At 44.5% G+C, this 130,034-nt stretch overlaps 1 protein-coding gene across 1 annotated transcript; it reads left to right on the forward strand.

The window, feature by feature from the left end:
- Positions 1-1,584: 1,584 nt before the first annotated feature.
- Positions 1,585-82,826, forward strand: LZTS1 (leucine zipper tumor suppressor 1). The gene is made up of 4 exons (XM_060786939.2): positions 1,585-1,701; positions 55,994-56,476; positions 64,411-65,241; positions 69,211-82,826. Exons 2-4 carry the CDS (start codon positions 56,132-56,134, stop codon positions 69,877-69,879), a joined length of 1,845 nt encoding a protein of 614 aa, XP_060642922.2. The 5' UTR covers positions 1,585-1,701; positions 55,994-56,131; the 3' UTR covers positions 69,880-82,826.
- Positions 82,827-130,034: the final 47,208 nt, after the last annotated feature.

Raw genomic sequence — 130,034 nt, forward strand, 5'->3', positions numbered from 1 at the left:
TGCTCCTGTTTAAGTTTAGTATGAGAGGAAGCTCAGTGAGAGCGAAGCTGTTTATCTTAATGAGAAAGAAGCCCAGCATGGAAGCAAAGAAGGAAGTGTAAAGAACTTTATTTGTGTTATGGAAATTGTGTTCTTGTAAATAGTGCAACCATACTTTTTTGCTATAAAAAAGCCTTCTAAGGAAGAGACAACATTGGTCTATGTGTTTGTTTGTTTTTGATCACTTTGGGCTCACACTGCTAATAAGTTACTCTGCCATACATTGATAAGGAGGGTCTTTGGTTAATAAGCCCACTTGCCCAACATGAACCACTACAGAACCCCTTCTCACAATGAGGGCTCTCTCAGACTAACACCTCTCATACACTGAAGTGAACTAACACTGAGGCCTTCTCATACTAAAGCATGTTGACAAAAGAAGACAGAGTTTGAATGGAGAGAAAATCTTCTCCCAGCCTTGGATATTTGCTGTATCTCTGAATAGGGGTACCAGGTGTCCCTTCTTATAAAGCAGGCATGGGCAAACTTGGGCCCTCCGGGTGTTTTGGACTTCAACTCCCATAATTCCTAACAACCTACCGGTTTGCTTTTTAGCCTAATGCAGTCATGGGCAAACTTGGGCCCTCTGGATGTTTTGGACTTCCACAATTCCTAACAGCCTACCGATTTGCTTTTTATCCTAATGCAGTCATGGGCCAACTTAGGCCCTCCGGGTGTTTTGGATTTCAACTCCCACAATTCCTAACAGCCTATTGGTTTGCTTTTTAGCCTAATGCAGTCATGGGCAAACTTGGGCCCTCGGGTGTTTTGGACTTCAACCCCCACAATTCCTAACAGCCTACTGGCTGTTAGGAATTGTGGGAGTTGAAATCCAAAACACCCGGAGGCTGCCAATGGGGCTATTCTGCCGACCTGGCAACCCCCAGGCTGAGCAAACCAGCGCTTCCGGCGGGCGCTCAGCTGGCTTCTCCAATCAACAATCAAACTTGGGCCCTCGGGTGTTTTGGACTTCAACCCCCACAATTCCTAACAGCCTACTGGCTGTTAGGAATTGTGGGAGTTGAAATCCAAAACACCCGGAGGGCCCAAGTTGCCCCATACCTGATATAAAAGCACATTTCCACCTAGAGATGTGCATGGCTTTTGACTCATCTCTGCCTGCACCAGGGCAGAGAGAGTTAGGGCTGGGGTTCTCCCTCCTTGAACCCCCAGGTCCCCCTTCTTTCCTGGCTGCCAATGGGGCTATTCTGCCGACCTGGCAACCCCCAGGCTGAGCAAACCAGCGCTTCCGGCGGGCGCTCGGCTGGCTTCTCCAATCAACACCTTGCTCCCCTCTTTCCTTCCCTCCGTTTTTCCCCAGTAACAGCCACCGACAAATGTGGAAGGACGGGGGCGGGAGAGTTTGGCAGCGAGAAGCCTCAGAGCCCCCTCCTCAATCCCTCCCTCCCTCCTCCCTCCCGACACGTGCCGGCTCTTGGGACACCCATTGATGCCTCCCTTGCACCCTTGCCTCCCCGGCGCACAAAGCCCGCCCCCTCCTCCTTTGCCCAAACTTTGTCCAATTAGCGCCCGGTATGCAAATACACGCCCCGCCCCCTTTGCCTCCCAGTTCCTTCTCTCCCCCTCTTGACTCCAGTCAGTCTCCCCAATTGAGGGGAAAAGAGGCAGAGGAGGCGATCTCAGCTAAAGCATCATCTCCAGGTAAGAGGGAGGGAGGGAGGGAGGGAGGGAGGGAGGGAGGGAAGGAAGGAAGGAAGGAAGGAAGGAAGGAAGGAAGGAAGGAAGGAAGGAAGGAAGGAAGGAAGGAAGGAAGGAAGGAAGGAAGGAAGGAAGGAAGGAAGGAAGGAAGGAAGGAAGGAAGGAAGGAAGGAAGGAAGGAAGGGGTCTTTGGGACCTGGGGAGGCATCTCTAGGGGCTCTTCCCGCTCTTTTCCCCCTTCCGTCCCCTTCAGACGCAAGACCCGCGCGTGCCATGTCAACACAGAGGCGAGCCGGACAAGCGCAGCCCCTCTCTTCCTCCCCCCCCCCCCTCAGACAGTAATGTCGTCAGCGTCCCAGCGCGCGCCACAGAGAGAGAGAGAGAGAGACCCCCGGGCTGTGCGCGCGCCCTCTTGGGTTTCCAGCCGCCAAGTTGATTGCATTCTTGGCCCGGCTTGCAGGAATGTAGCTCTAGGCAGGCAAAGAAGAAAGATTCCAGGGTCCAGAGTGGAAGGGTTTCGGGATGGGATGTCTCTCAAGGCATACCTGGACCCCTGGTAATCAGGTCCAAACACATATCCAATTTTCTGCGGTGACGTAATGGGGAAAAAATATGATAGCGGGGACTCAATGCCCGCGGTAGTATGATAGCTGGGTCCGGAAGCTCCGAGCGTTATGGAGATGCCGCAAAGGTGGCTGTGAATAAGGAAAGAGAAGGGGCAGAGGCAGGCCTGTAGCGAGGGGGTTCACCCCCCCGAAATGTTTCAGATTTTTTTAAAAAAACCTGGTTTACTCATGAATTTTAACTGGTTAACCAAATCCCCATGCTAAGTCTATCAGATGCAAAAAATTAAGAGTCCCTCCAGAACTGCAAGCACTATCTCAGGCAAATATTGACAATTTATTCACACTGTCATTACTTGCAGCAATAGCCGATGTAGTGAAGCAACCAAATTGGGGGGAGGGGGTGTTGAATGCTCTCATTAAGGAGGCCAGACTTGGTGGAGGTGGATGACAGGGACGGGTACTCTGCCCCCTGCTGTGCTCTTTGCTTCAGCGTGAGCTAGGAGGCAGATTTCAACCCCTCCCCTGTGAAATTTTCAAACCCCCCCCCCCCCAAATTTCAACCCCTCACGAAATCTTTTTCTGGCTACGGCCCTGGGCAGAGGGAGAGCAAGGAGAGCGAAGGAAGGATAGAAAGGAGGGGACGCTTAGGGTCAGGGTTACGGCTAGGCTTAGGGTTTGGGTTTGAGTTAGGCTTACAGTTAGGGTAAGGGCAGAGGCGGCCCTAGGTAATTTTCAACGGTAAGCAAACTATTTTGCCCCCCCCCCCCCAACCAATCACTGATATATATTTTCTGTTTGTCGTGGGGGTTCTGTGTGCCATATTTGGTTCAGTTCCATCATTGGTGGAGTTCAGAATGCTCTTTGATTGTAGGTGAACTATACATCCCAGTAACTACAACTCACATATGTCAGGGTCTATTTTCCCCCAAGAGTGCCTCAAGAGCACCCCTGGGCAAAATCAACTATACTGCGAATGCTTACTTTGCATAATTGGTTGAGCCACCCCTGACTGTACCTTAACTGTAACCCTAATCCAAAACCTAAAACCTTGCCCTAACCCTTACCCTAAGCATCCCCTCCTTTCTATCCTCCCTTCACTCTCCCCACACTCACTCCGCCCCCTCTCTTCCCTTATTCACAGCCACCTTTGCGGCATCTCCATAATGCCTGGAGATTCCGGACCCAGCTATTATACTATCACTGAAGAAAGGCTCCTGGGTCCAGAGTGAAAGGGTTGGGGATGGGATGTCTCAAGGCATACCTGGTCTCCTGGTAATCAGGTCCAAACACATCTCCAAGGAGCTGCGGTGACGTAATGGGGCAAAAGTATGATAGCTGGGACCCAATGCCGGTGATAGTATGATAGCCCGGTCCGGAAGCTCCAAGCATTAAGGAGATGCCACTGGAGTGGTGCCTATTGATCTATACACATTTGCATGTTTTTGAACTGCTAGGTTGGCAGGAGCTGGGCTAACAGTGGGAGCTCACGCCAGTCTGTGAATTCAAACCTCCAACCTTTCAGAGTTCAGCAGCTCAGCGGCTTAACCCACTGTACCACCAGGGAGCCCAGCTCTTGCTATAACAACAACAACAACAACTTTATTCTTCTACCCCACCACCATCTCCCCCAAAGGAACTTGGGATGGCTTACATATGGGACAGAAAGTCCACCATACATACATACATACATAAAAGCAATAATCCACTAAAACAAAAGCACCAATAAAATAAAATAAAAACATCATAAATAAACAATCCGTATAAAACACAATTGCACATTAGAGAAAAACAGCAGCATTGAGGACTGAAGTCCATCCTAATGTTTAAGTGGAACCTCTTTTCCTATCCTTTGAACCCAGTCTCCAGAACAGCTGAGAACAAGCTCACCCCCTCCACCATCCTTTCAGAAATGTAAACATGGCCCTGGTGTTTCCTTCTCTCAGCCTTCTTTTCTCCAAGCTAAACTGACCCAGTGGGTTGTTGTAGGTTTTTTCGGGCTATATGGCCATGTTCTAGAGGCATTTCTCCTGACGTTTCGCCTGCATCTATAGCAAGCATTCTCAGAGGTAGTGAGGTCTGTTGGAACTAGGAAAAGGGGTTTATATGTCTAAGGAATGACCAGGGTGAGACAAAGGACTCTTGTCTGCTGGAGCTAGGTGTGAATGTTTCAACAGACCCAGCTCCCTCACTTTTGGTTGCACTCCTCAGAACGTGTTGTAGCTTGTCCACGTCCTTGAATTGCTATGCACAGAAATGGGCACAGTGTTATTCCAGATGAGGTCTGATCAAAGCAGAAGAGAACAGGGCGATGACTTCTCCTGAACTCCGCACTAGGTGCACATTGATGCAACCTAGAATTGCATTGGCTTTCTTAGCTGCCGCATCACACTTTACCTTTCGGTATAGTACCATACATTTCTCCTGTTGGAATTCAGTTTCTTAGTTTTGGCCAATCAGCTTTCTAATCTGTTAAGGTCACTTTGGAGCCCCAGGTGGCGCAATGGGTTAAACCCTTGTGCTGGCAAGACTGCTGACCAAAAGCTTGGTGTTTCGAATCCAAGGAGCAGGGTGAGCTCCTGTCTGTCAGCTCCAGCTTTTCATGCAGGGACATGAGAGAAGCCTCTGATAGGATGGTAAAACATCTGGGCGTTCCCTGGGCCAATTCTCTCACATCAGAGGCAACTTGCAGTTTCTCAAGTCGCTCCTGGCACAGAAAAAAGATCGCTTTGGACTCTGATCCTGTCCTCTGGGGCACTGTCTCTCTCATTTTAGTATCATCTGCAAATCATATGAGTGTGCATTGTTTTCCATCATCCAAGTCATTGATAAAGATCTGGAACAGCACTGGACCCAAGTTATGTGCAGCTCGTATTCCCTGAATTTAGAAGTAACGGGGAATGGGAAGATTTCTGCTTCTGTCCCCAGAGAACAAGTACCAGAGTAGGAAAGATGGGGAAGGATGATGTTGACTAGGCTGGCCTGAGATAAGGCATCTCCTTCCCTTGCTAGCATCTAAATGCACCCCTCTCTCCTTCATCTGCATCAACATAATTATGTGCTTCAGAGGCTTCAGCAACCATCATTGAGCATCATTGGATGCATGAAGCACTTGCGCCACAATAAAGGCATTCGGAGTCCAAAAGGCCAGCTAACATGACTCCCACGCTAGAATTTGTCACCAGCATTAAGGTCATTGACTAGAAAGTAAGAAGGAACTCCTGCATGGTGGGAATGTCATTGCAGTCATTGGTTTTCCTCTTAGTCTTGCCCTATCCCTGGATCCCCTTGCTTTATGCATTAACCTCATGCATGAAAGGAATGAAATGGGGCTTCATGACTCATCTGTGTTTTTCTCTGGCATGGTATCTCCATGTTGCCTTGTGAGGGAATTGACCCCACACATGCTATGGCATGACTGACAAATAGTCACTTTGAAGGTCCCATGAATGTCTGGAATCATTTAAAGTGCTACTGTGTTGTGTTTTTTTCCCCAAGAGAGTTGATTTCCAGTTTTTCGCAATTGCAGGAGAAACTGATACAAGTTGACCGGTGGTGTGCAGTGCCACAATTGCTGCAATGTACAAGGTGCTTATTGTATCCTAATAAAGCTTGTTGTGGCATATCAGATGAACAGATAAGGATTATTCTAATAATAATAATAATAATAATAATAATAATAATAATAGGAAAGATAAAGGTTTTCCCCTGACATGAAGTCCAGTCGTGTCCGACTCTGGGGTGGTGCTCATCTCCACTTCTAAGCTGAAGAGCCGGCATTGTCCATAGACATCTCCAAAGTCATGTGGCCAGCGTGACTGCATGGAGTGCCATTACCTTCCCTCCGGAGCAGTACCTATTGATCTACTCACATTTGCATGTTTTCGAACTACTAGGTTGGCAGAAGCTGGGGCTGTCAGCGGAAGCTCACTCTGCTCCCCGGAATCAAACCTGCGACCTTTCAATCAACAAGCTCAGCAGCTCAGCACACCTCCGGGGCTCCTAATATATGATAATATTGTAATATAATATTATAATATATTATAATATAATAATAATAATAATAATAAGAAGAAGAAGAAGAAGAAGAAGACAACTTTATTTATATTCTTCCCTATCTCTCTGAAGGAACTGAAATTGCTGACCAAAAGGTTGGCAGTTTGAATCTGAGGAGCGGGATGAGCTCCTGCTGTTAGCCCCAGCTTCTGCCAACCTAGCAGTTTATAAACATGCAAATGTGAGTAGATCAATAGGTACCGCTTCAGCAGGAAGGTAACAATGTTCCATGCAGTCATGCTGGCCACATGACTTTGGAGGCGTCTACTGACAACACCAGCTCTTTGGCTTAGAAATTAAAATGAGCCCTACCCCCCAGAGTAGGACACAACTAGTCTTAATGTCAGGGGAAACTTTTACCTTTTACCTCCCCGAGGGGACTGAGTCACCCCATATTGGAAAATGGGAGTGTTCATGGAAAGAGGACCTTGTTGGTGACTGCTCCCTGGCTCTGGAACTAATTTCCCAATCCTTAAGAAAATAAGGGAAAACCTTATTATTCCAGCAGGCCTGAAAATTCATTCTGAGAATTTTTTTAGAGCAGTGGTTCCCAACCTGTAGTCCATGGACCACCAGTGGTCCACAAGAACTAAAATATGATCCGTGGCCTCACTGTTACTATACCATTGCAATGAGAGCAGCTGGTCTTGCAAAACCCTCTTATAGTGCCAGGGCTTATTAAATATAGTTTTCTGTGGGTGAGTAGATGGTAACTACTGCATGGCATATGTTCGGTATTAGACACTAGAGCTGATGTGGTCTATCCAATGCAATTTTCTGAATCAGAACCCCTAATAACCAAACCAAATCTAAAGTTGACCAAAAACCGATTTGTAACCCTTTTGGTATTAATGTTGGAGAGTGGTCCCTGGTCAAAGTGGTCCCTGGCCAAACAAAGGTTGGGAACCACTGTTTTAGAGGAGTAGGTGTGCATAATGTACTAGCTCTTCCTGTTTTTCTTAAATAGTGTCACATATTTCAATGATTTTAATATTTTGATCCTTTAATTCCTTTTTAATTTTGCATGGTGAATTTTTAACTGCTGACATACACTCTGAGTCTACATCCTGGGAAAAGATAGGTTGTTGTTGTTATTGTTGTTGTTGTTAGATTGTTGTTGCTGTTATCATCGTGTAGAGCAGGGGTCCTCAAACTATGGCTCGCGGGCTGGCCCCGGCCCTCCAAGGGCATTTATCCGGCCCGTGGGGTGTGGAGAAGCGGCAGGCGACGCGGCCCCAAAGCCACTTCGCCTACCGCCTCCCCCGCCTTCTCCTGGCTTCAGGACGAGGCAAGGCCCCATCCTGAAGCCAGGAGAAGGCAAGCTCGGCCCAGGGAAGCGGCAGGTGGCGTGGTCCCAAAGCCGCTTCGCCTGCCCCTTCCCCCGCCTTCTCCTGCCTTCAGGAAGAGGCGAGGCCCCATCCTGAAGCCAGGAGAAGGCAGGCTTGGCCCGGGGAGGTGACAGGCAGCACGGCCCCAAAGCCGCTTCTCCTCTCGCCTCCCCCGCCTTCTTCTGGCTTCAGGATGAGGCAAAGCCCCATCATGAAGCCAGGAGAAGGCAGGCTTGATCCAGGGAGGCAGCAGGCAACGCGGCCCCAAAGCCGCTTCGCCAGCCCCTTCCCCCACTTTCTCCTGGCTTCAGGACTAGGCGAGGCCCCGTCCTGAAGCCAGGAGAAGGCAGGCTCGGCCCAGGGAAGCGGCAGGTGGCGCGGCCCCAAAAGGTGACTCCCCCTTCCCTGGGCCCAGCCTGGCCTCCTCCTGATGTTTCACCTGCATCGGGACCCATGAGGGGATCGCAAGGGGGTGTCAGAGGGGTCACTGAAGACCATCGGGAAACATAGTATTTTCTGTTGGTCACGGGGGGTTCTGTGTGGTAAGTTTGACCCAATTCTATCTTTGGTGGGGTTCAGGATGCTCTTTGATTGTAGGTGAACTAGAAATCTGAGCAACTACAACTCCCAAATTTCAAGGTCTATTTTCCCCAAACTCCACCAGTGTCCACATTTGTTGAGTATCAGTGTGAAGTTTGGTCCAGATCCATCATTGTTTGAGTCCACAGTGCTCTCTGGATATAGGTGAACTATAACTTCAAAACTCAAGGCCAATGCCCACCAAAACCCTTCCAGTGTTTTCTTTTGGTTATAGAAGTTCTGTGTGCCAAGTTTGGTTCGATTCCATCGTTGGTGGAGTTCAGAATGCTCTTTGATTGTAGGTGAACTATGAATCCCAGCAACTACAACTCCCAAATGACAAAATCAACCCTCCCCCCCCCCCCAACCCCACCAGTATTCAAATTTGGGCATATTTGGTATTTGCCTCAGATTTGTTCCAGTGAATTAAAATACATCCTGCGTATCAGGTATTTACATCACAATTCATAACAGTAGCAAAATTACAGTTATGAAGTGGCAATGAAAATAATTTTATGGTTGGGGGTCACCACAACATGTGGAACTGTATTAAAGAGTCACAGCATTAGGAAGGTTGAGAACCACTCGTGTAGAGTAATAGTTTTGATTATGCCTTCATTTAGTTGTGTCAGATATTATCTCATTAAGAACCACATGCTGTGTCTCATATCTGCCCATGAGAGTTGTAAGCTGGCTTGGCTAAAAATTGCCTAGTGTGCCTTCCCCATTCCCTGTTACCTTTCCATTTTGGACTTTGGGTGAACACCACTATGGAAATCACTTCTCTTCTTCAGCTTTTTCCCCTTTGCTCTCATTTCATAGACTGTGGGGTCATCCAGTGTAGCAGAATGATGAGATCATTAGGACAAATAAAAGGAAATAAATGTGCAGGTGGTTCTGGTATGCTTTGAGATACATGGTGACTGCCAATTTGGATGGCTATAAAAACGAATTGGCTTGATTCCTGGAGGTTTAGGGGCATTTGGTGACTATTAATTGGGTCTGAAATATATCCTGTCCTCTATCAAAGACAGAATAATTGCTACTCTAAAATATGAGAAAGGGATGCAGTTGTGTTAATATCTGTTTAGTGGGCTTCCCATAGATGGGCTTCCCATATGAACTGCAAAAGCATTTGGTCTAGTCCAGCACAATGCTATTATGTTCATTTGTAGGAATGGGATTTTGTATGCCTGCGTGAGGTTGTATGTGATGCCTTCTAGACTAACAACAAGATGTAAGCAGGATTAACCAATGTATTGTCAAAGGCTTTCATGGCCGGAATCAATGCGGTTTTTTTGGGCTATATGGCCATGTTCTAGAGGCATTCTCTCCTGACGTTTCGCTTTCATCTATGGCAGTATTTCTCAACCTTCCTAATGCCATGACCACTTAATACAGTTTCTCACATTGTGGTGACCCCCCCAACCATAACATTATTTTCATTGCTACTTCATAACAGTAATGTTGCTCCTGTTATGAATTGTAATGTAGATATCTGATATGCAGAATATATTTTCATTCACTGGACTAAATTTGGTACAAATACCCGATTCCCCCAAATTTGAATATTGGCGCGGTTGGGGGGGGGGGGTGTTGATTTTGTCATTTGGAAATTGTAGTTGCTGGGATTTATAGTTAACCAAGAGCATTCTGAACTCCATTACCAATGGAATTGAACCCAACTTAGCACATGGAACTCCCATGACCAGAGAATATACTAGAAGAGTTCAGAGGGACTGCCTCACCCCCTACCAACCCCAGAGATCCCTCCGTTCTGAGGACCAAGATCTATTGGAAATTCCCAGTGTCAAGACCTTGCGTTTAACAGCAACCAGACGCAGAGCCTTCACAGCAGTGGCACCATCACTCTGAAATACTCTGCCACCTGAAGTCTGTGCCTTGCGGGACTTACCAGCTTTCCGCAGGGCATGTAAGGGCATGTTTTGACAGGCTTTTAATGTTTGATACTGCTGTTTTTAAATTGTTTTAAGTTGCTTTTAAATTTTGTTAGATTTTAGCCATTCTTGTAAACCGCTCTGAGCCACAGGGGAGTGGCGCCATGTAAGTTCAAATAATAAATAAATAAATAAATAAATTGACTTTGTGTTGAGTTGTAGTTCACCTCAAACTATGATGGATCTGGACTAAGCTTGGCACAAATGTTCAATATGCCCAAATGTGAATACTGGTGGAGCTTGGGGAAAATAGACCTTGACATTTGGGAGTTGTAGTTGTTGGAATTTATAGTTCACCTACAATCAAAGAACATTCTGAAACCCACCAATGATAGAATTGGACCAAACTTCCCACCCAGAACCTCTGTGCCTTGAAGGGACTCGCTGGCACTAGCCTCCCTCCAGCATCACAGGCTCTCCCTCACCTGCACATGCGCACCACGCTGCTATGCGCATAGCATGCCTGCTTTCCCCTCTGCGCCTGGAGTCTCAGAAACAAACCTCCTCTTGGCTGAGGGGCTGGCCAATTACAGTGGAGGAGGGCTTTTGGTGGGAGGATTTGCCTTCTGTTTCCAAAAAGGAAGAGAAGACAGGCAGAGAGATTTTCAGCCTTTTCTGCAAAAGAGGTTCCTAAGACCATTAGAAATATATGTTTTCTGAATGTCTTTGGCGACCCTCTGAAACGCCCTCGTGACCCCCCCCAGGGGTCACGACCCCCAGGTTGAGAAACTCTGATATATGGTAAGCATCCTCAGAGGTACCATCCTCACTACCTCTGAGGATGCTTGCCATAGATGCAGGCGAAACGTCAGGAGAGAATGCCTCTAGAACATGGCCATATAGCCCAAAGAAACCTTCAACAACCCAGGATTAACCAATTTTTAAAGCCCCAGTGGACTTCTTAAAATGGGATTTCTGAGAAGTGGGACAGTGTGTTACTAGATTTTCTGAAGAAATATAAATAAATAGAAAAGGAGAATATAGCTGGAGCAAGTAAGTAAAAGTTACGTTAATAAATCCCTTTTGCGCCTTGAACATTTTTTTTCTGCAGATTTTATTTTGCGGAGTGCTAGATGGTAGGACTGGGAGAAAAAAAAGGAAACCAGTAAAGTCTGAGCTCGCAACAAGGCTTTATGTTTGAAAGTGTTTCTGAAGGGGTAAGGGTTGAAATCAGAGCCTAGGTTGAGGATTGTGTTGAAATGCAAGCGAAATAGGTAGAAGTAAGAGCAGCTGTGGTTTCTGTGGAGTGCACCACGTGGAATCAAGTCCTAATGAGGCCGCGCTATCTAGAATTTCTGACAGTCGTGCCAGATGCTGGCTGGGTACCTCACTTCAAAATGATTGCGGTGGAGCAGTTTGCCAAGTTCAGTGTGAGAATGCTAATTTGACTCACCTAGTGTTTGTTGCACTCAGATTTTGGTTGTTGGTCAATGTGATGTGTAGTATATGCAAGGGCGGCTCAACCCATTACGCAAAGTAAACACTTGCAGTATAGTTGATTTTGCCCAGGGCGCTCTTGAGGCGCTCTTGGGGGAAAATAGACCTTAACATATGCAAGTTGTAGTTACTGAGATGTATAGTTCACCTACAATCAAAGAGCATTCTGAATTCCACCAATGATGGAATTGAACCAAATATGGCACACAGAACTCCCACAATGAACAGAAAATATATATCAGTGTTTGGTTGGGGGGCGCCAAAATACTGTTTGCTTACCATTGAAAATTACCTAGGACCGCTTCTGAGTATATGCCCCTGTGATGGTAAACTCCACTTTCATCCTTGGAAAAATGTGTATCTATATAGACATTAAAGGTGTATGAAATGACAAAAATTCATTTTGTTTCTAATTACAGACTTTGGTGACTCCCATTTTATTTCTAAAGTGTTTCTAAACAAGTGTTTTGCAACCTGGGGGTCGGGACCCCTGGGTGGGTCGCGAGGGGTTGACAAAGGGGTCGCCAAAGACCATCAGAAAACACAATATTTTCTGTTTGTAATGGGGGTTCTGTGTGGGATATTTGACCCAATACTATAATTGGTGGGGTTCAGAATGCTCTTTGATTGTAGGTTAACTATAAATCCTAGCAACTACAACTCCCAAATGTCAAGTCCATTTCCCCCAAACTCCACCAGTGTTCAAATTTGGACATATTGAGTATGCATGCCAAGTTTAGTCTAGATCCATCATTGTTTGAGTCTACAGTGCTCTTTTGGATACAGGTGAACTACAACTCCAAAACTCAAGATCAAGGCCCACCAAACCCTTCCAGTATTTTGGTGGTCATGGGAGTTCTGTGTGCCAAGTTTGGTTCAATTCCATCATTAGTGGAGTTAAGAATGCTCTTTGATTGTAGGTGAACTATAAATCCCAGCAACTACAATTCCCAAATGACAAAATCAATCCCCCCCTCCAACCCCACCTGGATTCGAATTTGGGCGTATTGGATATTTGTGCCAAATTTGGTCCAGTGAATGAGAATACATCCTGCATATCAGATATTTTCATTATGATTCATAACAGTAACAAAATTACAGTTATGAAGAAGCGACAAAAATGATGGTTGGGAGTCACAACAACATGAGGAACTTTATTAAGGGGTCACGGCATTAGGAAGGTTGAGAACCACTGTTCTAAACAATCATAAGAGGTCTGTTTAGTTTCTAATCCGAAGTTCTAAAATTTTCATTATTTTTTCGTTTTGTTATTCCGCCCATTTGTGCCAATGGAGAAAATTCTGGGGCTCCTTTCCCCTTCATTTTTTGAGCTATTGGAATGAAACTTGCTACAATTGTAGCATACATTTAGCACTGTAACCTTCTTCCCCAACTTTCAAAATATTTCACTCATCCATTGATTTTTGGGAATTTTTTGAAGTTTTTGCAAACAACATTTTTTTTAAAAAAATACAAGAATTTGTCTACAATGACACAACATAACCAGGGCATCATTCCCCCCAAATCTCAGAAAGATTCACACATCTACTGATTTTTAGGGAATTTTAAAAGTTTTGCCCCCCCAAAATATTTTAAAAATACTACAAGACCTATTCTTTTGGATTTCTCTACAATGACACAACATAACCAGGGCATAATTCCTCCCAAGTTTCAGGAAAACATTTTCCTCCCAGAAAACAGAAAATAAAGCAAGTACTGCACTTTGTAGAACTGAATTATAGTTTTGAATCAATGTGGGAAAGGAAAGCAAAAAAACAGGTTGCTAGACTTCACAACCTCTGAGAATGTCTGCCATAGATGTAGACGAAATGTTAGGAGAGAATGCTTCTGGAACATGGCCATACAGCCCAGGAAACTCACAGCAACCCAAAGACATTGGTACTTGTAGTTGGTACTTGGTAGTACTACAATTGCCCAAAAGATGGCAAAGAAAAGTAACAGATTGGTTAGAAGACTAGAATTAAAATCAAATTAAAATAGACTAGAAAATAATGAAAGTAGTTTGTAAAACTAATTAATTTTAAATTAAAGAAATCCAAAGGGGGGGGGGATAGAAAAACCACAATAAATGAATCCTGAATGGACTCCACCCCTCACCAAGAAAAATGATTCAAAAACTTTGCAAATTGGTGTTTTTGCTTTGTTTGTGTTTGGTAGGGGTGCACCTCTGGCTTCGTAAATTCAGTTGTCAGTACGGATTTAACTAAACCCTTACGACTTACAACCCGTGTCCGATTTTTTGCACAGCCCTAATAGACATAGTATTACTGCACTTTAAATGTGAACAATTTGAAATATTAGATTTTTCCCTTGCTTCTTCCTCTTCAGCAATGCTCAATCCACAAAGAGAAGTCTGATGTCATGCTCGCTTATAGAGTATTGGACTAGATTCAAATTTCTGCTGAGCTCTGTATATTGCATTAACCACCTTGGGAAAAGGGAATATAAATGCACCAGATTCAAGGAATTCATTCATAGATAGTTACCTTACAACATCAAGACAGTCACTGCATGGCCAAACCTACCGCTAGATCAGCGTTTCTCAGCCTGGGGAGTTGGGACCTCTGGGGGCGTCACGAGAGGGTTCAGAGGGGTCACCAAGTACAATCAGAAAACACATTATTTTCTATTGGTCATCTGGGTTCTGTGTGGAAAGTTAGATCCAATTCTATTGTTGGTGAGGTTCAGAATTCTCTTTGATTGTAGATGAACTATAAATCCCAGCAACTACAACTCCCAAATATCAAAGTCTATTTTCCCCTAACTCCACCAGTGTTGCTGCACCCTAGAGCAGGAACAGGACCCTCTAATCATTAATTACACCACATCTTGAATGAAAGAAGAGTCCTTTTTATTTGAAGACTAACTAGAGCCAATAAAAGAGATGAATATAAAGTAGATAAAAGTCCAAAAGCAAAAAGCCAAAAAACCAGCAACATAAAGTGTCCAAACATAAGAATGATAACAAAGTTCCAAAAGCTTGCAGTAATAATCCAAATGCAGAGAAATACCAAAAGCCTTCAATATAAAACCATGAACATAGCCACTGCTAATCCACTTGAAAAGCCAGGAATCCTTAGAGACGAGGCCACATGAAACAGGAATATCCAGGAGATTGATTCCAAACGATTCCATATGATACCTGATCTAAAGAAAATTCTCTAAGAGCTCAATTTAAATCCCAAAAACTGGTTCCTACTCCCAGGGGCGGCTCAACCCATTACGCAAAGTAAGCATTTGCAGTATAGTTGATTTTGCCCAGAGGCGCTCTTGAGGCACTCTTGGGGGAAAATAGACCTTGACATATGCGAGTTGTATTTACTGGGATGTATAGTTCACCTGCAATCAAAGAGCATTCTGAACTCCACCAATGATGGAATTGAACCAAATATGGCACACAGAACTCCCACAACGAACAGAAAATATATATCAGTGATTGGTTGGGGGGAGGCGCCAAAATACTGTTTGCTTACCGTTGAAAATTACCTAGGGCCGCCTCTGCCTACTCCCCTCAGTTTTTGGCCTTAATTGCTGAATTCTTTCTGACCTATGTAAACATTGGGTCTCTCGACAATTCTGGCTGATTTCCAGACAGCAACTGGTCTTATCAATCTCCTCATTAACTGAAGCAGGTGTGAAACTATCTTGCAAACTTGAGCCTGGAGAAGGGAGTAAACTTTCCTGCCTTGCTGTGACAGTAACTTTCTCATGAGAACTTAGCCTTTCCCCTGACCCTTCTCGATCAGAGTCTGCAGTAACCTTATTGTCCAAAGTGCCTCCATTTTGCATCTCATTCTCATTGATCACAGCAAGTTCACTATCCAAGTTAGACCCAGAAACATTAGAAGGAGGAAACACAATCACAGAATCTGGCTCCAACACAGAATCAGGCTCAAACACAGGCTGAGTCCCAACAAGTGTTCACATTTGGGCATATTGAGTATTCGTTCCAAGTTTGGTCCAGATCCATCATTGTTTGAGTCCACAGTGCTCTCTGGATCTAGGTGAACTACAACTCCAAAACTCAAGGTTAATGCCCACCAAATCCTTCCAATATTTTCTGTTGGTCATGGGAATTGTGTGTGCCAAGAATCTCACCATTGGTTGAATTCAGAATGCTCTTTGATTGTAGGTTAACTATAAATCCCAGCAATTACAACTCCCAAATGACAATATCAATCGCTCATAACCACACAAGTATTCATATTTGGGCATATTGGGTATTTGTGCCAAATTTGGTTCAGTGAATGAAAATGCATCCTGCATATCATATATTTACATTACAATTCATAACAGTAGCAAAATTACAGTTATGAAGTAACAATGAAAATAATGTCATGGTTGGGGGTCACCACAACATGAGGAATTGTATTAAGGGGCACGGCATTAGGAAGGTTGAGAACCACTGCGCTAGATGTTTTGACATGGTTGCCTCAGGCTGGACCGACTGTGGATTTTTTTTTTCAAGCAAATGTTTCAGACATTATAGCTTTAGAACATTCCTCCATCAAAGCATCACATTAGCTGTGATGATGAATTCAGTCCCATCCTTCCAAATTTCTGAATCTTGTTATCTACTAGGCAACTGTTGATTTTTTTTAAAAAAAAATCTACCTCTTTTATCTGCTTGTTCAAGATCAAAATTGAGTGAGGCTTTGTTCCTATGGTTTTCCCCCTTCCTTCTACTTTGTGCAATTATGTATATTTAACAGTAGAGAACTGAAGTCTTTGCACTGGAGAAAAGAACAGGAGAATATTTTTAAAAAACAGACCAAAATGGATAGATCAGGGTCTAAGTATGCATTTTAAAATTTCATAGGAATGAAGAAGCTTAAAACATGCTTACCTCTACCTCAGTGGTTCTCAACCTTCATAATACCATGACCCCTTAATACAGTTCCTCATGTTGTGGTGACCCCCAATCATAACATTATTACTGTTACTACTTCATAACTGTAATTTTGCCACTGTTATGAATCATAATGTAAATATCTGATATGCAGGATATATTTTCATTCACTGGACCAAATTTGGCACAAATACCCAAAACACCCAAATTTGAATACTGGTGGGGTTGAGAGGGATTGATTTTGTCATTTGGGAGTTGTAGTTGCTGGGATTTATAGTTCACCTACAATCAGAGAGCATTCTGAACTCCACCAACGATAGAATTGGGCCAAATTTTCCACACAGAAGCTCCAACAGAAAATACTTTGTTTTCTGATGGTCTTTGGCGACCCCTCTAACATCCCCCTCGCAAGCCTCCCAAGGGTCCTGAGCCCCATGTTGAGAAACGCTGCTCTACCCTAAGAAAGAGTGGCGTAAGTTGACCCAGATGCCTTGGATGAGTTGGCCCTGTATCCAAAAATTGCAGAATGACGGGTTTTGTTCCGGATTGAAAACTAGGATTGAGTCCACCATGAAGCAGAATAAAGTGGATGCCTCAAGTGGCAAATGTTGGCAATGTGTTGAATTGCAGCATTGAAAGGTAAAAGCTGTGAATGGTGTGTGGTCTAAGTTTGCAACCCATGTCAGTTTGCTTCTCTCAGGCACAGTAAAGGTCAACATCAATTCAGTGTTGAAGTAAGAATGAGCCTTGGTGGAAGTAGGGTACTATCTTGTTCTTAACCTCCCGTAGCAAGTCAGCTTGAAATGACCTTTTCCTGTCCTGGTTTTCCTTTCCTTTTGTTTTTTCATGTCAAAATATACTCAGCATTCCATGCCCATTGAGTATTTCCAATCTTTACTGGCCTTTATGAAGATTACTTTCCTCTTAAATATGGTTTCTGCAAACCCTAAGATTTCCCTAAGCTTCCTTCATCGCTCCTTTTTGTATGTAGGTGGCATAATTTTTTGTCCACGTATGTAATGACACGAACAGCTTGAAGATCCGAAATAGAGGGATTCATCCAGGAGTTTTGGGTGGAGGAAGTGTCCATTGATAAATCTACCAAAATGTATATGAGTTGACACAAATTCTGTAGTGCAAATGCCATCTTATTCTAAAATTGCTTTTCTGTTACGACGCTCATAAATCCCAAACTAGCATGACCATAGTAACTTTTCCAAATTGTGGTCTCATCTGTCCATAGGATTGCAGGCAGACCCACTTTTTTCTGAGGCATAATGTCACTTGCAGAAGTAGGAGTCCCCAATGGCTCAATGGGTTAAACCCTTGTGCCAGCAGAAGACCGACATGTCGGAGGTTCGAATCCGTGGAGAGCGTGGATGAGCTCCCTCTGTCAGCTCCAGCTCCCCATGCGGGGACATGACAGAAACCTCCCACAAGGATGATAAAACATCAGAAACATCCAGACATTCCCTAGGCAATGTTCTTGCAGATGGCCAATTCCCTCACACCAGAAGTGACTTGCAGTTTCTCAAGTCGCTCCTGACATGAAACAAAAAACTTTCAGAAGCTGTGCCGTCACACTCAGACACTATAAAGTTAAAAGTAAGATGTGCTTCTCTCTGTATCCTGGTGAACTGCTAGTGCCTTACTTAGAAGCTTAGGATTCCCAGCAACTGAGACCACTCCAGATTTGAACATCAAACAGAATATTTATTTTTCAAAGTCCTTGGCCGACTTGGCACATGTTGAAGTTACAAACACAAAAGTCAACTTGAGAAATCATGTAGATGTTCTTTCCTTCCTTTTTCCTTCAGCTGCTGAGTTAACTTTCCCCCAACAGTAGAAAAATCCTGGTATCCTTTACCCTAGCCCTGAGCTGCTATTTTTAGAAAGAGCAGGTCTTTCCCTATTTAAGCTCAAGGTTAGTTTGGGGATGAAGTAATAGAGCCTCTCCCAATGGCAGAGAAATCCTGAGATATTCTCTGCCCCAGTGCTGAGCTGCTATCTTTAGAAAGAGCAGTCTTCCCCTATCTGAGCTCAGCACCAGTTTCAAAGACAAGAGGGTAAGTATTCACGATGGCCTGTCCAAGCTGCCTAGCTTGGCCATAAGCACATCTGAGGCTTTTTCTAAACTGAAGAAGGCAGGAGAGCTTTTCCAAAATGGAGATCTCATCCCCAGGGAAAAGGACGGTCTCTAGACCAAAAGATACTTTTTTAAACCAATAACAGCAAAAGGCTTTTGCAAGCTGGCTTTAAGCCCCTGTTAATGGTTAACTTTCAGGCTGCTGCCGAGAGGAAACCAGAGGGTGCTCACCAAGATGAAGAGGAAGCATTTGTGAGCACCCTGTGGGTTCGTCCATTTAACCAATTACAGATCCACGGTGAGGTGGATCTGTAATTGGTTAAATGCACGAACCCAGAGGGTGCTCACTAATGCTTCCTCTTCATCCTGGAAAGAAGTGACGAGCGGAGTGCTACAAGCAGGGTTCTGTCCTGGGCCCGGTCCTGTTTAACATCTTTATTACTTAGATGAAGGGCTAGAAGGTATGATCATCAAGTTTGCAGACAACACCAAATTATGAGGGATAGCCAATACTCCAGAGGACAAGAGCAGAATTCAAAACGATATTGACACATTAGAGAGATGGGTCAAAACTAACAAAATGAAGTTCAACAGTAACAAATGCAAGATACTCCACTTTGGCAGAAAAAACGAAATGCAAAGATACAGAATGGGGGACAATGCCTGGCTCGAGAGCAGCACGTGTGAAAAAGATCTTGGAGTCCTCGTAGACAACAAGTTAAACATGAGCCAACAATGTGATGTGGCGGCAAAAAAAGCCAATGGGATTTTGGCCTGCATCAATATGAGCATAGTGTCTAGATCTAGGGAAGCAATGCTACCCCTCTTTGGTTAGACCACACCTGGAATATTGTGTCCAATTCTGGGCACCACAATTGAAGAGAGATATTGACAAGCTGGAATGTGTCCAGAGGAGGGTGATTAAAATGATCAAGGGTCTAAAGAACAAGCCCTATGAGGGGCGGCTTAAGGAGCTGGGCATGTTTAGCCTGAAGAAGAGAAGGCTGAGAGGAGACATGATAGCCATGTATAAATATGTGAGAGGAAGCCACAGGGAGGAGGGAGCAAGCTTGTTTTCTGCTTCCCTGGAGACTAGGACGCGGAACAATGGCTTCAAACTACAAGAGAGGAGATTCCATCTGAACATGAGGAAGAACTTCCTGACTGTGAGAGCCGTTCAGCAGTGAAACTGTCTGCCCCGGAGTGTGGTGGAGGCTCCTTCTTTGGAAGCTTTTAAATAGAGGCTGGATGGCCATCTGTCAGGGGTGATTTGAATGCAATATTCCTGCTTCTTGGCAGGGGGTTGGACTGGATGACTCATGAGGTCTCTTCCAACTATTTGATTCTATGATTCTATGATTCTATGAGACTGTAACAATCTTGGGGGAAATGCAAAGGGATGCTATTTCATGCAACTAAGCAGCATTGCAAACCAAGCTCCTGGAAGACAGAACAGAAGCATTCAACAGAACATGCTTTGTTGAAAGGGAACATTGCTAAAAGTAGTGGCGATTGACATCAGAGGTGTCATGGTGATAGTTTAAATCAGCGAGGACCAACTTGTGGTCCTCTAGATACAGCTAGACTGCCATTTCCATCATTCCTTACCAGATGAGAGTTGTCTGGAGGGCAACATATGGCCCACCCTGTTTTGAATGATGCTGTAAAATAAGTAGCACAATGTTTTGAACATCTGATGTCCAATATGCTAAAAACCCACACATTTGAATGTAGCTATGTATTATATGCTCACGTGTATATGTGTGTGTGAGCATAGCCAGGATGGCACATGCTTGCACTCTGTGTTCCCCCATAGTCTTGCACATCCTAGCCATACTGTACTGTACTCTTTATCCTGGCAATTCATTAGCTGTTAAAACCTCCCAGCTCTCTGTTTGAGGGAGCCCGATTCCTGACAATACAGCCTCCGTTTGGCCCCACAAGCTGCTAAATTGGGCTTTTAAATGCACTTCCACCCACCACCTTAGTCACTCCATTCTGGCAGGCAGGGTTGAAGCGTGGTGGGAGGCTGATGAATGCTAGTGTTCTGCCTGAAAACTGGCAGTTTAAAAGCTACCCATTGGAGAAGTGGGGAGGGAGGGAAGGGTGGGGGAAAAGTGAATACTGGAAGGTGTGTATGGGATCTGTGCAGGATGGAGCAAAGAGCTTGTTCCTTCTTCCAGCACCTGGGCTTAGCTTGTTTCCACACGAGCCATTTTCTCTGCAGATGCCACCCTTTATTCTTAGCTCACACAAATCTTATACCTTCTAGATGTGTTGAACTCTGGCTCCTACCCTTTCCAGCCAGTGTGCCTAGCATTTGGAGAACATCAAATTGGGTGTAAGCACCATAAAGACTGTTGCATTCTATTCCTGTTCCTCATCGTCACCTGCTTGGTTGTCCTTTGGTGTTTGTTTCTATTTTTGCAATAATAATAATAATAATAATAATAATAATAATAATAATCCAGACTGACAAAGTTTTGGAACACAATACACCAGACATCACGATTGTGGAAAAGAAAAAAGTCTGGATTACTGATGTCGCCATTCCAGGTGACAGTCGCATTGAGGAAAAACAACAGGAAAAACCTAGCCTCTATCAAGACCTCAGAGTCGAACTGCAGAGGCTCTGGCATAAACCAGTACACGTGGTCTCAGTGGTCATTGGCGCACTGGGTGCTGTGCCAAAAGATCTCAGCCAGTATTTGGAAACAATAGACATCGACAAAATTACAATCTGTCAATTGCAAAAGGCCACCTTACTTGGATCTGCGCGCATCATTGGAAAATACATCACACAGTCCTAGACGCTTGGGAAGTGTTCGACTTGTGGTTTTGTGATACGAAATCCAGCATATAGATCTTGTTTGCTGTGACATACTGTGCTTTTGTGTCAATAATAATAATAATAATAATCCATTCGAACCAATGCCATCAAAGCCAGAATTGAAAAGTCGATGACTGATCCCAAGTGTAGACTGCAAGGAAGCAGATGAAACAATAGATCACATCCTCAGCTGCTGCAAGAAGATCACGCAGATAGATTACAAGCAGAGGCATAACACTGTTGCTAATAATAATAATAATAATAATAATAATAATAATAATCCTTTAGAATAAATGCCATCAAAGCCAGAATTGAAAAGTTGATGACAGATCCCAAGTGTAGACTCTGCAAGGAAGCAGATGAAACAATAGATCACATTCTCAGCTGCTGCAAGAAGATCACGCAGACAGACTACAAGCAGAGGCATAACACTGTTGCTAATAATAATAATAATAATAATAATAATAATAATAATTCATTAGAACCAATGCCATCAAAGCCAGAACTGAAAAGTCGACTACTGATCCCAACTGTAGACTCTGCAAGGAAGAAGATGAAACAATAGATCACATCCCCAGCTGCTGCAAGATCTCGCAGACAGACTACAAGCAGAGGTACAACACCATTGCTAATAATAATAATAATAATCCATTAGAATAAATGCCATCAAAACTAGAACTGAAAAGTTGATGACAGATCCCAAGTGTAGACTCTGCAAGAAAGCAGATGAAACAATAGATCACATCCTCAGCTGCTGCAAGAAGATCGTGCAGACAGACTACAAGCAAAGGCATAACACTGTTGCTAATAATAACAATCCATTAGAACCAATGACATCAAAGCCAGAACTGAAAAGTCGACGACAGATCCCAAGTGTAGACTCTGCAAGGAAGCAGATGAAACAATAGATCACATTCTCAGCTGCTGCAAGAAGATCACGCAGACAGACTACAAGCAGAGGCATAACACTGTTGCTAATAATAATAATAATAATTCATTAGAACCAATGCCATCAAAGCCAGAACTGAAAAGTCGACGACTGATCCCAACTGTAGACTCTGCAAGGAAGAAGATGAAACAATAGATCACATCCCCAGCTGCTGCAAGAAGATCTCGCAGACAGACTACAAGCAGAGGCACAACACCATTGCTAATAATAATAATAATAATCCATTAGAATAAATGCCATCAAAACTAGAACTGAAAAGTTGATGACAGATCCCAAGTGCAGACTCTGCAAGAAAGCAGATGAAACAATAGATCACATCCTCAGCTGCTGCAAGAAGATCGCGCAGACAGACTACAAGCAAAGGCATAACACTGTTGCTAATAATAACAATCCATTAGAACCAATGCCATCAAAGCCAGAACTGAAAAGTCGACGACAGATCCCAAGTGTAGACTCTGCAAGGAAGCAGATGAAACAATAGATCATAGATCACATTCTCAGCTACTGCAAGAAGATTGCGCAGACAGACTACAAGCAGAGGCATAACACTGTTGCTCAGATGATTCATTGGAACTTGTGCCACAAAGACCATTTGCCTGAGACAAAGAACTGGTGGGATCACAAGCCGGAAAGGAGCCCCGGTGGCGCAATGGGTAAAACCCTTGTGCCGGCAGGACTGAAGACCGACAGGTTGCAGGTTCAAATCCGGGGAGAGGCAGATGAGCTCCCTCTATCAGCTCCAGCTCTTCATGCCGGGACATGAGAGAAGCCTCTCACAAGGATGATAAAAACATCAAATCATCTGGGCGTCCCCTGGGCAGCGTCCTTGCATACGGCCAATTCTCTCACACCAGAAGCAACTTGCAGTTTCTCAAGACGCTCCTGACATGACAAAAAAAAAAAGACAGAAAATGTTACAGAGAATGAACACGCCAAACTCCTTTGGGACTTCCGAATTCAGACAGACAGAGTTTTGGAGCACAAGTCTCCTGACCTCACAATTGTGTTAAAAAAGAAAGTATGGATTGTTGATGTTGCAATCCCAGGTGACAGCAGGATTGAAGAGAAACAACTGGAAAAGCTGAGACGATATGAGGATTTAAAGATCGAACTGCAAAGACTCTGTCACAAGCCAGTCAAAATCATCCCAGTGATGATTGGCACACTGGGTGCAGTACCTAAAGACCTTGGCCTGCACTTAAACACAATCGGCACTGACAAGATTACTATCTGCCAGCTGCAAAAGGCCACTTGTCTTTTGCAGCTGAGATCTGCATACATTATTTGCCGATAAATCACTGGGATCTGCATGCATTATTTGCCGATAAATCACAGTCTTAGAAACTTGGGAAGTGTCCGACATGTGATCCAATACAACAGCCAGCAGTGTGCTGTGGACTCATCTTGTTGTGCTTCAAATAATAATAACAACAACAACCACAACAGCCACAACAGCAACACTTTATTTATATTCCACCTTTCTCACCCCAAAGGGGACTCAGGGCAGATCACAGTACACATACACGGCAAACATTCAGTGCTGCTTTGTATAGATAATACACAGACAGACAGAACAGAAGGAGGTGCCATGGAAGGTTGGGCTCGAGTACAGGAGGTGCTGCTGCTCTATCCTCTATGACGAAGAGCCATCAGGACTTCCTCCTTCCTTTTGGTCGCCCAACATTTTCTGATCTTCTTTCTTTATGGCATCGTAAAACACCTTCCCCGCTATTTAGTGGTACCTAATTTCTCTAATCACAGCTAAAGCTGTTTTCAGATTGCTTGGTTAAACAATGAGATAGGCTGATGGTTGGCAGCTCATGCCAACCCGGGGCTTCAAACTTGCAACCTTTTTGTTGATAGATCTTATAACTGCTGATGATTTACCAGCTGTGCTAAACCTCCGGCCCAATAGATTTCATTTTCCCCAAATGGATCCATAATATTAGAATTCTGAGTCCTCCACTGATGATAAGCTATAGAAGCTAAATCCATGTCAATTTGACTAAACTTTTGGAAGAATCTTCTGACGGTTAGATTTGTTTGACAGTGAAATGGACTATCTTGGAAAGTTATGGATTTGAAACCCCATAGTTACAGATTCCTGAACTTCCAGGGCATTGGACTCTTCCTGATCCTTTCCAACTTTGTGATCGTGTTAAATACAAATACTTAGCTGGTTTATTTATTTATTTCGTATCAAAAGCATTACATAAATTAGTATAAAACTGATAAAAATAGAAGGAGCGCAGGTGGCTAAATATCCTTTGATGAAAAACGGGCAACAGCAATGGCATTGTCTGTAGCCTCTAACAACTCTTCCTCTGTACATGAGGCAGGGCATAGTGGACAAGCATAGAGATGCAGAGTTGTCTGTTCTGCTTCACAGTCACACAAGGTGTGGGATTCTTTTAGGTAGTGCCAATTTGCCAGGGTGTCTTTTGATCTGCCCACTCCACTTCTGAGTCTGTTCAGGAACTTCCAAAATGCCCATTCGTGGTTTGCCACTTAGCTGGTGGCACAACTGTAGATTCCAGGATGAAGTAATGGTCGCCAATATGGATGATTTCTTTTAAGGGATTGGACAAATTCATGGAAGATAAGGTTATCTGCTAATCACAATGGCTACACAATATCTCCAGTACGGGAAAAATAATGTCTCAATCTACGCATCTTTCTTGGGGACCTCCTGTAGGTAGTTTAGCTACTAGAGTGGCCTTGTATCTGATCCACAGGGACTCTTCCTATATTCTTGGTCAAGGAGAGTTGCAGCTTCTCTAATGTATGGACTGGCAGAGCGCCTTGCTCTATGTCCCAGCAGAGGTTCACTTGGCTTGGTGGGTTTTTTTTAGTTCTGACATTGTAACAGTAAAGTAAAGGTAAAGGTTTCCCTTGACATTAAGTCTAGTCGTGTCAGACTCTGGGGGGGGGGGGGTGTCATCTCCATTTCTAAGCCGAAGAGCCAGCGTTGTCCATAGATGTCTCCTAGGTCATGTGGCCAGCATGTAATTCTTTTGGTACTAGTGTTGGAGAGTAGTTCCAGGACAAAGTGGTCCCCTGGTCAAAAAAGGTTGGGAACCACTGCTGTAGGTAAAAGGTAAATGTTTTCCCTTGACATTAAGTCTAGTCGTGTCAGACTCTGGGGGTTGGTGCTCATCTCCATTTCTAAGCCGAAGAGCCAGTATTGTCCATAGACTCCCCCAAAGTTATGTGGCTGGCATGACTGCATGGAGCACCATTACCTTCCTGCCTACTCACATTTGCATGTTTTCGAACTGCTAGGTTGGCAGAAGCTGGGGCTAACATTGGGAGCTCACCCTGCTCCCCGGATTAGAACTGCCAACCTTTTGGTCAGCAAGTTCAGCAGCTCAGCGGTTTAACCCACTGTGCCACCAGGGGGGCACCATAACAGTGGAACTCCCTTATTTTGGAGGCTGGGTTGGCACCCTATTTATTGGCAATTTAATACTATACTCTGTTTTGTTTCACTACACATCCTTTCTGGTTTAATCGTCTTCCCTTTGTTGAGTTGTTGTAGGTTTTTCAGGCTGTATGACCATGTTATGGCATCCTCAGAGGTCGTGAGGTCACTTCACAACTTCTAAGGATGCCAGCCATAGATACAGATGAAACGTCAGGAGAGAATGTTTCCAGAACATGGCCATACAGCCCCAAAAACCTACAACAACCCAGTGATTCCAGCCATGAAAGCCTTCGGGAGAGGTCAATCCTCCTGTTTAAGGAGCTCCATTGGCTGCCGTTCATTTTCCGGTCCCAATTCAAGGTGCAGGTGCTTACCTACAAAGCCCTAAACAGTTTGGGACCCGCCTACCTGCATGACCGTATCTCTGTGTACAAACCCACACGATCTCTTCGTTCATCTGGAGAGGCCCTACTCACGATCCCACCTCCATTGCAAGCGCGATTGGTGGGGACGTGGGATAGGGCCTTCTCAGTGGTGGCCCCTCAACTCTGGAACTCGCTCCCCAAGGACATTAGGCATGCCCCAACTCTGGCAGTCTTTAAGAGGAGCCTGAAAACGTGGTTGTTCCAGTGTGCCTTCCCAGAATAGGGAAACCCTAAGCAACATGTCTCTAATCACGCTTTACTAATGATCTAGGATTGTCTGCTCACTCCATCTCTCTCCAAATACCTATCCTAGTTATATGTCACCTTGTCATGCCCAGCATTTTTAAATTTTTAATTATTATAATTGGCCCTGCCATAGGTTTTTAATGTGTCGTAGTGTTATTATTACTGTTTATTGCTTTGTTTATGAGTTTATTTATTGTCTGTATTGTTGTTGTTGCTTTTTTACTGATGTATTTGGGCTCGGCCTCTTGTAAGCCGTACCGAGTCCTTCGGGAGATGGCAGCGGGGTACAAATAAAGGTTTATTATTATTATTATTATTCGATAATTTGTTGTTTGGGCTTGGCCTCATGTAAGCCGCCCGAGTCCCCATTGGGGAGATGGTGGCAGGATATAAATAATAATAATAATAATAATAATAATAATAATAATTATTATTATTATTATTATTATTATACATCTTCCCTTCCTTTTCTTCTTTTAAAATCTGCTCTGCCTTTCATAGAATCATAGAATCATAGAATCATAGAGTTGGAAGAGACCTCATGGGCCATCCAGTCCAACCCCCTGCCAAGAAGCAGGAATATTGCATTCAAATCACCCCTGACAAATGGCCATCCAGCCTCTGCTTAAAAGCTTCCAAAGAAGGAGCCTCCACCACACTCCGGGGCAGAGAGTTCCACTGCTGAACGGCTCTCACAGTCAGGAAGTTCTTCCTAATGTTCAGATGGAATCTCCTCTCTTGTAGTTTGAAGCCATTGTTCCGTGTCCTAGTCTCCAAGGAAGCAGAAAACAAGCTTGCTCCCTCCTCCCTGTGGCTTCCTCTCACATATTTATACATGGCTATCATATCTCCTCTCAGCCTTCTCTTCTTCAGGCTAAACATGCCCAATTCCCTAAGCCGCTCCTCATAGGGCTTGTTCTCCAGACCCTTGATCATTTTAGTCGCCCTCCTCTGGACACTTTCCAGCTTGTCAACATCTCTCTTGAATTGTGTTGCCCAGAATTGGACACAATATTCCAGATGTGGTCTAACCAAAGCAGAATAGAGGGGTAGCATTACTTCCTTAGATCTAGACACTATGCTCCTATTGATGCAGGCCAAAATCCCATTGGCTTTTTTTGCCGCCACATCACATTGTTGGCTCATGTTTAACTTGTTGTCCACGAGGACTCCAAGATCTTTTTCACACGTACTGCTCTCGAGCCAGGCGTCCCCCATTCTGTATCTTTGCATTTCATTTTTTCTGCCAAAGTGGAGTATCTTGCATTTGTCACTGTTGAACTTCATTTTGTTAGTTTTGGCCCATCTCTCTAATCTGTCAAGATCGTTTTGAATTCTGCTCCTGTCCTCTGGACTATTGGCTATCCCTCCCAATTTGGTGTCGTCTGCAAACTTGATGATCATGCCTTCTAGCCCTTCATCTAAGTCATTAATAAAGATGTTGAACAGGACCGGGCCCAGGACGGAGCCCTGCGGCACTCCGCTCGTCACTTCTTTCCAAGATGAAGAGGAAGCATTAGTGAGCACTCTCTGTGTTCGTCCACTTAACCAATTACAGATCCACCTCACCGTAGTTTTGCCTAGCCCACATTGGACTAGTTTCCTTGCCAGAAGGTCATGGGGGACCTTGTCGAAGGCCTTACTGAAATCCAGGTACGCTACATCCACGGCATTCCCCGCATCTACCCAGCTTGTAGCTCTATCGAAGAAAGAGATCAGATTAGTCTGGCATGACTTGTTTTTGATAAATCCATGTTGACTATTAGCGATGACTGCATTTGTTTCTAAGTGTTTGCAGACCACTTCCTTAACAATCTTTTCCAGAATCTTGCCCGGTATCGACGTGAGGCTGACCGGACGGTAGTTGTTTGGGTCGTCCTTTTTTCCCTTCTTGAAGATTGGGACCACATTGGCCCTCCTCCAATCTGCTGGAACTTCTCCCGTTCTCCAAGAACTCTCAAAGATGGTTGCCAATGGTTCCGAAATGACTTCCGCTAGTTCCTTCAATACTCTGGGGTGTAGTTGATCTGGCCCTGGGGACTTGAACTCATTAAGAGCGGCCAGGTATTCCTGGACGACTTCTTTCCCAATTTGGGGTTGGATGTCCTCCAATCCCTCATCCACTCCATCTTGCTGAGGTTGAAGACTCTCTTTTTGTGAGAAGACCGAGGCAAAGAAGGCATTAAGTAGTTCTGCCTTTTCCCTATCCCCTGTCAGCAGTGCCCCATCTTCTCCTCGAAGAGGTCCTATCGCCTCCTTGTTTTTCCTTTTTCTACTGACATAAGAATAGAAGCCCTTTTTATTGTTTTTAATGTCCCTGGCAAGTCTGAGCTCGTTTTTTGCTTTAGCCTTGCGGACCTTTTCCCTACAGGTGTTGGCTATTTGTTTGAATTCTTCTTTGGTGATTTCTCCCTTTTTCCACTTCTTGTGCATGTCTCTTTTGTGTCTTAGCACAGTTAGAAGTTCTTTGGACATCCATTCTGGCTTCTTTGCACTTGTCCTATTTTTTCTCTTTGTTGGCACGGTTTGCAATTGCGCCTTGAGTATTTCACTCTTGAGAAATTCCCATCCATCCGTAGCTCCCTTGTCTTTTAGTATCTGTGTCCACGGAATGCTGCTCAGCGTTTCCTTCATTTTTTGGAAATCAGCTCTCCTAAAGTCCAAAATGCGGGTTTGACTTGTCTTAGTTTCGGCCTTCCTTTGTACCTCAAATTGCAGGAGCACATGGTCACTTGCCCCTAAGGATCCTACCACTTCGACCGCATCGATCAGGTCCTCCGCATTTGTTAGGATGAGATCAAGAGTAGCCAATCCCCTTGTTGCCTCTTCTACCTTCTGGACCATGAAATTGTCTGCAAGGCAAGCGAGGAATTTGTTGGACCTTGTACTCTTGGCCGAGTTTGTTTTCCAGCAAATATCGGGATAGTTGAAATCGCCCATGACTACTACATCTCTTTTCTGTGCCTGTTTGGTCAACTGTTGGCAGAAGACTTCATCAAGATCTTCCTCCTGGCTTGGGGGTCTGTAGTAGACGCCTACAACGACATCTTTTTGAGTCCCAGTTCCCTTGATTCTTATCCAGATGATTTCAAGCTGGTTTCCCAGATTGCTGTCTTGAATTTCTTGTGCAGCATAAGAGTTTTTGACATATAAGGCTACTCCGCCTCCTCTCCCCTTTGTTCGGTTTCTGTGAAAGAGGTTATACCCCTCGATATCTACATTCCAGCGATAGGAGTCATCCCACCAGGTTTCAGTGATGGCTATGATATCATATTTGTGGTGTTGTGCTAGAAGTTGGAGTTCGTCTTGTTTATTTCCCATGCTCTGTGCATTAGTGTAAAGACATGTGAGCCCCTGGGATCTTCCCTTGAGCTGTTTAATTGGTATTATTGTGCTTTTGGTACGTGGTCCTTGTTGTGTTTGTGCAGCCCTCCGTTTAGCCTTCTGGCGATTCCCAGACATTATGGGTAAAGTAGTGTTCGCAAGGCTGTTGTCCCCCTCCCCCGGTGGACCTAGTTTAAAGTGCGTCTAATGAGGTTTGCGAGTCTGTGAGCAAAAAAGTGTTTTCCTACTTGTGTGAGATGCACCCCATCCCTTGCCAGTAGGCCATCCTCCTGGAATAGCAGGCCATGGTCGAGGAAGTCAAAGCGTTCCTCCTGACACCATTTTCTAAGCCAGTCATTGACCTTTACTATTTTTCTGGCTCTTGTGGGTCCGTGTCTTACAACAGGGAGGAGGGATGAAAAGACCACCTGTACATTACATTCTTTTAGCATTGCTCCTAGAGCTCGAAAATCATTTGTGATCTTTTGAAACGTATGCCTTGCAGTATCATTGGTTCCTACATGAATCAACATGAGGGGAGGACGGTGATAGGGCTTGAGGAGCCTGGTGAGCCTCTGAGTGATATGGTGTATTTTTGCCCCCGGTAGGCAGCATATTTCTCGAGCCATCCCATCTGGTCTGGAAATGACAGCTTCCGTTCCTCTAAGGAGGGAGTCGCCTACTACCAAGACCTGTTTACTTTCAGGAATGACAGCGCCCCTTTTGTGCAATGTAGTGTGTAGGTCTCCAGAAAAGTGATCCTGTTGGTGTGAATTGTGTAGGTGAAAAGTGTTGTCCTCCTCCTCGACATCCCCGGTGCATTCGTCAAGGACAATCCATTGAGATTCGTCCGAGAGCCTATGGTTCTCCTGTATGTGTTCCTGTTGCTCCTGGTCTATGGTTGGGGATGGTACACCTGCAGGATTGTGCAAGTGTGAATGTTGTAAAGTGTTGTCCCAGTCAGGGCTGTCCCCCGCACACTGATCAAGGATGAGCCACTGATCAGTATCTAAGCCATTCTGGTCTTCCCCAATATGTTGTGTTTCTTGGTCAGGTGCTAGTTGTGTGAGAATTTGGAATCTATTGTGTAACTGCAGCTGAGCAGAGGTATTCTGAGGAGGCTTCTGGGTCCTATGTGTCCTTCTAAGGGTGACATTTCTCCAAGCCTGAGGGTTGTCCACATCTGAGGTGCTGTTCTGTTGAGCCTCCCCGTAATGTTGGTGTGATATGGGCTGCGTGTCTAGGCCAGTGTGGTGTGTGGTATCTAAGAAGAGCTCAAGTTCCTGAATGTCCTTAAGGGTCTTAATACGGTCCTCGAGTTGTCGTATCCTGTGTTCCATGCGAGTGATCTGTGTACACTTGGGGCAGATGTAATTGAGTAATTGTAGTGTGAAAAAGCTGAACATGCCACAGCTAGTGCATGAGATGGGAAGTTTTCGTGTTTGTTCCATCTGGAGGTTGCTAATGCTCTTGGTGTGTGTTTGATGTTGTTGTCTGTATGCAGGGGTGAAAGTATAGGTTACTGAGTGTACGAGTTTATATAGGATAACCAGGAAGCCCCGCCTCTCAGCAGTTATTTTTTAAACTCAGGAAGCCCCGCCTCTCAAAGAAAGCAGCCCTGAAAGCTGTTAAATTCAAACAAAGCTTACCCTGCAGCAGAAGGAAACAAAATGGGTTCCTGCTTCCTCAACTTCTGTGGAAAGCCCAGCTGCCCCTTGGGTTCAGACACTGGTTTATATAGGATAACCAGGAAGCCCCGCCTCTCAGCAGTTATTTTTTAAACTCAGGAAGCCCCGCCTCTCAAAGAAAGCAGCCCTGAAAGCTGTTAAATTCAAACAAAGCTTACCCTGCAGCAGAAGGAAACAAAATGGGTTCCTGCTTCCTCAACTTCTGTGGAAAGCCCAGCTTTCTGTGTAACTCTTTGGTTTGCATTTCCCTGCCTTGGACACTGGAACTGCAAATCATAAAGTGGAATTTGCAATCAATATAAAATCATAATTAAATATTGATTGCAAAGTTCTACTTCTCAGCACCCAGTGAAAAGCCAGCAGCTCCGTTTTGCAGCAGTTGTAGATGCAGAGTTGACTTTAAGGTCAGGCACCAACAGAGCACATTACACTATTCACTTCTAAACCAGCCCAAACATAATCACAGCACCATTGTTGTCTTGACATAAAAGCATTGAAGTTAGAATATTATTTAACAGTTCTTAATGATGATGATTTTGCAAAGTTGTCTAGCCATTTTCTCTTTTGCACTTATCCTGTACAGCCGTTATTTCATTCCCTAGCTACTTATTTCAAGGATAATTTATGTGCTGGATGAAGTTCTCCCTCCCTATTAGTTCAATTTTCAGAAGGGGGGGAGTGTTTTAGAAGGAATAGTCTAGGATGTAGATTGAATGTTTCATTTAGAAACGAAGATATTGTTTCAGTGACAAAGACCATACTGTGTTCTGGAACAAAGATAGCTGTCTTGCTGTGGGCATCTCCTGATGCAGTGGGGTGGAAATGAAAGAGGGAGAGGTTATAAGAAGAACCACGCAGAGCTCTCCGGAGACCCAGCAATTCCAGCATCCTGCTTCCCAAGAGGCCAACTAGATAGATGCGTTCAAATAAACCACAGAGCAAGATGTGAATGCATCAACCCTTCACTGTGGCTTCTGCATTTGTTTAACTGTTCCATCGTACTGACTGACAAATATGTAGAAAACGGTTCCATTTCCCACTTAAAGCAGTTAAAAATCCCTCTAAATATTTGAAGAGCAATCACTTGGAAGAGAGCAAAAATTTGCTCTCTTCCAAGTGTTTCTAGAGACCCACTAAGACAGTATTTCTCAACCTTCCTAATGCCATGACCCCTTAATACAGTTCCTCATGTTGTGGTGACCCCCCAACGATAACATTATTTTCATTGCTGCTTCATACTTGCAGCAGGTAGTCAGTGGTTTGCTCTCCTCCACACTCGCATGTCATGGATTCCACTTTGTAGCCCCATTTCTTGAGGTTGGCTCTGCATCTCGTGGTGCCAGAGTGCAGTCTGTTCAGCGCCTTCCAAGTCGCCCAGTCTTCTGTGTGCCCAGGGGGGAGTCTCTCATTTGGTATCAGCCATTGATTGAGGTTCTGGGTTTCAGCCTGCCACCTTTGGGCTCTCACTTGCTGAGGTGTTCCAGCGAGTGTCTCTGTAGATCCTAGAAAACTATTTCTTGATTTAAGTCATTGATGTGCTGGCTGATACCCAAACATGAGATGAGCTGGAGACGTCTCTGCCTTGGTCCTTTCACTATTGGCTGCTACTTCCTGGCGAATGTCAGGTGGTGCAATACCGGCTAGACAGTGTAATTTCTCCAGTGTAGGGCGCAGACATCCCGTGATAATGCGACATGTCTCATTAAGAGCCACATCCACTGTTTTAGTATGGTGAGATGTGTTCCACACTGGGCATGCATACTCAGCAGCAGAATAGCACAGCACAAGGGCAGATGTCTTCACTGTATCTGGTTGTGATCCCCAGGTTGTGCCAGTCAGCTTTCGTATGATATTGTTTCTAGCACCCACTTTTTGCTTGATGTTCAGGCAGTGCTTCTTGTAGGTAAGAGCACGGTCCAGAGTGACTCCCAGGTATGTTGGAGTGCTGCAATGCTCCAGTGGGATTCCTTCCCAGGTGATCCTCAGAGCTCGGGATGCTTGTCTGTTCTTGAGATGAAAAGCACACGTCTGTGTTTTAGATTATATCTGATATGCAGGATGTATTTTTATTCACTGGACCAAATTTGGCACAAATACCCAATATACCAAAATGTGAATACTGGTGCAATTGGGGCAGGGGGATTGATTTTGTCATTTGGGAGTTGTAGTTGCTGGGATTTATAGTTAACCAAGAGCATTCTGTACTCCATCAATGATGGAATTGAACCCAACTTAGCACACAGAACTCCCATGACCAGAGAAAATACTGGAAGCGTTCGGTGGGAATTGACTTTGCGTTGAGTTGTAGTTCACCTATATCCGAATATCACTGTGGACTCAAACAGTGATGGATCTGGACCAAACTTGGCACGAATGTTCAATATGTCCAAATGTGAATACTGATGGATTTTGGGGAAAATAAACCTTGACATTTGGGAGTTGTAGTTTCTGGGATTTATAGTTCACCTACAATCAAATAGTATTCTGAACCCCACCAATGGTAGAATTGAACCAAACTTCCTATCGAGAATCCCCGTGCCTTGAAGGGACTTGCTGGCACAAGCCTCCCTCCAGACGCTCTCCCTTGCCCACACATGCGCACCATGCTGCTATGTGCTGATCATGCCAGCTCTCCCCTATGCGCTTGGAGTCTTAGAAACAACCCTCCCCTTGGCTGGGGGGCTGGCCAATAACAGCAGAAGAGGACTTTTGATGGGAGGATTTGCCTTCTGTTTCCAAAAAGGAAGAGAAGACAAGTGGAGTGATTTTCAGCCTTCTCTGCAAAATGGGTTTCTAAAACCATCAGAAATATATGTTTTCTGAATGTCTTTGGCGACTCCTCTGAAACCCCCTCGTGACCCCCTGGTTGAGAAACTCTGCACTAAGGAAATCCAACAAATGCTACATTCAGCAAAGGACAAGAGGGATCCTCTCTCCTCTGTAGGACTCTACCGTATACCATGCCGTTATGGACAAGTCTCCATAGGGACCACCAAACGCAGCAGCATTGCCCAGACACAAATCAAGGAACATGAGAGGCACTGCAGACTTCTTCAACCAGAGAAGTCAGCCATAGCAGAGCACTTGATGAACCAACCTGGACACAGCATATTATTTAAGAACACAGAAGTGCTGGACCCAGGGGTGGCTCAACCCATTACGCAAAGTAAGCATTTGCAGTATAGTTGATTTTGCCCAGGGGCACTCTTGAGGCGCTCTTGGGGGAAAATAGACCTTGACATATGCAAGTTGTAGTTACTGGGATGCATAGTTCACCTACAATCAAAGAGCATTCTGAACTCCACAATGATGGAACTGAACCAAATATGGCACACGGAACTCCCATGACGAACAGAAAATATAGATCAGTGATTGGTGGGGGGGGGGCACCAAAATACTGTTTGCTTACTGTTGAAAATTACCTAGGGCCACCTCTGGCTGGACCACTCCAACAACCACCATGTCAGACTACTCAGAGAAGCCATTGAAATCCACGAGCATGTGGACCATTTCAACAGAAAGGAAGAAACAATGAAAATGAACAAAATCTGGCTACCAGTATTTAAAAACTCTAATATCATAACAGTCAACAAAGAGCAACACTCAAAAACAGGAGAACTCCAGACGAGAAACAATCAGGGACAGCTAATCACCTCTCATCAAAGGATTCCCCCAGACAGTAAAAAACCACATCTTGAAACTGCTAGGTCATTAAATGCTAATCAAGGTGACCAATTGAAATATTCACACCTACCTCCAACAGACAAGAGTTCTTTCTCCCACCCTGGGCATTCCACAGATATATAAACCCAATTTTCCTAGTTTCCAACCTCTGAGGATGCCTGCCATAGATGTGGGTTAAACATCAGGAGCTAATGCTTCTGGAACATGGCCATACAGCTTGAAAAGCTTGCAACAACCCAGCGATTCTGGTCATGAAAGCCTTTGACAATACAAAAACTTGCTCATTGTTGATCTGATAGGCAGGAGTAGGTCTAATAACCTTCAGTTGTAGGAACATAGATTAGGTAATTTAATGTTTTTCGTCAATACAGGTTGAGCATTCCTTATTTATAATTCTGAAATCTGAAATATTCCAAAATCATTTCATTTTCATTTGTCATTTTGGTGATCTCTCATTGTCTTGAGTATGACAGCCTTCCAAGTGTAGTGTCTTGGCAGTGGATACCTACCTCTCTTGACATGCATGTTCTTCCATGGTGAGGACATTGGTTTCTAGGTGGAAGACAGTCCCAGTCAGGGTTGGCTTGATGTGTCTTCCTCTTGACACATTTCTCCCATTTGCCCTCCATTTATGCCTCTTTGAATTCCGCAGCACTGCTGGTCACAGCTGACCTCCAGTTAGAGTGCTCAAAGGCCAGGGTTTCCCAGTTCTCTGTGTTTATGCTACAGTTTTTAAGGTTAGCTTTAAGCTCATCTTTAAATATCCTTTCCTGTCCAATAACATTCCATTTTCCATTCTTGAGTTGGGATTATAGTAACTGCTTTGGGAGACGGTGGTCAGGCATTCGGACAACGTGGCCAGTCCAGCAGTGTTGATGGCAGATGAGCATTGCTCCAAAATACAAAACTATTCACATGCATGGCCGAGATTGTGACACCTTTGCTTTCTGATGGTTCAATGTACGCAAACTTTGTTTCATGCACGTCATTACTAAAAAGACTTCCTCTTTGAATCAAGTCACCACCATTTTCTCAATTTACAGTTCCATCCTTTGCTATGAATGAGAATTACATTTCTATAATAATAATAATAATTATTATTATTATTATTACTATTATTATTATTATTATTATTATTATTATTTATACCCTGCCACCATCTCCCCAAGGGACTCGGAGCGGCTTACATGAGGCCAAGCTCAACAACAGAAGAAGACATACCAAAACTTGATTAGCAAAATAGAGAGGAAATAAAAAATTGAAAGGGAAATCAGTTCCTATATAAAAAAAAGCAGCTTGATGTGAGGCCTCTTGCAAAAATGTTTCTAGCGTTAGGATCACTAGAGGCTACAAACAGTGGAAATACATGTATGTGCTGATGGTACTGGGTTGGGAATATATAGACAAAGCAAAGAAGTGCTTAAAGAATGGCAGTCTGCCAATTGCAAGTGGCACAGAAAGGATTGTTTCAAATGAATTGTGAATTGCTCAGGAGGCAATAAAGGCTCTACAGAGATATGGAGAATGACAGTGATAAACACCCATGGCTGACAATACTGAAGGCATAAAATTCCATAAATATCGAATTCTGGGTCACTTTGGCATGTGATATATTCATTCCTTATCTTTGTCAGATGATGTTGTCATAATCCTGCCCTTCTATATCGTTGATCAGTCTTGCTGCCAATTGCTAAGTGTGCTTTATACGCATGGAGTGTCCTGATGCTGAATTACCAGCATTGAATCCTGCTGCTTTTGACCTATGCTCAATGGATCTTGTCACAGAAAAATGTTAGATCACATCAGTGCCATAGAATTAAAGTCTGGGAAAATGTTTGAGGAGCGTTTGAGATTCAGATGGATGGAAGTGTTTGTAAACAAACAGAAAAGAACAAATGGATTAGCTGCAGAATTACAGTGCCAAATAGGATTTTGAGAATGCTTTTTCCTCTAATCTATTTGCCAGAGTGGAATGGAATGCTAAGTTTTGCTTGAAGGGAGAGAATTAAGCCCTGAAAATATCTGTCTGCAGTGTCAGAACCAGAGAGGAAATGCTGAAAAGCCAATCAAGAGGAAACTTTGGGTAAGAAGCCTAGAATTTCTGGAATGGAGATCTCAAGCCGACCATTTGAAAGGGGATAAAGAAGGAAAGGTAGGGAGAAATTAGGATGTGTAGGGCTTTGAACCTTAAATGGAGAAAACCTATCCTGAGTGTTTGCATAATGCAGTCGGTCTTGGCATCTTCTTCTCTCCAAGTTGGAGATGTGGTGAGATCAGGGTTTGGGAAAATGATGAAGCTGGAGCGCTCCAAACTGTATAATCTAAAGAAGTGGCCCTCAAGTTGTATGAAATTTTGAAGCCATAACTTCTGAACAGACAATAAGTTGGTTTTTTCTCTTGTGTCAAGAGCGACTTGAAAAACTGCAAGTTGCTTCTGGTCTGAGAGAATTGACCATCTGCAAGGACGTTGTCCAGGGGACACCTGGATCTTTTACCATCCTGTGGGAGGCTCCTCTCATGTCCCCAGATGGGAAGCTGGAGCTGACAAACAGGAGCTCACCATGCTCCCCAGATTCAAACCACCAACTTTTCAATCAGCAGTCCTGCCAGCACAAGGGTTTAACGAATTGAGCCACTAGGGGTTCCTCAACCAGTGTTTCTCATCATGGGGGTTGGGAACCCTGGGGGGAGGGTTGCGAAGGGGGTATCAGAAGGGTCGCCGAAGACCATCACAAAGCACAGTATTTTCTATTAGTCATGGGGATTCTGTGTGGGAAGTTTGGCCCAATTCTGTTGTTGGTGAGGTTTAGAATGCTCTTTGATTGTAGGTGAACTATAAATCCCGCAACTACATGTCCCAAATGTCAAGGTCTGTTTTCCCCAAACTCCACCAGTGTTCACATTTGGATATGTTGAGTATTTATGCCAAGTTTGGTCCAGAGCCATCATTGCTTGAGTCCACAGTGCTCACTGGATGTAGGTGAACTACAACTCCAAAACTCAAGGTCAATACCCACCAAATGCTTCCAGTATTTTCTGTTGGTAAGGGGAGATCTGTGTGCCAAGTTTGGTTCAATTCCATCATTGGTGGAATTAAGAATGCTTTTTGATTGTAGGTGAACTATAAATCCCAGCAACTACAACTGCCAAATGACAACATTAATTTCCACCAGGTTTACTATTTGGGCAAATCGGGTATTTGTGCCAAGTTTGGTCCAGTGAATGAAAATACATCCTGCATATCAGATATTGACATTACGACTCATAACAGTAGCAAAATGACAGTTCTGAAGTAGTGATGAAAATAATGTTATGGTTGGAGGTCATCACAACGTGCGGAACTGTACTTAGGGATCATGACATTAGGAAGAAAAACTCTGTCCTAGACAATAAGTGAAAAGAGGAAAGATTCCCAGGCAATTATTAAATGGAGAATCATTTTGAGCACAAGCCCTCTTTTCCCACTATAGAAAGGTTTGCTACCTCCATACTTAGAGGTGGAACGACAGAGATTGCAAATAGGGCCTCGTTTCCATGGCAATTCTTGGTAGCTCAACTACTAACTTCCCAAACCTAAAATTAAAAATATTCTTCCCCACGCATCCCCTTTCATACTTTGGTGGATAATTTGCAGCAATAACGGCCAGGGCTGGGTCAGTCGAATGGGTGGATTTGCACCTCAGCAGACACCGTTCGCCAAGAAAAATCTCTTTTGAAATTGTATTAGGGATTCTGTAAAATGTCAAATTCAGGCAGACTACAGGGGAAAGCTTTCTCTTTTAATAAAAAGACATGTGTGTCTTGGGAATATTTTATAGTATAGTTCTAGATGTCATGTCCTGAAACATTTCACAGGTGAAAAACAGATGAAAAGCAGGGCAAGTTTCTGAGTTGCTGTGAGTTTTCTGGGCTGTATGGCCATGTTCCAGAAGCATTCTCTTCTGACATTTCACCCACATCTATGGCAGGCATTCTCAGAGGTTGTGAAGTCTGTTGGAAACTAGGCAAGTGAGGCTTATATATCTGTGGAATGTCCAGGGTGGGAGAAAGAACTCTTGTCTGTTGGAGGCAGGTGTGAATGTTGCAACTGGCCATCTTGATTAACACCAAATGGCCTTGCAGCTTCAAAACCTTGCTGCTTCCTGCCTGTGGGAATCCTTTGTTGGGAGGTGTCGTCATAGAATCATAGAACCATAAAACTATAAAAGTTGGAAGAGACCCCGAGAGCTATAGGAAAGACTGGATATTTGTGATGGGATGAAAATCATGCGTAATTCACGTTTGACCAGTCCACACACTGTCTTGACAGAGAAAAGATATACCACACAGATAATCAATAAATAACGAGGAGTTTACTCTTTGTAATGCAGAACAACATATGTACAATCATGTGAACAGTTGCATTGATTCATACAATGTCCTTTGAGAGAGATTGAAATGGTCTTTAGGTGTCCATGTGAGAGTCCTTCCAGCACCCATGAAGCAAATCTGTCTCTGCAAGTTCCTGCCCAGCCAAAGCCTAAATATGTGCCTGTTTCCAAAACTCCTAGGCTCAGCTAGCTTCCTGGACATAGCCCAACCAATCAGCTTTGTGCTTTGCATTTTCAGTTAATCAATAAAGAACAAGGAGTTTGCTCTTTGTAATGCAGAGCAACATAGGTACAGCCATGTGAACAGTTGCATTGACTGATACAATGTCCTTTGAGAGAGATTAAAATGGTCTTTAGGTGTCCATGTGAGAGACCTTCTTCTAGCAGCCTCCTGCACAAATATGTAACTGTTGCCAAAACTCCCAGGCTCAGCTAGCTTCTTGAGCCTAGCCCAACCAATCAGCTTCGTGCTTTGCATTTTCAGTTAACACACACTCACCAACTGATTTTTACATGCTCCAACAATATTGACCCCAAGAGCCATCCAGTCCAACCATGCAGGAACACATAATCTAAGCACTCCCAGCAGATAGACATCTAACCCCTAGAATCATAGAATCAAAGAGTTGGAAGAGACCTCATGGGCCATCCAGTCCAACCCCCTGCCAAGAAGCAGGAATATTGCATTCAAATCACCCCTGACAAATGGCCATCCAGCCTCTGCTTAAAAGCTTCCAAAGAAGGAGCCTCCACCACACTCCGGGGCAGAGAGTTCCACTGCTGAACGGCTCTCACAGTCAGGAAGTTCTTCCTAATGTTCAGATGGAATCTCCTCTCTTGTAGTTTGAAGCCATTGTTCCGCGTCCTAGTCTCCAAGGAAGCAGAAAACAAGCTTGCTCCCTCCTCCCTGTGGCTTCCTCTCACATATTTATACATGGCTATCATATCTCCTCTCAGCCTTCTCTTCTTCAGGCTAAACATGCCCAGTTCCCTAAGCCGCTCCTCATAGGGCTTGTTCTCCAGGCCCTTGATCATTTTAGTCGCCCTGCTCTGGACACATTCCAGCTTGTCAATATCTCTCTTGAATTGTGGTGCCCAGAATTGGACACAATATTCCAGATGTGGTCTAACCAAAGCAGAATAGAGGGGTAGCATTACTTCCTTAGATCTAGACACTATGCTCCTATTGATGCAGGCCAAAATCCCATTGGCTTTTTTTGCTGCCACATCACATTGTTGGCTCATGTTTAACTTGTTGTCCACGAGGACTCCAAGATCTTTTTCACACGTACTGCTCTCGAGCCAGGCGTCCCCCATTCTGTATCTTTGCATTTCATTTTTTCTGCCAAAGTGGAGTATCTTGCATTTGTCACTGTTGAACTTCATTTTGTTAGTTTTGGCCCATCTCTCTAATCTGTCAAGATCGTTTTGAATTCTGCTCCTGTCCTCTGGACTATTGGCTATCCCTCCCAATTTGGTGTCATCTGCAAACTTGATGATCATGCCTTCTAGCCCTTCATCTAAGTCATTAATGAAGATGTTGAACAGGACCGGGCCCAGGACGGAACCCTGCGGCACTCCGCTCGTCACTTCTTTCCTACTTAACAACCTCCAAGAAAAGAAATTCCACCCATGCTCCAAGGCAGAGTATTCCATGATCAAATAGGCTTGGGCAGAGGAGCTTTCCAATCACTTATTCCCTGATCTATTTAGCTGGAGATGTCTGGGCTTGGCACCGTCTTGAGTTTGCTCTTTTTGCTTGTGGCATATGGTGATAGGGATTAGGTACTGGATGAACTGATGTGCAGAGGATCTTGCCTTCAAAGAAGCTTAACAAGATGTTTTGGCTCCTTATGCCCCGGTATTCTATGAAGTGCCTCCAAACTGGTGACCACGACGGGAAGTGTTTGCTTGTAAATATTTCCTGGTAAAACAATTTTGCTTTAAACACTGACCTGAGGATTCTTGTCATTTACTTGACTCCATTGGAATTCAGCCTGTGATCGTGTTTCAAGATGAAGGTGCTTTGGATGTGGGGAATGATGTCAACGAGGGTCTTAGATGGCAATGGTTTGGTCAATGATATTAATGCAGAGAATGACATAGAGATGCTGGTTCAAAGTGTAGTTTCCCATGAGATTGTTACTACAGGGTATAGCATGAGAGTTTACTCCCTGAATTGCTCCCAGAGAGTTCCCAGGATTTGGAGCTTGAAAACAACTTGGCGCCTGCAGGAACTAATGAGCGTGTAGACAGGCAGGTGGAAATTAGCTAAAACAGACAGCTCGACCAAGGCCTTCGGCATTCTGCTAGGCTTTGAGAGATAAGGATGAGAGGCATTCAGGGAAAACGAAACCAATTTCTGAGTGCTTGGAATGGCTTAATGTGAGGATATAAAGTTCCACACATGGGAAATATAGTCAGATGAAGCATCATTTCAAATTCCTGCTAAGTTCTTGCTCTTGTCTCGTGAAAGTCTTGCTTGGAAGATTCTTGTCTAAGTATTTCTTGCTGTATGGTTTGACTCTTTGTATCTTGTGATTACCTATTCATGCCTTGGATCAACGTTTCCCCATTTGGGTTGTTGTAGATTTTTTTGGTCTATATTGCCATGTTCTAGAGGCATTTTTTCCTGACGTTTCACCTGCATCTATGGCAAGCATCCTTAGAGGTAGTGAGGTCTCCCGTTTCCCCATTCCTTTGGATTTTATTAGAGAAGTCTGAACTTTGTTTTTAAACTTTGCTGAACCATACCTTGGACTAATTTGTTCCTGCTTATCTTCTTACCTAATTGAACTTACCTATTCCCTTAAAGTGTTTTTCTACTTTGCTGCTTTTACTTACCTTCAATAAAAAAGGGTTGTTTTCCTACTCAACGTGTGATGTTTTAAAATCAGAGGGTTATTCCTGTTCTGGAGTGCAACAGACTCAGAGTTTGCAGGTCACTGATGCTTGGTGTGATTGTATACCAGGCATGGGCAAACTTGGGCCCTCAGCTTAAGCGGCTGAGGGGGAAAAGGAAGGGGCCTGAGGCTGTTAGGAATTGTGGGAGGTGGCATCCAAAACACCTAGAAGGCCCAAATTTGCCCACACCTGGTATATACAGTTCCACATAACATGACAACTGTGAATTATTGATCCAGGAGATCCAAGGAAATGAGAATTGTCGCAGCTCTGATCCTCATTAGAGTCCAAAATTACTGAAGGGTCACATTAATGCAGATCCTCAGGGATTCATCAAGACCTTTAGAAGAGGCATAATTAGTGCCAGTTCAATGGTGGCATTTGTCGCACATCAGTTGGAAGATGGAAATGCTCTCTATAATTCAATGCACAGAAAACATCTCCCTCCCTTGGACTATTTAACTTGTGTTTACAGGTGTGCTAGTTTTTTTGCAACAGAATGAATGCACATGTTTTGACTGAACATAATGTTCCAAAGATGACTTATTGAGGTGCCAAGAAACTAGTGGGCTATGGACTCTGTGATCTTTTGCATTGTAGTAAAAGGTGTGGGTTGGTGAGAGGAGCTAATGGGGAAAATGTTCCCTTTGAGGACTCTTTTCTGCTTTGTGACTTTGGCTATTAGAACAAATACATGCTCTCTGGATGTAGGTTAGCCACATCACCTCTAAATCATTGTCAATTCATTCCAAATCCCTCCAGTATTTCCTTTTGGCCATGGGGGTTTGGTGTTGGAAATTTGGCCCAATTCTGTCATTGGGATTCTGAACACTCTTTGATTGTAGGTGAACTATAAATCCCAGCTACTACAATTCCCAAATGTCAGGTTCTATTTTTCCCAAACTCCACCAGTGTCCACATTTGGGAATATTGAGTATCCGTGCCACATTTGGTCCAGATCCATCATTGTGAGAGGAAGCCACAGGGAGGAGGGAGCAAGCTTGTTTTCTGCTTCCTTGCAGACTAGGATGTGAAACAATGGCTTCAAACTACAAGAGAGGAGATTCCATCTGAACATGAGGAAGAACTTCCTGACTGTGAGAGCCGTTCAGCAGTGGAACTCTCTGTCCCGGAGTGTGGTGGAGGCTCCTTCTTTAGAAGCTTTTAAACAGAGGCTGGATGGCCATCTGTCAGGGGTGATTTGAATGCAATATTCCTGCTTCTTGGCAGGGGGTTGGACTAGATGGCCCATGACGTCTCTTCCAACTCTTTGATTCTATGATTCTATTGTCCACAGTGCTCTCTGGATGTAGGTGAACTACAACTCCAAAACTCAAGGTCAATACCCACCAAACCCTTTCAGTATTTTCTGTTAGTCATGGGGGTTCTGTGTGGGAAGTTTGCCCCCATTCTATCTTTGGTGAGGTGCAGAATGCTCTTTGATTGTAGGTGAACTATAAATCCCAGCTACTACAACTCCCAAATGTCAAGGTCTATTTCCCCCAAACTCCACCTGTGTTCTCATTTGGGCATATTGAGTATTCATGTCAAGTTTGGTCCATTTCCATCATTGTTTGAGTCCACAATGCTCTCTGGATGTAGGTGAACTACAACTCCAAAACTCAAGGTCAATGACCACCAAACCCTTCTGGTATTTTCTGTTGGTCAGGGGAGTTCTGTGTTCCAAGTTTGGTTGAATTCCATCACTGGTGAATTTCGGAATGCGCTTTGATTGTAGGTTGAACTATAAATCCCAGCAACTACAATTCCCAAATGACAAAATCAACACACACACACCCCCAACTCCACCAGTATCCAAATGTAGGTGTATCGGACATTTATACCAAATTTGGCCTAGTGAATGAAAATACATCCTGCGTATGAAATATTTACATTGCGAGTCAGAACTGTAGCAAACAACTGATTTACAGGGTTGAGGACCTCACTACTCCCAGGTTTCTGATTCCCGTTCCATTCCTGGTTTTGGTCATGTCACATCTATCCAATGAGAGTGGGTCCTTCCAAATATTCTCTATTGAGCTCACATGATGAAGTCCCAGTCTGTTTGAGCAGCTGTACAATGTAATTTACTCTGAAGTGCTCTTTCTAACTAATGATAGATTACAGTGGTTTTGTGTGTGCATTCCATTGTGTGTGTCAGAGCTCCATGAATTCCCACCAATGGTCTTATTGCCCCTACTATCAAAATAATCCCAGTGAATGTCAGCAGAATGAATGGGGCTGATGAATGAAAGTGAATGAGAGTCTTGTAATGGGGCTCTTCATCCACTTGAAGGAGAGACAATTATGCACTCGCTCTTTCAATAGGTGTCTGTTTTAAATCCATCCCATGAATGTTAATGGAGGGAAGATTATAGAGGGGTTGTGATAGACTCTGCCGAAATGGGGTCATTATACTTATGTTTACATTTTTCTGCACCTGGACTGATGGACTTCCACTGGAAATGTCTTTCTAAACCAGTGGTTCCCAAAGGTTTTTGACCAGGGACCACTTTGACCAAGGACCACTCTCCAACATTAGTACCAAAAGGGTTACAAATCAGGTTTTGGTCAACTTTAGATTGGTTATTTGGAGCGCTGATTCAGAAAACTGCATTGGATAGACCACATCAGCTCTAGTTTCTGATACAGAAATATACCATGCAGTAGTCGCCATCTGCTTGCCAACAGAAAACCATATTTAATAAGCCTCGTCACTATGAACCATCTAGGAGCTTAAGATCGTCTGGGGAGGCCCTGCTCCCGATCCCACCTGCCTCACAAGTGCGATTGGCAGATACAAAGGACAGGGCCTTTTCAGTGGTGGCCCCCAGTGGAACTATGAATGATGAACATGGAACTATGGAACTAACATGGAACTATGAATGATGAACATGGAATGGCCAGGCGATGTTACTTTTTTAACAAGATGATACCAATGATTTTATGCTTTAACAGTTTTTATTTATGTTTTATATTGTAATGTTGATTGTTTTAAATGGCACTTTTATGAATGCCTGGCATCGAATTGTGCCCCTTGAGTCGCTGTATGGCTGAGAAAGGCGGGCTATAAATATCATAAATAAATAAATAATAAAGGGGTTTTGCAAGACCAATCGCTCTTGTTGCAACTGTGCGGTAACGATGAAGCCATGCATCATCTTTTAGTTCTTGTGGAAAACTGGTGGGCCATGGACCAGAGGTTGGGAACCACTATTCTAAACCTAATATCCACCGATATCTTGGATTACAACAACCCAGGGAAGATGAAGGTGGAAGTCAACAATCAGAACTCACCTCAATTTTCTATTTTATTTGAGATGGGTTCCTTTTCTTTTTTCTTTCTCTTTCCCCCCTCTTTTTCTCTTCCTCTTTCTTCTTTGTCCACTTTCTCTCTTACCCCTATCTTTGACTGTCTACACATCCCTAACCTACTCCATCAACCCCTATACCCAACCCTGCCCAATTACCCTTCTACATTCCAATCTTCTTTCTGTTTTTAAATATATGTAAGCAAAACTTTAATAAACATATTTTTAAAAAACACTGCTATATAATCCAGTTTCAGAATGCAGATTAACTACATTGAACGGGATAATATGGCCGTGTAGACTCACATAATTCAGTTCAATGCAGTTTAATCTGTATTATATGAGTCTACACTGACTATAAGACAGAGGCAAAGATGAAGTACTTTGGCCACATAATGAGAAGACAGGAAAGCTTAGAGAAGACAATGATGCTGGGGGAAATGGAAGGAAAAAGGAAGAGAACCAAGGGCAAGATGGATGGATGGCATCCTTGAAATGACTGGATTGACCTTGAAAGAGCTGGAGGTGGTGATGGCCGACAGGGAGCTCTGGTGTGGGCTGGTCCATGGGGTCACGAAGAGTTGGAAGCAACTGAACAAATGAACAACAACACTGACCATTATAATGCAGTTCAAATTGGATTATATGGCACTCTGCTGACCCTCAGAACTATTTTTAGCAGTGTTTCTATTCATTCTAGACTAGGACGCAGAGCAGTGGCTTCAAACTACAGGAAAGGAGATTCCACCTGAACATAAGGAAGAACTCCCTAATGGTGAGAGCTGTCCAGCAGTGGAACTCTCTGCCCCAGAGTGTGGTAGAGGCTCATTCTTTGGAGGCTTTTAAACAGAGGCTGGATGACCATGTGTCGGGGGTGCTTTGAATGCAATTTTCCTGCTTCTTAGCAGAATGGGGTTGGATTGGATGGCCCATGAGGTCTTTTCCAACTCTGTGATTCTATTAGTTCCCTTCTCCAAATGTGCCAAAAACATAATTATATTAGTACTGGCTTGGATGGAAACTGAGTGGGAAAAGATAGGCTAAGAAGCAGTGGAAATGGGAAAGGGGTGGGGGAGCCCCAATGGAATCATCTTCTCCATGGGGTCCCAAAATAGTGAGCCAGTAGCAGTTCTTTTCCATGCTACCCGCTTTTTGCAAGGCATCATCATTGCATTCTTAGTTGAGGCCTTGTCCTGATGGCTCCAATGCTCTCTAGTGCTGATTGAACAGCTCCCCTGATACAAAGGAGGCAGCATTCCTGTATTTGTGCAGGAACACAGAAATGAGCAGTGTGCCTTTCTGCCACCTTCTAACAAGCTACCCATATGGCCCATTATCTGTCCCCCTCTTCTGACCTGCATTGATTAATTTGGTTAACAGTCTCTTGAATATCCTGTTAAGGGTCATCCAGCTGGAGAGAGCTCCCTCCCCCTCTCAACATGGAGCATACGATCCAGGCCCTGTCTTTTCTGCACACGTTCACTCTCAACACCCTAATGCATGTATGGGGTAGCATAGCCAGGTGCTTCCCTGGTATTAGGGATTCTACACCCCCAATTACAGGAGCTCCATATGCTCACATTAGCTTTCTCCCTATAGTCAGCGGTCAAGATTTTACAAATCCCAGCATTGTTTGTAGCCCTCCTCCATATTCCCTTGTGGTCCCTATTTGCATTACAATGACCCGTCTACTATCCCCGCTCCCCCTCTTCTCAGGAGTGTTGTGCCATAATGGACATGTAGTGCTGTACAACTAGTGTCTGGGCAATTATTTCCGTGGCTCCTAAGGCAAAAGCTTGTGTCACTCCCCGGTTGAAGAGATAAGAGGAAGAGGAAGGAGGACAAGAAGTAGGACAAGCTGGATTCTATTTTCAACTAGCTATCCTCTGCCATGCATTGCTGTGGCCCAGTCTGTGTATATGTGTCGTGTGTGTGTGTGTGTGTGTGTATATGTAATGTTCGTTTGTGGGATTAACAGAACTCAAAAACCAATGGATGAATTGACACCAAATTTGGACACAAGACACCTAACAACCCAATGTATGCCTTTCACTAAAAAAAAAATGATTTTGTAGTTTGGGAGTTGTAGTTGCTGGGATTTATAGTTCACCTGCAATCAAATCTGAACCCCACCAACGATGGAATTGAACCAAACTTGGCGCACAGTTCTCCCATGACCAACAGAAAATACTGGAAGGGTTTGGTGGGCAGTGTCCTTTGGTTTTGGAGTTGTAGTTCACCTACATCCAGAGATCACTGTGAACTCAAACAATGATGGATCTGGACCAAACTCTACATGAATACCCAATATGCCCAGAAGTGAACACTGGTGGAGTTTGGGGAAAATAGAATCTTGCCATTTGGGAGTTGTAGTTGCTGGGATTTATAGTTCACCTACAATCTCAGAGCTTTCTGAACCCCACCAACGATAGAACCCCCACACAGAACCCCCATGTGGGCCACAGCAACATGTGGCAGGGGACAGCTAGTGTATGTATATATTTGTGTACATATGTGGTTTTGCACATGCATTGTAAGTTTTTTTTCTTTTTAAGCCTCTTTCACTGTGTTATCAGTGTTTTTATGAGTGATGGTCACTTGTTGGTTTGATAGGTGTATTGTGTCCAAATTTGGTGTCAATTCGCCCAGTGGTTTTTGAGTTACGTTAATCCCACAAGCGAACATTACATTTTTATTTATATAGACTAGCTGTACCTGCCATGCATTGCTGTGGCCAACCTTCCCTCCCTCTCTCTTTCTTTCTTTCTTTCTTTCTCTCCTTCCTTCCTTTTTCCTTTCCTTATTATTTATCTTATTTTTATTTACAGCATTTTAACTCCACTCTTCTCAACCCCCCCCCCCCAGGGGGGACAGGACTCAGAGCAGATAACAAAGGCAGCAATTCGATGCCACAATCAATAAGACAGTATAAAACCATAAATACATACAGAGTTAAAACAATAGCAATTAATTATAACCAATTATCATAACAGTCATTAAAACAATACTCAGTCCACAAACCCATTGATAGAACCATAAAACCGTATCCTCATACATACTGTTTTGCCAATCCTTCTCTCCTTCCTTCCTACTCTTACTTTTCCCTTCCTTCCTCTTTCTCCCCTTTCTTCCCTCTCTACCTATTCTTGGACTGCAACTCCCAGCAGTCCTCCTGATCAGTCTATCTACCTACCAACCTATCTCTATCTAATCTATCTATCTGGAGGATTGCTGTGAGTTGCAGTCCAGGAATAGGAAATTGGAAATATGCAGGGAATGGGATGCTCTTAAAGAGATCTCAAAGGAGAAGAAAGCTTGCAACTTGGAAGCAGCACATTTGGATCCTCCTCCTCTTTTAAAGGGCCTGGTCTAGGGGATGCTGGGAGATGTACTCCAGAAGAGAGTGTGGATATGCTGTTGTGTGTTTCCTTTGCCGGGGGAGTCATTTTTGCATGTGCGCTATAGTGTCCTTTTGGTTTTTTTGGCTTTTTAAGTCCCTTCCGCTATGATTTCAGTGTTTTTATGAGTGATGGTCACTCATTGGCCTGATAGGTGTATTGCGTCCAAATTTGATGTCAATTCATCCAGTGGTTTTTGAGTTATGTTAATCCCATAAACAAACATTACTTTTTGTTTATATAGATGTGTGTATATATTTGTGTATATGTGTATGTATGTGGTTTTGCGTATGCATTGTAATAGGGGTTTTTTTTGCTTTTTAATTCTCTTCCACTGTGTTTCTCAGTATTTTTATGAGTGATGGTCATTTGTTGGTCTGATAGGTGTATTGTGACCAAATTTGGTGTCAATTCGCCCAGTGGTTTTTGAGTTATGTTAATCCCACAAACGACCATTACATTTTTATTTATATAGACTAGCTGTACCCACCACGCATTGCTGTGGCCAACCTTCCCTCTTTCTCTCCTTCTTTCCCTCCTTCTTTCCCTCCCCTTTTCCTTCCTTCCTTCCTTCCTTCCTTCCTTCCTTCCTTCCTTCCTTCCTTCCTTCCTGTTTTTCCTTCTCTTCTTCCTTCTCTATCTCTTTCCTTCCTTCCCCCTTTTTCTTTCTCTTCTGCTGTCTCTCTTTCCTTCTTTCCTTCACTCCCTCTTTCTCTACATCTTCCCCCTTCCTTCCCTCCCTCTTTCCTTCCTTCTTTCCCTTTTTTCTTTCCTTCTCTCCTTCCTTTCTTCTATAACTTTCCTTCCCCCTTTTTCTTTCCCTCCCTCTCTCTCTCCTTTCTTCCTTCTCTACCTCTTTCCTTCCTTCCCTCTTTGCTTCCATGCTTCCTTCTCCCTTTCCTTCTTTTTTCCCCTCCCTTTCTTTTCTTTTCTTTCTTTCTTCCCTTCCCTCCCTCTTTCTTCCCTTTTTACTGTATTGTCATTTAGCTTTTCATCATTTTGGGGCTTTTAAAGTCCCTTCTGCTGTGCTTTCCAGTGTTTTTATGAGTGAAGGACATACATTGGGTTGTTAGGTGTGTTGTGTCCCAATTTGGTGTCAATCCCCCCAGTAGTTTTTGATTTCTGTTAATCCCACAAACGAACATAACATTTTTATTTATATAGATTACTTGCATTTAGTCTGCCCCATGCCCAATCAGAACTTTAAGGAAACAGTTTGGGTGGAAGGAGCTGGGCTTGGTATCTGCTGCAGAGTTTAACACCCATCGTTTGGAGAATGGAGAAACGTATAGCGAGTGGTGAGGAGCCGAGCAGCAACTGCTCCACCATTCTGCTGCAGTGAACCAGGCTCTGAAGTCTTTCCCAGCCTCCAGACCAGAGTTCAACCATTGTGCCAGCAGGACTGCTGACCAAAAGGTCAGCGGTTCAAATCTGGGGAGCTCCCATCTGTCAGCTCCAGCTTCTTGTGCAGGAACATGCAAGAAGCCTCCCACAGGATGGTAAACATCCCGCAGTCCCCTGGGCGACATCCTTGCAGGCGGCCAATTCTGTCACACCAGAACCAACTTGCAGTTTCTCAAGTCACTCCTGACACATACAAAAAAAAACAACCCTCCAGACCCACATTGGTACACAGATAGGGTTCATAATGTGAATCATGTGCCCACTTGCTTCCGCTCCTGCATCCAAACGCATTAGAAAGGGATCTTCTTTGTCCTCTCTCTGTGCTGCCAATAACCAAGAGGAACATACTGAAATTGCAATAAGGATCATTTTCTGTTTTTTTATGCCAGAGGCAAAGAAAAAAACCCAGCTCTCTGAGCACCTCTGAACTGTAATGATGGTAATAATACACTGTGTTATTATCCAATACCACTTGCCTTCCAGACGTGAGCAGTAATTAAGGGCTGTAGTAACATCCATGTTAAGGCCAGGAAATTACAGGGAGAGCAAAGAGAAGGGTGCTTATTTGGGAATAAGGATAAAGAGAAGTCTGAGAGAACCATTAAGGTGGGAAGGAACCGGAGGTAAAAAATAAAGAATGTCATGCTGCTTTCAAGACTTAACTTTAGCTTTCATGGATTTCAGTTGATTTCTTCTGATGCATTGGCAGCTTCTGCTCTGCGTTGCATTTAATGAAGTGGAATCTACAAAAGTTCATGCTAAAATAAAACAGCCTAGGTTTTATATTGTTTTTATATTGTTTATACAGTTTTATAATAATAATAATAATAATAATAATAATAATAATAATAACTTTATTTGTACCCCGCTACCATCTCCCCAAGGGACTTGGTGTGGCTTACATGAGGCCAAGCCCACAGTACAACAATAAACTTATAGCAACAGTAATACAAAACAATAAATAAACTCATAAGCAGAAAATAAGCAATAAACATTAACAATAACACCACACATTTAAAAATCTATGGCTGGGCCAAATGTAATAATTAAATTTTAAAAATAATGCTGGGCATGACGAGATGACATATAACTAGGGTAAAAGTTTTGGAGAGAGATGAGATGTGCAGACAAACCTAGATCACTAATAAAGTGTGTTTGGGGACATATTGCTGGGAGTTTCCTTATTCTGGAAAGGCACACTGAAACAACCATGTTTTCAGGCTCCTCCTAAAGACTGCCAGAGTTGGGGTATGCCTAATGCCCTTGGGAAGTGAGTTCCAGAGTCGAGGGACCACCACCGAGAAGGCTGTCTCCCTCGTCCCCACCAGTATACTGTTTATACTGTTTTATATTGTTATTATTACATTGGTGTTAATTGTATATTTATGTTTTGATGTGGGTGCCATGGGGTGCCATCCTGAGTCCCTCTGCGGAGGTTGAGAAAGGACGGGATATAATAGCCCTAAATAAATAATTATAAATAAAATAAATAGGTGTTATTAGATTTTTCCCTTCCTCTCCCTCAGTTCTTATACTGATTGAAGCAGGCCCTTTGTGTCTTTGAAAGTGCATTGAAATAATAATAATAATAATAATAATAATAATAATAATAATTCTTTATTTATACCCAAGGGGACTCGGAGCAGCTTACATGAGGCCAAGCCCAACAACACATCAATAAAAACAACAAGCAATAAGCAAATAAAACAATACAATTAATATAACTCACATATAGACAATAGCACGCAGAGATTTAAAAACCTATGGCCGGGCCAGATGTAATAGTTAAAATTTTAAAAATAAACGCTGGACATGAACAGAGGTAGGATGTATCTAGTAGGAGGGTTTTAAAAGAATTGTAGGGAGAGCAACCCAATGGGTGATTAAAGTGCTTCTGAGGACATTTTTCAAGGAATTGTTTCCTTTATTCAGGGATGGCACTGGAACAGCCATGTTTTCAGGCTCCTCCTAAAGACTGCCATTGTGGGGGCTTGCCTGATATCCTTAGGAAGTGAGTTCCAGAGTCGGGGGGGGGGGCACCATAGAGAAGGCCCTCCCCCTCGTCCCCACCAATTGCGCCTGCGAAGGGGGCGGAAGCGAGAGCAGGGCCTCTCCAGATGATCGAAGAGATCGCGTGGGTTCATACACAGAAATGCGGTCACGCAGGTAGGCGTTAAGGTGGTTGGGCTATTTGTTAGTGCCAGTTGAAAAGTCAGGATGACCATCGGCTGAGATTCACCTCATTTTAAATCCCTTCAAGGCAGCTGCAACTTAAAATTGATTAAATTCATAAATTTTAAAAAATATTAAAAGTGTGCATTCAGACAAAAATACATGTAAGGTCTTCTCTCATTTGGCTTCTGCAAATAAACATTGCTTCCTCTCATCCCACCACCATTGTGGTTTTCTTTAATAATTTATCTATAATACAAGTTTAGGGAGTTATTTGATAATTCGTACCCTCATTGGAAAGACCCCTTGAGTCTTTCAACTGAGTATTTCCCAACTCTACTGAACCCGACATCTCTTCCTTCCCCTTGCTCTGGATTATTTGTACCAGGATGTCCAGTGGTTGGGTTTTGGGAGACGGAGCTGTATTGCATGTCTACAAGCAACATCACTACAGTTGCAAAATTCCAAGCTGTGCAAAATATGCCAGTAAAATCTAATAATAATAATAATAATAATAATAATAATAATACTTTATTTATATACCCCTATTATCTCCCCGAGGGGGGCTCAGGGCGGTTTCCAAGTAATATCACCGAAACATACAAAGTAAACATCATAAAATAAAATTCACAAAACAACATAAGCATAACATTATCACAATAACACATGTATATTAAAAATAATCCTGCCTATTCAGAGCAATTAAAAAGCCGGGCCAAGTCTAGCGCAAACTCAAAATATGAGGGAGCCGGGAATTAAGTACAGTACTATGACAGGCTAACGGCAATAGCAGATACGGGTCTCTGCCTGCTCATTTCCAAGGCCTATTCGAGGGATGACCGGGCTAATAGGTAAGAGTGCAAAGCCATGTTCAACAATGTTTGGGTTGGACTAGAACTGGTCATTCTCAAAGGTTTGTTGAAACCGCCAGGTCTTCAAGCTCTTACGAAAGGAGGGGAGGGATGGGGCCTGTCTTATTTCCCTTGGGGGGACATTCCAGAGGTGGGGGGCCACCGCCGAGAAGGACCTCTCTCTCGTCCCTACCAACCATACTTGTGACGGTGGTGGGAACGAAAGGAGGGCCTCCCCGGAAGATCTTAGAGCTTGCACCGGTTTATAGAAGGAGATGCGATCGCGGAGATAGGCGGGGCTCGAACTGTTTAGGGCTTTATAGGTCATGACCTGCACCTTGAATAATAATAATAATAATAATAATAATAATAATAATAATAACAACAACAACAACTTTATTTATACCCCACCACCATCTCCCCAAAGGGACTCAGGGCGGCTCACAAAAAGCACACAATTCTGCTGCAACAAAAACAGCATATGTTTACAAAAAAACAACATATATTTGCATATAAACAGTAGTCTTGTGCATTTGTATAGAATCACTATCCATTTCTGTTTGTTTCATTTGTAAGGCCCCATTTTCATTTTCGAGCACCTCTCCTGAAAACGGATGCCTTTCAGAATGAGTTTTTTCGTACCATGTCCGAAAAAACAAATATTTTCGTCCCATTGGTGTTAATGGCTGGGCTTTCCATGCTCCCCTTCCCCTCAGTTTTAGGGCTAGAGGGTCTCTTTCAAAAGAGAGTTCATGTGTGACTTGTAGGCTGAAAGTACTTTTGTTTCACTGATATTTCCATAGTGGAGGGGGGTGTACCGTTTTCTGCCATCCGAGTGAAACAAACAGTATGAAAACACAAAATAAATGGATGAAACAGTAACCAGGCCCATGACTAATAAACAGCATACATTTACATAAAACAGCATACTAATAAAATCCTACCATTTTAAAATCCAACAAACGCATCAAGGCTGTGGATAAAAACAAGCTGTGTACCGTCTCAGTCCATAAAGTGAATCAATCACTAGGTCCTCAGGCTTTGTGAATAAAGTACTAATGATGGTGCAAAGGCTTGTACAAAAAGCCATGTTTTCAGTTGTGTCCAGAAAGCTTGGAGAGTGGGAGCTAACATGATCTCTTTAGGGAAGGCATTCCAAAGCTGAGGGGCCACCACTGAAAAGGCCCTCTCTCTCATCCCCACCAGCCGTTCTTGAGATAGAAGTGAGGCCAAGAGGAGGACCTCCCTAGCAGATCTTAGAGCTCACGCCAGTTCATAAAAGGAAATGCGATCTTGAGATAGTTTGGACCCGAAGCATATAGGGCTTTATATGTAATAATCTGCACTTTGAATTGGGCCTGGAAATTTGTCAGCAGCCAATGGAGCTGCTTTAATAGGGGCATAGTATGCTCCCTATAACTAAAGCCTAGCTGGAACTGTGCTAAGTTCATCATCCCACTATCGAACCCAGTATTTCTCAACCTGGGGGTCGGGATCCCTGGGGGGGGGGTGCATGGGAGGGTCAGAGGAGTCACCAAGGACCATCAGAAAACTCAGTATTTTCTGTTGGTTATGTGGTACTGTGTCCACAGCGCTCTCTGGATGTAGGTGAACTACAACTCCTGAACTCAAGGTCAATGCCCACCAAGCCCTTCCAGTATTTTCTGTTGGTCATGGGAGTTCTGTGTGCCAAGTTTGGTTCAATTCCATGTCTGGTATCTTCGTTATTAATTTTCTTTGTTATTAATTTTGCTATGGTTTTATAATTTTAATATTTTTAATTGTATTTTATGGTCTTGGTACCAACTGTGAACCGCCCTGAGTTGCCTGCGGACTAAGAGGGACGGTATATAAATATAGTAAATAAATATCTTTCCCTCATATTGCAGGAGACTAGTGCAGATAACTATTCATCTGCTTGTTTACTACAATACTCTTCATCTTAATCCTTTGGATCTATGAGCTTGTTATAATGCCAGTTGTTTGGTTTTTTTCCATGTTAGGAGCGACTTGAGAAACTGCAAGTTGTTTCTGGTGTGAGAGAATTGGTCGTCTGCAAGGATGTTTTATCATCCTGTGGGAGGCTTCTCTCATGTCCCTTCATGAGAAGCTGGAGCTAACAGATGAGAGCTCACCCTGCTCCCTGAATTTGAACCGCTGACCTTTGGGTCAGCAATATTGCCATCACAAGAGTTTAGACTATTGTGACACCAGGGGCTGCTGTAATGCCAGTTCACCAATGTTTGTGACTAAAATCACTGCTATTCCCATTTCATCATCAGGGAGATAAAATGAAACCATAATTTATCCAATCATGTAATCTGTCACTGACTAAAATGGAGCTGAAATGTAGATCTTCCTCATTGCTGGTCCTGAAGATTTTCTAAGCTGCCTTTGCTATTCTCATAAGCTTTCATGTCCTTCTTTCTTCTGTGCAGGTCAGTGGATCCTTGGCAAAGTGAAATTTCTGCTATGACCACAACACCATCCTTCTCTCCCAGCTGTCAGGACATCCCCCATGAAGACAGTACCAGGGCACTAACTGTTCTGTGTATAGCCTCCACCCAGGAGCCATAATGGGAAGTGTCAGTAGCCTTATCTCTGGGCACAGCTTCCATAGCAAACACTGCCGGGCATCACAGTACAAGCTGCGCAAGTCATCCCACCTGAAAAAACTGAACAGATATTCGGATGGGCTGCTGAAATTTGGCTTCTCTCAGGAAACCAGCCACAATAAGTCCAACTCAAAGGGCAACAAAAATGAAGACTTCTTTTACATTAAGGTCAACCAGAAGGCTCAACGGACAGACTACACACCACTCTCTGGTGGGGATCTGGGAAGCCAGGCTGCGAGGAGCAGTGTGGACTATGGCACAGGAACTCCTGCTAAACTCAAGCCAGTCTCCAACCAGCTGGAACTAGTGAGTTGGTCAAAGTATCATGAGTATCTAATCTGTATTAATTCAACAAAAACTAATGGAGTTCATCATCCTTCTTCCCACTATCTAACTCAGTGTTTCTCAACCTGGGGGTCAGGACCCTCGGGGGGGGGGTCTTGAGGGAGTGTCAGAAGGGTCACCAAAGACCATCAGAAAACTAAGTATTTTCTGTTGATCATGGGGTACTGTGTCCACAGCGCTCTCTAGATGTAGGTGAACTACAACTCCTGAACTCAAGGTCAATGCCCACCAAAAACCTTCCAGTATTTTCTGTTGGCCATGGGCATTCTGTGTGCCAAGTTTGGTTCAATTCCATCATTGGTGGAGCTCAGAATGCTCTTTGATTGTAGATGAACTATAAATCCCAGCAACTACGACTCCCAAATGTCAAGGTCTATTTTCCCCAAACTCTACCAGTGTTCACATTTGGGCATACTGAGGGTGCCAAGTTTCATCCAGATCCATCATTGTTTGAGTCCACTGTGCTCTCTGGATGTAGGTGAACTACAACTCCCGAACACAAGGTCAATGCCCACCAAACCCTTATTGAGGGTGCCAGGTTTCATCCAGAAGTAGCAACAAAAATAATGTTATGGTTGGGGGTCACCACAACATAAGGAACTGTGTTAAGGGGCATTAGGAAGGTTGAGAAATACTGTCCATCTGGGAACTCCAGAAGCGTGGCACAAAAGCCAAAAATCTTTCTCACCATGTTATCCTATCCTGTGTTGTACTGTTTACAAAGCTGAAGCCCTGAAACATTTTGATGAGCCAAGACTATCATATTATCTGCCCACCTCCTTTTCATTTCCTTGTTCCTTCAAAGATTAGCTGCAGCCCCAACTGGAAAAGCAATCAATTTTCCCAGCAACAATGTATTGTTACCAATATATAATCTGCCCACCTCCTTTTGATTTCCCTGTTCCTTCAGAGATTAGCTGCAGCTAGTAACAATACATTGTTGCTGGGAAAATTGATTGCCTTTCCAGTTATTGGGGTCTGCAGCTAATCTTTGAAGGAACAGGGAAAGCAAAGGAGGTGGGCAGATAATATACTAACAGAGTAATGTGTGGTGTCTTGACTAGATTTAGGAACAAATCTGTTCTTTTAGAGGTTAAATAGCTACAAGTGTTTAGGTACATATTGTGCGTGTAGAATTTCTGTGTGTAGTGTGTGTGTGTTATATCTATATAAATAAAAATGTAATGTTCGTTTGTGGGATTAGCATAACTAAAAAACCGCTAGACGAATTGCGCCAAATTTGGCCACAAGACACCTACTAACCCAAGGGATGACCATCACTCAAAAAAATTGATTTTGTCATTTAGGAGTTGTAGTTGCTGGGATTTATAGTTCACTTAAAATCAAAGAGCATTCTGAACTCCACCAATGATGGAATTGAACCAAATATGGCACACAAGACTCCCATGACCAACAGAAAACACTAGAAGGGTCTGGTGGGCATTGACCTTGAGTTTGGGAGTTGTAGTTCACCTACATCCAGACAGCGCTGTGGGCTCAAACAATGATGGATCTGGACCAAACTTGGCACAAATATTCCATATGCCCAGATAGGAACACAGACGGAGTTTGGGGAAAATAGATCTTGACATCTGAGAGTTGTAGTTACTCTGATTTATAGTCACCTACAATCAAAGAGCATTCCGATCTCTATCAGCAATGGAATTGAACTAAACTTGGCACACAAAACCCACATGACCAACAGAAAATACTTGAAATGGTTTGGTAGGCACTGACCTGTGGTTGCTGGGTTTTATAGTTCACCAACAATTAAAGAGCATTCTGAACCCCATGAATGGAAGAATTGGGGCAAACTTCCCACACAGAACTCCCATGGCCAACAGAAAATACTTAAGGCCATCCAGTCCAACTCCCTTCACTGAGGGAAGAAAACATAATCAAAGCGCTCCTGACAAAGAACTATCCGGCCATAGATATAGATAGATATATATGATTCACACACACACAGATATAGTATCATAGATTTGAAAGGGACCCCTAAAGAAGAGCAATTATATGTTGCATGCTCCAGGGTAGGCAAACCAGACAATTTCCACAGCAACATTGACAAAGAAACAGCAAGAAATACTGTTTACTCACAAGCATAAAAAATTACATATATTAGAAACCAACATTTTCTCATTACTTTATATTCCAGATCACCAGACTGAACCACAGCAATGCGTGGCAGGGGATGGCTAGCATATATATGTGTGTGTGTGTAATATTTGTTTGTGGAATTAACATAACTCAAAAACCACTGAACAAATTGACCTGAAATCTGGACACAATACACCTGTTAGGCCAACGAGTGATCATCACTCATAAAAACACTGAAAAACACAGCAGAAAGGACTTTAAAAGCCCCCCAAAAGCAAAAAGACGCTCATGCGCAGAATAACTCCCCCAGCAAACAGAACACACAATAGCATATCCACACTCTCTTCCAGACCACAGCTCCCAGCATCCTCTAGACCCTTTAGGAGAGGAGGATGATCCAAATGCACGGCTTCCAAGCTGCAAGCTTTCTTCTCCTTGAATTTCTTTGAAAGTATCCCAATCCCTGCATATTTCCAATTTCCTATTCCTGGACTGCAACTCCCAGCAATCCTCCAGATAGATAAAATAGATTAGATTAGATTAGATTAGATTGAGATAGAGAGATAGAGAGATAGAGAGATAGAGAGATAGAGAGATAGAGAGATAGAGAGATAGAGAGATAGAGAGATAGAGAGATAGATAGATAGATAGATAGATAGATAGATAGATAGATAGATCAGGAGGACTGCTGGGAGTTGCAGTCCAAGAACAGGTAGAGAGGGAAGAAAGGGGAGAAAGAGGAAGGGAAAGAAAAGGGGGGAAGGAAGGAAGGAGGAAGAGAAGGAAGGAAGGAAGGAAGGAAGGAAGGAAGGAAGGAAGGAAGGAAGGAAGGAAGGAAGGAAGGGGAGAAAGAAAGGAGAAGAGAAAGAGGAAGGTTGGCCACAGCAACATGTGGTGGGGTACAGCTTGTGTGTCCCTTTGTGTATAGTATCTCAATAAAAGGCTGAACTTCAAAATCTACCATTGTATCATCATCCCCATCGCTTTATTATCACGCTGTGTTTTCCTGCTTCTCATCCAACAATTTCTCAAAATTGAATGGGAGCTCCCTCGGTGTCCAGTTCTGCACTGGCATAGTTCCCATTCAACTTTGAGGACCTGTAAGAGGAATACATCCTCAGGAAGTAGGGAGAGACAAGGTCCACCACACGTGCAACACCCAAGATGGGGCTGTTGCTTGCAACATTAAAATGTGGTTTTTGTTTATTTAGTTTAGTTTGTTAAAAGTGTATACTTTGGGCTTCAGAAGAAGACTGGATATTGACCTCAGATGCCATTTTCTTTGGGTTTCTGTGAGCTTTCTGGGCTGTGTCATCATGTTCCAGAAGCATTCTCTCCTGACATTTCACCCACATCTATGGCAGGCATCCTTAGAGGTTGATAGCATTCTTTTTGCTATCTTGGAAAATTCTATAGTTTTCATTTCCCCAACCATGGGGAAGCGAACAGGCTCCTAATATGGGCAAACCTTTAGATCTGCAGGATCCATAGCCCTTTCCACGCCTATCCATACTGCTTGAGGAACTTTGAGACCAAAAACGGAGGTGAGATTGTTTCCGTCATATTGCTCTCAATGGGAGGGAAATAATGAGGAACAAATTCCATTTTCCTCTTACTTCTGCTTTTAATAGGCCAGGCACTGCTGCCTGCAGTGCTCCAGCTTTAGGCATAGAATTGTCATGCAGGTATATAACATAAGCATATTAGTTCTTGTGGGTTTTTTCGGGCTATATGGCCATGTTCTAGAGGCATTTCTCCTGACGTTTCGCCTGCATCTATGGCAGGCTTCCTCAGAGGTCCGCTGGAGCTGGGAAAAAAGGGGTTTATATATCTGTGGACTGACCAGGGTGAGACAAAAGGCTTTTGTAAGTTGGGCTAGGTGTGAATCTTTTCAACTGACCACCTTGATTAGCATACAATGGGCTGACTATGCCTGGAGCAAACTCTTAATGAAAGGTGCTTAGATGTCCCTGCCTGTTTTTCTCTCTTTTGTCCCTTTTGTCTCACCCTGGTCAGTCCACAGATATATAAACCCCTTTTTTCCCAGCTCCAGCAGACCTCTGAGGAAGCCTGCCATAGATGCAGGCGAAACGTCAGGAGAAATGCCTCTAGAACATGGCCATATAGCCCGAAAAAACCCACAAGAACTGAGTGATTCCGGCCATGAAAGCCTTCGACAATACATTGAACATCTCTACGGGGAGAAACTGTTCCAAGACACACGGAAATTGGAGAAACTAAGGACCAGGAAAGCACATCTACTGTGCTCCCTGACTTTTCTTCTACGCTGCAGAGACACAGATACCATCCCACAATTCCTCGCAGCCAAAAGGACTTTCAAAACACCACAGGCTCACCGGATCTATGACCGCCTGGAACGCAACCTCTTAAGAGAGAGAATCCACACCATTCGCAAAGAACTCGCAAACACAGACAAGGAACTTCTGCATCTCCATATCAATATCAGCCAGAAGATGAATTCCCAGGACTGGGACAAAATAGACAATCTCACTTACAGGAAAATGGAGAAAAACATGGTTGTCCACACCAACAGACAAAAACAAAAATTCTACAAACGACAAAAGCAACAGCCGAAACCAGAACTGGATACATCACGGACCATCTTCAACCTGACAGACAGACAACTCTCTGAAGACCAAGTATCCATACTAGCGAAAGGAGGAAACTTTGCTGTAACCGCCACCAGGATCCCAGTAGAAAACATCATTGCCAATGTCGAATCAGCAATTTACCGCCTCCCAGAGGAGGAAGCAGAAGAAGTACGAGCGGAAGCAGCAAGGATCCTGAAAAAGGCAAAACTCCCCTCCAGTAACATTACTAGGAAGGAAAGAGAAGCCATTAGAGACCTAAATTCAGATCCTGTTATCCTCATTCTGCCAGCAGACAAGGGGAATGCCACAGTCATCATGCATACAGAGCAATACAAGGAGAAGATCAAAAAACTCCTGGACCCTACTATATACAGAAAACTTAAGCAAGACCCAACTTCCAAAATAACCAGAAAAACCAACACTCTAATTAAAAACTCCTCAGTCAACTTCGACATACGACAGCAGCTATGTAAATCGGAAGCCCTTCCACCCAGGCTTTATGGACTCCCCAAAATCCATAAGGACTCCACCCCACTCAGACCAATCGTGAGTGCCATTGGGTCCCCCACATATGACTTAGCCAAATTCTTGCTGCACAGTTACAAAGCCACATTGGGCTCACAACACACTACATCAAGGACTCAGCCCACTTCATTGAAAAAATCAGCAATCTCAAGCTAAATACAAATGACATACTGATCAGCTTCGATGTGGTGTCTCTATTTACCATGGTCCCAGTTGCAGACACCATGGCACTCATCAACCAGAGGTTCCTAGAAGACATCACGGCGCTGTTTCACCATTGCCTCACCACCAGCTATTTTCAGTGGGACAATGAATTCTACGAACAGAAAGATGGAGTAGCTATGGGGAGCCCTCTCAGCCCAGTCATAGCTAACTTCTACATGGAACAATTTGAAAAACAAGCTCTTGAAACAGCAACCAAAAAGCCCACTATATGGTTCAGATATGTGGATGACACTTTCACCATTTGGAGCCATGGAGAAGAAGAACTCAACAGGTTCCTGGAACATCTTAACAGCATCCACCCTAACATCCAGTTCACTATGGAAAAAGAAAAGGAAGGAAGATTGCCTTTTCTAGATGTCCTAGTCATCCGTAAACCAGATCAACAATTGGGTCACACCGTTTACAGAAAACCCACACACACAGATAGATATCTACATAAAAACTCCAACCATCACCCAAGTCAAAAAAGAAGCACCATTAAAGCCTTGGCAGACCGTGCAAAAAGAATCTGTGAACCCCACCTCCTCCAAGATGAACTGGACCACCTCAACTGGGCTCTACAGGCCAATGGATATTCCACCTCAGACATCAGAAGAGCTGAAAGACCAAGAACAAGCCACAAGAGTAAAGATGAAGATCCACCCAGAGGAAAAGTGTTCCTGCCATACATCAAGGGAACCACTGATCGCATAGGAAAGCTGATGAGGAAACACAACATACAAACAATCTACAAACCCACCAAGAAAATCCAACAAATGCTACGTTCAGCAAAGGACAAGAGGGATCCTCTCACCTCTGCAGGAGTCTACCGTATACCATGCAGCTGTGGACAAGTCTACATAGGGACCACCAAACGCAGCGCCCAAACAAGAATCCAGGAACATGAAAGGCACTGCAGACTACTCCAACCAGAGAAATCAGCCATAGCAGAGCACCTGATGAACCAACCTGGACACAGCATTTTATTTGAGAACACAAAAATGCTGGACCACTCTCACAACCACCATGTCAGACTACACAGAGAAGCCATTGAAATCCACAAACATGTGGACAATTTCAACAGAAAGGAAGAAACCATGAAAATGAACAAAATCTGGCTACCAGTATAAAAAATTCTAAAATTAAAACAGCAGAGAGAAAAACAGGCAGGGACATCTAAGCACCTTTCATTAAGAGTTTGCTCCAGGCACAGTCAGCCCATTGTATGCTAATCAAGGTGGTCAGTTGAAAAGATTCACACCTAGCCCAACTTACAAAAGCCTTTTGTCTCACCCTGGTCAGTCCACAGATATATAAACCCCTTTTTTCCCAGCTCCAGCAGACCTCTGAGGAAGCCTGCCATAGATGCAGGTGAAACGTCAGGAGAAATGCCTCTAGAACATGGCCATGTAGCCCGAAAAAACCCACAAGAACTGAGTGATTCCGGCCATGAAAGCCTTCGACAATACAATAAGCATATTAAATGAGGTCTATACCTGTTTAGCTTGGGGAGGGAAGTAGGGGTATGAATGGAATAACTAATATGAATTTTGTTTAAAGGTAAAGGTTTTCCCCTGACATTAAATCCAGTCGTGTCCGACTCTGGGGGTTGGTGCTCATCTCCATTTCTAAGCCAGCATTGTCCGTAGACACCCCCAAGGTCATGTGGCTGGCAAGGCTGGAAGTGTGGCGCAGCTGGCTGGGAGTCAGCTGCATTAAGATCACTACTGACTGAAAGGTCACGAGTTCGAAGCCAGCCCGGGTCGGAGTGAGCTTCCAACCAATTTGTGTAGCTTGTTGTCGACCTTTGCAGCCCAAAAGACAGTTGCATCTGTCAAGTAGGAAATTTAGGTACCACTTATGTGGGGAGGATAATTTAACTAATTTACAAGGCCATAAAAATCTCCAGCAAGAATGCAGGGAATGAGAAAGTACTTCATTGGTGTCGCAGATGGACAGTGAAGCAACAGCTCCCCTGGTGGCAGGAAAAGTTGGAATGTTAAATACCCTCTGACTGTTTGTCTATATATGTTGTGTGTCTATGGCATTGAATGTTTGCCATACATATGTACATTGTAATCCGGCCTGAAGTCCCCTGTGGGGTGAGAAGGGCGGAATATAAATACTGTAAATAAATAAATAAATGGCTGCATGGAGCAGTACCTATTGATCAACTCACATTTGCATGTTTTCAAACTACTAGGTTGTCAGAAGCTGGAGCTAACAGTGGGAGCTCACCTTGCTCCCTGGATTCAAACCAGTGACCTTTCAGGCAGCAAGTTCAGCAGCTCTGTGGTTGCTGTACTATTACCAGTGGTTTAACCTACATGTGTCCATTGATCTTCATAGGGGAAAGTGACACACACATATGTCTTCTTCAGTAACAAGTAAAAAGGGTCAGTTGTGGGATACTTCTGAACCTGCACTAACAGGCTGATTGTTCTTTCTTTTCAGGGCCCAGACAAGAATATTGCCAGGCCCACCGCTTTCAAGCCTGTGCTCCCTCGTTCCAACACAGTCCTCCACTCTTCTCCAGAACATGGTAGCCATACCTCTCAGTCGCTCCAGTCCCAGGACAAAGCTAAAGATGCGGACCTTAAGGCAGCTTTGTGCTCTGGGGGACTATCAGACTCAGGGCGGAACTCCATGTCAAGCCTCCCGACTCACAGTACAGCCAGCAGCTACCAGTTGGACCCTCTTGTTGCCCCAGTGGGGCCCATTAGCCGATTTGGGGGCTCTGCCCACAACATCACTCAGTGTGCCATCCTTCAGAACAGTAACATGATGAGCCTCAAGGCTTTGTCGTTCTCTGACGGGGGAACCAAAATCCTCAATCCAGGCAAAACTGCTGCTGCCACTGCCCATCCCCAACCTACTGAGAATTCCTGCATCCGTTCCCCAATCTCCACAGAGGAGTCAGCCATCCATGAGTTGGAGCAAAAGCTGCTGGAGAGGGAAGGTGAGTTGCAGGAGCTCCAAAGCAGCTTTGAGGAGAAGGAGATCACGTCCTGCCAAAGCTATGAGGAAAAACAGAGGCGCTGCAGGGATGAAATGGAGCTGCTAAAGCAGAAGTGCAACAACAAGCTCAAGCAGACCTCACAGAAGAGCCAGCGGGCGCAGCAGCTTCTGCAGCTCCAGGTCTTCCAGCTGCAGCAGGAGAAGAAGCAGCTCCGAGAGGAACTGGCAAACCTGATGAAGGAGCAGGATCTCCTGGAGACCAAACTAAGGTCCTACGAGAAAGAGAAGACCGCCTTTGCTCCAGCACTGGAGGAAACACAGTGGGAGGTGAGGTTGCTTTTTCTTGTAGGAACTTCTCTTTTCATCTTTGTTACAGGAGTTGTGTTTGCATACAAACAGGGTGAAAAGTCTGCATTGTGATTAGATATCTAAACATGCAGAAACCATGCTTGTTTAAGTTTCATTTATTCAGTCTGGCCCAGGATGGTGCAGTATAGCGCCACATCTGTGGAAACAGTAATAATAACTTTATTCTTATAATAACTTTATTATACGAACCATCAAAGACTTTAAGATCATCCGGGGAGGTCCTGCTCTTGGTCCCACCACCATCGCAGTCGCATTTGGTGCGGATGAGATTTTTATTTATTTATTTTATTTACAGTATGTATATTCCACCCTTCTCACACCACAGGGGACTCAGGATGGATGTATATGTACATATACATAGCAAACATTCAATACCATAGACACATAACATATATACACAGACACTCAGAGGCTATTTAACAATCCAGCTTTTTCATGAGGGTATTCTGGCCACCAGGGGAGCTGTCGCTTCACCGTCCATTTGTGACACTGATGAAGTACTTCCTCATTCTTTGCATGCTTGCTGGAGGTTATGGCCTCGTAAATTAGTTAAATTAGCCTCCCCACATAAGTGGCACCTAAATTTCCTACTTGACAGATGCAACTGTCAAAGCACCGGGATTGTGGCGCAGCAGGCTGAGTGTCAGCTGCATTAAGATCACTCTGAACAAAAGGTCATTAGTTCGAAGCCAGCCCGGGTTGGAGTGGGTTTCCAGCCAATTATGTGTAGCCTGTTGTCGACCTTTGCAACCCGAAAGACAGTTGCATCTGTCAAGTAGGAAAATAAGGTACCACCTTAAAGTGTGGGGAGGCTAAATTAACTGATTTATGAGGCCATAAAGAAGACTCCAGCAAAGCATTCCAGCGGGGAAGCATGTGGGAATGCGGAAGTGCTTCATCAGCATCGCAGATGGACGATGAAAGCAACAGCTCCCCGGCGGCCAGAAAAAGTTAATAGCCTCTGTCTATGTCTGTATATGTTTGTATGTCAAAATTGGCATTGAATGTTTGTCATATATGTGTACACTGTAATCCGCCTTGAGTCCCCTGCGGGGTGAGAAGGGCGGAATATAAAAGCTGTAAATAATAATAAATAATAACTGTCTTTCGGACTGCAAAGGTCGACAGCAAGCTACACAAATTGGTCGGAAGCTCACTCCAACCTGAGCTGGCTTCGAACTCATGACCTTTCCATCAGTAGTGATCTTTTTTTTTTAAGTTAAAACTGTTTATTTTAATTATGGTACATTACAGAAAAGCAAATCATGGCAAATATAATCAAGTACCAATATTTTTGATGTGTATATGCCTATATACCTTATTCAATCAATTAGTTAATTTTGTCATTAAGTACAAATTATTATCATTTACATATCTTAATACACATAGACTTGCTATTTCTGCCTGTTTTCCACTGCTTTCAGTCAAAAATTTGTATTAAATTTTTTCCATAACATTCAGGAAATCAGCACATTTTAATAAACATATAATTAGAGGGGGACTATTGTATATTTGGAAAAAATACAGAAAAGGTATGGAACCAAAAAAACCCCTTTGGCTGAGGCCACTAGAAGCAGTTACAAGACCAACATTAAGGGTAAAAACAAGAACATATAAAGAATACCTTATTAGAGAAAATGAAAAGTGGAAATTAAAAGGGTGGGAAGAATTGGAGATTAATGATTGGTTTCGTTATCACCAACTGCATGAAAGATACAAAAAAGACTTGAGGATTGGATTTGCAACCAAAGAATCAGAATTGGAAAGAATATGGGAAAAGTGAATTGGAAAGAATATGGGAAAAGGGATAATCTCTATATTATACAAATACATACTAAGCTATAATATGGAGGACAACAGAGTTAAGACAGTAATGATATCCTGGGCCAAGGACCTAGGCAGACCAATAGAATTGGACAAATGGGAATACCTATGGAACAAAGAATTCAAATTTACTTTATCAGGTTCAATCAGGGAGAATCAATACAAAATGTTTTATAGGTGTTATATCACTCCAGTAACATTGGCCAAAATAGTCAAGTCACAACAAGGTATTTGCTGGAGGTGCAGGAAACAGAAAGGGACATTCCTCCACATGTGGTGGACCTGTGTGATCATACAGGAATTTTGGGATAAGGTCATTAAGGAGACAAATAAAATGTTACATAACAAGATTTTAAAAGCCCAGGACTGTGACTGCTAGGTCTACAGAGAGAAAACAATAATCAAAAGGACCAAGAAATATATCAATATAGCTTTGCAGTGGCAAGATTGACCATAGCCAAAGATTGGAAAGGGGGAAAAGGTCTAACCAAAAAGGATTGGAGGGAAAGAATGTGAGAATATATGCTAATGGCCAGACTAACTTATAACAGGAGGAATAAGAGTAATGAGGACTTTCTAGAAAAATGGAAGTTGGCCATGGCATATCTGAATAGAGTCAGTAATATAGAGGAGCTCCATTAGGAATTTAGATTTACCATGAATAAGGATAGATAAATAGGCTTAAAGGTTTCGTAGTGCTTCGGTGTGGGAAGTCATGGTGAAGGGTGCACGGGTGTGGGGATGAGGGTTTATTTTGTTTAGGATAGGGGTTTTGGGATGAGTGTAAGGTCTGTGGTATGTGAGTCAGTAGTTTTATATACTTATAACATAAGATTTGATCAAGGCAATCTCTTTTTAGTTAAATTCAGCCTCAATTATTTAGTTGTTAATATGAAAACCAAAGAAACTTGCTTAAAATAAAAGAGTTTCTGAAATTGCCTGCTATTTACATTAAATAATCAGGAGATGGCGCTCTCTCACCATATGACCTTAGATGTTCCAAGTCTCGGATGATATCTATTGATTTCTATGTGCTTGCCATAGAACCCCCTCCCTAAGGAGGTTAGATCTGCCCCCTCCCTCCTGACCTTCCAGGAGAAACTTAAATCCTGGTTATGGGAGCAAGCATTTGCAGATTAGACTGATTTTACTGGCAAATATGAGATGTATTTGACTGCAATTTGGACTGATTTGGATGATGTTTTTAACCTGGAAAACTGTTTTAATGTATGTTTACATTTGTTTTTAGGTATTTGATTGAGTTTTATTATATGTTTATATTGTGTCAGCATCGAATTGTTGTCCTGAGTCCCATTTGTCTATAGCCAAATGCAGCATTATCTTAATGTTTTTAATTGTATTATAATTGTATTTTATGGTCTTGTTATCAACTGTAAACCGCCCCAAGTTAGCTGCAGGTTGAGAGGGATAGTATATAAATATAGTAAATAAATAAATAAACTAGGACCCAGGAAGATCTTCCTACCCCGAATTGGTTTTAGATTACAGTTCCCAGGATATCCCACTATCATGACCAATGGTAATTTGTACTGTTGTTCAAAAGTAACATTCCCTCACTATTTTGTTATCTTTGTGTTCTTTTTGGTACACCTTACTTACTTACTTAGGCAATCTCTCGTTGTCCAAGTAGGATAGTCTTCCAAGATCAGTGTACTGGTGGGTCCATAGGTAACTGTGGAGCCCTATTCTTGATCTGCATCTTCTCCCGCAGTGAGAGCATTAGTTTCCAGGTGGAAGGCAGTCTCGGTCGGGGTTGGCTTGACATGCCTTCCTCCTGGCATGTTTCTCTCTTTCACCCTCCATCCATGCCTCTTCAAATTCTACAGCACTGCTGGTCACAGCTGACCTCCAGCTGGAGCGCTGAAGGGCTAGGGCTTCCCAGTTACACCATTGTCATGTGCCTCTGACAGATTATTCCTGAAGAGATGCACTCTCCACCTCTGGTTACCAACTTTTTAATCTGTTCTCATAAATACTATATACATGTGGTGGCCAGTGCCAAACTGCATTGCACTGCAGTTTGGGTACTGCAACAGGCCAAGTATCTAGCAGACAGCCTGACACTTGTCTTGTGTTTTACAGGTTTGTCAGAAGTCTGGGGAAATCTCTCTGCTTAAACAGCAGCTGAAGGAATCCCAAGCAGAACTCAACAGCAAGATCAATGAGGTCCTTAACATGAAAGCTCAACTGAAGGATGTTCGAGCGAAGATGGAACTATTAGAGATGAAAATCCAGGACTTGGAAGAGTCTCTGCATGCCAAGGCTATGGAGTTGGATGTGAGTGAAAATGAGCTTCAACGCAAGAAGAACGAGTCAGAACTGCTGAGGGAGAAGGTGAACTTGTTGGAGCAGGAAATTGCAGAGCTCAGAACAGAACTGACAATCCTCCGAGAGGAGATGAAGTGTGGAATGGCCCCAGGAAGCCTGGAGGCCAACGTGGCCGAGGATGCCCAAGCTCTATGGAGAGAAGTGGAGAAGCTGAAAGTGGAGTTGCAGGAGGAGCGGAACAACAACGAGCACATGACAACTGGCTTCCAGCAGGAACGACAGACCTGGAAAGAGGAAAAAGAGAAAGTGATCCACTACCAGAAGCAGCTGCAGCAGAGTTACTTGCACATGTACAAACGGAACCAGAATTTGGAGAAGATGCTTCATGAGTTGGCTGCAGGAGAGGATGGCAAGGAGCCCTTAGAGCTTGACCTCCAGGGCACTGATGTTCCTTATGAGGACATCATTGCCACTGAAATCTGAATGGTGCTCAGTCTGCTTGCCCGCTCTGGAGGGGGTAGACTACTTTCAACCAGATTAAATCCAGGAGAACCACTTGTCCATTGGTTGAAGTCCTTAACTAGCCAAAATGCATCACTAGCTGTCATCATGTCTCATGGGCTTGTGTGGTGAGGCACTGTTCCCAGTTCATCATGCCCAGTGCATTTCCACTTCTAATGTATTTTTTAAGAAAGAGAAAGGGTGTGCATTGCTTATTGACCATTCTAACAGAGTAGAATCAACCCCCAGTTGCAGCTCTGGTCAAAAACACGCAAGTATCTCTATTCCAGATGGAACAGGTGCCTCCCTCTTACCTGCAACTCAGGTGCACATTACCAAGGGATGCTGGGAAGGGAAATTTAGCTCCATTTGCCCCCCCCCCCAACCCCACAGCCATATAAAAACCATTGCAATCCTTCTAGAGTTTTTAAGCTGTGCAACAAGAAGTGCTCGTGTTCCAAAAGATTCTTGGTTGCCATTTTGAAGCACTTTGGGAAAAGCCGTTTGACCCTTGGTTCTTTTGGTTAAGAAAGATTAACACATGCACACACGAAATAATGTGCCATCATGGGTCTTCAAGATACCTTTTCATTCTCATTGGCTGAAGTGAGAGCTATACTCTTCTAGAAAACGATATGAAGAGGATTCTGGAGTGCAAAGGCTGTCATCCCTAAATTATCATGAGACTGTGACATCCATCATCTCCAGCAAGTCAAGCCAAGGGATGGTGCATTTTGTAGTCTAATGTTGTCTAAAGGGCCCAACAGTATCCCAATTCTACTTTGGAAAACAGATGGCATTTTCTTCAAACGAAGAGATAAACAGCTGTGTTCTGGATCCCTGAGGAGTCTCCCCTTTCTCCAGAATAGCCACCCAAAGTGTTGTAGGTAATTAGAAGCCATCATCTGGTAATCAGCCAGTGGATTGTTGACGCTCTTGGCTCTTCATTCAATATTACTAATTATCGAAGCAGGTTAGCAATGGGAGAGGTATATTTTTATGTTTCTGTTGTGGGGTAGGGAGAACTGAAATGTACTTGTGCTTTTGGAATGAGAATGTTTATAACTGTTGATCTAAAATGTGAATATTTTTATGGCTCTTTTTGGTTTAGAAAATGTATAGTGTTTACATTTCCACATTCACTTTCACATCTTTTACCACGAAAAAAGGGGGTTTTGAGCCACACAGAAGTCTCCTTGTCCTTCATCAAGTCATTTTTGGGGGTGATGAAACATAAGCGTAATAGGGCAGTGGTGCACATGCACGAGAGTGTGCCTGAACATAGCACGGATGAATATTTGTGTAGTCTAGTTTGTATTCTACACCATACCATCCATCTATTCCATGTGGCCTTCTAGGACATGCCGCACCAAGAAAGGAGTTGTAGTGTCGTTGCTGAAGTGACGCTGAGATGAATGAGGGTTGCTCACCAGACAAGAATCATGGATGATTTTTCCAGGCTATATGCCCATGTGCTAGAGGCATTTTCTCCTGACGTTTCGCCTGCATCTATGGCAAACAATTTAAATTGTTTTAAATTGCTTTTAAATTTTGTTAGATTTTAGCCATTCTTGTAAGCCACTCTGAGCCCCAGGAGAGTGGCGGCATATAAGTCCAAATAATAAATAAAAATAAATAAATAAAATAAAAGCATCCTCAGAGGTACCTCTGAGGATGCTTGCCATAGATGCAGGCGAAACGTCAGGAGAAAATGCCTCTAGAACATGGCCATATAGCCCGCCTTCAACGATCATGGATGATTTATTTAAAGCCATCAGTTCAAAGTCATCAGTTCAAAGGCCAGCAAGCAGTTTGCTTGCAAGTCAGCCACCAGTTTAGAACCATAAGCATTTGAGATGTCCATGTACTTATTTTAAGGTGGGAGTTTTTTTATCGTGTAAGAAGCAATTTGAGAATATATTGCAAGTTTCTTCCGGTGTGAGAGAATTGGCCGTCTGCAAGGATGTTGCTCGGGGGATGCCCGGATGTGTTACCATCCTGTGGGAGGCTTCTCTCATGTCCCCGCATGGGAAGCTGGAGCTGACAGATGGGAGCGCACACCATCTCGCAGATTCGAACCACTGACATTTAAGTCTTCAGGTCAGCAGTTCAGCCGGCACAAGGGTTTAACCCATAGTGCTACTGTGGCTCGTAAGGTGGATGAAGCTATTCAATGCCCACTCCAGCCCAGCCACCACGTGCATGTGGACACCACTGTGCTCTTACCCTTCCTCCTTGTTCATGGCTTCAGTAGGAGAACAAGACTCATCATAACTGTAAACAGGATCCCAACGCAATGGAAAGCATGCTATCATGACAATTGTATGTGTGCCTCTCCAACCCAGGAGCCATTCATGTCTTCCTCTTTCCTTACTTATTCTCTTCCCCTCCATGATCCCAACTCCACACAGTAGGTCGTATTCATTCATTCATTTATTTATTTATTAAAAAATCTTTTAAAAATCTAGCAGTTTTAACAAAAATAATAAAATTATATATCTGTTGAATTTGGTTTAAAAATTAAAAACACATTCAGGTGGGGTTTTTTAAGCAACAATGCACCAACAGAAGCAGTAAATGTATTTTTTTAAAAGCAGGGATAGTTAAAAAGCAGAGGAAGAAATCGCTAATCAATAAACTAAGCACTTTCCTAGAAAGGAAGAAAGGAAGGATGTACCCACCCTCTTGCAACTTTTTGAAAGGGTATTAAAAGGGGGAATGATCAGGTTCCTGAGGAAGAGAGATCCACAGCCTGGTCATAGTTGCACAAAACTGAGCATTTAAACATCCTTTAAAATAACACACCTTGTTGGTCTATCCAAGATTTGATCCCCCAAAGCAGATCCTCTGCCTTGGAGTGGATTGAGCTTTGACTGCTCCTTGTCAGCAGAGCAGGGAGCTTCCCCTCGCCGCCCCTGTTTACATTTATGTACTGCTTTTCCATACGCTGTAGAAGAAAATGCAGAGGCACATAAATTAAGACAAAGTAGATAAAGGCTTCCCCTTGACATGAAGTCTAGTTGTGTCCGACTCTGGGTGTGGTGCACATCTCCATTTCTAAGCCAAAGAGTCGGCATTGTCCGTAGACACATCCAAGGTCATGTGGCCAGCATGACTGCAGGGATCGTCATTACATTCCCACTGAAGTGATACCTATTGATCTACCCACATTTGCATGTTTTTAAACTGCTAGGTTGCCAGAAGCTGGGGCTAACAGCAGGAGCTCACCCCACTCCCCAAATTTGAACTACTGACCTTTCAGTCAGCAAATTCAGCAGCTCAGCAGTCTAACCCCTGCACCACCAGGGGCTCCTAAAATAAAATAGCAGGCAATGAATAAAATGAAGGGCCCCGGCATGAAGCAAAGCCCCAAATGTATTCAATGTAAATATTTTGACTTGTCCTTTAAGTGGTTTTCCTTTGCCACCAGTAAGCCGGTAGGGAAGATGCCATGACAACCTCTATGAGCAGGAAATTCCACAGCTTAGACCTCCTATCTGAGAAAAGCTCTAAAAAGCCTCGGGGCAGTTTTCAGGACTTGCTTGGTATGCAAGTCCTGAAAACTGTGACATTTCCACAAATGGGTGCCTTTCACACTGTGGTTATAATACCATGATAATAACTTGTTTGAGGGGCATGCTATGGAATTCTGGCAGAGAATTCAAAACCCCTCACAGCATTACAGATCTTGGGATTCCATAGGAAGGAGCCATGGCAAAGTACTTTACTTACTTAGGCGATCCCTCATCCAAGTGTAGTGTCTTGGCTGTGGATATGTAGTGGAGTCCTATTCTTGATCCGCATGTTCTTCCACCGTGAGGGCATCAATTTCCAGGTGGAAGGCAGTCCCAATCAGTGTTGGTTTGATGTGCCCTCCTCTTGGCACATTTCTCCCTTTCATCCTCCGTTCGTGCCTCTTCGAATTCCACAGCACTTCTAGTCACAGCTGACCTCCAATTAGGGACAGGGCTTCCCAGTTCTCAGTGTCTATGGCACAGTTTTTAAGGTTAACTTTAAGCGCATCTTTAAATCACTTTTCTTGTCCACCAACATTCCATTTTTCGTTCTTGAGTTGGGAGTATAGTAACTGCTTCGGGAGATGGTAATCGGGCAGTATTGTTGATGGCGTAGGAGCATCATTTCAGTGCTGGTGGTCTTTGTATCTTCCAGGACTCTGACATTTATCCACCTGTCTTCCCAAGAGATTTGCAAGATTTTTCAGCGGCAGTGCTGATGGAATCGTTCAAGGAGTTGCGTATGACGTCTGTAGACAGTCCACGTTTCGCAGGCATATGACAGGGTTGGGAGGACAATAGCTTTATAAACAAGCGCCTTTGTATCCCTATGGATGTCCCGGTCCTCAAACACTCTCTGCTTCATTTGGAAAAATGCTGCACTTGCAGAGCTCAGACAGTATTGCATTTCAGTGTCAGTGTTGATTTTTGTGGAGAGATGACTGCCAAGGTAGTGGAAATGGTCAACATTTTCTAAGCTGTATTTCTGGCATTGCAGAGGGATTGACTGGTATCTACTGGAAGAGCACTTTGATTTTCTCAATGTTCAATGAGAGGTTGAGCATCTCGTATGCTTCTGCAAAGGTGTTTAGAGTGGCTTGTAGGTCTTCTTCTGAATGCGCACAGAATATGTTGTCAGCAGCATATAGGAGTTCTATAATATAGCAAGGTACTGTAGTAGTATAGTGTGAATGGGACCAGGAGCATTGCTGATTCTGGTTCTGGGGAAACGTTATCCATACCAAGAAGTATCAAGCATACAAGGCTGGTGTGCACAACAAAAGCTAATACAAATGCATGCCTATCTTCAGCATTAAATTCCCTAAAAGGTTACACACAGGGATGGGACTTGTGTGTGTTTCCAGATGTTGTTGGACTGCAGGTTCCAGTCACTTTAGCCGCACTGCCAATAGTGAGGAATACTAGGAGTTCTAGTCTGGAGAGCTGCAGTTTCCATCATGGCTCTTGAAATGTCATTCATGCAACAACAACAACAAAAATAAAAACCTTGTAGAGAAATGGGAAATCCAAACAGCTAATAAAAGCATCTTGAAATTGTATCCTTAGGAGATCAGCACAGCATTTAACAGATGGCAAAGTCGCTGTTGTGTTGGTTTAACGCATTGACCCCACACTGACTGCCGCACCTGAGAACCTATTTTTAGTAGCTCCCATTGATACTATGAACATGGGTCTTGTGTTGTGAGCCAAGTACTTGGTATGACCGCTACCACAATATGTTAAGCTGAGTCCTGCACTTAAGTCTAAACGTGCCAATTTTATTTTAGAGGTTTTTTAAAAATCAATAAGCCAAGTTTGTCACTAATTTTTACTCTTACCATGTCCCCATATATCTTCCAAAATAAGGCAGAAATGCATCTGCTCTTCCTGCTCATCTCATGCAGGGTTGTCCAAATGCCAAGCTGACCTGCCAAAGTCTGGCTGAACAGAAAGATGAACCTAGAACAGTGGTTCTCAACCTTCCTAATGCCATGGCCCCTTAAAACAGTTCCTCATATTGTGGTGACCCCCAATCATAAAATTATTTTCGTTGCTACTTCATAACTGTAATTTTGCTACTGTTATAAATCATAATGTTAATATCTGATATGCAGGATGTATTTTCATTCACTGGACCAAATTCGGCACAAATACCCAATACACCCAAATTTGAACACTGGTGGGATTGGTGGAGGGTTGATTTTGTCATTTGGGAGTTGTCGTCGCTGGGATTTATAGTTCACCTACAATCAAAGAGCATTCTGAACTCCACCAATGATGGAATTGAGCCAGACTTGGCACACAGAACTCCCATGATCAACAGAAAATACTAGAAGGCTCTGGGCATTGGCTTTGAGTTTTGGAGTTGTAGTTCACTTACATCGAGAGAGCACTGTAATAATAATGGATCTGGACCAAACCTGGCATGAATACTCAATATGCCCAAATGTGAACACTGGTGGAGTTTGGGGGAAATAGATCTTGACATTTGGGAATTGTAGTTGCTGGAATTTATAGTTTGCCTAAAATCAAAGAGCATTCTGAACCCCACCAACGATAGAGTTGGGCCAAAATCCCCACACAACACCCCCATGACCAACAGAAAATACTGTGTTTTCAGATGGTCTTTGGTGACCCCTCTAACATCCCCCTTGTGACCCTCCCAGGGGTCCTGACCCCCAGGTTGAGAAATGCTGACCTAGAGTTTCTCAACACCAATAATGATACAGGGTTGGATCCAGCTTAATTTGCGCTGAACTTGCTGGGCAAATTTATTCACAATTAACCAAAGTCCACTTGATTTTGATGGGTTTTGTTTGTCAAGACCAAGGGAACTTCGGTTAGTTGTGTGTAAATTAGATTGCCGCTGGATATCAGAATCTATACTAATGTTTTGTGATTTGAAACATAGTCTAATATCTCGTTCTACAACAAAAAAAAATCGTGTCAGGAGTGACTTGAGAAACTACAAGTGTTCTGGTGTGAGAGAATTGGCCATCTGCAAGGACATTGCCCAGGGGACGCCCAGATGTTTTCCCATCCAGTGGGAGGCTTCTCTCATGTCCCCGCATGGGATGCTGGAGCTGACAGATAGGAGCTCACCCTGGTCCCCAGATTGAAACCAGCAACCTTTTGGTCAGCAGTCCCGCCAGCACAAGGGTTTAACCCATTGTGCCACTGGGGAGCTCCTATAACCAAAGAATTATTGTTCAGCATCTTCAGAGGGCACCATCTGGAAAAGAATAATCTGCACAAGATGTGTACAAGAGTTGAATGAAAAGTAATGCCTCCACCTTCGTAATTCCTCAACAGATTGCAGTACTGGTATGCGGCAGGTACTGGCTTGTTCAGTAGACACTCCTCTACAGTTCCCTTTTGGTGGGAAGCCCTAGCATTGAATGGTTGTGTTGTTAAAGTGCAAAGTATGAAACCCTGCGCAGACGGTTGGTCATTGCGACTTAAGCAACGTGCAGTCATTGAATTCTTGACAGCAGAAGGTGTCACCCCAAAGGAGATTCATCAGAGAATGCAAGCTGATGTGAGTACTGTGCATCATTAAAAATGTTGAAGTGGAAACAACTGACTTGTGTGATAGATAAAGAGTTGGACATCCTGTGACAGCAACCACCGAGTTTCACAAGCAAAAGGTTGACAGAATGATTCAGGATGATCGTCGTACCACTCAGAGAGAAATTTCAAGCATAATCGGAATTTCACAAGAATGTCACATTATTGCTTTGCTTGGCTATTGGAGATCTGTGCACGATGGGTTGCGGAAACAGAGTGTCGACTTCTTTTATTTATTTAGCACCTCCGTTCGAGGGACTCAGGCCAGTTTCCAACATCAATATTACAGACAGTCATTAAAACATCATATTCAAAATCACACTAAATCACACTAAATTAACATTAAAATAGCAAAATACAATCATATAATTACAGTGGTCAGTCGTCATCAAAAATCATTATTCGTCGTCATCCATCCATATCACAGGATCATGGCTCATTCGTCGAATGCCAATCCCCAAAGCCAAGTTTTCACCTGTTTCCTGAACGTTAAGATAGAAGGGGCAGTTCTGATCTCCAGTGGAAGGGAGTTCCAGAGTCGACGGCTTCAGAAAACTTGTTCATCGTTGGCAGAAATGTATCCAATTGTCTGGTTATTATATCGAAAAGTGAATAGTGGTAGTTAAAGAGCACATTCTAAGGATTATTTCTGCATTTGATTTATTAAAATGTTCCCATCCAAAACCAAGTAACAAAGGTGGAGACATTACTTTTCATTCAACCCTCGTAAATTCTACACTCATTTACTTTGAACATTTGAAGCTTTCTGAAGATGACTGAATGCTCTTCAGTGCTGCATACATCCAGGAAAACCAGACAGACAGCCTGGTTTATTTCCTGTACAGAGATTTAGAGGTTTGTTATATAGCATGTGAAACCTGTTATGACCTGGAGATAAGCATAATCCCTTGTTGCTGAAGATCTGAGGGCTGTCACTTAAAAGAATTACAAGACCTGGTTTAAACGGGGGAACGACTTGTGCTCTTCCAGATGTGGTTGGAGTGCAAATCCCATTGTCCTTCTCCAGTGGCCCCTCTATCTGCAGCATAGACACTGCAGTCCAACATCTGGAAGTCACAGGTTGACCATTTTTCATTCCAAACATGGGCACTTTCAAGATTTCTTATTGAAGCTTTCTCTAATAGATCTGTATAGGAAAGTGAATTTAGTTAGTTGTCTCTAGATGAAATGTCCTCTTCTACACAATGTTTTTTAGCGACTTGAGAAACTGCAAGTCGTTTCTGTTTTGAGAGAATTGGCCATCTGCAAGGATGTTGCCTAGGGGACGCTGGATGTTTGATGTACTCCCATCCTTCTCGGAGGCTTCTCTCATGTCCCTGCATGGGAAGCTGGAGCTAACAGAGGGAACTCAACCCGCTCTCCCTGGATTCAAACCGCTGACCTATTTATCAGTAATCCTGCCAGCACAAGGGTTTAACCCAGCGTTTCTCAACCTTCCTAATGCCGTGACCCCCAAATACAGTTCCTCATGTTGTATTGACCCCCCCAACCATAAAATTGTTTTAGTTACTAACTGTTAATTTTACTACTGTTATGCATCGTAATGTAAATATCTGATATGCAGGATATATTTTCATTCACTGGACCAAATTTGACACAAATACCCAATTCGCCCAAATTTGAATACTGTTGGGGTTGAGAGGGGATTTATTTTTGTCATATGGGAGTTGTAGTTGCTGGGATTTATAGTTCACCTACAATCAAATAGCATTCTGAACTCCACCAATGATAGAATTGACCAAACGTGGCACACAGAACCAACAGAAAATACTGGGAGGGTTTGGTGGACACTGACCTTGAGTTTTGGAGTTGTAGTTCACCAATATCCAGAGAGCACTGTGGACTCAAACAATAATGGATCTGGACCAAACTTGGCACAGATACTCAATATGCCCAAATGTGAACACTGGTGGTGTTTGGGGACAATAGACCATGACATTTGGTCGTTGTAGTTGCTGGGATTCATAGTTCACCTACAATCAAAGAGCTTTGTGAACCCCACCAACAATAGAATTGGGCCATACTTCCCACACAGAACCCTCATGACCAACAGAAAATACTGTGTTTTCTGAGGGCCTTTAGCAACCCCTCTGACACCCCCTCACGACCCTCCCCCCAGGGATCCCGACCCCCAGGTTGACAAACTCTGGTTTAAACCATTGCACCACTGGGGGCTCCTAAACAATAATAAAGGAGAACACAGGTCTTATTTCACATCTGATCAGCCTAAGCCTTCTATTGAGTACCTTCTACTTTGTGGTGCTTTTTGGAAGTTGGTATTTGTAAGGGTGTACCTTCAATCACCTATCAATGTATGGAGATTCCATTATTATGTAGGGTTTTCTTGGGCAAGGAATACCCATACGTGGCTTACCATTTCCTTCCTCTGAAATGCACCATAAGGCAGCTGAATTTCCTTGGTGGTCTCCACCCAAGGACTAAACAGGTCCAACCCTACTTAGCTTCTGAGTCTGGATCCACATATTATTCAGATTCAGAATGCAGATTAACTGCAATGGGTTATATCATAGGTTCTCAACCTTCCCAATACAGTGACCCCTTAATACGGTTCCTCATGTTGTGGTGACCCCCAGCCATAACATTTTTGTTGCTACTTCATAACTAATTTTGCTGCTGTTATGAATAATAATGTAAATATCTGATCTGCAAGATGTATGTTCATTCACTGGACCAAATTTAGCACAAATATCAAAAACTGACGGGATTGAGAGGAGGGATTGATTATGTCATTTGGGAGTTGTAGTTGCTGGGATTTGTAGTTCACCGACAATCAAAGAGCATTCTAAATGCCACCAGTGATGGAACTGAATGAAACTTGGCACACAGAACTTCCATGACCAACAGAAAATGCTGGAAGGGTTTGGTGGGCATTGACCTTGAGTTTTGGAGTTGTAGTTCACCTACATCCAGAGAGCACTGTGATGGATGTGGACCAAACTTGGCACAAATAGTCAATATGCCCAAATTTGAACATTGGTGGAATTTGGGGGAAAGAGACCTTAACATTATTATTATTATTATTATTATTATTATTATTATTACTTTATTTGTACCCCACTAGCATCTCCAGCAGGACTCGATGCGGCATACATAGGCCAAAGCCTCAAAACACAATACAACAGTACAATACCTAGAGCAAATTAAAACAGTTAAGCAGAAGTAAACAACAGCAATAACAATACATCGAAACATCAAGACAATATAAAACTGGGCCAGGCCAGAGTAATGGGTACAAGAGTAAAAGTGCTGATGTGGCAGGAGGTATGTAGGATTATAAAGTAAGTGCGGTGTGCGGTGTGCAGTGATCTTAGTTCTATTAAAGTGCTTCTAGGATTTGGTATTGGGGGTTCCTAATCTGAAAAGGCACATTGGAACAGCCAGGTCTTCAAGTTCTTTCTGAAGACTGTCAGCGAAGGGGCCTGTCTAAGCTCTTTTGGGACGGCGTTCCAGAGTCGGGGGGCCACCACAGAAAAGGCCCTGTCTCGGGTTCCCACCAAGCGCGCCTGCGACGTGGGCGGGATCACGAGCAGGGCCTCTCAGGATGACCGGAGTGAGCGTGTGGGTTCATAGACGGAGATGTGGTCACGTAGGTAGGGTGGTCCCAAACCGTTCAGGGCTTTGTAGGTAAGCACCTGCACCTTGAATTGGGCTCGGAAGATAAACGGCAGCCAGTGGAGCTCCTTGAACAGGAGGGTTGACCTCTCTCTGTAATGAGCCCCGGTTAACATCCTGGCTGCTGCCCGTTGGACCAGTTGGAATTTCCGAGCCGTTTTCAAGGGCAGCCCTACGTAGAGCGCATTGCAGTAGTCTAATCTAGAGGTGACCAAGGCATGGACCACCCCGGCCAGATCAGCCTTCGCGAGGTACGGTCGCAGCTGGCGCACAAATCTCAATTGTGCAAAAGCCCTCCCTGACACCGCCGACGCCTGAGCCTCAAGCGTGAGCGATGAGTCCAAGAGGACTCCTAAACTGCGGACCTGTGGCTTCAAGGGGAGTGTAACCCCGTCCAACACAGGTTGCCACCCTATACCCCGATCTGGTTTGCGATCGACCAAGAGGACCTCTGTCTTGTCGGGATTGATCTTCAGCTTGTTCTTCCTCATCCAGATAGACACAGCGGCCAGGCACTCGTCCGGCACCCGAGAGGCCTCCTTGGAATTTGGTGGAAAAGAGTAGTAGAGTTGGTATCGAAAGCCGCTGAGATGTCTAAGAGAACCAACAGAGTCACACTCCCCCTGTCCAGCTCTCTACGGAGGTCATCCACCAAGGCGACCAAGGCTGTCTCGGTACCGTGACCAGGCCTGAAACCAGACTGTGACTGATCTAGGTAGTTGATGTCATCTAAAAAGCCCTGGAGCTGGGAGGCGACCACCCACTCCAGCACCTTACCCAAAAAAGGGAGGTTGGAGATCGGCCTGTAATTGTTCAGCACCGTGGAGTCAAGGGAAGCCTTTTTGAGGAGTGGACGAATCACAGCCTGTTTCAGATTAGATGGAAAAATGTCTTGCTCCAACGATGCATTAATGATCAACACAAACCAATCAGCCAACCCCTCCCTGGCCGATTTAATGAGCCAAGATGGGCAAGGGTCTAGAGTCGAAGTGGTCGCCCTCACAGCCCCAAGGACCTCCTCCACGGTCTCAGGAAGAACAAGCCTAAAAGAATCCCACAAAATTGGGCAAGCAGATGCCTCAATCACCTCATCTGGCACTGTGATAAAATTGGAGTCGAGCTCAAGGTGTATCTGAGCAACTTTGCCTGCAAAATGGTGTGCAAAATCGCAGCACCGAGTTGCTGGGTTGTCAAAGGTCTCCTCCACCATTGGTGGATGAAGGAGTTCCCCGACAACCCGAAACAACTCCGATGATCTATTTGCTGCAGATGCTATACGGGTGGTCGTGAAAGATTCCCTGGCCACCTGAATAGCCACGGAGTATGCCTTAAGAGAGGCTTTAGCCCGTGCTTGATCAGACACGTCCCGAGATCTCCTCCACTTGCGCTCTAGCCCCCTTCTCATGTGCTTCATCACAGCCAGCTCCCCAGTGAACCAGGGAGACGGCCTGTCACGACGCAACGAGATGGAGCGTTCGGGAGCGATCGTATCTATCGCCCTGGACATCTCCCTATTGTAGAGATCCACCAAGGCGTCGATAGAATCGCCAGGCTCCATGACAGGAAGAACCCCAAGATTCCTCAGGAATCCATCCAGATCCATCAGTCTCCTAGGGCAGACCATTTTAATCTGTCCTCCACCCCTGCGAAGGTTGAGGGTCGCAGAGAGTCTAAAACTGATCAGATAGTGATCAGACCATGACACCTGAAGGATGTTTTGTTCTTCCACTCTGATCATTCCACTGTCCGCCACAAAGACTAGGTCGAGTGTATGTCCAGCCTGATGGGTGGGCCCAGATATAATTTGTGACAGTCCTATGGTTGTCATGGCGGCCATAAAGTCCTGAGCTGCGCCGGACAAGGAGGTCTCAGCATGGATGTTAAAATCTCCCAGCACCACCAAGCGCTGGGAAGCCAGGGCCGAATTGGAGACCACCTCTACTAGCTCAGACAGGGAAACTGCTGGGTCGCGGGGTGGGCGGTACACCAGCAGAAACCCCACACTGTCACGGTTCCCCACCTTCAGGTGGACACACTCTAACCCAGGTGCCTGCGGGACAGCGCATCTGACCACGGCGATGGATTGCTGAAAGACTACTGCGACCCCTCCTCCCCCCCCCCCCCGTCTGGCCTGCTGATGCACTCCGAAACCCGGTGGACACAACTGAGTGAGATTTACTCCCCCCCCCCCCCCCCAGCTCATCCAACCAGGTCTCAGTAATGCATGCCAGATCCGCTCTCTCATCCAGAATCAGGTCCTGAATGGCAGCGGTCTTATCATTAACGGATCTAGCATTAATCAGCAGGACCTTGAGACCGAGGGGACTGCCATGGAGCCTACCACTTCCTACCTTCTCCAGGGTTGCAAGAACTCTATTGCGCTTCTCCCTGGGGTGTTGGTGACCCGCAAATCTCCTCCCCCACATGACCTGAATGGTGCTCCCCTCCTCCGGGCCCCCCTCCCCCCCTACATGGTTGGAATCTGTGGCTAGTCAGCTCTCAGAAGAAGTAAGACTGGAGTATAGTCTCCCTTGGGTGTCAGGTAGGGATGCTTCCGATGTTGAGGTGGACAGAGAATCAGCGAGGGAACTGAGTGGGCTGAACAGGGGAAGTGTTCTTGGGCGGGAAAGTGTGGCTGATTGTGTGGGGACAACTGGGGCAGATGGGGTCTCAAATTGATACAAACCAGGAGGGGAGGCCCTAACTGGGGAGCTATCTGTGGAATTCTCACGTGGACCTGATGGAACAAGGTGGGAAGGTACCCCGGTTTCAAAGACATTTGGAAGTTGTAGTTACAGGAATTTATAGTTCACCTACAATCAAAGAGCATTCTGAACTCCACCAATGATATAACTGGGCCAGACTTCCCACATGGAATCCTCATGGCCAACATAAAAGATTGTGTTTTCTGATGGTTTTTGGTGACCCCGCTGACACCCCCTCGCGACCCCCCCCCCCCCAGTGTTGAAAAACACTGGGTTATATGGTATTGTAGTTCCATGTTAAGATAAAATGGAATGTGTTAGTTTCAGGACATTTGTGGAAGTTGCTGAGAATCCTATTTACTCCATGCAGTCCCAAACTTAGGCAAATGAGATTGTTTGGATGACAATTCTGGGCTGTTGCCCAAAAACGTAACTTCCTCACCCTCTGTGAATGATTGAGATCATTGTAAAATAGCTCTGGCAATTATAAATCATCCTTGGGTTTGTGAACATGAAAGCCTCGCAGTGTTCTCCCCGCCTCTGCCAACCAGCCTCTTAATTGGGTTTTAAGCACATATGTTTCTGATTAGCAAAATTTGCATTGTTTGCGGCAGTCTTAGGAGGGAGAAACCCAGCAGCAAAACTGCTGATAGCCCCAGGGGGCTAATTGCCTTTGGGATGGTAGAGTCCGCCTGCTGTCCTCGATCTCCTGGGGCGCCTGGCTTTGCTTTCTCTTCCCACTCACCTCGCCTTAGGCCTAGGGTACCAGCTGTTGGCTGGCATCATTAACATGAGAGGAGCTTACGATATTTCCCTATTTCAGCCCCCTTCTCATACAAACTTGCACACCTTGTTGCTAACCCTACTGCAAATCAAAAAGTGACGTGGTTGTGTCAGATTAGAGAGGTGATTGGCCAAAATGAACAAAATGAAGTTCAACAGTGACAAAAGCAAGATACTCCACTTAGGCAGAAAAAATGAAATGCAAAGATACAGAATGGGCGATGCGTGGTTCAAGAGCAGTATGTATGAAAAGGATCTTGGAGTCCTCTTGGACAACAAATTAAAAATGAGCCAACAATGTGATGTGGCGGCAAAAAAGCCAATGGGATTTTGGCCTGCATCAATAGGAGTCTAGTGCCTAGATCAGGGGTCCTCAAACTAAGGCCCGAGGGCCGAATGCAGCCCTTCAAGGTCATTGACCCGGCCCTCACTCAGGGTCAACCTAAGTCTGAAAAAACTTGAAAGCACACAACAACAACAACAACAACCTTATCTCATCAGCCAAAAGCAGGCCCACACTTCCCATTGAAATACTAATGAGTTTGTATTTATTAAAATTGTACTTCATTTTAATTATTGTATTGTTTTTAAGTGGTTTTTTGCACTAAAAATAAGATATGTGCAGTGTGCATAGGAATTCATTCATGCTTTTTTCAAATTATAATCCGGACCTCCAACAGTTTGAGGAAGTGAACTGGCCCTCTGTTTAAAAAGTTTGAGGACCCCTGGCCTAGATCCAGGGATGTCATACTTCACCTCTATTCTGCCTTGGTTAGACCACATCTGGAATACCTTGTCCAATTCTGGGTACGACAGTTGAAGGGAGATGTTGGTAAGCTGGAATGTGTCCAGAGGAGGGTGAATAAAATGATCAAGGGTCTGGAGAACAAGCCATATGAGGAGCGGATGAAAGAGCTGGGAATGTTGAGCCTGAAGAAGAGAAGGTGGAGAGGAGACATGATAGCCATGTCTAAATATTTGAGAGGAAGTCATAGGGAGGGGGGAGCAAGCTTGTTTTCTGCTGCCCTGGAGACTAGGACGTGGAGCAATGGTTTCAAACTACAAGAAAGGAGATTCCATTTGAACATTAGGAAGAACTTCCTGACTCTTAGAGCTGTTCAGCAGTGGAACTCTCTGCCCCGGAGTGTGGTGGAGGCTCCTTCTTTGGAGGCCTTTAAAAAGAGGCTGGATGGCCATCTGTCGGGGGTGCTTTGGATGCAATTTCCCTGCATCTTGGTAGAATGGGGTTGGACTGGATGGCCCACGAGGTCTCTTCCAACTCTATGATTCTATGATTCAGTTTTTGTAGTTATGCATCCTCAAGTCATTTCCAGCTTAGGGCAGATCTATCACAGGAATTTCCTGGAACAATTGCTTCTTCTGAGGCTGAGAGAGTGTGGCTTTCCTAAAGGAATTTCCAAGATTAGAAGCAAGCCCTTGGCTTGGATATGCCCCTCGGTAAGTGCCCCAAAATACCAACCCATGCCCTGAATCCTGCTGGCTGCGATTCCCATTGCCCTGTGGTTAAAGCTGTTAACCTCAAATACATGAATGGTCTGTAAACCAAGACTCCGTTCCTAAAGTACAGGAAAACATTATGGAGATGACAAAGAATACTTCCATATTCCACCTTCCTCATGTAATAAGACTGACAGCTGCCTTTGCACTGATGTTGTGTTTGTAATTCTGACAGTACACACATTGTCAGCATGTCATTTTCCTGGCTTGTCCCAACCTGGGAGAAAGCCAGCACACAGGCTGCATTATTATTATTATTATTATTATTATTATTATTATTATTATTATTATCATTATTTATCTTGCATTTAGTTCACAGCAGCTTTTAAAAAGAATGTTTTGCTCTGGTGACCAATGTAAATTAATTCTATGTTTTTATGTATAAATAAATTAGTTAAAACCACATTATTCTGTGTTTTGTTTTCTCGCATTTTTCAGACTTTGAAGTCCATGTATGGTTTATCAGTGGTTCTCAACCTGTGGGTCCCCAGGTGTTTTGGCCTACAACTCCCAGAAATCCCAGCCAGTTTACCAGCTGTTAGGATTTCTGGGAGTTGAAGGCCAAAACATCTGGGGACCCAGGTTGAGAACCACTGGTTTAGATTGTTATGGTTGACATCCCACTTTTCCTCAAAGTGAGAGAGAGTGACTATGCCAGGGTCACAGATTGAGTTTCATGGCTGAGCTACAGACTTGAATCTGGATCTTCCATCTCCCGGGTCAACACTCGAACTTACCAGTTCAATAAGCTGTAATAAAACCACTGTTTGTTATTACATTTTTATGAGTATGAGTTGGATGCTCTCCCCTTTCCACTTCATGCCACAACCTCTATTCTTTGATATCCCACATCACCAGCTTAGTTACAAATGTGTAACTAAGGACCCTTCCACACAGCTGTATAAAATCACGCATTACCTGCTTTGAGCTGCGGTATATGGCAGTGCGGACTCAGATAACCCAGTTCAAAGCAAATATTGTGGGATTTTCTCCCTTGATATTCTGGGTTATATGGCTGTATGGAAGAGCCCTGAGAGTGCATCTATACTGTGGAGTGAATGCTGTTCAATAATCTATATAAATAAAAATGTAATGTTCATTTGTGGGATTAACAGAACTCAAAAACCACTGGAGGAATTGACACTAAATTTGGACACAATACACCTATCAGGCCAATGAGTGACCATCACTTGTAAAAACACTGAAAAACACAGCTTAAGGGACAATAAAAAACAAATAATAACAATAATAATAATAATAATAATAATAATAAATACATTACAACACATGCCAAAAAAACCACACACACACACATATGCGCAAACACACATATACACAAATACAAACACACACATAAATAAGAAACCTACTTGTGTACATTGAGATCTCCGCATGAGGGCATATGGGTTCCAGCGCATCTCGGAGAGACTTAAAAACCAAAACTTCAGTCGGATGTCCCCCATTCGCCCCTCCATCCTGCTGTCTTGTAAAATGAGGATGGCGAGGGAGCATTTCCTGAGATTGACAGGTCTGTGTGTGAACTTGCTGTCGGGTCTCGGGATTTTTGGGCCCACTATTTAAACCCTATTTTGGCGCTGTCTGGAAGCGCCCTAAGAGCCATCAATGGAAGTGAGGCTGCACCTTAACCACCAGCTGAACAAACCTCCATCATTGGATCCCAAGTTTGGAATGTAGACTCATATAATGCAGTTCAATGCAATTATGAGTCTGTAGTGGCCAATTAATGCATTTAAACTACATTATATAGCAGTGTAGATAATAATAATAATATTTATTTATTTATTTATTTATTTATTCCCCACCACCATCTCCCCAAGGGAACTCAGGGCAGCTTACATGATGCCAAGCTCAGGAATACAGTAAATATATATATATATAACACAAAACACAGCAGAAAAGAAATAAAATAAAAGAAAATACAAGAACCAATATAAATAAACACATCAGACAATATAAAATCAGAACATTAGAACACAGAAAATTCATCACAATGGTCAGGGCCAATTGCAAGAGACTAAAAAAATTAAAAACACTAAATGAGAGAGCAATATAATGTATCAGGATAAGGGATCCGGGAAACAAAGTAGGGTGTGATTGCACTAGCAGGTAAAATAAAGTACTACCTAGGGCATTTTATGCAGGGTTTGGTAAGGTCAGGGATTATTGTTCATTCAGTCATTGAAGGCACACTGGAACAGTCAAGTTTTGCGGCTCTTCCTAAAGACTGCCAGGATGGGGGCTTGCCTAATATCTCTGGGGAGTGAATTCCAGAGCCAAGGGGCCACCACAGAGAAGGCCCTCTCCCTCGTCCCCACAAGTCGCACTTGTGATAGGGGCGGGAGCGAGAGAAGGGCCTCTCCGGAAGATTAAAGAGATAATGTAGGTTCATAGATGGAAATGTGGTCACGCAGGTAGGCGGGCTTTGTAGGTAAGAACCTGCACCTTGAATTGGGACCAGAAAATAAACAGCAGTCAGGGAGGTTGACCACTCCGTGTAGTTCGCACCAGTTAGTAGTCTGGCTCTTAAGGTGGCTTCTGGCTCTTAGGGTTGAAGGATTATTATTATTATTATTATTATTATTATTAAACTTTATTTGTACCCCGCTAGCATCTCCCGAAGGATTCGATGCGGCTTACACAGGCCAAGGCTTCAACACACAACATAACAATACAATCTAAGCAAATCAAACAATTAAAACAGAATAAAGCAAAGTGAACAACAGGCACAATACACTAAAACACAATAAAACTGGGCCGGGCCAGAGTAAAGGGTACAAGAATTAAAAGTGCTGATGTGACAGGAGGTGTATATAAGGCTTCTGGGCAAGTGCAATGTGCAATGTGCAGCAATCATTGGTTCTGGTAAAGTGCTTATGGGACTTGGTAGTGGAGATTTCCTAATCTGGGAAGGCACATCGGAAAAGCAAGGTCTTCAGGTTCTTTCTGAAGACAGCCAATGTAGGGACCTGTCTAAGGTCTTTGGGGAGGGTGTTCCAGAGTCGGGGGGCCACCACGGAAAAGGCCCTGTCCCGCGTCCCCACCAAGCGCGCTTGCGACGCAGGTGGGATCACGAGCAGGGCCTCCCCAGATGACCGAAGTGTACGTGTGGGTTCGTAGATGGAAATGCAGTCACGCAGGTAGGCTGGTCCTACAGGGCTTTGTAGGTAAGCACCTGCACCTTAAATTGGGCTCGGAATATAAATGGCAGCCAGTGGAGCTCCTTAAACAGGAGGGTTGACCTCTCTCTGTAAGGGGCCCCAGTTAGCATCCTGGCTGCTGATCGTTGGACCAGTTGGAACTTCCGAGCCGTCTTCAAGAGCAGCCCCCCGTAGAGCACATTGCAGTAGTCCAATCTTGACTGTGGCAATGCTGCCATGTGTATGAAGACACAATTGTACTGAAAGCTGCTCTAGGTTATCTCTCGATGCAAATGTGATCTTTCCTCAGGGATCATCGGTATTGAAATGGACTCCCGCTTTGGCAGTGGAAACGACAAGGCTGAGATTACAGCGCCTAATGAGGCCGAAAGGGACAAACCCAAGGGAGCAGGAGGAGTATTGATTCCTCTCCCCACCGCTGCCTCCATTTCACATCCTTGGCCGCAACAAGCAGATGGGGATATTATGCACTAATGGCAGATGCTGCCCATCATACGAGTATTTACTCACATTCTTCCAGCTGTGCAAACGCCACTAATATACATGAGCTATGGCTTCATTATCAGAAAGATTTGCCTTTTAAAAACCCGTCTCAATAAGTAAGAAAGGGTTGCATTTGAGTATTACCACACAAAATCATTCATGCAAAAGATACCATAGTGTTAACTTATTAGGTCAGGCAATAATCATTCTGAGCCCCTGGCTAAGTAAGAATTCTGACCCTTTCAGTCCCATTCAACACAGCCATCCATTGCTTTATTTGCATCCTATTTATTTATTTGCGACATTTCTATGCCGTCCTTCTCACCCCGAAGGAGACTCAGAGCGGCTTATAAGGTATATATTACATACAATATATTATATTATTAGCAAAGAGGGAGGGAGGACCTGCGCTGACACACCAACTCCACCAGCTCATAGAAAAAGTGTGGGTGACCGAGAAAATCCCAGCAGATTTCAAGGACGCCACCATCATCACCCTCTTCAAAAAAGGGGAAAGAACAGACTGCGGAAACTATCGAGGTATCTCCCTTCTAACCTCCGCTGGGAAAATCCTCGCAAGAATCCTTGCAAACCGCCTTCTGCCCCTCTCAGAAGACACCCTCCCAGAATCCCAGAATGGCTTCCGCCCCTCCAGAGGAACTGTGGACATGATCTTCACTGCACGACAGCTCCAAGAAAAATGCAGGGAACAAAACCAACCTCTGTACATGGCATTCATCGACCTTGCAAAGGCATTCGACACAGTGAATCGCAGCGCTCTCTGGACCATCCTCCACAAAATCGGATGCCCTAACAAATTTGTGAACATCCTGCGGCTCCTCCATGATGACATGATGGCAACAGTCTTGGACAGCAGTGGCTCCCAAAGTGACCCATTTAAGGTGGAATCAGGTGTCAAACAGGGATGTGTTATTGCCCCAACTCTATTCTCCATCTTCATCGCTATGATACTTGTTGATGGGAAGCTTCCCACCGGAGTGGAAATAATCTATCGGACAGATGGCAAGCTATTCAACCTCAGCAGACTGAAAGCCAAAACCAATGTTACAACAACATCTGTTATAGAACTCCAGTATGCTGATGACAATGTCGTCTGTGCGCATTCAGAAGAAGATCTACAAGCCACTCTAAACACCTTCGCAGAAGCATACGAGAAGCTCGGCCTGTCACTGAACATTGAGAAAACCAAGGTGCTGTTCCAGCAGTCACCAGCCAATCCCTCTCCAATGCCAGTAATACAGCTTAATGGTGTAACATTAAAAAATGTGGATCATTTCCGCTACCTTGGCAGCTACCTCTCCACCAAAGTCAACATCGACGCCGAAATACAACACCGCCTGAGCTCTGCAAGTGCAGCATTTTCCAGAATGAAGCAGAGAGTGTTTGAGGACCGGGACATCCGTAGGTAGACCAAGGTGCTTGTCTATAAAGCTATTGTCCTCCCAACCCTGCTCTATGCCTGTGAGACATGGACTGTCTACAGACGTCACATGCAACTCCTGGAACGATTCCATCAGCGCTGCCTCCGGAAAATCCTGCAAATCTCCTGGGAGGACAAGCGGACAAACGTCAGTGTGCTGGAAGAAGCAAAGACCACCAGCATTGAAGCGATGGTCCTCCAACATCAACCCCGCTGGGCCGGCCACGTTGTCCGGATGCCTGACAACCGTCTCCCAAAGCAGTTGCTCTACTCCGAACTTAAGAACGGAAAACGAAATGTTGGTGGACAGGAAAAGAGATTTAAAGATGGGCTCAAAGCCAACCTTAAAAACTCTGGCATAGACACTGAGAACTGGGAAGCCCTGGCCCTTGAGCGCTCCAGCTGGAGGACAGCTTTGACCAGCAGTGCTGCAGAATTTGAGGAGGCACGAGTGGAGGGTGAAAGAGAGAAACGTGCCAGGAGGAAGGCGCGTCAAGCCAACCCCGACCGGGCCCGCCTTCCACCTGGAAACCAATGCCCTCACTGCGGAAGAAGATGCAGAGCAAGAATAGGGCTCCACAGCCACATATGGACCCACAGAGAAATCCATAACGGAAGACCATCTTACTCGTCCAACGAGGGATTGCCTAAGTAAGTAAGTAAGTAAGTATTAGCAAAGCACAATATCAGCATTAAACATTGCTATATTGCACCATACCACTATATTGTAATGTTATTAGTAATATTACATGTAATATAAATATATAATTATAATACCAGACCTGAAGGTCAACTACACTGTTGAAGTAATGCAGTTTGACACCACTTTAACTGCCACAGCCCAATGCTTCAGCCGGATGTCACCCAACTTTCTGTGTTCAAATATTGTGATTTTATATTGTTCTGATGTGTTTATTTATACCGTTTCTTGTATTTTATCTTATTTTCTTATATTTTCTTGTTGTATTTTTATGTTGTATAATTGCATTGTTGTATTAAAGTTAAACCCCTGTGCCGGCAGGACTGAAGACCAACAGGTCACAGGTTTGAATCCAGGGAGAGGCGGATGAGCTCCCTCTATCAGCTCCAGCTTCTCATGCGGGGACATGAGAGAAGCCTCCCACAAGGATGATAAAAAAAATCAAATCATCCAGGTGTCTCCTGGGCAACGTCCTTGCAGACGGCCAGTTCTCTCACACCAGAAGCGACTTGCAGTTTCTCAAGTCACTCCTGACATGACAAAAAAAAATATTGTATTGCTGGGCTTGGCCTCATGTAAGCCGCCCCGAGCCCCCTTGGGGAGATGGTGGTGGGGTATAAAGTTTTTTATTATTATTATTATTTTACTGACACAAAAGCACAGTATGTCACAACAAACGAGATCTATATGCTGGATTTTGTATCAAAAAATCACAAGTCAAACACTTCCCAAGTGTCTAGGACTGTGTGATGTATTTATTATTATTATTATTATTATTATTATTATTATTATTATTATTATTATTATTATTATTGCTGCTACTGTGGAGTCACGGGAGGTGTAATAAAACCAAAGTGTGTATGATATGAATGTTTGCCTGTTTCCACTTCAATGACTAGGTGAAGTGTCCCTCTGTGATGTCACTGGATAGACTATTGCTAGGTGAAGTGGCCCTTGTGACGTCACTGGGAAAGAAATATGACATGTGTATGAAGGAGGAAGGAAAGATCCACATAGAGAGCAATGTTACCATGGAGACAGTTTGAGTCGGGCCCTTTCAGAGCTGGAAAGGGGAGGAAACAAAGAGGAAGGAAAAGAAGGAAGGAAGGGAATGGAGGAGGGATGAATGGAGGGATGACAAGAAAGAAATCCTCACTGCTTTGTACCTTACATCTGTTTGCTGAGCTCCAGCTTCCCCTTTGGGGAAAGGAAGGAGCAAAGCTTAATGTTTGTCCCCCTCTGTCCCATGAATGAAGAGCCAGCTGCTCTTTGCTTATTTAAGGGTTTGAAATCCCAGGACAACAAGGCAGACCGCAAGGGCAGGATTCATTAATGGGAACTGTCTTATTGAAGTCTTTCTGCCCAGGATGGCCCTTTGCCGCTCTCTAATGGCCACACTCGGAAAGTGCACCACTTTGTTATCTTTCCCCCAAGGCAGTAGGGATGTGCAAATGTTTGTTTTTAATTCGGTTTTTTTATCAAATTTGTTGTATTTGTACAATATCAGAAACATGCAGGAAAGGTGGGGGTGGAATTTAAGAATCGAAACACTCACCAATCATTTTCGTTAAGGTTCTGTAACATTCGGATGCCTCCAAAGGTCAGTTTAATTTTCAGTATAAGCATTCAGCTACTTTGGTAAAGCCAAGATAACAAAAAGTGTTTTAAAAACCAATCCCTTTCTTTGGCCAAATTACCATAAGCAAAGGCACTGGGGGCGGAGCTAACAAAGCATTTGGGCTTGAAAGGGTCTTTGAGTGAAATTTGCAAATGCTAAGCAAGGGGCTTTGAATGAAATTAACAGCAAAAGAGAAATATACCTTTCCTCTATAGAAAAAGAGCAACATGGAAAAAATGTTTTTAAGAAACAAGATGTGATATGTAGAGGTCGGAAGTTGCATTGTGGTTAAGTTCAAAGGTTGTGGTTAAGTGCAGAGTCTGCAGGTACAAGAAGGTACTTTCCATCAAAAGGTCAAGGGAGGGGGCTGGAAAGAGAGTACTTTCCATGACAAAAAAAATGTTCTTATTTACTTGAGGTTATATATCAGTGGTCAAAAAGCCAAGTGGGGGCGGCAGTCACTTGAAGGGTAGCATCTGCGTATGCTGTCAGGCTGTCCGTCTTCTTCATGAAGAAACTAAAATAAACCTTGTTTTTTTATCTTTTTTGGGACTGTCTCCTTCCTTTCGTGCTCCCATGATGTGGACCCAAGAAGACCCAATTTAGGGTCTCTAACAGGCTAAAAAGGGCAGGATAAAAGTGTGGTAAATAAATAAATGTGGTAAATAATAAGCTTGTTTCATCCCAAAAAAAGGTTCAAAACGCATTTCGGATATAGGGGGTGATGGTGGTTGAATTCGGAAGTCAATTCCGATTTTCACAGAAAAAAAATGTTCAAAACTTTTTGAAACTTCTGAGACTTCCAAATCCTTCCTTAATAACCATTAAAGAAAGTGTTATTTCCTGTTTCATTGGGTGGTCTTTTCTTTGAAAGTAGTTGTTTTACTCCAGAAGTGAGGGGAGGGAAAGCAAAGGGAGGAAATTCATTCACTCTGGTTTAAAACTCTTTCCAGGCTTCAGATCCTAAGCGAGGGGAGAGGAAAGGCAGGAAATCCATCCACTTTGGTTTAAAACGCTTCCCAGGTTTGAGACCAGAAGCAGGAAAAGCTGAATCATTTCCAACTCACTTACTGCTTCGTAACAGAAATGGCAGAAAAAGCTTCGGAAGGGCATAAGGACTTTCCTTAAAATTTTTGAAATAGTTTCAAAAAGCAAATCTTTCCAAATTTATTTCGAATTATCAAGATTCTGACCGAACCTAACCATGCCTAGTATATATTTCTGATCTGCTATTATAAGAACATGTATTATAGCATAATACACTACTAATTTAAAATAAACCCATCTGGTCAATTGGTATAAAAACTCTCTATACTGGAAGCTGACACAAAATGTCCTGGAATGAACAAAAGGTGAATTGATCTCCAACATAAAACCAAAAAGAACAGGAACCATTTTTGGGACTTTCATGGCTTTTTCATCCCAGGGTCGGAAGAGACTTCAAGAGACCTCCAGTCTAATGTCACTCTACCAAGCAGGCATACACAAACAGATATAATAATAGAATCATAGTTGTAAAAGACCTTGTGGGCCACCCAGTCCAACCCCATTCTGCCAAGAATCAGGAAAATTGCATTCAAAGCACCCCCGACAGATGGACATACAGCTTCTGTTTAAAAGCTTCCAATAAACGAGCCACCACCACACTCCAGGACAGAGATTTCCACTGCTGAACAAAATCTGTAGCCAGGATTTTGATTGGGGGGGGGGGCGCTGAGTTTGATTTGGGGGGGCTGAGTCTGAGTGAAAGAGGGTCTAGCCTAGCAAACCTTTTGTATCATTACCCCAATACCCCCATGCATATGGGATATATTGAGTATGGTGATCAGATCATGATATGAATAAACATAACAGTTTAAATAATGCACCAGTAAGGCCTTCTTGTGGACCACCATGAGAATTTGGGGGGGGGGGCTGAAGCCCCTTGAGCCCCTCCCCCCCTGGCTACTTGCCTGGCTCTCACAGTCAGGAAGTTCTTCCTAATGTTCAGATGGAATCTCCTTTCTTGTAGTTTGAAGCCATGGCTCCATTGCATCCTAGTCTTCAGGGCAGCAGAAAACAAGTTTACTCCCTCCTCCCTATGACTTCTTCTCACATATTTATACATAGCTATCATGTCTCCTCTCACTCCAGTCTTCTTCAGGCTAAATATGCTCAACTTTTAAGCCGCTCCTCATAGGGCTTGTTCTCCAGATCTTGATCATTTTAGTCGCCCTCCTATGGACTGATTCCAGCTTGTCAACCTTTCAATTGTGGTGCCCAGAATTGGACACAATATTCCAGATGTGGTCTAACCAAGGCAGAATAGAGGGGTAGCATGACTTCCCTAGATCTAGACACTAGACTTCTATTGATGCAGGCTGAAATCCCATTGTCTTTTTTACCACCGCATCACATTGTTGGTGGTCTAGTTTCCAGAGGAGACTCTACCACACTCTGAGGAAGTGTCTTCCCATCAGGATATTATGATTGCGATACTTTGCTTCTGATCAGATTTCAGAGATTAGTGTCTCTACATTAGGGCATGGGAAACATACAAGAAGTCTTAGACCTTTTCATACAACCAAGCAAATACGATGTAATTGGCATGACTGATGGGATGAGTGTCATGATCGGAATGTAGTAATCAGAGTGTATCACCTATTTCAGAAGAATTTGAGATTGCAAAATATCAAAGGCTTGCTTTCTATTTTTTATGTTTGTAACTCCTAGGGTAGTGTTTCTCAACCTGTGGGTCGTGACCCATAGGGGGGTCGCTAGGGGGTGTCAGAGGGGTCACCAAAGACCATCAGCAAACACAATATTTTTTGTTGGTCATGGGGGTTCTGTGTGGGCAGTTTGGCCCTATTCTATCATTGGTGGAGTTTAGACTGCTTTTTGATTGTAGGTGAACTATAAATCCCAACAGCTACAGCTCCCAAGTGTCAAGGTCTATTTTCCCTAAACTCCACCAGGGTTTGGGCATATTGAGCATTTGTGCCAAGTTTGGTCCAGATCCATCATTGTTTGAGTCCACAGTGCTCTCTGGATGTAGGTGAACTACAACTTGAAAACTCAAGGTCAATACCCACCAACCCCTTCCAGTATTTTCTACTGGTCATGGGAGTTCTGTGTGCCATGTTTGGTTCAATTCCATTATTTGTGGAGTTCAGAATGCTCTTTGATTGTAGGTGAACTATGAATCCTAGCAACTACAACTCCCAAATGACAAAATCAATCCCCAGCCAACCCCACCAGTATTCAAATTTGGGCATATCAGGTAGTTAAATTGTAGTTACGAAGTAGCAATGAAAATAATTTTATGGTTGTGGGTCACCACAACATGAGGAACTGTATTAAGGGGTAAATCACAGATTGGAATGCAGATAACACTATGTAACACAATTTTTGTCCTTGAGTTATAAATGTCATTTTCAAATAGGTTCTATCATTAAAAAAAACATAAAAGTTTGTTAAACTGCAAATTCTTTGTTTTTGAGCATATTTTCATTAAGGAAAATTACAAGCTTTTGGTTTTAGGTTTTTGTTTTGTTTTTTGTTTTTTCCTCTCAGGAGTGACTTGAGAAACTGCAAGTCATTTCTGTCATGAGAGAATTGGCCATTTGCAAGGGCATTGCTCAGGGAATGCCCGGATGATTTCATGTTTTATCATCCTTGTGGGAGGCTTCTCTCATGTCCCCACATGAGAGAAGGGAGCTGATAGAGGGAGCTCATCCGCCTCTCCCTGGATTCGAGCCTTTGATGTGTCAGTCTTCAGTCCTGCTGGCACAGGGGTTTAACCCACTGCATCACCGGGGGTTTTAGGTAACAGAGGGATAAAAAAAAATGAAGTTTCTGGTGTCTAAGAACTACTTTCAAAATAAATACTGCACAATTAAACAGGAAATAGTATTTTGAAGATCTCACGCTAAATCCTGCAAGGTAGACTCCAGCAATACTTGGAGCAAGAGTTGGCAGACGTATAAGCTGGGTTTAGAAAAGGCACAGCAACGAGAGACCAAATTGCCGATATCCGCAGGATAATGGAGGAAGGCAGGGAGTTTCAGAAAAACATCATAATCAATTGTAGCAAGGTCTTGGTGGTATGGGGATACCAAATCACTTTGTTTGTCCCCTGAGGAATCTGTATAACAACCAACTAGCAACAGTAAGAACAGACAATGGAACAACAGACTGGTTCAAGATTGGGAAAGGAGTATGGCAGGGATGTATACTCACACCCTATTTATTCAACTTGTACGTAGAACACATCATGCAACATGCAGAGCTTGATGAATGCAAGGCTGGAAGAAACATTAACAACCTTAGATATGCAGATGACACCACTTTGATGGCCAAAAGCGAGGAGGAATTGAGGAGCCTTCTAATCAAGGTGAAAGAAGAAAGTGCAAAAGCTAGGTTGCAGTTAAACATAAAAAAACCAAGATTATGGCAACAAGACTGATTGATAATTGGCAAACAGAAGGAGAAAACATGGAGGCAGTGACAGACTTTGTATTTCTAGGTGCAAAGATTACTGCTGGTACAGTAATGCAGCCAAAAAATCAGAAGATGTTTATTTCTTGGGAGGAGAGCAATGACCAATCTCGATAAAAAAGTGAAGAGTAGAGACATCACCCTGGCAACGAAGATCTACATAATTAAAGCAATAGTAAAGTATGGATGTGAGAGCTAGACCATAAGGAAGGCTGAGCAAGGGAGGATATATGCTTTTGTACTGTGGTATTGGAGGAAAGTTCTGAGAGTGGATCGGACAGCGAGAAGATCCAACTAGTCCATACTTCAGGAAATAAAGCCCAACAGTTCACTGGAGGGAAGGATAGTAGAGGCAAAGTTGAAGTACGTTGGCCACATAATGAGAAGACAGGAAAACTTAGCGAAGACAATGATACTGGGGGAAATGGAAGGAAAAATGAAGAGTGGCAAGATGGATGGATGGCATCCTTGACTTTGAAGGAGCTGGGGCTGGCCATGGCCAATAGGGAGCTCTGGTGTGGGCTGATCCATGAGGTCACGAAGATTCGGAAGCAACTGAACAAATAAACAACAACAATAAACATTTTGAAACCAGGAACTGATTTTTTTTTCAATATTTGCTAGATAGTGTAATCAATTAACCGACAGCCGATTGTGGTGAAGTGTAAATTTTTAACTTGCAGTTATGTATAATTATAGATAGATGTTTTAAATGGTAAGTATTTAATGTTGCATAACTAAGGGGGATGGTAGCCAGCTCAGCTCATGTTGAGCTGGGTTATCATGGAAACAGGGGCGGAGCCAACTGTCACTTGGCAGGGCAGCCATTTTAGAAACAGTAGTCTGCAGTCTGGGAAATGGATGTTCGATTCTACTGTTAGGTTGTCCACATGTGGTACAGTTTACAGCTATAACCTAAAACAATCAACATAGGCAAATTTTGGAGAAGAAAATAGCACCACCTCCCTTTAGACCATGACATGTGAGAGGATTTGAAAGGTGCCATGCAAAAAATAAAAATTTCAAGTTCTGAGTTATTTCATATCAGGACCAATGGAAACAGGATGACCAGGTTCATATGTATGGAATATAATACCTGAAGATGTATCAATTATGATACAAGTCTTGTTGGGCTTTATAGTTTACTGGGAAAGCTTTTATTCCTTCTCTCCTATGGGCTGTTGCTCTCAGCCGACTTTCCTTCCTACATATTTCACAATGGAGGAAGAAAATAGTGGTGCAAGAAGCAGAGACTCATTGAGAAACAGAGGTCTGTTGCCAAATGGGAAATGACAAGTATGCATTAAAAGGGAGTTGGCTCTCTTTGGAAGAAACCAGTTAGACTAGAGTTTTCTTTTCAGTCAGGTCAGGCTGATTGGAATGAAGAAGACAAAACAAGCACTCTCGATGACATTTGCAGCTCAAGGAACTGGAATAGAGATCTAAAAATTCCAAAACTGTTCAAGCCATGGAAAAAAATGTATTTTCCTTTCATTTTTTAAAAAAATTGGAAAATTTTTGGTAATTTTTTTTGGGAGGGGGATGAAAAATACAGTATTATTTATTTATTTATTTATTTACGACATTTATATGCCTCCCTTCTCACCCCAAAGGGGACTCAGAGTGGCTTACAAGATATATATACATACAATATATTATATTATTAGCATAGTACAATATCAGTATTAAATATTACTATATTGTACTATACTATTATATTGTAATATTATTCGTAATATTACATGTAAATATATATTTATAATATACTAGCTGTACTCTGCCACGCGTTGCTGTGGCCCTCAGATAAGAGAGGAGTTCCAGTTGAAGCGATAGACAGGAGGGACATATGGAAGGGAACAGAAGGTAGATGGATAGATGGAACAGAAGGTAGATGGATAGAATATAGATAGGTTGGTAGGTAGTAGGTAGATAGATATGTAGATGGAGTGATTGATGGATTGAAGGATGGATGGACATACAGACAGACAAAGGGGGTTGGACTGGATGACCTCTGGGACTCCCTTCCAACTGGTTGACCATCTGTTGGGAGGGCTTTGATGGTGTCTTCCTTTACTGTAAAATGAGGTTGGACTGGATGGCCTTTGGGTACCATTCCTATACCTCAAAGGGTTTCCCGCGCTCGTCCTTCCACGCGTGGCATCAAAGAGCCCCTTCCTGGCGACCCCCCTCCCTCCCTCCCCGGCCTCCCTCCTAGCCACTCGTTGCTGTGACCTAGCTTCTTGTTGTTGTTCATTCGTTGAGTCGTCTCCGACTCTTCGTGACCTCACGGACCAGCCCACGCCAGAGCTCCCTGTCGGCCGTCACCACCCCCAGCCCCTTCAAGGTCAGTCCAGTCACTTCAAGGATGCCATCCATCCATCTTGCCCTTGGTCGGCCCCTCTTCCTTTTACCTTCCACTTTCCCCAGCATAATTGTCTTCTCCAGGTTTTGCTGTCTCCTCATGATGTGGCCAAAGTACTTCAACTTTGTCTCTAGTATCCTTCCCTCCAATGAGCAATCGGGCTTTATTTCCTGGAGGATGGACTGGTTGGATCTTCTCGCAGTCCAAGGCACTCTCAGAACTTTCCTCCAACACCACAGTCAAAAGCATCTATCTTCCTTCGCTCAGCCTTCCCTAAGGTCCAGCTCACACATCCGTAGGTTACTACAGAGAATACCATGGCTTTGACGAGGCGGATCTTTGTTTCTAGTGTGATGTCTCTACTCTTTACTATTTTATCGAGATTGGACATTGCTCTCCTCCCAAGAAGTAATCGCCTTCTGATTTCCTGGCCACAGTCTGCATCTGCAGTCATCTTTGCACCTAGAAATACAAAGTCTGTCACGGCCTCCACATTTTCTCCCTCTATTTTCCAGTTGTCAATAATTCTTGTTGCCATGATCTTGGTTTTTTTGATGTTTAGCTGCAACCCGGCTTTTGCGCTTTCTTCTTTCACCTTGATTAGAAGGCTCCTCAGCTCCTCCTCGCTTTCGGCCATCAGAGTGGTGTCATCTGCATATCTGAGGTTGTTAATGTTTCTTCCAGCAATTTTCACTCCAGCTTTGCATTCATCCAGCCCAGCACATCCTCGCATGATGTGTTCTGCATACAAGTTAAAGAGGTTGGGTGAGAGTATGCAGCCTTGCCGTACCTAGCTTGGTGATATGGAAAATATTTGAAAAGTAAACAACTAAATACTTTTTAAATTAAAATACTAACAGTGAAATATTTTAAAGTATTTTTAGATTTAAATTTTGTAAAGGTAAGCAATTTATATTTTAAAATTAAAACATTAAAGTTTAATAATTTGAAATTAAATAATTATTTTTTTAAAAATTATTAAGTAATTAAATATTTCATAATTAAACCAAATAAAATACATTAAAATAAAGTATTATGAAATGTAAATATTAAATATGTATAAATCATAATATTAAAATTAAAGGAATAATATTAAAATTAAACAATTTTATATTTTAAATTTGAAATATTAAAATAAAATAATGTAATGTAAATAATAATTTTTAAAATCAAAATATGTAAATGAAATATTTTAGAACTAAAGAATTAAATATTTTATAATGAAAATATTAAAATGTTTAAATTAAACAAATATTTTAAACTTAAAATATCTAAATGAAGTATTCAAAAGTTAAATATTTTTAAATGAAAATAATTAAATATTTTAAAATTAAATAAGTATTGTATAATTAACATGTTATCAAAAATATTTTGAAAGGGTTATATAAATGTATAGATATATGTTGCCAATTATTACATAGCTGTATGGATTCGTTGGGCCAGTTCATTTTTTTTGTAGTTCTTTGGGATATATTTTTATGTGTCATGTCATTGACTTAAAGCAGGGGTCCCCAAACTTTTTAAACAGGGGGCCAGATTACTGGCCCTCATACCATTGGAGGGCCAGACTATATTTTTTTTAAAAAAGTGACGAAATTCCTATGCACACTGCACATGTCTTATTTTACTACTGTTATGAATCGTAATGTAAATATCTGATATGCATGATGCATTTTTTTTGTTACAATCTGAACATAAAGCATAGTGATTAATCACAAAAACATAAATATAGGAAATAAATCTATATAAATAAAAATGTAACGTTCGTTTGTGGGATTAACAGAACTCAAAATCCACTGGACACCTAACAACCCAATGTATGTCCTTCACTCAAAAAAATGATTTTGTCATTTGGGAGTTGTAGTTGCTGAGATTTATATTTCACCTACAATCAAAAAGCATTCTGAACCCCGCCAAGGATGGAATTGAACCAAATTTGGCACACAGTTCTCCCATGACCAACAGAAAATACTAGAAGGGTTTGGTGAGCAGTGTCCTTTGGTTTTGGCGTTGTAGTTCACCTACATCCAAAGATCATTGTGGACTCAAACAATGATGGATTTGGACCAAACTCTAAGAATACTCAATATGTCAAAATGTGAACACTGGTGGAGTTTGGGGAAAATAGAATCTTGACATTTGGGAGTTGTAGATACCGGGATTTATAGTTCACCTACAATCACAGAGCATTCTGAACCCCACCAACGATAGAATTGGGCCAAACCTCCCACACAGAACAGCCATGTGGGCCACAGCAACGCATGGCAGGGGATGGCTAGTGCAAGCGTCTGGCTCGCACAAGGGGCTGCGCAAGGTAGGTAAGGGGGCAGCGGGGGAAGGCAGGGGAAGGGGCAGACGGCGCAGCTTTGGGGCAGCGCCGCCTGTCCCTTCCCCGACCGAGCCTGTCTTCCCCTGGCTTCCTGAAGCCAGGGGAAGGCGGGGGGAAGGGGCAGGCGGCGCAGATTCGGAGCAGCACTGCCTGTCCCTTCCCCGGGCCGAGCCGGGCCGAGCCTTCAGGAAACCAGGGGAAGGCGGGGGGAAGGGGCAGGTGGCGCCGCCTGTCCCCTCCCCGGACCGAGCCTGCCTTCCCCTGGCTTCCTGAAGCTCGGGGAAGGCGGGGGGAAGAGGCAGACGGCACAGCTTCGGAGCAGCGCTGCCTGTCCCTTCCCCGGGCCGGGCCTGCCTTCCCCTGGCTTCCTGGCTTCCCTGTGCTAGGAGTGGAGTGGGAGGCGCCTTGTGGCCGCAGAGAGCAGAGCAGCCGGAGCAGAGGGTTCTCGCGATTAGCGGAGTGGCGCCGGGTGGGCGTGGCCAGGCCAGGCCATGCCACGCGGGCTAGAGAAAGGCCGTAGTTTGGGGACCTGGCCACAGGTCTATTAGAGTTGATATATTTATTATTTTGGATTATTATTATTATTATTATTATTATTATTATTATTATTATGCTATTTGATCCTATATGCTTGGAATGCTATAGAATCATAGAATCAAAGAGTTGGAAGAGACCTCCTGGGCCATCCAGTCCAACCCCCTGCCAAGAAGCAGGAACATTGCATTCAAATCAGCCCGGACAGATGGCCATCCAGCCTCTGTTTAAAAGCTTCCAAAGAAGGAGCCTCCACCACACTCCGGGGCAGAGAGTTCCACTGCTGAACGGCTCTCACAGTCAGGAAGTTCTTCCTCATGTTCAGATGGAATCTCCTCTCTTGTAGTTTGAAACCATTGTTCCGCGTCCTAGTCTCCAAGGAAGCAGAAAACAAGCTTGCTCCCTCCTCCCTGTGGCTTCCTCTCACATATTTATTAGGCCTGGGTAACAATGCAAAAATTTGTTTCTAAAATCAATTTGTATTTGGGGGGTTTTTGCGTTTCGATATCTATATATATAAATTTGTTAGGGGCATCCAACGAGGAAACAAAACTCAAAAAAACCCCAACGAAACTTAACGAAAATTCCCATGCCCATAACACAACCCACAAGGTACAAACATATCTACTCAAAATGAAAAACAACACACTCACAAAACGGCAAAACAACAAAACTCAAAAATCCCCCAACAAAACTTAACCAAAATCCCCGTGCCCATAACACAACCCACAAGGTACAAACATACCTACTCAAAATGAAAAACAACGCAACAACACACTCACAAAACGGCAAAACAACAAAACTCAAAAATCCCCCAACAAAACTTAACCAAAATCCCCGTGCCCATAACACAACCCACAAGGTACAAACATACCTACTCAAAATGAAAAACAACGCAACAACACACTCACAAAACGGCAAAACAACAAAACTCAAAAATCCCCCAACGAAACTTAACTAAAATCCCCGTGCCCATAACACAACCCACAAGGTACAAACATATCTACTCAAAATGAAAAACAACACAACAACACACTCACGAAACGGCAAAACAACAAAACTCAAAAATCCCCCAACGAAACTTAACCAAAATCCCCGTGCCCATAACACAACCCACAAGGTACAAACATATCTACTCAAAATGAAAACACAACAACACACTCTCAAAACGGCAAAACAACTGAGCATGCGCATTGGCGCCCAGCCGCAAGTTCCCTGGCGCGCGCACATGGCCTTCCGGCCAACGTTCCCTCTGCGGAAACCATGCCCGCTCCAAGCCCCGCCGCGCCGCTTCCCGCACACACACACCCCCTGCCGCACACACACATGCAACTCCACGCTCCATCACTCCCCCCGCCGCCGCATACACACACGCAACCCCACTCCCCCCGCCGCCACACACACACACGCAACCCCACGCTCCATCACTCCCCCCACCGCCGCACACACATGCAACCCCACTCCCCCCGCCGCCGCACACACACACGCAACCCCACTCCCCCCGCTGCCGCACACACACACGCAACCCCACGCTCCATCACTCCCCTGCCCCAATCTTACCTCCTTTTACTTCACGCCACCTCCAAACCCCACCCCGCCCCTTCCCGCCCTGTCAAAATCTAGGAAAGACAGGAAGGAAGGAAAGAAGGAAGAAAGAGAAAGGGAGGTAAAGAAAAAGGGGGAAGGAAGGAAAGTTAGAGGAAGAAGAAAAGGAAAGATGGAAGGAAAGAAAAGAGAGACAGCAGAAGAGAAAGAAAAAGGGGGAAGGAAGGAAAGAGATAGAGAAAGAAGAGGAGAAGGAAAGATGGGAAGGAAGGAGGGAGGGAGGGAGGGAAAGAAGGAGAGAAAGAGGGAAGATTGGCCACAGCAACACGTGGCGGGTAAAGGTTGTTATTTCTATTATTATTATTATTATGCTATTGTTCCTATGAGACCCTTTTAGGGGGAATGGGAGAGGTGTCAGGTCCCGGAGGCAATGCATTGCATTATTGTTATTGTTATGATGGTGGTGAAATAAAAGGAAATAAAAAGTGAAAGAAGGAAGCAAACAGGGAGGGAAGAAAGGCAAAGGAAGAAAGGGGGAGGGAATGAAGGAAAGAGAGAAGGATGAAACCAAGTAGTGAAAGAAGGAAAGAAAGAAAGAGGTAGAGAAGGAAGAAAGGAGAGAAAGGGGGAGGAAAAGGGGGAAGGAATAGGTAGGGACCTCTCTTTCATAATAGTCCAGATATCTACCTCAACTTTGATAAGTTTTACTATAGGCCACAGCAACGCGTGGCAGGGCACAGCTAGTGCCATATAATCAAGTTCCAAGCAGATAATCTGGATCTTTATGGCAATGTAGAAGAGCCCTGAGATGTAAAGATTTCTTCTTTAAAATGTTTCACCTTTCTTGCTCTTGTATAAGATACCAGCACAATTTGCAAAGTTTGAAAAGTCGTTCTTCACCTGAGTCCTTTGGATTTGTAAAGTCATTGAATAAATCTGCCATTTCCTCGGCAACACTTTTCTTGGGCTTCATTTCCACAGCCATCTGCATTCCTTCTCAATGGCGTGTTTTCAGAATAATAATTGTTGCTACTACAGCCACTAGCATTGAAAGAAAGAGAGATAACAAAGTACAATTCCTGACAAGCTAAATGCTGAACATTCAAAGCATTTCAAACAAAAAAAATAGTAGGGCTACTGTTACAAACTCCAGGGAGAAGAACATGATCCTGATCCATCCAATTTTCCTTGACAATTGCAGGAAAAGTGGGGTGGTGTTGGCGACTTATGTGGATAGATGATCAGTCTGCATCAGATCCAGTTATACTGTGCCCAAAGTATGGAGCTGCTCTTGAATTTCACCCACACTCCAGAGCATTCCTCAACTTTCCTTTGCATGTAGCATAACCAATGCTGCAAGTCGCATCGAGTGTAAGAGAATTAGCTGTCTACAAAGACATTGCCCAGGTGATATCTGGATGTGTTATGATCCTCCAAGGAGGCTTCTCTCATGTCCCCATAATGCCAAGTTTTTAAACATTGTTTGTGTCTTTAAATACATTACAACTGTACCTATTCATTTCTGACATCTATATCTATATCTATATCTATCTATATCTATATCTATATCTATCTATATCTATATCTGTATCTATATCTATATCTATCTATATCTATATCTATATATATAATAAAGAAGAGTGTTTGTATGCGAAGGGCGGAAGTGCGGAGGGCGGAAGTGTGGAGGGCGGACGTGTTTGTGGCAGCTTTCCGATTGGCTAGCCTGAAAGTTCCAAGATTCTGATTGGCTGCCGCTGTGGAGCTATTTGCATATGGTCTCTGATTGGCCAGCTTCAATAGGAGCCCCTGGTGGAGAAGAGGGCTCATGGCAGAAACGGGGCATGACAGAAGGAAATTTGCATATGGTCTCTGATTGGCCAGCCTCAAATCCAAGATTCCGAGATGAGAAAGAGAGGAAAGGAAAGGCCAAAGGGGGCTGGGTCAGAACACTCCCAATACAGACCGAAATAGGCACACAGAGCCCCCATCACCCACTCTACATCCTACTGCAGTTTGGAGGACTATGAACCATGGATGATGGGACTTGCAGTACCATCACACACATTCTGAGACCGCTGCTAACCTCATCCAATGACTGATCAGGACCAAACTTGGCACATAGACCTCTCATGACCCACTTTACGTCCTGGTGTGGTTTGGTCGGAGATGGACCATGGATTATGGGACTTGCAGTACCATTACTCAATTCTTGAGACCACTGCAACCCTCATCCAATTACCGATAAAGACCAAACTTGGCACACTGAGTCTCCATGACCCACTCTACATCCTGGTGCGGCTTGGAGGAGGATGCACCATGGACGATGGGACTTGCAATACCTGCACTCCCTTCCTAAAACCATTATAACTACCAACAATGATGGATCAGGACCACAATTTACACAGAGAGCCCGCATAATCCACTCTACATCCTGGTGCGGTTTGGAAGAATTTGAAAATGGATGATGGGACTTGCAGTCACTTCACTCACTTCCTGAGACCACTGAGATCCTTGCCAATGACTGATCAAGACCAAACTTGGCACACAGAGTCCCCATGACCCACTCTACATCCTGGTGCACTTTTGAGGAGGACAGACCATGGATGATGGGACTTGAAGTACCACCATTCCCTTCCCAAGACAGCTGCAACCCTCATCTAATGTCTGATCAAGATCAAACTTGGCACACAGAGCCCCCATGACCCACTCTGCATCCTGCTGCAGTTTGAAGGAGGATCGACTTTGGATGATGGGACTTACAGTACCATCACTCACATTCTGAGACCGCTGTTAACCTCATCCAATGTCTGATCAGGACCAAACTTGCCACATAGACCTCTCATTACCCACTTTACCTCCTGGTGTGTGTTTGGCTGGGGATAGACCATGGATTATGGGACTTGCAGTACTTTTGCGCAATTCCTGAGACCACTGCAACGCTCATCCAATTACCGATAAAGAACAAACTTGGCACACTGAGTCTCCATGACGCACTCTACATCCAGGTGCAGTTTGAAGGAGGGTGCACCATGGACGATGGGACTTGCAATACCTGCACTCCCTTCCTAAGACCATTACAACTGCCAAAAATGATGGATCAGGACCACAATTTACACAGAGACCCAGCATGACCCACTCTACATCCTGGTGCGGTTTGGAAGAATTTGACAATGGATGATGGGACTTGCAGTACCTTCACTCACTTACTGACACCACTGCCACCCTCATCTAATGACTGATAAAGACCAAACTTGGCACACAGAGCCCCCATGACCCACTCTATATCCTGCTGCTGTTTGGAGGAGGATGGGCCATGGATGATGGGACTTCAAGTACCTTCACTCACTTCCTGAAAATAATGCAGCCGTTATCCAAAGACCAATAAAGACCTAACTTGGCATACAGAACCGCCATTACCCACTTTCTCTAATAACCCGGGCAACGCCGGGTCCCCAAGCTAGTATATAATAAAGAAGAGTGTTTGTATCGGACAGAGGAATTGTGGAGGGTGGAAGGGCGGTGTATATGCCAGCGTTCTGATTGGCCAGCATGAAAGTTCCAACATTTGGATTGGCTGCCGCAGTGCTGCTATTTGCATATGGTCTCTGATTGGCCAGCTTCAATAGGAGCCCCTGGTGGAGAAAACAGTTCATGGCAGAAACGGGGACATGAGAAGGAAATTTGCATATGGTCTCTGATTGGCCAGCTTCAATAGGAGCCCCTGGTGGAGAAAACAGTTCATGGCAGAAACGGGGACATGAGAAGGAAATTTGCATATGGTCTCTGATTGCCCAGCTTCAATAGGAGCCCCTGGTGGAGAAAACAGTGAATGGCAGAAACGGGGACATGAGAAGGAAATTTGCATATGGTCTCTGATCCGATCAAGACCAAACTTCGCACACAGAGCCACCTTGACCCACTCTACATCCCGATGCTGTTTGGAGAAGGACGGACGATGGATGATGGGACTTCCAGTGCAGTTCAGGGCAAGATGGGCAACTAATGATGGGATTTGCAGTACCTTCACCCGATTCACTTCCCACAGAACATTGTAGCCCCTACAAATCACAGACCGGGCCCAAACTTGGCACACAGAGTACTTATGGCCCACTCTACATCCTACTGCAGTTTGGAGGAGTATGAACCATGGATGATGGGACTTGCAGTACCATCACTCACATTCTGAGACCACTGTTAACCTCATCCAATGACTGATCAGGACCAAACTTGGCACATAGACCTCTCATGACCCACTTTACGTCCTGGTGTGGTTTGGTCAGGGATGGACCATGGATTATGGGACTTGCAGTACCATTGCTCAATTCTTGAGACCACTGCAACCCTCATCCAATTACCGATAAAGACCAAACTTGGCACACTGAGTCTCCATGACCCACTCTACATCCTGGTGCAGTTTGGAGGAGGATGAACCATGGATGATGGGACTTGCAGTACCATCACTCACATTCGGAGACCGCTGTTAACCTCATACAATGACTGATCAGGACCAAACTTGGCACATAGACCTCTCATGACCCACTTTACGTCCTGGTGTGGTTTGGTCGGGGATGGACCATGGATTATGGGACTTGCAGTACCATTGCTCAATTCTTGAGACCACTGCAACCCTCATCCAATTACCGATAAATACCAAACTTGGCACACTGAGTCTCCATGACCCACTCTACATCCTGGTGCAGTTTGGAGGAGGACAGACCATGGATGATGGGACTTCAAGTACCTCCACTCCCTTCCAAAGATTGCTGCAACCCTCTTCTAATGACCAATTAAGACCAAACCTGCCACATACAGCCCCCATGATCCACTCTACATTCTGCTGCTGTTTGAAAGAGGATGGACTTTGGATGATGGGACTTCAAGTACCTTCACTCACTTCCTGAAAATAATGCAACCGTTATCCAAAGACCAATAAAGACCAAACTTGGCATACAGAACCACCATTACCCACTTTCTCTAATAACCCGGGCAACGCCGGGTCCCCAAGCTAGTATATAATAAAGAAGAGTGTTTGTATGGGAAGGACAGAGGTGCGGAGGGCGGAAGGGGTATGTGCCAGCGTTCTGATTGGCTGCCGCTGTGGTGCTATTTGCATATGGTCTCTGATTGGGCAGCTTCAATAGGAGCCCCTGGTGGAGAAGAGGGCTCATGGCAGAAACGGGGCATGACAGAAGGAAATTTGCATATGGTCTCTGATTGGCCAGCCTCAAATCCAACATCCTCAAATCCTGAGATGACAAAGAGAGGAAAGGAAAGGCCAAAGGGGGCTGGGTCAGAACACTCCCAATACAGACCGAAATAGGCACACACAGCCCCCATCACCCACTCTACATCCTACTGCAGTTTGGAGGAGGATGAACCATGGATGATGGGACTTGCAGTACCACCACTCACATTCTGAGACCGCTGTTAACCTTATCCAATGACTGATCAGGACCAAACTTCGCACATAGACCTCTCATGACCCACTTTACGTCCTGGTGTGGTTTGGCCGGGGATGGACCGTGGATTATGGGACTTGCAGTACAATTGCTCAATTCTTCAGACTACTGCAACCCTCATCCAATTACCAATAAATGCCAAACTTGGCACACTGAGTCTCCATAACGCACTCTACATCCAGGTACAGTTTGAAGGAGGATGCACCATGGACGATGGGACTTGCAATACCTGCACTCCCTTCCTAAGACCATAACTGCCAACAATGATGGATCAGGACCACAATTTACACAGAGAGCCCGCATAACTCACTCTACATCTTGGTGCGGTTTGGAAGAATTTGACAATTTGCAGTCATTTCACTCACTTCCTGAGACCACTGAGACCCTCGCCAATGACTCATCAAGACTAAACTTGGCACATGGAGCTTCAATGACCCACTCTACATCCTGGAGCAGTTTGGAGGACGACAGACCATGGATGATGGGACTTCAAGTACCTCCACTCCCCAAGACTGCTGCAAAACTCATCTAATGACCAATCAAGACCAAAGTTGGCACACAGAGCCCCCATGACCCACTCTACATCCTGCTGCAGTTTTGGAGAAGGGTGGACCATGGATGATGGAACTTCCAGTACCTTCACTCACATTCTGAGACCTCTGAAAACCTCATCCAATGACGGATCAACACCAAACTTGGCACATAGACCTCTCATGACCCACTTTACGTCCTGGTGTTATTTGGAAAACTTTGGAGATGGATGATGGGACTTGCAGTACCTTTGCTCACTTCCTGAGACCACTGAGACCCTCGCCAATGACTAATCAAGACTAAACTTGGCACATGGAGCTCCAAGGACCCACTCTACATCCTGCTGCAGTTTGGAGGAGGACAGACCATGGATGATGGGACTTCAAGTACCTCCACTCCCTTCCAAAGATTGCTGCAACCCTCTTCTAATGACCAATCAAGACCACACTTGGCACACAGAGCCCCCATGATCCACTCTACATCCTGCTGCAATTTGAAAGGGGATGGACTTTGGATGATGGGACTTGCAGTACACTTACTGACACCACTGCCACCCTCATCTAATGACTGATAATGACCAAACTTGGCACACAGAGCCCCCATGACCCACTCTATATCCTGCTGCTGTTTGTTGGAGGATGGGCCATGGATGATGGGACTTCAAGTACCTTCACTCACTTCCTGAAAATAATGCAGCCGTTATCCAAAGACCAATAAAGACCAAACTTGGCATACAGAACCACCATTACCCACTTTCTCTAATAACCCGGGCAACGCCGGGTCCCCAAGCTAGTATATAATAAAGAAGAGTGTTTGTTTGTATAGGACAGAGGAAGTGTGGAGGGCGGAAGTGTATGTGGCAGCTTTCTGATTGGCTGCCGCTGTGGTGCTATTTGCATATGGTCTCTGATTGGCCAGCTTCAATAGGAGCCCCTGGTGGAGAAGAGGGTTCATGGCAGAAACGGGGCATGACAGAAGGAAATTTGCATATGGTCTCTGATTGGCCAGCCTCAAATCCAACATTCCGAGATGACAAAGAGAGGAAAGGAAAGGCCGGGGGCTGGGTCAGAACACTCCCAATACAGACCGAAATAGGCACACAGAGCCCCCATCACCCACTCTACATCCTACTGCAGTTTGGAGGACTATGAACCATGGATGATGGGACTTGCAGTACCACCACTCACATTCTGAGACCGCTGTTAACCTTATCCAATGACTGATCAGGACCAAACTTCGCACAGAGACCTCTCTGTCCTGGTGTGGTTTGGCTGGGGATGGACCGTGGATTATGGGACTTGCAGTACCATTGCTCATTCTTCAGACCACTGCAACCCTCATCCAGTTACCAAAAAATACCAAACTTGGCACACTGAGTCTCCATGATGCACTCTACATCCAGGTGCAGTTTGAAGGAGGATGCACCATGGACGATGGGACTTGCAATACCTGCACTCCCTTCCTAAGACCATTATAACTGCCAACAATGATGGATCAGGACCACAATTTACACAGAGAAAACTTGGCACATAGACCTCTCATGACCCACTTTACGTCCTGGTGTTATTTGGAAAACTTTGGAGATGGATGATGGGACTTGCAGTACCTTTGCTCACCTCCTGAGAACACTGAGACCCTCGCCAATGACTAATCAAGACTAAACTTGCCGCATGGAGCTTCAATGACCCACTCTACATCCTGGTGCAGTTGGAAGAGGACAGACCATGGATGATGGGAATTCAAGTACCTCCACTCCCTTCCAAAGATTGTTGCAAACCTCTTCTAATGACCAATCAAGACCACACTTGGCACACAGAGCCCCCATGATCCACTCTACATCCTGCTGCAATTTGAAAGGGGATGGACTTTGGATGATGGGACTTGCAATACCTTCACTCACTTACTGACACCACTGCCACTCTCATCTAATGACTGATAAAGACCAAACTTGGCACACAGAGCCCCCATGACCCACTCTATATCCTGCTGCTGTTTGTAGGAGGATGGGCCATGGATGATGGGACTTCAAGTACCTTCACTCACTTCCTGAAAATAATGCTGCCATTATCCAAAGACCAATAAAGACCAAACTTGGCATACAGAACCGCCATTACCCACTTTCTCTAATAACCCGGGCAACGCCGGGTCCCCAAGCTAATCTATACATATAATAAAGGTGAAAGTTTGTATGCGGAGGGCAAAAGTGTGGCGGTGCGACGGGAGGAGTATGTGCCAGCATTTTGATTGGCCAGCCTGAAAGTTCCAACATTCTGATTGGCTGCCGCAGTGGTGCTATTTGCATATGGTCTCTGATTGGCCAGCTTCAATAGGAGCCCCTGGTGGAGAAAAGAGTTCATGGCAGAAACGAGGACATGAGAAGGAAATTTGCATATGGTCTCTGATTGGCCAGCCTCAATTCCAAGATTCCGAGATGGCAAAGAGAGGAAAGGAAAAGGCCAGAGGGGGCTGGGTCAGACAATTACCAATACTGACCAGATTTGGCACACAAAGCCCCCATGACCCACTCGACATCCTACTGCAGTTTGGAGGAGGATGAACCATGGATGATGGGACTTGCAATACCACCACTCACATTCTGAGACCGCTGTTAACCTCATCCAATGACTGATCAGGACCAAACTTGGCACATAGACCTCTCATGACCCACTTTACGTCCTGGTGTGGTTTGGCCGGGGATGGACCATGGATTATGGGACTTGCAGTACCTTTGCTCAATTCTTGAGACCACTGCAACCCTCATCCAATTACCGATAAAGACCAAACTTGGCACATTGAGTCTCCATGACCCACTCTACATCCTGGTGCGGCTTGAAGGAGGATGCACCATGGACGATGGGACTTGCAATACCTGCACTCCCTTCCTAAAACCATTATAACTGCCAACAATGATGGATCAGGACCACAATTTACACAGAGAGCCCGCATAACCCACTCTACATCCTGGTGCGGTTTGGAAGAATTTGACAATGGACTTGCAGTCACTTCACTCACTTCCTGAGACCACTGAGACCCTTGCCAATGACTGATGAAGATCAAACTTGGCACAGAGAGTCCCCATGACCTTCTCTACAACCTGGTGTACTTTCGAGGAGGACAGACAATGGATGATAGGACTTCAAGTACCTCCACTCTCTTCCCAAGACTGCTGCAACCCGCATCTAATGTCCGAACAAAACCAAACTTGGCACACAGAGCCGCCATGACCCACTCTACATCCTACTGCGGTTTGGAGTAGGGCATACCATGGATGATGGGACTTGAAGTACCCCTACTCGCTTTCCGAGACTGCTGCGACCCTCAACAATGACTGAACAACACCAAACTTGGCACATAGACCTCTCATGACCCACTTTACGCCATGGTGTGGTTTGACTGTGGATCGAGCATGGATTATGGGACTTGCAGTATCTTCGCTCAATTCCTGAGACCACTGCAACCATCATCCAATTTCCAATAAGGAGCAAACTTGGCACACCGGGTCTCCATGATGCACTCTATATCCTGGTGTGGTTTGGAGGATGATGCACCATGGATGATGGGACTTGCAGTTCCTTCATTCACTTAGTGAAACTACTGAGACCCTCATCCAATGACTGATAAAGACCAAACTTGGCACACAGAACCCCCATGGCCAACTCAACATTCTGGTGAGGGTTGGGGGAGAACAGACTATGGATGATGGGACTTCAAGTACCTCCACTCCCTTCCGAAGATTGCTACAACCCTCTTCTAATGACCAATCAAGACCAAACTTGGCATACAGAACCGCCATTACCCACTTTCTCTTATAACCCGGGCAGCGCCGGGTCCCCAAGCTAGTATATAATAAAGAAGAGTGTTTGTATCGGACAGAGGAATTGTGGAGGGAGGGCGGTGTATGTGCCAGCGTTTTGATTGGCCAGCCTGAAAGTTCCAACATTCGGATTGGCTGCCGCAGTGGTGCTATTTGCATATGGTCTCTAATTGGCCAGCTTCAAGAGGAGCCCCTGGTGGAGAAGAGGGTTCATGGCAGAAACGGGGCATGACAGAAGGAAATTTGCATATGGTCTCTGATTGGCCAGCCTCAAATCCAACATTCCGAGATGACAAAGAGAGGAAAGGTAAGGCCGGGGGCTGGGTCAGAACACTACCAATACAGACCGAAATAGGCACACAGAGCCCCCATCACCCACTCTACATCCTACTGCAGTTTGGAGGAGTATGAACCATGGATGATGGGATTTGCAGTACCACCATTCACATTCTGAGACCGCTGTTAACCTTATCCAATGACTGATCAGGACCAAACTTCGCACATAGACCTCTCATGACCCACTTTACGTCCTGGTGTGGTTTGGCCGGGGATGGACCGTGGGTTATGGGACTTGCAGTACCATTGCTCATTCTTCAGACCACTGCAACCCTCATCCAATTACCAAAAAATACCAAACTTGGCACACTGAGTCTCCATGACACACTCTACATCCAGGTGCAGTTTGAAGGAGGATGCACCATGAACGATGGGACTTGCAATACCTGGACTCCCTTCCTAAGACCATTACAACTGCCAGCGATGATGGATCAGGACCACAATTTACACAGAGAGCCTGCATAACTCACTCTACATTCTGATGCGGTTTGGAAGAATTTGACAATGGATGATGGGACTTGCAGTCACTTTACTCACTTCCTGAGACCACTGAGACCCTCGCCAATGACTCATCAAGACTAAACTTGGCACATGGAGCTTCAATGACCCACTCTACATCCTGGAGCAGTTTGGAGGACGACAGACCATGGATGATGGGACTTCAAGTACCTCCACTACCCAAGACTGCTGCAAAACTCATCTAATGACCAATCAAGATGAACGTTGGCACACACAGCCCCCATGACCCACTCTACATCCTGCTGCAGCTTTGGAGAAGGGTGGACCATGGATGATGGAACTTCCAGTACCTTCACTCACATTCTGAGACCTCTGCAAACCTCATCCAATGACGGATCAAGACCAAACTTGGCACATAGACCTCTCATGACCCACTTTACGTCCTGGTGTTGTTTGGAAAAATTTGGAGGTGGATGATGGGACTTGCAGTACCTTTGCTCACTTCCTGAGACCACTGAGACCCTCGCCAATGACTAATCAAGACTAAACTTGCCACATGGGGCTCCAATGACCCACTCTACATCCTGGAGCAGTTTGGAGGACGACAGACCATGGATGATGGGACTTCAAGTACCTCCACTACCCAAGACTGCTGCAAAACTCATCTAATGACCAATCAAGACCACACTTGGCACACAGAGCACACAAGACCCACTCTACATCCTGCTGCAGTTTGAAAGGGGATGGACTTTGGATGATGGGACTTGCAGTACCTTCACTCACTTACTGACACCACTGCCACCCTCATCTAATGACTGATAAAGACCAAACTTGGCACACAGAGCCCCCATGACCCACTCTATATCCTGCTGCTGTTTGTAGGAGGATGGCCCATGGATAATGGGACTTCAAGTACCTTCACTCACTTCCTGAAAATAATGCTGCCATTATCCAAAGACCAATAAAGACCAAACTTGGCATACAGAACCGCCATTACCCACTTTCTCTAATAACCCGGGCAACGCCGGGTCCCCAAGCTAGTATATAATAAAGAAGAGTGTTTGTTTGTATGGGAAGGACAGAGGTGCAGAGGGCGGAAGGTGTTTGTGCCAGCGTTCTGATTGGCTGCCGCTGTGGTGCTATTTGCATATGGTCTCTGATTGGGCAGCTTCAATAGGAGCCCCTGGTGGAGAAGAGGGTTCATGGCAGAAATGGTGCATGACAGAAGGAAATTTGCATATGGTCTCTGATTGGCCAGCCTCAAATCCAACATTCCGAGATGAAAAAGAGAGGAAAGGAAAGGCCAAAGGGGGCTGGGTCAGAACACTCCCAATAAAGACCGAAATAGGCACACAGAGCCCCCATCACCCACACGACATCCTACTGCAGTTTGGAGGAGTATGAACCATGGATGATGGGACTTGCAGTACCACCACTCACATTCTGAGACCGCTGTTAACCTTATCCAATGACTGATCAGGACCAAACTTCGCACAGAGACCTCTCATGACCCACTTTACGTCCTGGTGTGGTTTGGCCGGGGATGGACCGTGGATTATGGGACTTGCAGTACCATTGCTCAATTCTTCAGACCACTGCAACCCTCATCCAGTTACCAATAAATACCAAACTTGGCACACTGAGTCTCCATGACACACTCTACATCCAGGTGCAGTTTGAAGGAGGATGCACCATGGACGATGGGACTTGCAATACCTGAACTCCCTTCCTAAGGCCATTACAACTGCCAACAATGATGGATCAGGACCACAATTTACACAGAGAGCCCGCATAACTCACTCTACATCCTGGTGCGGTTTGGAAGAATTTGACAATGGATGATGGGACTTGCAGTCACTTCACTCACTTCCTGAGACCACTGAGACCCTCGCCAATGACTTATCAAGACTAAACTTGGCACATGGAGCTTCAATGACCCACTCTACATCCTGGAGCAGTTTGGAGGATGACAGACCATGGATGATGGGACTTCAAGTACCTCCACTACCCAAGACTGCTGCAAAACTCATCTAATGACCAATCAAGACCAACGTTGGCACACAGAGCCCCCATGACCCACTTTACATCCTGCTGCAGTTTTGGAGAAGGGTGGACCATGGATGATGGAACTTCCAGTACCTTCACTCACATTCTGAGACCTCTGCAAACCTCATCCAATGACGGATCAAGACCAAACTTGGCACATAGACCACTTTACGTCCTGGTGTTGTTTGGAAAAATTTGGAGATGGATGATGGGACTTGCAGTACCTTTGCTCACTTCCTGAGACCACCGAGACCCTCGCCAATGACTAATCAAGACTAAACTTGCCACATGGAGCTCCAATGACCCACTCTACATCCTGCTGCAGTTTGGAGGAGGACAGACCATGGATGATGGGACTTCAAGTACCTCCACTCCCTTCCAAAGATTGCTGCAACCCTCTTCTAATGACCAATCAAGACCACACTTGGCACACAGAGCACACAAGACCCACTCTACATCCTACTGCAGTTTTGGAGGAGGGTTGACTATGGATGATGGGACTTGCAGTACGTTTACTCACTTACTGAAACCACTGCAACCCTAATCCAATGACTGATCAAGACCAAACTTGGCACACAAAGCCCCCATGACCCACTCTACATCTTGGTGCAGTTTGGAGGAGGACAGACCGTGGATGATGGGACTTCAAGTACCTCCACTCCCTTTCCAAGATTGCTGCAACTCTCATCCAATGACTAATCTAGACCAAACTTAGCACACAGAGCCCCCGTGACCCACTCTACATCCTGCTGCAGTTTTGGAGGAGGGTTGACCATGGATGATGGGACTTGCTGTATGTTTACTCACTTACTGAAACCACTACGACCCTAATCCAATGACTGATCAAGACCAAACGTAGCACACAGAGCCCCCATGACCCACTCTAAATCCTGCTGCAGCTTGGAGGAGGGTTGACCATGGATGATGGGACTTGCAGTACCTTCACTCACTTACTGAAACCACTGCCACCCTCATCCAATGACTCATAAAGACCAAATTTGGCACACAGAGCCCCTATGACCCACTCTATATCCTGCTGCTGTTTGGAGGAGGATGGACCATAGATGATGGGACTTCAAGTTCCTTCACTCACTTCCTGAAAACAATGCAGCCATTATCCAATGACCAATAAAGACCAAACTTGGCATACAGAACTGCCATTACCCACTTTCTCTAATAACCCGGGCAGCGCCGGGTCCCCAAGCTAGTCTATATCTATATCTATATATATAATAAAAGAGAGTGTTTGCGGCGGACGTAGGGAGGAAGTAGGACGTAGGTAGGAGTTTGTGGCAGCTTTCCGATTGGCTGCCACTGTGATGCTATTTGCATATGGTCTCTGATTGGCCAGCCTGAAAGTTCCAACGTCCTCAAGTGGCTGAGAGGGGAAAGGAAATTTGCATGTGGTTTCTGATTGGCTAGCCTCAACTGGAGCCCCTGGTGGTGAAGAGAGTCAATGACAGAAGCAGGGACATGAAAGAAGGAAATTTGCATATGGCTTCTGATAGGCCTTCTGCTGAGTCCTTGCAGGCCTTCTAGGTTGCCTTCCCCCAGCTAGGCCTCAAAAGAGGCAGCCACCTTCCCTCTTCTACATTGTGTCAAAGAAGGCAGCTTCTGACTGGGTGATCTGAAAAAGCATTGTCCTTCTACAAGGTAAGGCACGACATTGTTCCAATGAAAGCAGAGAAAAACAATAATTATATTTTTAATGGTGCCTTTTTATGCTTCTCAACATTTCTGGCCCCCAAAGCCTCCTCACTCCAGCCTCCTCTGACCCTTCTGCCAAATCCTTGCAGGCCCTTCTAGGTTGCCTTCTCCCAGCTAGGCCCCAAAAGAGGCACCCACCTTCCCTCTTCTTCCAATGTAGGCCTCTCATGACCCACTTTACGCCCTGGTGTGCTTTGACCGGGGATGGACCATGGATTATGGGACTTGCAGTACCTTCGCTCCATTCCTGAGACCACTGGGACCATCATCCAATTACCAATAAAGACCAAACTTGGCACACTGAGTCTCCATGACGCACTCTACATCCTGGTGCGGTTTGGAGGAGGATGCACCATGGACGATGGGACTTGCAATACCTGCACTCCCTTCCTGAGACAATTACAATTGCCGACAATGATGGATGAGGGCCACAATTCACACAGAGAGCCCTCATGACCCACTCTACATCCTGGTGCGGTTTGGAAGAATTTGGAGATGGATGATGGGACTTGCAATCACTTCACTCACTTCCTGAGACCACTGAGGCCGGGGATGAACCATGGATTATGGGACTTGCAGTACCTTTGCTCAATTCTTGAGACCACTGCAACCCTCATCCAATTACCAATAAAGACCAAACTTGGCACACTGAGTCTCCATTATGCACTCTACATCCCGATGCTGTTTGGAGGGGGATGGACGATGGATGATGGGACTTGCAGTACCTTCACTCACTTCCTGAAATCGCAGCGACACTTAGCCAAATACCAAGAAAGACCAAACTTGGCACACAGAGCCCCCATGGCCCACTCTACATCCTACTGCCGTTTGGAGGAAGATGGACAATGGATGATGGGACTAGCAGTACCATCACACATTTTCTGAGAGCTCTGTGAACCTCATCTGATGACTGATCAGGACCAAACTTGGCACACAGAGCCTACAAGACCCACTCTACATCCTGGTGCTGTTTGCAGGAGGATAGATAATGGATGATGGGATTTGCAGTACCTTCACGCATTTCCTGAGACCACAGCAACATTAATCCAATTACTAATAAAGACCAAACTTGGCACACAGAGCCCCCATGACCCACTCCACATCCTACTGCACTTTGGAGGAATATGGACCATGGATGATGGGACTTGCAGTCCTATCACTCACTTTCTGATACCGCTGTGAACCTCATCCAATGACTGATCAAAACCAAACTTGGCACATAGACCTCTCATGACCCACTTTACATCCTGGTGGGGTTTGGCCAGGGATGGACCATGGATTATGGGACTTGCAGTACCTTTGCTCAATTCCTGAGACCATTGCAACCCTCATCCAATTACCGATAAAGACCAAACTCGGCACACAGAGCCCCCATGACCCACTCTACCTCCCGATGCAGTTTGGAGGAGGATCATGGATGATGGGACTTGCAGTACCTTCACTCACTTCCTGAAACTACAGTGACACTTATCCAAATACCAAGAAAGACCAAACTTGGCACAGATTGTCCCCTTGGCCAACATTCTGGTGAGGTTTGGGGGAAGAACAGACTATGGATGATGGGACTTGCAGTACCTTCACTCACTTTCAGGGACTGCTGTTGACCTCATCCAATGACTGATCAGTACCAAACTTGGCACACAGACCTCTCATGACCCACTTTACGCCCTGGTGTGGTTTGGCCAGGGATGGACCATGGATGATGGGACTTGAAGTACCTTCACTCACTTCCTGAAAACAATGCAACCATCATCCAATGACCAATAAAGACCAAACTAGGCATACAGAACCACCATTACCCATTTTCTCTAATAACCCAGGCAGCGCCGGGTCCCCAAGCTAGTATATAATAAAAGTCAAAGTTTGTATGCGTTGGAAGTGCGGCGGACGTAGGGCGGAGGGATATGTGGCAGCTTTCTGATTGGCTGCCGCTGTGGTGCTATTTGCATATGGTCTCTGATTGGCCAGCTTCAATAGGGGCCCCTGGTGGAGAAGAGGGTTCATGGCAGAAACGGGGCATGACAGAAGGAACTTTGCATATGGTCTCTGATTGGCCAGCCTCAAATCCAACATTCCGAGATGACAAAGAGAGGAAAGGAAAGGCCGGGGGCTGGGTCAGAACACTCCCAATACAGACCGAAATAGGCACACAGAGCCCCCATCACCCACTCTACATCCTACTGCAGTTTGGAGGAGTATGAACCATGGATGATGGGACTTGCAGTACCACCACTCACATTCTGAGACCGCTGTTAACCTTATCCAATAACTGATCAGGACCAAACTTCGCACATAGACCTCTCATGACCCACTTTACGTCCTGGTGTGGTTTGGCCGGGGATGGACCGTGGATTATGGGACTTGCAGTACCATTGCTCAATTCTTCAGACCACTGCAACCCTCATCCAATTACAAATAAATACCAAACTTGGCACACTGAGTCTCCATGACGCACTCTACATCCAGGTGCAGTTTGAAGGAGGATGCACCATGGACGACGGGACTTGCAATACCTGCACTCCCTTCCTAAGACCATTATAACTGCCAACAATGATGGATCAGGACCACAATTTACACAGAGAGCCCGCATAACTCACTCTACATCCTGGTGCGGTTTGGAAGAATTTGACAATGGATGATGGGACTTGCAGTCACTTCACTCACTTCCTGAGACCACTGAGACCCTCGCCAATGACTCATCAAGACTAAACTTGGCACATGGAGCTTCAATGACCCACTCTACATCCTGGAGCAGTTTGGAGGATGACAGACCATGGATGATGGGACTTCAAGTACCTAGACTACCCAAGACTGCTGCAAAACTCATCTAATGACCAATCAAGACCAAAGTTGGCACACAGAGCCCCCATGACCCACTCTACATCCTGCTGCAGTTTTGGAGAAGGGTGGACCATGGATGATGGTACTTCCAGTACCTTCACTCACATTCTGAGACCTCTGCAAACCTCATCCAATGACGGATCAAGACCAAACTTGGCACATAGACCTCTCATGACCCACTTTACGTCCTGGTGTTGTTTGGAAAAAATTGGAGATGGATGATGGGACTTGCAGTACCTTTGCTCACTTCCTGAGACCACTGAGACCCTCGCCAATGACTAATCAAGACTAAACTTGGCACATGGAGCTCCAAGGACCCACTCTACATCCTGCTGCAGTTTGGAGGAGGACAGACCATGGATGATGGGACTTCAAGTACCTCCACTCCCTTCCAAAGATTGCTGCAACCCTCTTCTAATGACCAATCAAGACCACACTTGGCACACAGAGCCCCCATGATCCACTCTACATCCTGCTGCAATTTGAAAGGGGATGGACTTTGGATGATGGGACTTGCAGTACACTTACTGACACCACTGCCACCCTCATCTAATGACTGATAATGACCAAACTTGGCACACAGAGCCCCCATGACCCACTCTATATCCTGCTGCTGTTTGTTGGAGGATGGGCCATGGATGATGGGACTTCAAGTACCTTCACTCACTTCCTGAAAATAATGCAGCCGTTATCCAAAGACCAATAAAGACCAAACTTGGCATACAGAACCACCATTACCCACTTTCTCTAATAACCCGGGCAACGCCGGGTCCCCAAGCTAGTATATAATAAAAGTCAAAGTTTGTATGTGTGGGAGGACAGAGGGAGGACGTAGGGCAGAGGGAGGATGTAGGGCAGAGGAGTTTGTGCCGGCTTTCTGATTGGCCAGCCTGAAAGTTCCAAGATTCTGACTGGCTGCTGCTGTGGTGCTATTTGCATATGATCCCTGATTGGCCTGCTTCAACAGGAGCCCCTGGTGGAGAAATGGGTTCATGGCAGAAACGGGGCATGACAGAAGGAAATTTGCATATGCTCTCTGATTGGCCAGCCTCAAATCCAACATTCCAAGATGACAAAGAGAGGAAAGGAAAGGCCAAAGGGGGCTGGGTCAGAACACTACCCATACAGACCGAAATAGGCACACAGAGCCCCCATCACCCACTTGACATCCTACTGCAGTTTGGAGGAGGATGAACCATGGATGATGGGACTAGCAGTACCACCACTCACATTCTGAGACCGCTGTTAACCTTATCCAATGACTGATCAGGACCAAACTTCGCACATAGACCTCTCATGACCCACTTTACGTCCTGGTGTGGTTTGGCCGGGGATGGACCGTGGATTATGGGACTTGCAGTACCATTGCTCAATTCTTCAGACCACTGCAACCCTCATCCAATTACCGATAAAGACCAAACTTGGCACACTGAGTCTCCATGACACACTCTACATCCTGGTGCAGTTTGGAGGAGGATGCACCATGGACGATGGGACTTGCAATACCTGCACTCCCTTCCTAAGACCATTACAACTGCCAACGATGATGGATCAGGACCAAAATTTACACAGACAGCCCGCATAACTCACTCTACATCCTGGTGCGGTTTGGAAGAACTTAACAATGGATGATGGGACTTGCAGTCACTTCACTCACTTCCTGAGACCACTGAGACCCTCGCCAATGACTCATCAAGACTAAACTTTGCACATGGAGCTTCAATGACCCACTCTACATCCTGGAGCAGTTTGGAGGACGACAGACCATGGATGATGGGACTTCAAGTACCTCCACTACTCAAGACTGCTGCAAAACTCATCTAATGACCAATCAAGACCAAAGTTGGCACACAGAGCCCCCATGACCCACTCTACATCCTGCTGCAGTTTTGGAGAAGGGTGGACCATGGATGATGGAACTTCCAGTACCTTCACTCACATTCTGAGACCTCTGCAAACCTCATCCAATGACGGATCAACACCAAACTTGGCACATAAACCTCTCATGACCCACTTTACGTCCTGGTGTTATTTGGAAAAATTTGGAGATGGATGATGGGACTTGCAGTACCTTTGCTCACTTCCTGAGACCACTGAGACCCTTGCCAATGACTAATCAAGACTACACTTGGCACATGGAGCTCCAATGACCCACTCTACATCCTGCTACAGTTTGGAGGAGGACAGACCATGGATGATGGGACTTCAAGTACCTCCACTCCCTTCAAAACATCGCTGCAACCCTCTTCTAATGACCGATCAAGACCAAACTTGGCACACAGAGCCCCCATGATCCACTCTACATCCAGCTGCAGTTTGAAAGGGGATGGACTTTGGATGATGGGACTTGCAGTACCTTCACTCACTTACTGACACCACTGCCACCCTCATCTAATGACTGATAAAGACCAAACTTGGCGCACAGAGCCCCCATGACCCACTCTATATCCTGCTGCTGTTTGTAGGAGGATGGGCCATGGATGATGGGACTTCAAGTACCTTCACTCACTTCCTGAAAATAATGCAGCCGTTATCCAAGGACCAATAAAGACCAAACTTGGCATACAGAACCGCCATTACCCACTTTCTCTAATAACCCGGGCAACGCCGGGTCCCCAAGCTAGTATATAATAAAAGTCAAAGTTTGTATGTGTGGGAGGACAGAGGGAAGACGTAGGGCAGAGGGAGGACGTAGGGCAGAGGAGTTTGTGCCGGCTTTCTGATTGGCCAGCCTGAAAGTTCCAAGATTCTGACTGGCTGCTGCTGTGGTGCTATTTGCATATGATCCCTGATTGGCCTGCTTCAACAGGAGCCCCTGGTGGAGAAAAGGGTTCATGACAGAAACAGGGACATGACAGAAGGAAATTTGCATATGGTCTCTGATTGGCCAGCCTCAATTCCAACATTCCGAGATGACAAAGAGAGGAAAGGAAAGGCCGGGGGCTGGGTCAGAACACTCCCAATACAGACCGAAATAGGCACACAGAGCCCACATCACCCACTCTACATCCTACTGGGCATGTTTAGCCTGAAGAAGAGAAGGCTGAGAGGAGATATGATAGCCATGTATAAATATGTGAGAGGAAGCCACAGGGAGGAGGGAGCAAGCTTGTTTTCTGCTTCCTTGGAGACTAGGACGCGGAACAATGGCTTCAAACTACAAGAGAGGAGATTCCATCTGAACATTAGGAAGAACTTCCTGACTGTGAGAGCCGTTCAGCAGTGGAACTCTCTGCCCCGGAGTGTGGTGGAGGCTCCCTCTTTGGAAGCTTTTAAGCAGAGGCTGGATGGCCATCTGTCAGGGGTGATTTGAATGCAATATTCCTGCTTCTTGGCAGGGGGTTGGACTGGATGGCCCATGAGGTCTCTTCCAACTCTTTGATTCTATGATTCTATGATTCTACTGCAGTTTGGAGGAGGATGAACCATGGATGATGGGACTTGCAGTACCACCACTCACATTCTGAGACCGCTGTTAACCTCATCCAATGACTGATCAGGACCAAACTTGGCACATAGACCTCTCATGACCCACTTTACGTCCTGGTGTGGTTTGGTCGGGGATGGACCATGGATTATGGGACTTGCGGTACCTTTGCTCAATTCTTGAGACCACTGCAACCCTCATCCAATTACCAACAAAGACCAAACTTGGCACACTGAGTCTCCATGACGCACTCTACATCCTGGTGCGGCTTGGAGGAGGATGCACCATGGACGATGGGACTTGCAATACCTGCACTCCCTTCCTGAGACCATTATAACTGCCAACAATGATGGATCAGGACCACAATTTACACAGAGAGCCCGCATAACCCACTCTACATCCTGGTGCGGTTTGGAAGAATTTGACAATGGATGATGGGACTTGCAGTCACTTCGCTCACTTCCTGAGACCACGGAGACCCTCACCAATGACTGATCAAGACCAAACTTGGCACACAGTGTCCCCATGACCCACTCTGCATCCTGGTGCACTTTCGAGGAGGACAGACCATGGATGATGGGACTTTAAGTACCTCCACTCCCTTCCCAAGACTGCTGCAACCCTCATCTAATGTCCAAACAAAACCAAACTTGGCACACAGAGCCCCCATGACCCACTCTACATCCTAATACGGTTTGAAGTAGGGCATGCCATGGATGATGGGACTTGAAGTACCTCTACTCGCTTTCCGAGACTGCTGCGACCCTCAACAATGACTGAACAACACCAAACTTGGCACATAGACCTCTCATGACCCACTTTATGCCCTGGTGAGGTTTGACTGTGGATCGTGCATGGATTTTGGGACTTGCAGTACCTTCGCTCAATTCATGAGACCACTGCAAAACATCATCCAATTTCCGATAAGGACCAAACTTGGCACACCGGGTCTCCATGATGCACTCTACATCCTGGTATGGTTTGGAGGATGATGCACCATGGACGAAGGGACTTAGAGTACCTTAACTCAGTGAAACCACTGAGACCCTCATCCAATGACTGATGAAGACCAAACTTGGCACACAGAGCCCCCATGGCCAACTCAACATTCTGGTGAGGTTTGGGAGAGAACAGACTATGGATGATGGGACTTCAAGTACCTCCACTCACTTCCCAAGACTGGTGCAACCCTCATCTAATGACCAATCAAGACCAAACTTGGCACACAGAGCCCCCATGAGCGACTCTACATCCTGGTGCTGTTTGGAGGAGGACGGACAATGGATGATGGGACTTGCAGTACCTTCACTCACTTCCTGAAACCACAGTGACACTCATCCAAATACCAAGAAAGACCAAACTTGGCACAGAGAGCCCCCATGGCCAACTCAACATTCTGGTGATGTTTGAGGGATACTATGGATTATGGGACTTGCAGTACCTTAACTCATGTTCTGAGACTGCTGTGATCCTCATCCAATGACTGATCAAGACCAAACTTAGCACACAGAGCCCCCATGACCCACTTTACGTCCTGCTGCAGTTTGAAAGGAGATGGACTTTGGGTGATGGGACTTGCAGTACCTTCACTCACTTACTGACACCACTGCCATCCTCATCTAATGACTGATAAAGACCAAACTTGGCACACAGAGCCCCCATGACCCACTCTATATCTTGCTGCTGTTTGTAGGAGGATGGCCCATGGATGATGGGACTTCAAGTACCTTCACTCACTTCCTGAAAATAATGCAGCCGTTATCCAAAGACCAATAAAGACCAAACTTGGCATACAGAACCGCCATTACCCACTTTCTCTAATAACCCGGGCAACGCCGGGTCCCCAAGCTAGTATTAAATAAATAAGCATAACTAATTTAAGTCAGTTTACCCCACAAAAAGGAGTAGAAGTCCCTTGCTATCAGATAAACGTCCAGGAGAGTTTTCCACTCATTGCGTAGTATAAAAACAATATGAACAAACCTTCAGTCTATCACTAAATGACCGTAATGATAGAGGGGCCACAGAGATAAAGTTGAGAGACAGTACCTGTCCTGATCCAAGAAAGTCTTGGGCTGCAGTTTCGGTCCCTATGCAGTAAATCCTTTCTGCAATTTTCACAGTGTTTTATAAGCTGTGACTTGGTAACCTTTATGGGCGTGATCTGCATGCTTAATCGAAATCAGATACAAGCATACATTAAAGCCATGTGTCAGCAGGCTGCTATTCTTTGATGCAATGAGTCCTGTTTCTTCTTACAGGAGTTGATCCCAACCTTGGGTCCTCCAGCTGGCTGATGTTGACATGGAGGTGTCAACATCAGCCAGGACTATACCTGGCATCATTTCTGTCCTTTGGTCATTCTGGACGGAGATTCGACGGCAGTGGTTCTCAGCCTGTGGGTCCCTACATGTTTTGGCCTACAACTCACAGAAATCCCAGCCAGTTTACCAGCTGTTAGGATGTATGGGAGTTGAAGGTGAAGACATCTGGGACCCACAGGTTGAGAACCATTGTTCTAAGGTAAATAGACTAAAACAGATGAAGTCTGGAGGAATGTCAACACAAGACAGAACAAAATAATAGTATTTATAGAGTAATCTAAGTTTTCTGGGAGAGAGGCATATTCCTATTACAGGCTCACCAGATTTATGATCACGTGGGATGCAACCTCTTACGAGATAGAATTCACACCATCCGCAAAGAACTCGCAAACACAGACAAGGAACTGTTGCACCTCCATGTCAACATCAGCCAGAAGATGAATTCCCAGGACTCGGACAAAATAGACAACCTCACCTACAGAAAATGGAGAAAAACATGGCTGTCCACACCAACAGACAAAAACAAAAATTCCACAAATGCCAAAAGCAACAGCCGAAACCAGAACTGGATACATCACGAACCATCATCAACTCTCTGAAGACCAAGTATCCATACTATCAAAAGGAGGAAATTTTGCTGTAACCATCACCAGGATCCCAGTAGAAAACATCACTGCCAATGTCAAATCAGCAATTTATCGCCTCCCCAAGGAAGAAGCAGAAGAAATAAGAGGGGAAACAGCAAGGATCCTGAAAAAGGCAAAACTTCCCTCCAGTAACATAACAAGGAAGGAAAGACAAGCCATCAGAGACCTCAACTCAGATCCTGATATCATCATTCTCCCAGCAGACAAGGGGAATGCCACAGTAATCATGGATACAGAACAATACAAGGAGAAGATCAGAAAACTCATGGATCCTGCTATATAAAGAAAACTTAAACAAGACCCAGCTTCCAAAATAACCAGAAAAACCAACACTCTGATTAAGAACTCCTCGATCAACTTCGACATACGACAACAGCTATGTAAATTGGAAGCCCTTCCACCTAGGCTTTATGGACTCCCAAAAATTCATAAGGACTCCACCCCACTCAGACCCATCATGAATGTAAATTTGAAAGAATATGCAGTCCACTTCTCCTTAAGAGGCTGGGCTCTTAATTCAAGCAGCAGACACCAGAGGCCTAAACACTGGATCCCCCACGTACGACTTAGCAACATTTCTGGCTACACAGTTACAAACGCATTTGGGCTCACTACACACTACATCAAGGACTCAGCCCACTTCATAGAAAAAATCAGCAATCTCAAGCTCAATACCAACGACAAACTGATCAGCTTTGATGTGGTGTCTCTATTTACCATGGTCCCGGTAGCAGACACCATTGCACTAATCAACTAGAGGTTCCCAGAAGACATCACAGCTCTGCTTCACCATTGCCTCACCACCAGCTACTTTCAGTGGGACAATGAGTTCTACGAACAGAAAGATGGAGTAGCTATGGGGAGCCCTCTCAGCCCGGTCATAGCTAATTTCTACATGGAACACTTTGAAAAACAAGCCCTGGAAACAGCAACAAAAAAGCCCACAATATGGTTCAGATATGTGGATGACACCTTCACCATTTGGAGCCATGGAGAAGAAGAACTAAACAGGTTCCTGGACCATCTTAACAGCTTCCACCCAAACATCCAGTTCACCATGGAAAAAGAAAATGAAGGAGGACTGCCTTTTCTAGATGTCCTAGTCATCCACAAACCAGATCAACAATTGGGTCACACCGTTTACAGAAAACCCACACACACAGAGATGGATATCTACATAAAAACTCCAACCATCACCCAAGTAAAAAAAATAAGCACCATTAAAGCCTTGGCAGACCGTGCAAAAAGAATCTGCGAACCCCACCTCCTTCAAGATGAACTGAACCACCTCAACTGGACTACCCAGGCCAATGGAGACTCCACTTCAGACATCAGAAGAGCTGCAAGACCGAGGACAAGCCACGAGAATAAAGATGAAGATCCACCCAGAGAAAAAGTGTTCTTGCCAGATATCAAGGGAACCACTGACCACATAGGGAAGCTGATGAGGAAACACAACATACAAACTATCTACAGACCCACCAAGAAAATCCAACAAATGCTACGTTCAGCAAAGGACAAGAGGGATCTTCTCACTTCTGCAGGAGTCTACCATACACCATGCATTTGTGGACAAGTCTACATAGGGACCAGCAAAATCAGGCAATTCCAACTGGATGGCCCCCACAAGGGTCTTCCTTCAAGGAAGAAAACCAAGAATGGGAGATCCCTGAACAGACTCAGAAGTGGAGTTGGCAGATGAAGAGACAACCTGGCAAAATGGCACTACCTAGAAGAATCCTCCACCTTGTGCAACTGTGGAGCAGAACAAACAACTCCACATCTGTGTGCTTGCCCACAATGCTCTGTCTCATGCACAGAGGAAGAACTGTTCAAAGCAGGGGTCCCCAAACTACGGTCTGCGGGCCGGATCCGGCCCCCCGAGGGCATCTATACGGCCCGCGGGCTGTGGAGAAGGGTGAGAGGCAGGTGAAGGGGGAGGGAGGCAGTGGGCAAAAGGGGGGGGAGGCGGCAGGCAAAGCGGCTTGGGTCCGCTTTGCCCTCCGTCTCCGTGGGCCCAGCCTGCTCTCCTGCCTTCAGGATGTGGCAAGGCCGGATTCAGGAGGCGGGGGGGGGGGGGGGAAGGCAGCGGGCAAAGCGGCTTGGGTCCACTTTGCCCTCTGTCTCCGTGGGCCCA

Source organism: Anolis sagrei, chromosome 7, assembly GCF_037176765.1.
Source record: "Anolis sagrei isolate rAnoSag1 chromosome 7, rAnoSag1.mat, whole genome shotgun sequence".
In the NCBI taxonomy this organism is placed as follows: Eukaryota; Metazoa; Chordata; class Lepidosauria; order Squamata; family Dactyloidae; genus Anolis; species Anolis sagrei.

Bases quoted from the DNA above. Each gene is read 5' to 3' on its own strand.
- LZTS1 (XM_060786939.2), top strand. From the start codon at position 56,132: ATGGGAAGTGTCAGTAGCCTTATCTCTGGGCACAGCTTCCATAGCAAA. The intron at 56,477-64,410 runs GTGAGTTGGTCA...CTTTCTTTTCAG, and splicing joins TCTCCAACCAGCTGGAACTA to GGCCCAGACAAGAATATTGC. The intron at 65,242-69,210 runs GTGAGGTTGCTT...TGTGTTTTACAG, and splicing joins TGGAGGAAACACAGTGGGAG to GTTTGTCAGAAGTCTGGGGA.